Source organism: Python bivittatus, unplaced genomic scaffold, assembly GCF_059951505.1.
Source record: "Python bivittatus isolate LINGU-HERP-01145 unplaced genomic scaffold, Pbiv_v1 ctg000700_np1212, whole genome shotgun sequence".
NCBI lineage: Eukaryota > Metazoa > Chordata > Lepidosauria > Squamata > Pythonidae > Python > Python bivittatus.
The window spans coordinates 59855246-59999424 of record NW_028277098.1 but is presented as its reverse complement, the minus strand read 5'-3'; the positions used below and the strand labels follow the sequence as shown (position 1 = coordinate 59999424).

At 37.9% G+C, this 144179-nt stretch overlaps 5 protein-coding genes and 1 long non-coding RNA gene across 7 annotated transcripts; 3 read left to right on the top strand and 3 right to left on the bottom strand.

The window, feature by feature from the left end:
* Positions 1 to 27385: 27385 nt before the first annotated feature.
* Positions 27386 to 44752, top strand: LOC103062859 (chitotriosidase-1). Of its 2 annotated transcripts, none has more exons than XM_025165538.2 (11): positions 27386 to 27432; positions 29903 to 29932; positions 31950 to 32151; positions 32731 to 32787; positions 35622 to 35787; positions 36345 to 36469; positions 36684 to 36774; positions 39139 to 39321; positions 40789 to 40905; positions 41823 to 41967; positions 44253 to 44752. In XM_025165538.2, the coding sequence occupies exons 1-10, from the start codon at positions 27408 to 27410 to the stop codon at positions 41961 to 41963; spliced, it is 1137 nt and encodes a 378-aa protein (XP_025021306.1). In that variant the 5' UTR covers positions 27386 to 27407; the 3' UTR covers positions 41964 to 41967; positions 44253 to 44752. The 2 variants fall into 2 exon arrangements, with proteins under 2 accessions (XP_025021306.1, XP_007426463.1); XM_007426401.3 differs by having other exon boundaries at positions 44250 to 44752.
* A 4798-nt stretch (positions 44753 to 49550) lies between these two features.
* LOC103062376 (chitinase-3-like protein 1) lies at positions 49551 to 62496 on the top strand. Its single transcript, XM_007426399.3, has 10 exons — positions 49551 to 49709; positions 50102 to 50131; positions 51335 to 51536; positions 53427 to 53483; positions 54513 to 54663; positions 55563 to 55690; positions 56194 to 56329; positions 58378 to 58560; positions 60494 to 60610; positions 61970 to 62496. Exons 1-10 carry the CDS (start codon positions 49685 to 49687, stop codon positions 62102 to 62104), a joined length of 1164 nt encoding a protein of 387 aa, XP_007426461.1. The 5' UTR covers positions 49551 to 49684; the 3' UTR covers positions 62105 to 62496.
* Positions 62497 to 66511: 4015 nt separating this feature from the next.
* CIMAP3 (ciliary microtubule associated protein 3) lies at positions 66512 to 84198 on the top strand. Its single transcript, XM_007426398.4, has 7 exons — positions 66512 to 66564; positions 69124 to 69291; positions 72793 to 72935; positions 74960 to 75058; positions 77372 to 77505; positions 82229 to 82346; positions 83853 to 84198. The coding sequence occupies exons 1-7, from the start codon at positions 66546 to 66548 to the stop codon at positions 83922 to 83924; spliced, it is 753 nt and encodes a 250-aa protein (XP_007426460.2). The 5' UTR covers positions 66512 to 66545; the 3' UTR covers positions 83925 to 84198.
* Positions 84199 to 84202: 4 nt separating this feature from the next.
* On the bottom strand, positions 84203 to 110065 carry LOC103061583 (acidic mammalian chitinase-like). Its single transcript, XM_025165539.2, has 12 exons — positions 109927 to 110065; positions 103100 to 103262; positions 102780 to 102818; positions 101654 to 101683; positions 99588 to 99789; positions 98383 to 98439; positions 94504 to 94669; positions 93043 to 93167; positions 92610 to 92733; positions 91380 to 91562; positions 90457 to 90573; positions 84203 to 88790 (listed from the first exon to the last, which is right to left on the bottom strand). Exons 3-12 carry the CDS (start codon positions 102802 to 102804, stop codon positions 88656 to 88658), a joined length of 1164 nt encoding a protein of 387 aa, XP_025021307.1. The 5' UTR covers positions 102805 to 102818; positions 103100 to 103262; positions 109927 to 110065; the 3' UTR covers positions 84203 to 88655.
* TAF8 (TATA-box binding protein associated factor 8) lies at positions 105790 to 123730 on the bottom strand. The gene is made up of 8 exons (XM_007426394.4): positions 123648 to 123730; positions 121236 to 121392; positions 117652 to 117750; positions 115992 to 116054; positions 114687 to 114811; positions 114223 to 114370; positions 112232 to 112374; positions 105790 to 111218 (listed from the first exon to the last, which is right to left on the bottom strand). Exons 1-8 carry the CDS (start codon positions 123687 to 123689, stop codon positions 111075 to 111077), a joined length of 921 nt encoding a protein of 306 aa, XP_007426456.2. The 5' UTR covers positions 123690 to 123730; the 3' UTR covers positions 105790 to 111074.
* Positions 123731 to 126890: 3160 nt separating this feature from the next.
* On the bottom strand, positions 126891 to 136042 carry LOC148214221 (uncharacterized). The gene is made up of 3 exons (XR_015798552.1): positions 135956 to 136042; positions 134410 to 134466; positions 126891 to 127411 (listed from the first exon to the last, which is right to left on the bottom strand). It is a non-coding gene; the product is annotated as an uncharacterized LOC148214221 (long non-coding RNA).
* Positions 136043 to 144179: the final 8137 nt, after the last annotated feature.

Sequence of the window (144179 nt, the reverse complement as noted above, 5' to 3'; positions counted from 1 at the left end):
ATTCCAGAATCTGGATGCAACAGCAGAGAAGTCCATTACAGTACCCACATAATCACAAACGGTTCCTAAGACTGTGATAGTTGATGCAAAACAACTCCTCACTCATACTTTGGCAAATCAGAAACACGTACAGCAGTTGCCCTATTGTGGAATATTTACTGTTTCCCTCAACTGTAATGATGTTGTCATAAGACTGTAATGATGCATCCGTTAAGATGAGAATCAGGCTTCTTTAAAGTTAGGCCAGCTGTTTGGGTGGGGAACATAAATTTTGCCAAACAGTTAACAGGAGAACAGAAAGTGCAAGCCCAGAATAGTGCAAGAGGCAGATGATCTGCAGGATTAGAAAAGCTTGTCCTGCCTTGCCACGAAATTACATATTCTAGAAGGGGTTCTGAACATGGTCTGGATCCAAAAGTCATGTTAGATATGCCTAAAAACTTGCATGTCCTGTAATATTTTTATAACCCTGCCCCACCCACTTTTGAACAGCAGCCACCATGCCAGATCACAGACTTCTTTTGTAACACAAATCCGAGACTTCCTTGGCTGCAGAATTTGTTTTGGGTTTTTTTATCCTGGCCTAATACTTTTGGCTCCAGTTATCTAAGTTCAGTGACAGGAGAAGATGTTCTTTTGCAGACAGGGCAAGTTTGTTAGATTAGATGTCTCTAGAAGTTCTAGTGTGTCATCTGAGCTTGAGACTCAAAAAAATAATCAAATCTCAAATGGGGACAAATGGGAATACCTTCCTCACTTTCAAATATTTCCCCTGAATTTTGAAACAAATTCCAAAAGGAGGCAATGTGTATATCTTTTAAGATCAGCTATTACCACAAACACCTTTCAGTTTTTAGTGGCACACTGACGGTCAGTCAGGGATCCCTGGGTGGCCATCCCCAAGTTAAGGACGCCCAGGTTACAGACAAGCCATAGATAAGAACGGAGCCTATTGTAGCAAAATTCAAGTTAAATGCACAATAATTTGAGTTAAATACACAATGGTTCAAGTTCATTACACAATACTGCTTATCCAGTATTATACAATAATGCTGTTCTGGCATACATACCAATTCGACTTAAGGACAGACCTTGGGAATGAAACTCATTCTTAAACTGGGGACTACCTGTACTGTACAGAAAAACTATTGTGATTTGCAGACATGCCAATTGTTGTATATTGTGGAGAATGTTCTGCAAAAGCCTTTGGCTGTCATATGCTGGTATAATGCAGCTTCCTTTCTATAATGCCTTCTGCCTTTTTTCAATATAGCTAGAATTGTTTGAGTTTTACAATATTCTCAAAATGAAAAGTAATAACTCACAGAATCCCAGCCCATTAGATCATGCCTAGTAGTCACAGCAAGTAGATTGACAATTGCCGGGGGTGGGGGGAGTGGAGGAGAAGAATGGAGGAAGAAGAGAAAATGCTGTGCTTAGAAGAAATTGCCAGTTATAATGATATATAAGTAGGGTTACTACTTTGGGGGTGTAAAGCTCTGGACATCCAGTAGATGTCAGCAAAGGGCTTCCTTCCATCTAGTGGCCAATCTATATATATTTGCAACCCAGATCAGGTAGTCATAGTCCAACAGCATTTCTTTTGGGGGACCATATGCTACAGAATTTTGTAGCAACAGCCATTCATGCGTTAAAGCCCTAATTCTGAGCATTTATAACACTAACAATATACAGTCATCAAGATTATTTATTTATTTATCACATTTATGTAACTGCCCATTTATTTTCTGCTCCTGCTCCACACTTACACAGAGCTTCAGAATGACTATTGATAGGAAAGGATTCATTTGATAAAGGCCTAGAGCAGTGTTGTCCAAACTTGGCCACTTTAAGATGAGTGGACTTCAACTCCCAGAAGTCCACTCATCTTAAAGTGGCCAAGTTTGGACAACACTGGCCTAGAATCTAAACTGCAGCTGAAATTTCTGCTGATGGAACCTATCCTGTATACCAGTATTACTCAATCCCAGCAAACTTTAGCATACTGGATGGGGAATTCTGGGAGTTGAAGTCCACTCATCTTAAAGATGCTGAGACTGAGAAACACTACCATGCACAATAGCCTCATTGGCCTTTGCCACTGATACTTTGAGGCAGCCCTAACTCGTGGCTTCTGTGAGATTAGAAAGCAGGGTGTGACTGTAATTTATGGCAAAATGCTCATTACCAGGAACTCAATGTTGCAGATTAGCCTCAAGAGAGGGAAGTGGAGGCACTTTTGGTCTACTCTCTACTAGTTTAGTCTAGTTCTTTTTCAGATGAGTTGCAACAAAGCTTTACTTACCAAGAACTGCTACCCCATTCATATGGGAAAAACTGCCAAGTAAATTGATTCAAATTATTTTGGATTAAAATAAATGCATAAACCAAGTTCTCTTATTATACATATATTCAGCAGTGAGTCCCACAAAGTCTGGGCTTCTAATGCAAATGAGCATAGGCCTGTAATCTAAGACTAGACATTACACTTCGCCTCTAGAGGCTTGTTTTATTCATTTACTTCGACCTCACAGAACAAGTAAAAGTCCTTTTTTAAAAAAAAAAAAACAAAACTTTCAAGTGGAAAGGAAAAAACTTTAAGCTCTTTACAGTGACACCAAACCCCCACTACAAATGGCTGCTGCTTTGTGGCTGCAAGTAACACTTAAAAAAAAAACCCTGTTCGTAATCATCTGTGAGTCATTTTTAATTTGGCTTATACCTGTTCTCAGCACCTACAGTACTGGCCCCAGGTACTACCAAATGAGCCTTATTCTTATGCAATTCTTTTGTCTCATCCATGGAATTTCATGGGGAATCCAGACATTGTCATCTTCTGCTCGTGACTCTCCAGGACATTCCCAACACTGTGATATTTCTTACCGTGGAATGTCTGTCAAGGAGGAAAACATAAGATAGCTGCACCAAATTTTTCCTGTTAGTGCAAGCAGCTAAGAAAGTAAGAAAGAAAGAAATAAGTTAAGAAGATGATAAGGAAGCTTCTTTTATGGCTGGATTCATGCCCTGCACTGTCATAATAAAGTCATAATAATGGCTGGATTCACACAACACACTAAACAAAACCAAATGGATTATAGCTTAGCAGCATTTATGAATCTATTGTCCCTTAACATGTGGTGACAGAATTGATCTACTCTGCCTTCATCATTTGCACAGGTTGGGTAGGTTGGAAGAGTTAAATTAGCTTAAATGAAGAAGCAGACCCAGACAAGTCAGGCTTAGAATTTTTCTGATGGTCATTTTGAGAAGATGGGAGGCTTCGGTCAGAATACCAGAAAGCATAAAGCAGATATTGACTCAGGCTTACTGTATGCTAGATCATAAGTTAATGGTTCAAAAACATGTTATTTTGAGACTTTGAACTTTGCAGAGATTCACAGAGCTTTTGCAGAATGATGTCAGGTTCCCCCAGCCTTTGTTTAGGGAATTGCACCAGCAAAATTTAAATATAGTCCCAGTTGTTACAAAACTGAAACTCCAGAATAGTTTTTATTATTATATTACCCTAGATCCCAAAGAAACATATTCATCATGTATTTTTCAGTATCTTATAAATATAACATTCCTGGTGGAATTGTCTGATAACCAATTACAGCTAAAAAGTTATGTTGTTTAAAAAAATCCTACCTGCTTACAATATACAGTTCAAGTTACCTTTTGTTGAATTGTGCTATGACATACTGGAAAAAAACTGGAATGGGAATCATATCTTAAACTGAGCACATTTTTAACTCCTTAATTGCATGTTTTCCTCCTTGGGATTTAGCAAATGAAATAACTGTAAGCGAAAATTAAATTGGTTCCCTTTTCAAAATGCTGGCAGATATGCTGGGAAGGAAGAGCAAATTATATTTATTTGCTTATTTTTAAAAGGCACTAGGAAGCAGACTGCAATCAAATAAATTGTTGATCATTGGTGAAAGGATTAGAGTTCAGTAACTGAGACCAGCTGTTCGTTCACCCGCCCCACCTCTCCTTAGCAGCCAATCAAACGTCACCGCACTCTGAGCCCAAATTAGGAATTTATTTCCCTTCCTGCTTCTGACGTGGCAGGCTCTCGCGCGTCAGCAAGTGCGGCTTACCCGGAGGTGGTTGGTAAGCGCTTTTGAAAAACATGTGACGTAGGAGACAAACAAAACGGGACTCACCGGTTGTTAACCCCCCCCTTTTTTTCTTTTTTCTTTTACAAATTATGGGAAATATCTGGCTGTGGGTGGGAAAGAGATAATGCAAGCTGAGGTGTAGTTTTCTTTCAGTGCAAATTAGATTAAAAAGAATAGATTGTATAACGTGGGTCGTCTTTACACCTAGATCTTTGGTACAGGGACAAATGGGAGTCTTGCAAAGCGAGGAGTTTGGAACCCGCTCCATGTGAATCCCAGTCCCCAAAGAAACCTGGCGACGCAGCTCCTGCAGTTGGTATCTGTGCTCTCAGTTGTTACTGTATTTGTAACTTGCAAACCGTACTGAACGAGAGGGAGTGGGTTATTAGTTTTGTGTGTTTAAATCAAGCTGCCTGATATGTAAATGTGAGACTTGTTATCTGAATAAAGAAACGTTACCGTATCAGCTGTGGCTCAATCTTTGGAGGGAAATCAGTCTGCTGTATTGTTGTATGGAGTTGGGGTTAAACAGACAACCTGATATTTATGAAAACCCCTGTGCTCAGATACATCAGAGCCAGTTTGGTGTAGTGGTTAAGGCGTCAAGCTAGAAATCGGGAGACCAGGGGTTCCAAGTTCTAGTCCCACCTTAGGGACAAAGCCAACTGGGTGGCCTTGGGCCAGTCAATCTCTCTCGGCCCTAGGAAGCAGGTAACTTGTCCAGGCAGTTGCCAGGAGTCAAGACTGGTTTGAAGGCACCAAAGCAAAAAAGCAAATCAGGCCTTTCCACAAGGCGCTGGATCACCTATATGTAGACCCCCTGATTCAGCCTCATCCTGGCCCAACGCTTGCAGGAAGAGACAGATCTTCATGGCCCTTTAAGTGGGAATCTCAGGTGGGAAACTATTCCAAAGGGTCATTTCCTTGTCCTACCTTATTTTATCTGGTTAGGTTCTTTAAGGTAAAAAAAAAAAAAAAAATCAGATGGGAAAGTGCCCCGCTGTAAATCATCAGCTTTGTCTTTGTACTCAAGAAGGCCTCTCAGACTAGATCTGCATTCTTAGACAATAAAAATGGTGGATGGCTGCAACCCAGTGTTTTATTTGGAAATGTGTCCATTTTGGCAGAATAATAAAAATCCAAGTTTGGTAGTAGAGGGAAGATTCAATAGAGTGGCAGGGAGCATCTGACCAGTTTGCTTTTGGGCAAACTTGATGTTCTGGAATTAGCCAGCCTGCTGTTGCAGCCATTTTGTGAACACACATACTTCCTACTCTCTCAGGGATCTGTGAAATCAAAATCATTTGTCATATACTGGAGATATTTGCAAAAATTTAAAACAGTGTCACTCTTCTCATTTTTAATTTTTTTAAAAATAGGGTTTTTTATGAAAAATATGAATATCTAATGGGTTTGATACTGTTATTTGTACATGATTCAATAAATATTCTATGAATGCATCAATTTTAATTTTTAATATGGTAAATATTGATAAATATAGCTCATTCAAACAAAAGCTCTTTTGGGGGCTTCCATGATTTTTAAAAGTGGGAAGGGATCCTGAGAGCAAAGTTTAAGAAACACTGCCCCAGGGAATCCTTTTTGTGATATGCCCTCACAAATTCATATGCACCTTGGATTGCAGTTTAAAGATGCACTCAGTCATAAAGCTAATCAGATAACTTTAGACTAGCCACTATTTCCTTGGAGAAATGAAGGGTTATAAATACTTTAAATAAACAATCTGAATTTGCTTTGAATTGGGTCACTCTACAGTTTCATTTTGCCTCTGACTCCAGTGCTTTTCAGATAAAGGTTTTCTCCAGTCCTGCAATTTGTTTTTTGTTTAGTTTAGTTTTGTTTTATTTAAACTAAGGAGTACAACAGGAATTTTCTGCCTCCACTGAATGATAATATTTCACTATTTACAATCCCTGCTTTTCCTGCTAGAACTTACTGATCACTGGTCTTATACAGTGTGGTTTTCCTAGGCAGCGTAGGCATTTGCCACAGCGTTCCCATGCAATCCAGAGCATTCATTTATGACCAGTACAATTGCAGAAGTCAGTAAGAAGGGATGAAAAACCAGTGCAAGTCAGAGTTGCAACTGGAGCCCAAAAAGGCTGCTTAATGCAATTTGCTAAATATGTGATTCAACTTATTGCATGTGAGGTGATGGCAGACATTGTTCTCTAAACCTTTTTAACTTCCAATTGCCTTTATGAGTGACTAAAGGCCTTCCCCACTTCTACCTTCCAGCTGTGGTTTGGGCTGTTTTTGAACACAGGTTTATTGCTTTTCTAGAGGAACATAAAACCTGTGTTCAAAAGCATCCCAAACAACATCTGATAAGCAGGACGGTTGCACTGTGAGGTGGCAGAAAGAGAGCAAACTCCTGCAATTTCCCCCCACATCCCTATCAACTCTTGTTTGAGCTGTCAGTTCTTCAGACTGATCAGTCTTCAAACTGGGGATTAGATCAGAGACCTGGTGGGTAAAGAAGCTCTTCTCCCACTTTACCCACCACCTCTCTTATTCTGGGCAGCTGATCCCCAGATTGGGAGATCTAGTAAGTGAAATGGCCAGGGGCAAGTTCCAACAGATAGCTAGACTTGTGGGTCTAGTCATCCGTCAAAACAATTGGCAAATGGTTTTCCTGCTGGCTGATGATATTGCAAGTCAGAACAAAAACAGATGGGACTGGCTTTCCGCTGGCTCACAGACAGGAAGAAAGTGTTTTAACTAAAGTTGGGGAAGAGCCCTAAATGTCATACAGAAAAGTGCTGGGGTTCAAACTTGTTTAGAAACAATACATACTAACTGCAAGCTGTACTGAAATATATAGCAGAGACAGGAAAGTCAATTACATTCTGCATGTGCTGTAGGACAGTGGCGTCTCAGAATCCTGTATATTCCAGATTGAGCTTGCAATCTCAAAAGCAAGTTTTAGGGTTGCATCTTGGAGCCACTTACACAAATTAAGTTCTATGTGTCTGTGTACCTAGACTGCAATTGATCCCTTCATTGATTTGTTCTCAGGTTAGTTTACAAACAATCATGTGAATAAAAAATTCATCAAAAGGAAGAAGATTCACTGGCCATCCTTTAGAATTTAGTTGCTAAAAGGGCAATTGTTTTTCTTAATCAGGTTTGCCAAAGTATGAGGTATAAAGAGCCAGTCCTTTGCATTTAATAGCAATTTAATTTGCAAAGATCAGCAGCAGGATCATTTGCAAAGATGGAAATAAGCATTGTTATCAGATCTGTAAATCATGGTACTGTTAAAGGAAGAAAAGTAGGTGGCTTACAAAATGTTGACTCATAGTCTGGAATGATATACTCACCTGATACCTGTAGGGATACATCTATGTAATTTTCTTTGGAGCAATACAGAAATGATTTGCTGTTACCCTCAAATTCAGAGGGATTTACTAAGCTAGGTCAGCATACATTCAATGTGCATTTCAATGTGGATGTTTCCATTTTGCATATATATACACACACTCTCTCTCTCTCTCTCTCTCTCTCTCTCTCTCTCTCTCTATATATATATATATATATATATATATATATATATCCATTTCTAATTTTGCAATACAGTATGCTTCTCAAAAATGCATACAAAGGTATTTAAAGGAAAAATGTGCACAGTATGGCTCTGATTGAAGTGAACTAGTTGCAAAAACTTCACATTTGGGGCACAGATGCACACCAACATGTTATTTTAGGAAAATGTGTTTACAAAATTGGACATGATACACTTTTGCCTACTTACCTGTGCTTTTGAACAGACAAGTATGGGCCATCAAATTTGTTCAGTCTTATCCCAACCTTGTGGGAGGTTGTACATCCTCAACAATACTCTCTTCTTTGTCCTTTACCTAACCTAAGCCAATCTAGATGCAAACACAAACTCATGCACGCATCCCAGAATTAAATGGGAGGACAAATGAATGATGAATTGTGAGGTTTCTGCAACCTTTAATCATGCAAATTAAACTTAAGATGACAATAACGCTTCAACTAAGATTATTACAGTAAGCAGTTGGCCTTTCCAGATCATGAACAACAGATAATTTTTTTTTCTCAGCACCAGAAGCGATGGAGGGAAAAACCCTATTAATAAGTTATTACGGGATATTGTGCAAACTTGACTGGCAAATCTTTAAAAGAATCCATTTGTAGAAAACTTGAATATCAAACTAAATCCCATCCACTGCTAGTTATATTTGTTTTATTCAGAAAGCAATTCTTAGCAATTCAGACCTATTGAATTATGTAAATCTAAAGAATTACTATAAATCCTCACAAGTTTGGCTTTGGCATAAAAGCAGTGAATGACAGGATTTGAGTAGGTGTCCTTTTCCTAAGACTAAAGAGTTCATATGAGGAAAAAATAATTGGGTTGCATAACAAAAGAAAAGGTAGATTTCAGATAGGAAAAAAAAATCCCTCAGTTAATCATCACTTCACTCCAATGATTGTGTTAGAAATATTTTACATTTTACCCTCAGTCAACATTTACTAGAATCATTTTCTTTTACACTACAGTAGCTAAGACAACATTTTGCACTTGGCTAGCATAGAGGGGCTATCATATTCTGCCGTATTTGTCATACATTTTATTCTTGCAGAGGAGCATCAATACTGTTCCTTACTTCTGGGTTTCTCAATAATACTTCAGATGCTTAATCTGGAATTTTGGCTAGAATTACCTTCTCATACCTCTCTACTCCCTCATAAATGGCTACTCCCAATTTAGTTCATGGTGTGTGATTCTTGTCTTTTCTGGTTTCACGCTCAAAAGTCCCATGCGTTTACCCAGCACAGCATCAATTCTAAAGACAAGTGCAGGAGAACACATAAATTGATCCATACATACGGTATATGGCAGCATCATTCCACTTTTTACTATCTCATAAAACTGGGGTGTCAAAAAAAAATCCATCGTAGATTTCTCTTGAAGCAAGTTTCATCAAAATGGAATCTGTTGGCACGTGTACCAGCAAAGGATGCTCAGAGTGTACTAGGATCCATTTTAAAATATTTCCCTATTCAAAAGATGCATACAAAAATGTATGTTTAGGGAAGTTTTTAATAGAAAAGCATACATCTAGGTAAAGTGGCATACAAAAGACCCACAAAGTATACGTATTGGGGAATGTTGTGTGCAAAAAGTATTTCTTACAGTTTTTAATCAGCAGAACATGGAACCTCGGTGAAAAGGACTAGCACTCAAATGTGTGTGATACATCAAATGTAAATAGAATATTCATAAATTGCTATTCCAAGAAATTTCCCATAATGCTTAAACACAGCATGGCATTCCAGTTCAAAACAAAAGCATTTCATAAGGTATTTCCTGGACAAGAGGAGAAAGACAGACCAACTACAGATTTTAGGGGACCATGGGCAACTTGCCTTGTTCTGAGCTGAAAAGCTCCGACTACTGGCTAGTTGGAGACTACTTTCAGCTTTAGAAAAGAGGAAACAAGATATCCAGCAAATGTTTTAAAACAGTTACTATTTTCTTCCAGCATTTCTAAACAAATTTTTGGAAGTCCTTTAAGATTTATGCGGTAGTCCTCCTCCCCTATTTCTCTCATAAGATTATGGTCTCTGCCATGTCAAGCTACAGACAAGAATTTACTATACCATGTCTTTTGAAAAGAAATATTACTGAATATAAATGAGGTTATCAGATGTGCTAAAATTAAATCTGCTTGGAGAATGAATCAGTCCAAAGCTATTTTCCCATACATCAGTAGTTTGTATATGGTTAATTCAGGAGAATCTTTCTGGACTTCTTCCAGTTTGGTTTGCTTTTTTATTGCCTTTAGCTACATACTTTCAAACTCAAAATGCTTTCATTTAACTGCATTTGAGAAACATGGGCTAGTAAAAAAAAAATGTATCTCCTTCAATGGTTATGGAACAAATATGGACTTCTAATATTTAAGGACTTACAGTTATTTAAAAGTAAAAACAATTTCTGCCTGGAAGTATGGGAGGAGTTATGTTTGTTGGGAGCAGGGCCCAGAGGACTGTTAATCCAACCGTGCCCACACACGCTCCCTTTAATTCACCTGCCAGCCTGCCATCTCTCCCAGAATATTTTGTTTTGAATAGATGAAGAGAGGTTGTTTATACAGTGAAAAGGGGTAGGTATACAAGCTGTATTTTTCCAGCTCCTTGAGTTCACCCAGCATTGGAATAAAAGAGAGGCCCCAAATATGTGTGTGGGTGATCTGTGTTGATTGATCATAAGCTAAGCTTTGCTGGATCAATCAAAAGGTGGCCTAATTCAGCATTCCATATCCATAACAGCCAGCCAAAGATGTATGGAAAGCCCCATGAGGGCATAAGCACAATAATACTCTCACTGATAGTGGTTATCACACGTCTTGCGGTAGTGGTTTCCACAATACAACTAAGTTTATGCAAAGTACTTTATGTCACGACTTTCTTACCATTCAGTTTCATTAGTTGTGTCTAATATGAGAGAATATCCCTACCACTTTTTTCTACACCATCAAGAATTTTACATAGGCCCAATCTACCTTTGTTTTTAGCTAAATAAAATAAAAATGTAACCTTCTTCTCATAAGGGAGTTGCTCCAGATCTTTGATTATTTCAATTGCCGTTTTCTGAAACTTTCCCACTTCTACAATATCCTTCTATGGTATGGTGTCAAGAACTGTACATAGTATTCCAAGACTCCTGCTTTAGATTTGTTTTCTGCTACTGGCAGGTTTATTTTTAATTCCTTTCCCACAGGTCTCCAACAGGAAGCTTGCCTTTTCACAGAAGTTACTACTTGGGTCAGCATTTCCATCAAGCTATTCCTATTTCCTAAATTTCTTTCCTCACACTGTAAATCATTACCTATTCAGATCCCATCAGAATCTAAGTGAAATCTTTTTTTTTTGTTTGTTTACCAAATTCAGTATTTGAACTTGTTCATGTTGAATTGTATTGATCATTTTAATATCTTTGCAATTCATCAAGATCCTTATGGCATTTGTTCTCCCACTATCTCCCATTCTCTATTATCTCATTTTGTTTTAACCATACTAAATAACACAGAGTCAGTTGTGTTAATCACCTGAGTGCTTACCCCCAGTTCTGATGGTTTAAGAACAAGTTAAAACTGGGTGGGTGGCAATTTCATTAGAAGAAATCTGTAAGAAAAGTTGCATTAACAGAAGTATCTATTTCTGCATTCCTTTCTGACCTTTTTGTCATGTTGCTGTGTACAGGCTGGGTCGAGGCAATCTGAAATCAGCTGCAGAAGATACTACTCTAGGAATGTTGAAGGAGCAAAGCATTCAAGACTAGAAGTTTTTTTTTTTCTTTTCAAAAACACCCAAGCTCTTGATCTTTCCTCATTCTAACTCAGTATACCCACATCAAAACACAAATATGCTCTGGGAACATTTTGGGGCTGCTGCATCCCCATGTCCTTGTGTTTCTCACATCCCCAGTCCATGAGTAAGACAGGCTTATGTTGTCTTTAGCTATACCAGTGGTAAAATAATGTTTTCCCCTTTATAGTAACGTCACCCAAGGGCAGTCTCAAATCAAGTCACACATTACCTTGGAGACATATCATGTGAAATGCAGTGCATGGAACAGAGGCAGGATAGCAACTGGCAACAGGGGTAGCAAATTTCATGCCAATATAGGTTTCTGCCATATCAAGGAGGATTGTATACCTTTTAAACCAGTAGTGTGGAACAACTTTAAGAGTGGAATAACCAAAACCAAAGCACAAAACTTCTCCCCAGTTTAGATTAACTTTGCATTCACTTTTACTAAGGTTTAGGAATCAAGGGAATCTAGATTATTTTAAAAGGCTCTTAGGCATCTCAGTCTCACTATATAGTCAATGTAGAAGTCAGCACATTTTACATGGGTAATGGAGCAGGTATATCTGACTCCATCCTGAACTGTTTGTAGCAATGCTTTAACAGAATGTGACCTTGTTTATCTATATACCACTAAAACTCTTGTGTCTGTTGTTTGTAACCTTTAAATGAGCAAAACGGTGCGTCATAGGGCAACAATTTTTGAACCAAGGTACCTCAAATAGGCTAACTTACCGAATGCGTCCAAAATCTGGGACCCATAACTCTCGTGGAATTGAAATTTGGCAAATTTTATAGAACACATTGATATAAAAATTATCATAAAACATTTTATGACATAATACAAAATGTCATAAAACATTTCCTGTGGTCAACTCCTGTTGTTTGACTCTGCTATATAGTTAAATATGAATGACATGGGCATTCATATTTCAGGGCAGTTACATCTCTGAATATGTCCCTGAATTTTTAAGAACTTTTCCAGTGAAGGCAGTACATTAGAAACTCTACCATTGTTGAAGGCACTGAGGAATCTGGTAAGGAAATATCTTTGAAACAGTGAGCCAACAGGTCACAGGTTGTCTAGTATTCACTAAAAATTACTTTCTTTGTTGAAAGTAGAAATGAACTCTAGGACACTCTGGCCTATGACTTCATTAAATAGGCTCCTCCTTGCAACAAAAATAAGATACCCAGTATAATACCTATGAATAGTACAGAAGACATTTGAATATCTTCCATAGAACCACCTAAACAGAATTAGTGTAATACAATCCATGTGTTTGAGGTTTAGGAGAACCAAGTTTAAAGACCCATAATAGCCTATGAATGTATAATATCCTTTTGTTTTAGCCACACAAAGCAAATAAAATATTGAGAAATATATTATTTTTTTTCCAATACTGCAAGTAAACACTAAGGAATTGAAAAGGAAGGGGAAAGGGACAGACTGAATGAATGCACAGAAAATATAGTAAGATGATTACGGTATGGTTAAGGTCATTGGGAAAATATTACAGATTGTAAATGTACTTTGCTTATTGATAAGATAATAAAGTCACAAATGTCAACTTGGCAAAAAAGGTTTGTAGACCGAGCAAGAGTTCTTTAAAAAATTAACATTGCATAAGAGTTAGTTGTCAGCACCTCCTTGTGGTTGATTAGTGATGCTTCCTGGAAGCAGGTTTCCATTGTACCAAATTAACTGCAGACTCTCTACTTTTACAACTATGAGAGCATGAAAACAATGCAGTGAACTCAGCAATCAGTGCTAACCTGGATGATGGGAGCTGTGACTCAGTACATCAACAGGTCGCCAGGTTGGGGTGGCTGCTGTGATAGACTGCAAGACATTAAACTAATATAATACTGTGTTTAGACCTTACTATAGGCCATTCATCATGGTGTGATAAATTACAATGGTTAATATCACAGCCATATGTAGCACTAAAGCAACAAACAAATGACATGATTTATTTGTGTGCCAAACTATTGAATAATGAATTAAAGTGACCTTTGTTCAAGAGTTACCACTGCATCAGTTCTTATAGATGTCTTTAAGATAAAGTCTCTTGATTCTTCCATCCCATCTCCCATACAGTTTAATCGTGAGTCTATTTTGGGAATCATGAGTCTATTTTGGGGTTGTTTTATGTGCAGACCATGATTTGGGGAAAACAGGATTCCTTGTTCAACTGTTACATTCAAACACTCCCAACTTAATCCAAAATAAAATATAAAGAGTAGCCTTTTGGAAGCTAGGTTCCAAATGTATGGATTTTTCAGGTTTGAAAATACAGAGCCAACAGTAAACAAAGAATAAGGTACATGGACCACTCATTGGTTGTGCTGTTGTTTCCAAGCTACTATAATGTGAAAAAAATCAACTTGTCTCTGAAGCAGTAATGGTATGTGGGAATGACCTTTGGAGACAGGAGGAAGAGCTGCAGCCTAGACAACAGTCTGATAAATGAAATCTGAGTCTGAAGGAGGGAAAGAAAGTGTCTCAGAAGGCACCCTCCCTAGTTTTTGGGAGAGTAAAAGTAAGGGAGGGGAGAGGTACTTTGAGACGTGAAAGATTCTGTTATTGTAACCTTACAGTAAAGGTAGTGTTAGTACTTCTGGTTGGTGCTTCTTGTTTGGACTATCTCAAAGGGCTGACATCAATCTTGCAAGTCTCAAATATCAGAGGATTTAAAATAACTATATAAACATATAATATGAATAGGGTTTTGTTATGCCATATGATTTGTTTAACTGATTCTTTGAGATTTCTGATAAGATCCCAGAATAATAAAAATGCCAGAGTGGGCAGCAACTTACTGTCATAGATTAGCGAATAAAAAGGGATTGTATTTTCTAAAAAATATTTGCAAAAAAACAGAAGTTTATCCTGAACCATCATGGCAGCTTTCTCCAATATGGCTGACTTTCAAAGTCTTCTCTGATAATTTTGAAAAGTATTAGATTGGGGAAAGGTGACTAAATTAATTGGTTTAATTATATCAGGCCTCATCTAGTCTTTTGATCACCTTATTACAAAGTTTTTCTTTGGAGGGAGAAAAAAACCTTTTATCTTATGTAAACGTCATGCTATGAATATATGACATTTTTTTAAAGTTACCCTGGGGTGAATCTGTCTCTCCAAGTTACAACAGAGGGCTGTTTTCTAGCTGTGCTCTGCCAATTTGTTATCTTTAATCCCTGTGGCTTCAATTCACTTTCTTTATGGGTCATAAATGTTTGATAGGAGGCAGCTGATCTCTCCTATCTCAAGAGGTGCTTTAGGTTTCCAAGCTTGTCTGCAAGAATTAATTACAAGCTGGCAGATGTTGGCTGGCTGCACCATAGTGCCATTCAGAGTAAGAGCTTAATAAGTAAGTAATTAGAGTGAGATAATGGAACGAACAGAACGGTGTTATTCCAGTTTTCAGAAAGGGAGGGGCAGAAGTTACTAATAAGAAGCCTTTGAAAGGTTCAACCTTGAACACTTAATTTAAGACTGAGTGTCCCTTAGACTCCTTTTTCTACCCTGTCCCTGATCCAATTGCATCTTCAAAGTCCATTGCTTGTCACCTTCTCATAATACTTGCTGATGTGCTTAGTCTTTAGGGAAAGGTTAGTGTCTTTCCAATGTGCTAAATCTACTAAATTTGACTAATTGTGGGCTGGATTTTATGACAGAAAAATCTAATCCTAGGGTTCATATTTGCCTACAGGTTTCTTCTTTCCAGAAGATTTCTCTCTAATATGCCAACTTTCCATATGCAGAGGGATTTGGATTGATAGGGAATATCAAACAATCTGTTGTGTGCCTGCTAAAGTTCTGTTGCTGGGAAAGGATTTTATCATCATATTCTTCTGAAACATTTGAATTGAATCTTGGGAGCCAGGCTGGGGTGATACCACAGAACTGCCTGAGGTTCATGGTCCTGATTTTCATTTAATCTGTTTCACATGGGCCTTTGTCAAATTGGGGATTCAGGATCTTCTAACACTCTGATGATGTTACCTAGTTGGGTAATGAAACATTTGCAAGCAAACAACCAAGCTCAGATCACCCATGACTCCACAGCTATGCACCTCTTGAGTCATAGCTGGTCACCAATACTTATAATATAGTCTGTATAGCTGCCAACCCATTGTTTCTCTCTGCCTATACCCTGGATAAATTTGGAGGTCAAGGTTTTATTTTTAGTGTTTTATTATTAACCACATGTAAATCTGAATTAGGAGGGAAGGAGCAAGCGAACTCTTCTTCCCTGTTCAGCAAAACCTTTCACTTAACAGACCAGAAGCACCTTGGGATTTAGTCTTGCTGATTTCACCTGTATTAATTTATATAAAATTCATGGGGAACCAACTTTAATTAAGAAGCCAAGGGAGCACAATTGTTCTTCTCTTTATCCACTTTTATCAGCTGGTCAATCACAATGGAACTGGACCAGGGAACTAAATCAGGGTTAGTGTCCCAATAGTAAGAAGGCAGAAATGATTTCCTTCCTTCCTTGGAAGCTGTTATATAAAAACTGAATTAAAGATCCAAACAAATAAGTCATGGTTTTAAGAACTGTAGAAAAACAAAACAAACAAGAACCAGCCTAGCATTTAGTTTATGAAATCCATTATATTAGGGCCATGACAGTGATGGAGAAAATGTTAGTTACAATCTTGGTGGAATGCTAGCACATTGCCTAAATACAGAGAACAGATTTACTTGGGGAAATTGCACCTTAACAATTCAAGCAAATGCATTTTGCAACAGTGGAGGAAATTGCAGCTTGTCTTTACTAGACCCTAATTATAGCTGCTCTCTTTGGTATGGGAGAAGATAAATGCCCTACCGAGTTCATGAGACAGAAATGTGATTCTATACCTCATTGAGCATTGTGTCAAGTTTCCTTCCCCACTGAGTTTGTTGCAGCGCATATGGTTCTGCACATGGGAAGCTCTCACCTCATAAAGTTGACGATACTTGATGTCCTGCAGAAGACATCATTCCAACGAAGCACAAGAAACTAGGAAGTAATTAGATAGCACACTTATGAGAATGCAGGTTTTCAAAGGCAGGGATCCCATGAGTGTCAATGATGGGAACATTTGGCAAAAGCTTCATTAATTAGCTTTGGTCTGTTACCCTTAATATAGGGAGGCCAAACTTCAAGGACTAAGATGAACATCTCTTCTTCCTGAAGGCTGGTATTGGGGAAATGGCCCTTAAGTACAGAGTAAATAGCAATTGCCTGCTAGTGTTTGGTACTAAAAATGATAGAACAAGTAATATCGTTTTGCTTTGCTGTGTCATTTTCTTGGCTACATTCAGTAAGAAAAGTAGCTTCTTGCTTTTTAGCCACCTAATTTTTAAAACAGTAATAATCAACAGGTTTCTACCCTACCAACATAGGCAAACTTCTGAAAACATATCCCCCGAATGCCCAAAAACTAAGTAGAGCAATTTACACAGATACTTTTATGAGGAAATTAAGATTCAAAATTCTGTACAGGTTCCACTTCTTCTTTCTTACTTTTTTTCCTCCTTTTCTTGCCAACCCATTTCAAATGTGTGCATTCTGAATTCTCCAAAACCTAAACGTTACATTGAGAAAAGATTATATTAAAAAAAAATATGGATGCCAAGAACAAACTAAGAAAAAAAATACCTATTCTCCACCTACAAAAATATTTAAAAGCCAACTAGTGGGGCACAACCTATAAAACAAAATGTTAAGAATCTGCTCTCAAAGAAATCTGTAGTTGATATTGTTTACATCTCTATGTATAATACTATTTCTTAACAATATCCAATGTTTAATGAAGAAAAAGGCAATGTTAATTATTTGTAATAGAAGTATGCAACTTTTTTCAGGCTAAGGCTTTGGAATGGACACCCTTTGGTAATTGAGTGCCCCCCCATTTTTTCAGTTCCCCCTAATTTTAATTCATCATTAAAACATCAGATAAATTCCCCTCTATTTTTCAATGGCTTCCCCCTCAAAAAAAATCCAAAACTGGTATAGCTGACCACAGGTTTGGGTTACGGAGTCTCAGGTTGTGCACCCTCATTTCCAGCAATTGGTAAAATGACTGGATTAATCTAGGCCACCCTTTGTTGATCTGGTTCCCTCTTTAAACCAGCATGGATAATGACCATTGTAGTCTAACACATATCAAAGTCACCAGATTAGAGAGGGCTGATCTAGATCAATATCTGTTTAATGGGTGAACAATCATTTAAATGCAAGCTCTGATGTCATTGTGCAACCAGTCTAAAATGCAAGCACATACTGTCTAATTCTCCATTCATCATCCTCAGACATGAGGTGGGTGAAAGAAAGTTTTCATTTTGCCATGAGTGATATTGGCAGACTCATACCAGGTTGCATGCTACAGTGCTTACCCATTTTGCAGTTTTCAAAAGGGCGGTCCCTTCTGGAGAGCCAAAGACAAGGCTCAAAAAGCATCTGCCTTTAAATTAGTGTTTCCCTTAGGCAATTACTGGAAAATTGGACGGGGATTTCAGCTGTCATCTTCCCACACAATGTATAATGTTACAGCAGCAAAAACTGCAGGTAACTTGGGGCGGGGTCAGAAGGCAACATTGATAGCAGTGAAGGTTTGCTCCCTCAGCCTCTTGATCTACCTATGGCTAGCCCTTCACCCCTTTAAAAATGAGAGAATCAGAATATTAAGGCAGGATTACTGCATAGGAGAAGTATCAGTTTCACCTTATTAAGATGAGGCAGCCGCTGGGGCAAAATGGAGGAAAGTAGAGAGGAAGATTTTGGTGTTAAGTCTTTCTGTCAGTCATCTGCCTTGGGGTTTACCATGTATTTGTATGGCAAGGCCAATTCCTCATGAATGACATAGCATTTTTAGTCAACAATCATTGTGAAGTCAATACAGCAAGAATGAGGTCAGGCATGATATCACTGCAACACTGCCTAGGTGATGCTAGAAGTTGGTGTAAGTCACTATAGTGAGGAATTGACCCTGGTTATCTATTCAAGCAAGGATGCTGGTGCAGAGAATCCAAATTCCCTAGCATTAAGTAGCTGTATGATCCCAGGGAAAAGTGTGGTTCATTTAAGGAGTTGCAGACAAGTGATACAATTGTGACCCAACAGGCTCCAAAGCACCTCTTCACTTTCAAAACTATGCACAGCCCTAATGATGCCAACCTTGTATGCTTAAATTGATGTTCATTAATTTGCAAATTAGTTAATTCAGATGTGGTGGTGACATAAATCCACTGAGTCTGATATTACTTTCCATGCCACCAAACTTTCCGGGTTGTCTTTCAGATCTCTGCTAATATTTACAGTGCTATAACCACTGGTTATATCTCTATTTTTGTGAATTAGAGCTTGCAGAGAACATTAACCAATCAATATTAGCCATAGCTGACTCCAGGCTGGACAATAACTGAGTATCCTTTGAACCCAGTGCAATGATTGTGAATTCACATAAATGCCTTCATCTCCCCTCCACAAAAATAAAATAACCTTGTAGCATCCTCTATTCTGGCGTATTTGTTTGGTAGTTTGCAAAAAAGAAAAGAAAGAAAACTTTCTACAAGATTGCTGTAAGACGTTAGAAGAGTTATACTTTTTAAAAAATGTAAACAAAATGCATTAAAAATAGTTTCTGAGTGGGTGTAGAGGCAACATAGTGCAAACCTGCATTCAGAAGGTTTCCAAATGATTTTGACCATGGCGGTATGTTAATAAAACATGGAGATAAGCAAATAAAGAACTTTACAGACAATGCACACATGAATGCCTATGCCTTTTGTGTGCCAATTAGGGCCTTTTAAAGATTAAAGTGGCCTTATAAATACATATAAAGTGTTCAAGTCTTACCTTTTTTTTTTTCATTTAACTCTCTTTACACCATTTTGGTGTTGTTTATGAGAAGGCGATGTATAAGGACTATATGAAATAAAGAAAAGAATGTACCCTGACTGCATTTGTTTTATGTTACGGTTGCTGGATGCCATTGTTAGTTCTGGAATCAGTTCAGATCAACTGTGAATGACAGGCATTAGGCATGTAAGTTCAACACACGTCCTACTCTCCAAAGCCTCCCCCAAAATATTTAGAAAAAGCAAAGAACATCTCTGACATAAGATTGCTGTTCGTAGCTGTTCCATTTCTCTCAACATGCCGAATCCTAATCTTAACCATTCTATAGTCTCTTTATTCTTACAGGGAGAGTCAACATGAAGTTTATGTTTTCAGTTAGGAACTATAGTGACATCAATTTAATGGATGAACAGCAGTGGAAGGTGATCGCAGGCCTGCTCTCTCCTTGATTAACTCTCCACCAGGGCTGTTACTTCTAAAATTAATTAAAGCAAGAATTGATACTGTCTTTTGCACGTGCATAGACCTTTCTATTCCTTCAGCAGCACACCCATTCACTGACCCCTCTCAGAAAGATGGTTGATTTTAAATACATCAATTCAGGAGGACAAAGCAGGCATTTATTGCATCTACTTCAGCATTTTGGCCTTGGTTCATCGCAAAAAAGTTGAAGGCTTTGATTCCCATGATGCACTAAGCTTGAGGATTTTCAAGACACCCCCTCCCCCCCCACATACACTTGTTCTATTCAGTTAATAAGTTGCTGTCTCCCCAGCTGATAATAAAAACAGGCTCTGCAGTCTTTTCTTAGGGTTCATTGATCCTGCTGCCACTGTAGATAGGCAATTCTAAATTTTAAAAAAAGAATTAAAAGGAGTATAAGAAGAAGCATCTGTTCTGTTCCTCTGATACTTCTAGTCAAAGGGGCTAGCAGGGGGAGAATTATGAAACCTGAAAAATACGTTTATCAGAGCAAAAAGTGGAATGAGCATACATACTTCAAATAATGATACTTCATTTACTATCTTCTTAATGACTTTACAGTAAATGGCAAAGCAGTCTGTCAGCTCTGCCTGGGTAAATTATTCTGAGAGATTAAAAAATATATACATTATGTCTGAGGTGTACATTGGAACATCAAAGTCCCAGTTCAGGATAAGGTCTAGACTTGCTTGGCTCATGACATCAGCTATGTTGATATACTGCTAATTTTGTTGCAGAGTTTCTGAAATCACAGCAAAGCTAGACCTTTCACTTCTGCAGAAATTATGGGTATTCCATCCTCCCACTGGTGGGAAATCACTGGCTTTTTGACTCCCATAACTCCTTTAGAGATTCAGTGACCATAATGTTGTTCTCAGCCTTTCAGTGTTGACAGAAGTAAAGATTATGAAGTCAATTGTGTTCAGCTTCACACTGTTTTGAGGATTAGGGAGTAGAAATGATGACAGTACCCAAAGAAAATAAAAATTCAGTTCTGTTCAGGAATTTCAGCAGGGGCCAGCTATTCCAAGAGGGTATTGTTGAATGGTTTCAACAATTAGGTTTTTTTGCTTGTGACTTCCATTTTCTTGAGCCATAGGGGAAAATGTACAGTTTTGGTGGGAAAAGAATTCAGTCTATGGACTAAATATTTCCTTCCGTACTCTAAAAGGTTTTGGACCAACCTGACTGAAAGACTACTTCTTTGTATATGACCATGAAGTCTTTAAAGTGGCCCAACTCCAGCTCCCAGTTCCACAAGAGAAGTTTAAAGCTATAGGAGAGAAAGCTGATATTTCTCCTTTGTCATTTTTCAGGCTGTTTGCCTCAGCTGACTTAAATATATATATATATATTAACGTAACTAAAAATAAATTTCTAGGACATAAGAAAACAAAAATTACATTAAGTTAGAGATGAGCAGGTTTCAAGGTTGCAGAAACTACTTTAATTTTTCCTAACACTTCACAACTCCCAGCTGGAGCCTGATGCAAACAATACATACCTAAAGAGTTTGGAATAATTCTTTTGTTATAAGTACTGGAATAGGTAAAGAGTTCACAGTCCAAATATTCTCTCTTAGTGACTCTAAGATTATTTCCATGTCCTTGATATATGTTAAATTGCCAAGGCAAAGTAGTTTCCAATAATTGTGCTGCTGTTTTATAAAGTTGAATGTCATTATTGCAGTTGTTGATCTGCTGCAAAGCACCCAGTAGATCTACCCATAGATCCATTTTGTTTTCCCTTCTGCCATAATTTGCCCTTAGGCAAAAAAACCCTGCTTCAACTGTTGTAGAACATACAAAGCATCAGTAGATGGCATCATTGTGTTATAAGAAAAACAGCAGGGGTTTTTTTTTCTTTCTATTTTTCTACAATAATTTTCTCTTCTTGACAACTTTATCTCAACTCCCTTCATTTTCATCTTTTGTAGTCTTACTTCATGGGATAGGACAGCTTTATACTAGTTTGCTAACACTGGAGAAAGAGTACACAACCTTTTTCAGGCCAGAGTTTATTTGGTATCTTTAAGTGGCATACCAGGGTTGCAATCCCAAAAGTAGACAGGATCACAAGTGGGAGTGCTCCCTTGTTTGAAGATTAAATTTGATTAACCTCCATGTCTAGCAAAAAGATCACAGAGGTCAGAAGGAAGTTCTTCACACCCATCATTCCCAAATGGGCCTAAGTTATTTTACATATGGCTGTTGTTGTGGGGAAAATAGGAGGAGAAAGGAGTATTATGTATGTTTACCGCCTTATTTACCGTCTTATTTATTAAAAAAATAATAAAGGTGGGATAAAAATCTAATAAATAAATAATGGTTCAGGAAGATGCTGCTTAGGGGCAATCCTGTCCACCTCCTTCATTGTCTCCATATTCCAGACGCCGACTAAATGCATAGTTAAACTGCCTGTCAGATTGCTGGGGAACTCCCCAAGTGCCTTCTAGTAAGACAGATGAATCATATTCATGGGCTTATTCTATATTTTGAGGAATAACTTCATCCCTTTGCACCTCTCCATCCCTTTCCATCACCCATTATTGCTCAACAATACAGTAGTGGATTTTTCCATTATGCATCTTGCTTAATACACTGTGTGCACAATTATTAGGCAAGTTGTATTTTTGAGGATGAATTTCATTATTGAACAACTACGGTGCTCTCGGTCAATCCAAAATGTTAATAAACCTCAAACCTGAATATTTAAGAAAGTAAAAGTGAGGTTTTGGCTTTCTTAGGAGCATATCTATGTGTGCACAATTATTGGGCAACTATTAGTGTGCAGAATTATTATGCAACTAAATGAAAAATGAAAATTCCCCCATCTCTTGTTTATTTTCATCTGTTAAATTGAGAATAATAAACAAACAACTCAAAATTTACAAATAAACATTTCTGACATTTCAAACAAAAAATCAGTGACTAATATAGCCACCCTTCTTTGCAGTAACAGTCATAAGCCTTCCATTCATGGAGTCTGTCAGTTTCTTGATCTGTTGACGATCAACTTTTTGTGCAGCAGCAACCACAGCCTCCCAGACACTGTTCAGAGAGGTGTACTGTTTTCCTTCACCGTAAATCTCCCGTTTGAGAAGGGCCCACAAGTTCTCAATAGGGTTTAGGTCAGGTGAGGAAGGGGCCATGTCATTATTCTTTCATCTTTGAGGCCTTTACTGGCTAGCCACACAGTGGAGTACTTCGATGCAGGTGATGGAGCATTGTGCTGCATAAACATCATGGTCTTCTTGAAAGATGCAGACTTTTTCCTGTACCACTGCTTGAAGAAAGTGTCTTCTAAAAACTGGCAGTAGGTTTGGGAGTCGATTTTGAGTCCATCTTCAACCTGAAAAGGTCCAACTAGCTCATCTGTAATAATACCAGCCCATACCAGTACCCCACCTCCACCTTGCTGGTATCTGAGTCGAAGTGGAGCTCTGTGCCCGTTACTGATCCAGCCACAGGCCCATCCATCTGGTCCGTCAAGAGTCACTCTCATCTCATCAGTCCATAAAACCTTTGAAAAATCTGTCTTCAGATATTTCTTGGCCCAGTCTTGCCGTTTCAACTTATGTGTCTTGTTCAGTGGTGGTTGAGTTTCAGCCTTCCTTACCTTGGCCATGTCTCTGAGTACTGAACACCTTGTACTTCTGGGCACTCCAGGTAGGTTGCAGTTCTGGAATATGACAGCACTGGAGGATAATTGGCTCCCGGTAGCTTCACGTTTGATTCTTCTCAAATCTTCAGCAGTTAATTTGCATCTTTTTTTCTCAACACGTTTCTTGTGACCCTGTTGACTATTTGCAACAAAACGTTTGATGGTTCTGTGGTCACACCCCAATATCTTAGCAATTTCAAGAGTGCTGCATCCCTCTGAAAGACTTTTTACAATTTTTGTCTTTTCAGAGTCAGTTAAATCTCTTTTTTGGTCCATTTTGCCTGAGGAAAAGAAGCTGCCTAATAATTAAGGTGTTGATCTCCTTAGGCCACACCCTCCCTCATTACATAAATACAGATCACCTGATATGCTTATATCCAATAAGCATTCAGGTTTATACAGCTTGGAGGTAGAAAAATGATGATATGGTCAAAATACTAACTTGCCTAATAATTGTGCACACAGTGTATTCATGCATGCATATAATTCATTATAAGTTGCAATCATCTTTATTTTGCAACATTTTCTTCTTTTGGTGTGTTCAAGTAACCCTTCTCATGTGGTCAGAAGGGAATTGATTAGGCAGATTGTTTTTCAATTTTGATAAAAGACAAAGTAATTGTTAACTAACCCCATCATTCAGTACCTTGCTTACTGAGATTTGCTTCAAAGGAATTCAGATACTGTATGCTGCCCTCTGCTATCTGAAATTCATGCTGTGCATTTTTCTTTAGACATTATTTAGATGCCTTCGCTCAGCCTTTCCATTTTTGTTTTGGAAAAGGTAGCCAAGCTAAAAGGCTTGTGAAACACCTAGGTACAAAAGGTGTGTCATTGTTGATGTTTCTCTAGCTGGTAAATTAAGGAAACTGCTGTGCTGCCTCCACTAAAGGGTAATCCCCAGGGAGATTCCAGTATCTGTCTGTGATTGCAAGTTTGCATCCTGCCAGTAAATCCATATGGAGAAATTCATGTTGATTACTAAAGTCCCAGGGAAAAAAATAGACCATTTGTGAAGTGTGGCTGCCTTTCTGACAAATTAAGAACAACAGTGCACAATTCTGCAGTTTATGTGACATATTTCCATAAAATTATTCTTCATTCTGATGTCTGTGATCTGTGCATGTCCATTTGCATGTGCATATATGAACACAGCACCAGACCCAGTCAGAGGTTGGAGGCCAGAGAGCCATTTAGCCTGAGCATCATGCTCAAAGGAAGTTCAATGTTAGATCACTGTTTTTAAAATGTTCAAATAATTGGGGGGGGGGGGGTCTGTTTGATTATTTGCCCGTGTCTTGATTTCATGCATTATCATATTTCATTTCCTCTGAGTTAGGAGACTCAGAAGCTGGAAGTGGCTTGTGCTGCTAAATCTGAAAAGACCTGCACAGAATGCCTAGCAATTGACTTGCAAGGGTACACTTAAATTTCCACACATTCAAACAGAGCAGGTCCAGTTTCTGTAAAACTAATTTCCCCTTTCTGCAGTCAAGAATGTCCTATCCCTAGGTGCCTTGCTAAGGAGAACCTAGTGGCTACATTGAAAAGGAAAATGTAGAAAAAAATGACCTTGTGTGCATACATAATTATGTGCTTAATTATTTTTCATTCTGCAGCATTCCAACATCAGCCAAAAAAAAAAAAATGGTGTTAGAACATGAATATCAAATGTCATAGTCTATAATTCCATTCTCAGGTATGCTGGCTAAGGATGGGATGCTAAATAATCAAGATTAGTCATTCCCGGGACAGGTTGTCTGAATTTTCTCTTGAAGTACAATTGAAGATTCTGCTTAAGGAATCTGAAATTAATTATAGACCACTATAAAATATAAAGTTCAGATCTAAGATGGCAGAGTGATGGGCATTCTAATGAAGAAGCTTATGTTTCTCTGTGAATGCAAATAATTGCCACATTGTACATTCACACTTCTTGGCATAAAATTGTTTTATTCCAGCCATGCTTATTTCACAGAGCCTCCCTGTGCTCTTTAATATCTGCATGTAAAACAGTGTTGCATACAATTGTATGTTTCTTTACAAACCATTTACAGTGTTGTATGGACTAGATAAATCTTTCAACGATGTTAGTGTTAGGCACTAGCCTTTGTTTATTCATTTACCCAAGTTTAGAGAACCAAATTAACTTGAGACGAGGCTTTTTATCTAACAGATGTTTTATTGGCCAAGAAACATTCTGGATGGCTCATTCAACACCGTGGCAAGGTGTTGAGGAGAACCACACCTTGCAAAGCAAGCAACAAAGATTTTATAGTCATCCACAAATGTAATCAGATTCATATATCCCCTCATGTCTATATAAGGGATTTTTGGGATGGTCCAGGGAGGACTAAAGGTGGATCCTAAAGAGGTGAACCTAAGTTTAACTTTTTCTTCTGGTTACCAAGGAAATAGCCCATGTTGGTCCTTATCTTTTCTTTGTTCCTCTTTGGAATTTCTTCTGGCCTTCTTTGTAACTTCTTTGGAATTTGGTGTCTCTGCCTGCCTGGTACGAATCTAATATATAGCTTACTTGTTCAGTCAGGCATCTGGCTAATTGCTTCTAAAGGAAATGGGGTGGGGGAATGGTGTGCTCTCTTGGAAGGCAATCAGGCATTCAACAAAGAGATAAGGTGGGGGGAAAGAAACGCTGTGCTCTTTACAAAGCAAGTTAATCTTTTGTAAATAAGATAGAGTGCACTGTCACATGCATGCCCACACATTATGAGAGAGTATAAAATTGTGTATCAAAACAATGCCCTTCATTAGCATTGTCTGATAATTCATCCTTTTCCTTATAATCATGTTTATTAGGTAGGCTTTTCTTCACTTCTGCTTAGTAGACAGTCCCTATCCAGCCTATGCACCAGCTATCTTGGTACCAGGTTTTAACAGATGGCTATCCACAGGGTCTAGCCATCTGTCAAAACCCTCCACCAATCACAGCAGTGTTGTGTTTGGCAGATGGTTTACCACCAGGGAAGACATTGAGAAAGGAGCAGGGCAGCAACACCAAAGGATTTAACCTATGACTTGGCTTAATAAGACTTGCACACAACGCGTTAGAATTCTTCCATCTGGCAGCAGACGCTTTAGAGGTAGGACAGAGACTAGTTGAGGAAAGCAAATTCATGCTGCCATAGTTTTCTGATTTTTGCTCTTTAACTCAGCAGTGGGGAAAAGCCCATAGTTTTGAGACTTTTACATTACATTTTCCAGCCTAATAATAGCAAAAAAAAAAAAAAAGTAAACCCTATCAGTATTGATTATTTACCACCTGCAGATCACAAGAACGTATCATTATTAACTGAGGGTGTGTATATATAGATATGTGTACTACACATCCATATGCACATATATACATACATAAGCACTGAATTCCCCATAAGTCAACATTTTTTATGATTTGGATATGACCAATAGCTCATACAAATCTGCTAGATGATAGCACAGTAATCCAGAAAAGACAAAAAGTGTGTTATTTGGATCGATGGCAAGGCCAGCAAACCCAGTGCTCTCTTAAAACATGGTTCATATCTAGAAAGAATAGAAACTGATTTCAGCTGCATTTGCCCCAGTTTCTACTCTTCCTCAATTTGCAGCCCCTGTTTACTTTCCAGTACAGGCATATTCATTCTTCAGTTCCCCTGATCTTTGGCTTTTGGGCATCAAAATTCTTGTATATCCAAGTCAGCTAATATGAGTACTGCTAGTGCCTCTCATAAAGTTGCTGTTCTCATTGTGACTGTCATTTTATTGCAACATTAATGACAAAAGGACAGTCAGGAAATGTTGTTGTAACATCACACTTTGTTAATATTGAGCTGGTATATATATACCACACATGGGTAAACAAAAAGATCTGGCTCTTTGCAAATAGAACTGGACATCATCTGCACTCAGCATGGGTCGAGCATTTATTTGGACAGGTAATCTTAGATTCAATAGCATGTCTGTATGTTGGATGTTGACACTGTGCTGCTTTACAAAATTTCATTCACTTATTTATGTTCTTATGCAATATACTTTTTCTGTATGAAATTCATAGGAAAATACATTAATTTACTCCAAATAATTATTTCTACCACAAAGGCCACATTTTAACAGGTGTGTGCTTTCAAGTCTCTTTCTATCAGTAGAAGTACAGATGCACAGGAAACACACAACTTCAGTATCTTTAATAGGGAACTGAAGTAGAACTCTAAAAATGGTGTTTTGAAATTCTTTATCTTATTTGTGTATAATGAACTTGTAGGGTTATTTCAAGGGGGAATGAATGACATTAATGGACAAACTTTCAAGGGGGAAAATTCTCTAACATTTCTGCGTTGGGGTTCACCATTAGCAATGGTGGTGGCATAGCTTTTTAGGATTGTTTTACATTTTTTATCCACCTTTATTATTTTTTTTATAAATAACTCAAGGCAGTGAACATACCTAATATTCCTTCCTCCTTCTGTTTTCCCGTGAGGTGAGTTGAGCTGAGAAAAAGTGACTGGCTCAAAGTCACCCAGATGGCTTTCATGTCTAAGGTGGGAAACTCACAGTTTCCTGCTTTCTAGCCTGCTGCTTTAACCACTAGACCAAACTGGCTCTCTTTCTTTCTTTACTCTTTTTACTTTCTTTTTTTACTCTACTCTAAGTAGGCCAATCTACACAACTCTATCTTGCAGGGTTCTAATGATGAAGCTTCCATAGAACATAAAAGTATGGGCAAAAAGATATTTGTACTACTCTTTCACCTTCCTGGCCCAGGAGCTATAGGATTATACCAAAGGATCTTTGGTACAATCAGTGCACTTTGGGATGTCTATAAATCAGTATGGGAGATTGTAGGGAGTCTGGGAAAGGAATGGAAGAGAATAAAGAGATCAAGAGATAGTGGGTGAGTCAGTTGACAGCTTATCTTGTAAACAGCAACTTAGCCCAGATGGAGAAGAATCTGGGAAGAAGCATTCAAAGAGATTTGGCCTTAATTAACTCAGTATAAACAAGGTTGGGAAATTCCTGTAGCAGTTTCCAACATTCTGTATTTATCCCAGACTAGCATTAAAATTACCTTAGTGAAATCTCTGTAGTTTTTGCTTCCTTGATCTTGCCCAGCTCTACTGGGCTTGACAATCAAGTTCTCATCCAGGCTTGGCATAGATGGCATCAAGGAGTTTAGGTTTTAAGTAGCTGTGATGTGGATTGGTAATAGCCATTACTCTATATGAGAGATTCTAAATTAGGCAAGATAGATTAGAGGATCTGAACTGATGTGCAGAGGCCAAGAATGCACCTCTTTCACCAGTCAGGCTCCCCTCCCTACCTTCCTCCTCCCCCAGGGCAAAGGAATCCATAGCATTCAAATCAGTCTCAGCCCTGTCAACGAACAATAATTTGTTCTTTTTCCGTAACATCTTTTCAACAAAATCTATCCATAATGGCAGACACTCTTAACATTAACTTCTGAATCCATTGCTCTGTTAGAATTATTTCCTACCAGTTCGTTTCTGAGCCGGGATCAAAGAGAGTTGCATGAAATTAAGTTCTTTATTCTTTACCCAAGAGCAAAAGCAATAACAGCAAGCTGACTCCCTCCTTTGGCACAATATATACATTTCATTCAAACTTGAAGAAGGAAACAGGGTACAGAAATCCTTAATGAAAACCTAAATGCCTCAGTACTAAATATAAGTATATATATATATGTGTGTGTGTGTGTGTAAATACTAAATATGAAATATATGTGTATGTAATTATATAAAATCTTCTATCAACTCACAAATATCCTTCAATACATCCAATGTTAAATACACCAAACACTAATACTCCATTCTGTATTAGTAAGTCAAATTTAAGTGTCCTTCTCCTTCATCATTACACAAAGCACTCCTTTCTCTTAGTTTCATCTATTTTTCTTGCATTCAGTTCATTCATTAATTCATCTCCTTTATCATTTGCTCATTATACTTTTCAATTGTCCCTATGCCAAGGCTATCACTGGATGGGCCCATAAGTATTGACCTCTGCTGCCCAACACATTGAGGCATTCATATAATGCAGTAAGAGAAGGAAAGAGTAAACTAAGTTACCAGCTTTAGTCATACTTGTGTCACATGTACTATGTACTGCTAATGGTAAGTACAGCTCAGTTCTGACACATCTTGGCCACAATTATAACCAAGCACATATTCTGTGCAAACTAACTTCTCTAATCTACAGACTACCTTGTAGGACTAACATACAGTTGCCTGTATCCCACCAAAGCAGATACTAGCAGTTTACTGGCACGCTCAAAGTAAAATATAATAAAAGCAATGATAATTAAATATTGATCATGTTATACATCATCCTTTTAGATTCAAAGAGGCTATATACTTAGCTAATTTGTCTTCTATTTTCCTTTTATTCTAGGTTTAGCTGTCTTGCTGTTCCTTCACTGCAGTAAGTCAAAGCAATCATACCATCTTATTTCCTAATAAAACATGAGAAAACAGGACAGATTAAAGCTCAATTTATTGGGCTCTAATAAAATATTTCATAGAGGAATCAGCAGTGGAAAGAGCATGAAGACTGCTGATACCTTTCATGGGCCCACTGTTTGATACCCCAAGCAGCATGAGGAGTTAGATCTAGACATTCCCCAACCACTGCAGCAACATGAGCAGGACTCATTGACAAGTGACACTTTACTCAGGACTCCCTCAAACTTGGAGGCAGGTGTATAAGAGGAAAGGTAGACAGGGGAAGGCCCAACAGAAGCTGTTTCTAAAATCAAAGAAATAATAAGCAACAAAGAACACATTCTGGCAGATGGAACTATCTCTTCAGGAACATATTCTGAACAAAGAACTTTGCATAGTTCAACTTCATTAAGAAGTAATTTATTGGAAGTTCTGCTATTCCGCCATTACCTATTTGTGTTTCTCCATGGTGGCATCCCTCATGGGAGCAGCCAATCTTGATATATTTTAGACACTTGCTAAAGACCCATCTTTTTGTCAGCTAGATCTTTTTTTATGAGTAGTATATATAAATGAATATGTGCATTTTAACAAATGCTTTGGATAAGTTTATTAGTCTTAAAATATGTAAGTGCTTTATACCATTATATTTTGTTGTACTGTTATTTAATGATGTTGTTATTCAATCAACACACCAAAATGTTCTTTATACAGTGGAAGTGATATCAAAAGTAAATAAATAAATAGGACCCTGATGATGCTGTACCCCATGCCGGTAAATAACCTCACCCAGTGGCTTCATGTTGTGTCTTTTATTCAAACTGGCCTAAAAACTTAACCGTACCTCTTTTAAGAACTACTCACAATAAAACAGATGCTGATCTTATTCTCCCCCTTCTAGCAGATATTTCAGAATGGAACTCCAGGAGCTCCATTGTCAGAGTCTGCACACTCATTCCCAAAGTTCAGTAAATCCGCTGGAGTCTAAATAGTTCCATCAAAGATTTCTTTATTGGGAGAAATGCACAGCAGCTATAGTTTGTTGAGTCTAATTCTACAAAGCAAAACCTTCCCTTTTAAGCCCAATTCCCCCCCCCCCTCTTCTCCTTTCTTTTCCCGCTTGAAATTCTTTGCGCCTCACTCCGGCTGGCTCTCACAGTGCTTGACCTTGTAGACGCCTCTGTAGGGATAACAACACCTGGCATCTTCTCCCCCCCTTACTCCTAACTACAATGGCAGGTCAAGCAAGCGGCCTGCAATTAACATTTTTACCATTAACCATTTAATATGCAACGCTATACTAAGTTAAAAGCAAGTAAGGTTTGTACCTTGCGTAGATCCTGACATCCATATTCTGCTTTATTACCGTTGCTATTCACCATGTTTAGAATCTTAGATAATTCTTGAGTAGAATTTTTAAATTGTTATTTTGTGATTTTACAGTTTAGATAACAGACAATGAGATATAGATAGATAGATAGATAGATAGATAGATAGATAGATAGATAGATAGATAGATAGATTCATTTATATCTATCTTACTAATTATCCCTTAAGTAGCTTAAAATGCTAGTCACTACTGCATTAAAATGTAAGTATTTTAGTAATTTGCTGAATAATTTTAGTAATCTAGCAAATTACCTCTATATATTTTAGGGGATTGGGATATCTTTAATGCCTTATTATATTTTTTTAAATCCTAATTGTTTTAAACTTGTATTTAATTTTGGTCACTGATTATGATAATAAAACTACAAAACCAACATTTCTTAATTTGGTTTCTTCCATATAGGTTGGAATATAACTCTTATAATTCCCAGACAACACTGACCATGTTGGTTGGGATTTTAGGGAGTTGTCATTCAATATATCTGGATTTTGCTAGTTTGGGAATAAGTCATTAAACAGATAAAGCAAGGGAAGTATCTTATTTTCTTGGGAAAAGTGATTAGGTGAACAGACCAAGATGTCTTTCACATACAGTCTCATTTCCACAGGTTCTGCTTTCAAACTGGTTTGCTATTTCACCAACTGGGCTCAGTACAGGCAAGATAAAGGGAAATTCTTGCCTAAAGACATTGATCCCAAACTGTGCACTCATCTCATTTATGCATTTGCGGGAATGAAAGACAACAAGATCACAACAGCAGAGTGGAATGATGAACAGCTCTACAAGGATTTCAATAACCTCAAAAAAACGTATGGAGTGGGGTGGGGAGAAAAGGGATCTTGCTAGAAATTCCTAGAACTGGGATCTTGGATTATGGGATAATAGAAGGAAGTATATAAAAATTCTACATAGGGAGCTGCAAGGGAGCTGAAGAGGAAATGTAATCAAGTCAACCGCTTGATATAATGCAGTTGTATTCATATAGGATCATCTTTTTTTTTAATTTAAAATTTCTCATACTAAAGATGAAAAATAGAAATATAGAACAGTGGAATTGTAGGCAAGGTGCTTGTTCAAAAGATTACAATCCCCCAAGAGTTTTCAGTAGAGAATGCAATGCAGGAAGTGAATATAGTTCTGTCCCCATTCTCTTTCAGCCCCAAGGATTGAACTAGAAAAAAAAATCGTGTTTGTTTTTTAATTACTTTTGTATGCATTGATGCAGCTGGGAAAAACCGCAAGAAGCCTATTTTATGTACATTGTAATGCACCAAGCTGGATCAGGCCCAATGACATTTTCTAAGCATGAAAAAAATATGTGTGTAAGATCAGATAGTTAAGAAAAGAAACTGAATTCTATTAACTGAATTTCTTCTTCTCTCATTTAGGAATCCAGGTCTGAATACACTTTTAGCTATTGGTGGATGGACTTTTGGTAGTACAAAGTAAGACTTGGGTAAACATTTCTATAAGAGGAGTTTTCTCATAAATATGCAGCACATGTGTTTCCTCTGATAATAATTTAACTACAAGTAGGAGACTTTTCTCCAATTCCTAGATCTTGGCTTTTTGTTAATTAAAGCTAAGTTCTAAACTTTATGGATGTAGATATTTTTTAAATAGGGTAGCAATGCTATAAGGTAAGGAAGAAAGAATATTGTCAACAGATTAGGATCATCAGTTCTTTGTCATTCTGAGAGACCAACAGTTTCAGAAGAAATTAAGGGCAGTTAAGACTGAAAATGAAGTATCAGTAAATAGGTGTATTAGGATAAGAGCTTCCATCTCAGCATATAAGCTTAATGTTAACATTACTACTAAAAACAGTACCCATGGATATACTTCAAATCCATCTAGCAAATGTATTAAAATATATAATAAATAAATGAAACATGTTAAAATGGAACATTACATCTGAAACAAAAGATACGGGAGACAATTTAGAGCACAGGTAGATGTTATGGAAATAAATCCCACAAAGGAAGAGACTGAACTCTGGTGTTTCTTCTGAGGTACGAAACAATGAAAAGCGATGGGATCATGTATGTGACCTTGTCACTGTTACAAGCCCAATTACAGTTCAGTTCTTCATTGAAGAATTGGGAGCCTCCTGATGGATGGAATCTAGTGCTACCAAAAACTAACAAACAAACAAAAAAGCATCATAAAATTATCCTGTCCATTCCCAATTAATACATTTTATTGTGAAAAAAGGGCAGATGTGCAGGGAAGCCTAGGAAACCTGAATCCCCCCCATTCGATAAATGAGGTAGCAGGAGAACATGGTAAAACTTTTGCCTGGAAAGATTCTTTGCAGGTTAGCAGATGAAATATTATACGCACATCTATTTTGTTTGGACATTTGAGACATTTCCTGGACTAAATGTGTGATTTTATAACGAATAGTTGTGTCCTTTCAACCATGTTCTCAAGATTTTTATTCATATTAAAAACAAAACAAAAAAAAACAGATAGAAGAATCCCATTCTTCTTTAGAGATTATTTGTGCATATATAAAATACAGTACCCACATTTTTTTTTCATTTGTGCATAATCAAGTATACCATCCTTCCCTAACCTGGGGCCTTCTAAATAAGTTGGAAATATCACTCCAAGAATTCTTAAGGCACTTCCAGACAGTCCAATTTGCATTCTTCCAAATCCTCAAAATTGTTTTGAAGCCAGCTGTGCAATCATCTTAACTTTCGCCTACCTCTGGGCACTTAGAGAATCCCAGGAACACTATAAACCAATCAGTTCTCCTTCAAGCTGACCAACAAAATTATTGTTATTATTGTTGCTGTTATTTGATCAGTCCCCACCCCCTGCAACTCTGGGATAGCAAAACTTTCCAATTCTCCACTCCATGCTGAAAAATAAATTTTAAAAATGCTAGCACCTCTCCATTTGTATCGGTATGAAGGAAGGTTATGGGAAATTACCATATATGATGGACAGTGTTTTGCAAAAACTGAAACATCCAAATCTCTTTGACTCTATTATTTCATTGTAATGAACAGTCTCTGAAAGTGAGTATCAGAGTATTGGCAGTTTAGCACTTGGGGATCTCTCCCAATATCTTTAACCATAATAGCAGACAGCTGTAGTGGGGAAAGGAAGAGACAAAAGCATCATTCACACTTCAAGAAAAGCTTGCTGAATTCCCATATTAATGTTAAAGCTGGCTTGAAGCAGAAAACAGGAGATGGAGTAGGGGAGGAGTTCCCAGCAGTAAAAACACAAACTACGCACAAGTTCCCTTCACTCACAAAATTGCAGAAATAACTCCAGCTCATTCAGGTTTCAAATAAATTGGCATAGAAGCAAAAAAAAAAAAAAAAGCCAATCAAGTGGAGCCAATATATGCAATTACAGTCCAAAATTAGCCTCAAGCTGCCTCACACTCCTTTTATGGAGGTACCTCATTCAGTTCCCATGGGAAGCTAAAACAAAAACCCATCTGAAGTGCACCATGTTGGGAGAGGTTGAGATACACATCTGCAAAGAAATAATAAATGTGGCTGTAGATGGGCAAAACTAGCAATATGTTTTAGATGATGTAATGGGCAAGGAACTTGATAGGGTTAATTGGCCCAAAGAGATGCTAGAAGTTCTAAAACCTTATATTTAGATAACTACTGTAAATATATCAGGGCCCTCAGCTAGATCTATGGAGGGAATCGTGTTCATTATGCTATGATGAACAATGCCTAAGTAGCAACTGCCAAAACAGGATTTATTCTTGGGATGCTCTTGCTGTGGCCCTCTTTGAGGGTCCTATTTTATTGTTGCAATGTCCTCCATTTTTTATTGTACACTGGTTTGTGATTATTTCATATAATGCTGATGATAAAAATGGCTACGCACGATGGAAAATACGTAATTGGAATAAGGAAAGATGCATAAGACTGGCTACTGTACATATTTAATCATGTAGTAATATAGTATACATGTTTCAAAACTGGTTTAAAAAATACTGAGTAATGTTTGGAACTAAAACTTAAAAAACAGAATCAAGCTGAAGGAAGATCTGGATAGGGAATATATTATTTGGGATAAAGTATCATTGCAAGTCAGACTAAGATAGAACTTTAGACGATATTAACGATGTCTTCCCCATCTGAAGACTAATACAACAGGTTAATTCCTATGGAAAGTGTGCTCTATATTCTGTAGTTTTGGTACTGATATTGGATGGAAGCACATCTGATACAGGTATCATACAAGGTCAATTGGCATCTTGTTTGTTCGATGTCCTCATATGTCACTTCTTTGCTAGGTTCTCTGCAATGGTAGCTACTGCTCCCAACCGCCAGACGTTTATTTCTTCTGTGGTTTCATTCCTCCAAACACATGACTTCGATGGCTTAGACCTAGATTGGGAATATCCTGGTGCCAGAGGCAGCCCTGCAGAGGATAAACAACGTTTCACCTTGTTAGTTCAGGTACAGGAAAACCTTAAGTTGATCACAACATGCAAACCACAGGTTAAAGTTTCTTGTTGCAGCATTATTTTGCACTAGCAAATTCTATGTGTGATACTCTGTGTTAGTGAATCAAAGCATCAGGGAGTATCCCCAAAGTTGTACAGAATGAATGCTGTTTTATTAGTTACTTTATTATTAGAATCAAGTAATGACAGTTGATTTGATATGCAGTCACTAGATTCCAAAATGTAATATAGGGACACATTTTTTTATCAGAAGCCAAGATGTGCATCATTATGTGATGTGTTACCCTCTAATAAGCATAGCAAGTAAGCAATATGTAATAGGTAACTAGAAATCTCTTTAATAAAAATATAATTCTAACAACAAGTATCCTGGATTTTCAGTTACTTTGGAGACAAAACTGATTGAATCAGTATCACTATCTGTTCATTCAATCACCTGTATCTTTTTGAGTAACCTCTTCTACATTTTTATATTTTATATTTTATTTTATAAAGGATGACAGGAGCAAAACTCATGTTGTTGTCTGCTTGTCCAACTTTTTGTCTTAGGAAATGATGCAAGAATTTAAAGCAGAAGCCCAGAGGACAGGAAAGAAAAGACTCTTGCTTAGTGCTGCTGTTGCAGCTGCGAAGGAAACTATTGACAAAGCCTACGAAGTGGACAAGATCTCAGAGTGACTATATGCTGGAAAAATTATTAACTAAAATGAGAAAATTACCATAAGTGACTAAAGCAAGCATGTTCACATTAATTAATTTGATCCGTTAGCTCCAACTTTGTAAGCTGACAATTCTTATGCCTCAGTTGTGAAACTTCATGCTTTGTGGAGCCATTCAAATTATATTAAAAATGGAATTCACACATATATTTTCTGACTTTCCTTGTAGATCTCTGGATTTTATCAACCTCATGGCATATGATTTTCATGGAGCCTCAGAAGGAGTCACAGGACACGTCAGCCCCCTGTTCCCTGACACTGTATGTGATAAACACCTTTTCATCCAAAAGAGACTCTTTACATTTAGATTTAGAGAACTGATCAAAAGTAATTACTGTACCTATTTAACACATATTACGTTACATTTAGAAAACAGTTATATAAAAAGAGAGATTGAGAATCAGCATGCTGGTTTTAAAACATTTTATCCAACACTTTCCCTTTTATTGTTTTCATGCCTGTGCACTTGAAAAATTGTATCTTGGTTCTCTACACAGTGACTCTCAACAATTTCTAGTTCCTTCAGATTCCTAGTAAAAAGTTCTGTGAGAGGTGCTTTTCTTAATAACTATCGCTCTATTTCTTTTATAAGAGTCAAGCTAACTGATTTTGCTAGGATGTTTGCAGATTTCTAAATGGGCATGAATGCTGCTAAAGTATCAGCAAAGATTGCTAATTCAGACGTACCAGCAGGAAAGGTGTGTTAGAAAAAACACAATATAAATCTAATGTGGCAGATATTTAAACTGAATGCATTAAAGATCCTAGGGCTGTGCACACTTCAAAAATGATTAGGAAGAAGTGCTCTGGACCTCATGCAAATGTAAGCACAACACCTCTCTGCTATTCATTGAGGCAGCCCCTCCTCTCTTTTCAAGCTTCTGCATGAGGTGAAGGTCTCTGCATTAAGTAGTCCAATTGTAGTCATGCCAAGTAACTTCCAAATTATTTTCAAAATGTACTCAGCTCTACTAGATACATTTGTACATGAGTCCAAAATATTGAGTATTGTTCATAAATCATACCTCTTAGAATTAGAATTATCTAGACTATTCTCTAGGCAATTAAGGAATATATTCCTTACAAAAGCAGATTATTTTTGTTCAGAGAAAAATTCTGAATTCATAAAAATATAGTTCAGTGTCAGATAGGAAAACATAGATTTCAAAATAATGTAATAATCTTTAATACTATACCATCTTAGGATATATATCTGTCTGTTAAAAAGTTTGTACTTTGCCTATGCAGGTAGTCCTCACTCGAACAACCACAATTGGGACCGGAATCTTGATTGTTGAGTGAAGTAGTCATTAAGCGAGATGCCCATGTGACTGCTTCACTCAACAACCGCAATCTGGGCACTCCCGGTTGCAGTTGTTAAGCAATCTCCTGGGTTGTTAAGCAGACAGAGTGAAAGAACTGCCTGCTGACGGATTTCAGCTCCACGCAGAAGTCCTTCTGGCAGGCAGCTCTTTGAGAGTGAAAGGGCTGCCTGCTGGATGGTTTCCGCGCCAAACATAGCTGAAATCCTCCTGGCCGGCAGCCCTTTCGCTCTCAAATGTTCCTGCAGCCCGCCAAAGGGTTTCCCCTTCCCTCCATGCACAGAGCAGAAGAGCTGCCTGCTGAAGGATTTCAGCTCCGCACAAAGCTGAAATCCTCCCAGCAGGCAGCCTTTTTGCTCTCAAACATTCCTGCAGCCCACAGAAGGATTTCAGCTTCCCTCCGTCCCCTCCGCTTGCAACCTTCTGGGGAAGCTGGCAGAGAAGCCTGCAAATGCTATCACACGATCGCAGGGTGCTTGGCAACTGGTCATAAATGCGAGCTGGTTGCCAAGCACCCGAAATGCGGCCACGTGATCATGGAGGGGGGCAGTGCAACATTTTACGATGGCCAGAAGTGATGGGCCGTAAAGCACTCTTTCCGAAGCCATTGTAGCTTTGAACCATCATTAAACGAACAGTTGCTAAGCAAGGATTGCCTGTACATTATTCTCAGTAATAATGTGGGCAAAATATAATTTCAGAATACCATATTATTTTCCTAGTATCTATAACTTTAGCATTTGTAAACAGAGATAGGATATTATATCAAGGTGTTAACCTTTCTCCTAAAGCAATACTATTTGTTTTCTGCACATTCCAGATAATTATAACAATGAGTGAGATCCAAAGAGTTTGAATGATAATAGAGTTTTTCTTACCAGTTCCTTTCCATTATCATTCCTTGCATTTCCTAGAAAGCTGCTGCATAAATTCATGAGTTCAAATCAATACATGTTATTTGTAGCCCTCCAGATGTTTCTGAACTACAACTTCCTCACAATTGGCAATACTGATTGAGACAACTTGAACTGCAGCTCAAAACATGTGGAAGCCCAGGGGTTGCCCAACTATGTTAAAGGGATAAATTTTTCCACAGCATGAAGTGAAAGGCTACAGCTGGAAAGGAAAATTGGCAGTCTGAATGTCTCAAAATGGAAGCATTTTCCCTGCTATATGAAACTGTATCTTCACCAATATATTTTTGTTAGGACTGTAGCATAACTGTTTGGTCCATAAAAGGGTATAGCATCAAAACCAGACAAAATTGATTGAAATCATGCTTATTCATTTATTGCACTAAAGGACAATGCTGTGAAGTACTGGAAGAGCAAGGGAGCGCCATCTAAAAAGATCATTCTGGGAATTCCTGCCTACGGACGATCCTTTACCCTTTCTACTTCACAGAATGGAGTGAATGCTCCAGCCTCAGGGCCTGGGACAGCTGGTATTTACACAAAAGAAAACGGATTTTTGGCTTATTATGAGGTAAGGAAAAGATATATGGTTATGCCTTTTTCACTTCTCCATGCAAGGATAAATTCCAAGAAGTCCAACACTTCTCCATGTTTGGCTCCCTTTGGTAGATACTGCAGGGAATGTATTGGTGCAATATGTGTGTACATTTATAAATATACAAATTGATATAGGTGAAAAGACAATTTTAAAATATCAATATACTCATTGCTTCCAAAACAGATCTCGAGAATGAAGCATCTTGGGTGTCATCAGTGGATAGAGTTCAAAGGATGATGTAGATCTGACTATTCCTCTCCCTCCCTACCTCTCTGCCCCCCTCGAAAAAACTTACAATCAGCCCCTTCAGTCCTTTGGGCAGATCAACAAAGTCCTAGATTACAACTTCCTTATTGTGGGGTTGCAAGGAGAGTGCCTTCTTCTCTTAACATTCTTTTTTCTATTGCAAACATCACATTTTAATAGATATAAGGGGTGAAATCAGGCAGACAGGAATCAACCATTCTCAGTCCAGACAGAACCATTATATAAATGAAGAATAGGCATCTCTGAGTTTCAAGACCAGGAAAGAACAGCCAAAAGTCCATTTAGTCAAAAGGGTGGGAAGAAAAGGCCTTAGATTTAAACCTGGGGTGCCTAACATTTGCGTGTGTGTGTGTGTGTGTGTGTGTGAGAGAGAGAGAGAGAGAGAGAGAGAGAGAGAAAGAGAGAATTTGTGTGTATGTGTGTATGTATATATGTGTGTGTGTATGTTTGTGTAGTTTTGTGTGTGTAGAGAGAGAAAGAGAGAGCTTCTAAACTACAACTACATCACAAAATACTGAGCTAATGAGACCTTGAGTCTATGGGAATTGGGTGTGCGCGACGGGAGATAAGTTCTGGATTCCCGGAAAATGACCAAAAAGGAGCTGCAAAGATGTATGCAGTTGGAAGACTGAAGGTGGGCTAGCTGATGGGAAGACCAGTAGCACATTGTTGGGAAGATGCATGTGTGGAGATCTGATGAAAAATTTTATAAATGCCCCAAATGGCAGATGCAGTAAAAACCATGGATGCATAAAATCCATTACCACAGATAACAAGGTCTCTTTACCAACCACAGATAACAAGACTGTAGACAATTAGGTTCCCCTGTCTATGTCTTTCTTCTGGCCTGCAGTAAAGCAACTACTTTAGTGGAGTCTGTGAAGCTTCTGCTGTTACTGAATGTACTACACCTGATCTTAGCCAAAAGCCTTCCTGTTACCATTATCAAGATCCTTGCCTGCAACAATTACGCAGTTTCAGCCATCTCTTTCCATTGCCAATTTTCTGACCTCTTTTGCTGTTCCCTCTCCCCTGCAATTTATCTGAAAAGTTTCTACTGAAAACTTTGGCCAAGTACTAAAGATGCATCCTTGGAATATCCTGGGTTATTCATACTCCTTTGCCAAGCCAAAATACATCTGTCTCAGGTCACATACATATGCTTTGTTTCAGATCTGTGTCTTTAAAAATGGTGCTACCACAGTAGTGATTGAAGATCAGAAGGTTCCATATTCCTTCAAAGGAAACCAATGGGTAGGATATGATCATGTCAAGAGCGTTACAAATAAGGTAAGGACTATATATTTTAATTTAATGCTCATTTATTCTTCTAGCACAGCTCAGCAACCTCTATGTTCATAAATCACAAGATGGTAGCAACATAGACTGCTTAAGGGTCCTTTTTATGTGAAAGGCATTTTTGCAGAATTTACAATAATCCTGGTTTTCACTAAGCATATATGCAGTGGAAACCTATGGTTAATCATGTTTTCCTCAGGCATATAACCCTGTAATCATGCAGAGCCAGCTTGAGACATTTTGGCGCCCTAGGCAAAGTCTGGTGTCCCTTATGTAAAGAGGCGCACTCTTGTTCCCTTTTTCCTTCGAGTTTTTGAGCTTCACATTTACAATTTTCAGCCCTGGACAGTTTATCTCTTTTGGGGGGCATTTTTACCCTTTATTCTGAATCACAGTAAATAATTTTAATGGCATCAGCACCCATTGTTGTCATATAGCAACAATTCTGTGAAATTATATTTAACCCTTGAGTGGGTGTACTGGCACATGGGTATAACTTTGATTAGCTGATATCACGTGACTTATTCGTACCTTACTATCAGAACTTGGTCTTGCTTTAGTAATATTATTAGCTTCCTGAGGTCCATAGGTGTAATAATAATTTCTTTTTCATGACTTGCAGTGTCTGGTTAGTATGCTATTTATTACTGCTTGACCAACTTTGTGGGCATTTTCAAAAAGTGTAGAAGGAAAAAGTTCTAAAGCACCAAGGAAAGATGGTTAGATTTTATACTTATATTGTATATTTCAGAAGTCTTTTCAATTTTGGTGTGCCCTAGGCAAGTGCTTAGGTTGCCAGGCCTAGAACCCACCCTGAACCATGGCAAATCATGACAGTTGAAACTGTTGAACCACATGATTTATATTTGAGTTCAAGCATTTGAATTCCTGTTTTCTGTTTCATTCAGGTCCAGTATCTGAAGAAAGAAAACCTGGGAGGTGGTATGGTGTGGGCCTTAGATCTAGATGACTTCAGTGGTTCCTTTTGTAATGAAGGAAGATACCCACTTCTTAACACTCTGAAAAACCAGATGGGCTCTACCAGTTAATCAGGTAATATTGTACTTTTTTTCTTTAAAATCATATCTTAACCACAAGGCCAGTAGGCATTTACCCAACCCCCTTATTCTACTGGTATTTCCCATTATATAGCAATGTCAAGTTATGTGAACTTTCAACACTTCTGTAAAAGGGGAAGCATTTTCTTTAGCATAACATTCAAGATCTTTTTCCCAATACAAACATCTATAGCCATCTTCAATAGTAAACCTGACTAGTAAGTATTTATTATCTTGTCCTCCGATAGGTTAACTATGTGCTGTGCAAAAAAAAGTACATCTTTTGACTCTTGAATCTTATACCATTCAGCTTCATTGGATGACTCACGAGTCTAGTACTGGAAAGAAAGAAAAAAACTCTCCCTGTTTACTTTGTCAACATCACAGACATAGGTTGAGTCTGTGAGATTTTGCTCTCCTCTAGTGGAGATATTTAAATAATCAGTCCTAAACAATGTTTACTCAAAAGTGAGACTTGTTATGTTTTGTTCATTAGACTTGTGCAAATTGGCCACGATAAACCTTAACAAGGCACTCAATCCCATGGAGACAAGTAACTCCTCCTTTACAAGGAGTCAACAAGGAGACAATCTGCCTTGATACAGAAGTGGGGGCCTTCTGTACATGCACCTGCATGCACAGAAGCTCCTGTTTTACTGAGGAAAGCAAACAGGCACAACCTCCTTGTATCACTGATTAGAAGTGGGGTGCTGAGAGGGGGAAAGCATAGAAAAACATTTCCCTTTCCACTCGGGATCATTGTCCCCATTGGGCACAATCAGCTCAAAAGGCAACAATACACAATACAATGATTGCATGTTCTGTTGAGAGGACATTCATAGCCAGGTGCATGCAACATTTGTCAGCGCAGCACGAACAGGCGAGAAAAGGCTGCCAGCTGGCCAAACGCTATTGCCCAAGTTATTCAAAGAACAGATGAACAAGTTTTGTTTTTTTAATATAATGGGCAAGTTTTTGGGAAAAAATAGACTGTAGTAGACTTTACCACAGAGACATATGTAATCATATCCAAAGAATTACATTAACATGAATTATGTATTAGAATATAAGTAATCAAGGATTGATTATACATTGATTTCCCTGAGTTTACTAAGATAGTGCTATATAACATTTTCAGTTAAAACATTGGGACATACAGTTTTTGCACAGACATATTCTTGGTAATCAAAACACATTATGTCTGAAATGTTCATGCAATTGCAGTGGTTGAAGTTATATTAATGTTTGAGGGAATACCCACCCATATTTAACATGTACTGCATATAAAAGATTCTAGAGCAAGATTTGAGTTTAAAGGATCCTATTTCATTGCAAAGGATTGGCAAGGATGAATAATACGGTATGTTAGGGTTCTACTATGTCCTCCCATTTTGATTTTTGAGATGAATATACTTTGAGGGAACATAAATATTTCTAAAATGCCACTTTAACCATACTACCATTATGTAAAGATTTTACTGTTACTGTTTCCCTTTTTCCTTTATTGCTGCTTTGGTAGCAAATCAGATTTAGCCACATGCTATTGCCAATGAGAACAAATAAATCCAGCCAGGTTGATAGAAACATTTCCTGAATAGGCAAATATTTTCCTTCATCTTTACAACTCTCTCTCTCAAAAAAAAATCTCCAAAGTGCTGAAAGAAATCCCCTTTTCAATTCAGTTTTACTTTAGGTCTATCCAGGTTCATTATGCCCTAAATCCATTTGTTGGGTTTAATCCATAAAACCAAATTTAGAACAACTGTTAAATGATATTTGCCCTCTTAAGGCACAATAAGTGGGTTGAACAATAGGTTACAACTGTGTTATATTATATGGAAATTAATGGCTAGATGAGGCAAATTTTCTTGCAGATAAATATTCTACACTAAGAGATAGAAAACACTTCTTGTTATTATGGTCACCCGCTCCAAAAGACTCTGAGCAGTTTACAACAGCAGAATATACAATTTAAAAAGTTAAAACCATGATAACAAAACATAACAGCCCAAACTAAAAAGCAGCCATGACAATCAAAAACATGAGAGAGGCCCCAAAACAAACCCAGGTCTTAATGGCCTTCAGAACCCCAGCAGATCGGGTGCCATATGTATGTCTGGGGGGATGCTGTTGCAGAGGGTGGGGGCAGCAACAGAGAAAGCATTTTATTATAAGCTGTAAGCCACCCAGAGTCTTTAGATGGGGGCTGGAAATAAAGTTGAGAGAGAGAGTTATAGCTTGAATATTGCAAAACTAATTATATTCTTTCAATTTCAGCAGCATTCCTGAAGATGAAATGTCAGATCTAGGTCCAACACAACCTGCTTCACCAGCAGCAAACCACTTCTGTCTTTGACAAGGCTAAAAGGATCTATAGTATACTGAAGATACTGAAAAGTACTATTTCTGGTCCAACAAGTACCATTTCCATATGCTGTGCCCAGTAAGGCTAATATTTGACAATCAGTGCAGATGTTGTAACTATTTTCATTGAAGCACTTGGTCCCCACCAGTCCCAAAGATAGGCATATTCCATAACTAGCAGTGTATTGTCTCTAAATTAAACTATCCATTCTTTCCAATGTATTCATCAACCCATTTCTCTAACCTGTAATAAATGCATATTATCCTTTGATTCTTTATTCCAGTGTGTAAACAACCAAGATGTTTTTACTTCATAGTAATTTTCAGAGAACAATATGTGTTATCGCTTACTCTAGACTCTGTCTTTATTTTGTAATATTCTTTTGCTAAAGTGGATCATAAATAAACTAATTTCATTCATGGCAATTATATGTTTCTTTGTATCCTTACAGATTACAGCATTAGCAAGTTACACTAAACAATAATGGCCTCTGTAGTTGAGTCCATCCACTTGCTGCTGGTTTTCCTCTTCTCTTTCCTTCCACCTTCCCCAGCATTAAAGACTTCTTTAGAGAGCTATGTCTTTGCATAATGTGTCCAAGGTAGGATAATTTGATATACCGATATACAAGATTCAGTTTGTGTTGGAGATAAATCTAATAGAAAATTAACTATGGGGTACATATTCTTTTACGGGGGCATGACCATTCTCCGGTGCAACAAGAAACCAGGCATCATAGCCCTGTCATCTACGGAGGCTGAACACTGTGCTGAGGAACAAGCATGGAGAGAGCTTCCATGGCTGCACAAACTATTACTAGAATTCCAAATGAAAGAACCAATTCCAGCCACATTATCTGAGGACACTGTGGGAGGTATAAGAATCATAGGCATAAAACATCCAGACCCAATCTGAAACACAGACATTAAACTATGCACAAGTCTATTTTTCTCTTGGTGGTATATCTGGCCAACAAGTTCCTTTTCTTATTATTTTATTTGATTAATTCATGATTATAATAGAATCATCACTTATTTAGTTCAACATTTACAGCATGACCTACATTTTAGTTTCTAAAATAAGCAGTGGGCTACATTTTTCTTTCCTGATGTTGAAATTAGGATTACTTCAACTGTGTCTTTGTCACAGGTCAAAGTTGCTTCCTTAAAAAGAGTGCCTGTACTTAGAAGTTCCTCATTATTTAAGCTGAATTCATCGTGAAAGTCCCAACAAAACTTGTGTAATTGCTGCCAATGAGGATTTGAAACTGCACCTTAATTAGTTGACATTTTTTTAAAAAAAAAGTCTATAGTTATTCTGCCCCGTCAATAAGCAATCCATTAATAGCATTCATTTATTCATTGTTCTCATCCTGGAATTTGCAGGAATCAAAAATGTTGCTGTATTCAATGAAGCAGTTTCTGTGAATGTTCTGCCTACAATTCTCTAAAAGAGAATCAAAGTGCGTTTTTAAAAAGATTGAGTTCACAGCACTAATCCTTGGTCGTGCTCGGTAACCATAATTTATTGAATCAATCACAACATACTAGCTCCACAAAACTTAGTCATACATAAACTATAAGGGTTGGATTCACACAACACAGAAGGACAAATCCAAATAAGCTTACTGTGATATATGAACTAGGTCACAGATTCAGAAGATAAATTTCCTTCTGCTTCATAATATGTAATAGAGCTGCATGGGTTGAAAAACATACAGCACACATCTTGCATTAAAATTAAAAAATCCTTTTGACTAATTTCCTCATCTGTACCTTTTCTCTTTTAGTGTTCATTCCACCTTCTATGAAATCATATCAGACAATTTTATTTTTTGAGGAGATGTTATTTGGAGGCCTGTCTTAACATGTTGCACAATCCTGTACATTTTTATTAAAAAGCAACTTCCCCCTGGACTCAATGAGACGTACTTCTAGTAAGTTGTAAAAGAAAAAAATTGCAGCTTTAAAATGTTTATATTATTGCACTTGTGGCCCTCAGTCATTTATTCTTCCCTAGGCCATTTCCAAACTCCACATCCGCAAAAGTAGATGAAACAGGAGTGATTGTAGGGTGTAGTCAAAAAAGTCAAGATGGTGGCCATAACAGTGTGATTGATGCTCCACCTTTATGGGTATCAAAAAAGCAGGCAGAGGATTGATTGGAATGTTGTTGCCATCTTGACTTTTTTGACCATACACTGCGGACATCCCTGAGATAAAAGTTAGGTTTCATGGAAGAAGTAGGCTTCTCCTCTGGAGGTTTGGCTAGCCCAGTGTTTCTCAGCCTCCACAACTTTAGGATGTGTGAACTTCAGCTCCCAGTGCTGGCTGGGGAATTCTGGGAGTTGAAGTCCACACATCTTAAAGCTGCTGAAGGTGAGAAACTCTGGGTTAGAGCACCCTGTTTTTATCAGCTTGTCTGCATGGATCTAGTCCTATGGGACTAGTCTGGGAAGCAGACTGGCACACAAGAAGCAACCCTCTCATTCCCTAACTGGTGAGCCCATATCACAGAAGAGTATTGCTTACATTTAACTGTGCAATAGTCTTGATTACTGTAGGTGCAAGGTGCATTACAACCATAGGTGTTAGTAAGAGAGAGGATTAGACCAACCTCTTTTCAGCATTGCAAAAATAGTAGCTGACCCTGTAGATTCCCAGGGCAATTAGCCAATGGAATTTAAGAATCCAGCTGTATACTTAATCTGGCTCTTGTTTATATCCTGAGTGTTCTAGAATTTGTTCACATCAAGTCAATCAAATTTGGTTTTGCAATGGCCATAGAATGTTACATCTGAGGAAGAAAACTATGCCATACTTTTCCTGTTCTGAGTGATAGATTAAAAACACAAGACATTATATCTATCTATCTATCTATCTATCTATCTATCTATCTATCTATCTATCTATCTATCTATCTATCTATCTATCTTAGTCTTGTGATGAGTGATAAGAGTGATATATGATATATAGGAATATCTGCACAGTGTATGGGCTAGACCCTCCCAAGTCCAGATGGGAGATTCCACAGAAGGTCATGGAGAATAACAGGGCTAAGATCCTGTGGGACTTCCAGATCCAGATGGATAGGTAGGTACTGGCCAATCAGCCAGACATTATGGTAGTAGACAAGGACCAGAAGACAGCAGTGGTGATAGATTTAGTTGTGACAATATCAGGATGAAGAAGAATGAGAAGCTACAGGGCCTGAGGGAGGAACTAGAGAGGATGTGGAAAGTAAAGGCCAAAGTGGTCCCAGTGGTGGTAGGAGCACTCGGGGCTATGACTCCTAAGCTGGGAAAGTGGTTCCAACAAATCCCAGGAATGACATCAGAGCTCTCTGTCCAGAAGAATGCAATGCTAGGAACAGCTAAGATACTGTGCGGAACCCTCAAAATCCCAGATCTCTGGTAGAGGACCCGAGATTGAGGAAGATACATACCACCCATAGGGGTGAGAGGGGAGAAAGTACTGCAAGATTATTCAGAAGTTACTTTCAGATGTGACTATCTAGAAAATAAGATTTTCTATATGCTTTATTAGATCCTTCACTGAGCAGGAAGTTGGATTAGATTATTTCTGAAGTACCTTCCAAATCTGTGATGCTATGAATTCGAAATACAACAGTTACTGAACTTATGCCAAAATGATTCTACTCCAGACTTTTAAAGGATTACTGTTGTTATCAATAAAACCCAACTCAGGTCTTCAGAAGTGGCAAAGTATTTATTAACAATTTTGCAAAAACGGGTGCACACACATTAGCAGTGAGGTGGACCCAGATCTTAGCAATTGGTCTTCCTTATATTCCCTATCATAGACGCAAAAAGCCCCCCTCCGGTTCCCCATTGGTTAGGTACTAGAGAGTTTACAACCTATCCGATACGCCTAATACAATTTCTGGAAGTCCCGCCTTAGTTTACATCTCCCATTACTCTACTCCAAAGCCCCCTTACCCCTACTGACAATTGTCCATATTTGGTATTTCTACTTACGTGTCATCTTAAAGGCTACTGTGTCCCTATAAATACCTGCAGTCTGTGGTTAAGCTGCATCCTGTTGCAGCCATTTACCTTCCTCCCTTTTTCTGTTTTTCCCAATTTTTCTTGAATGTAAGATTAGGTTTCCTTGTTTCTGCCTGGCCAAAGCCATAACTATTATGCCATAAACAATTCTCCATATTCATTTATCTCTTAAGCTACTGTAAAAACAACAAACCTACCTATGTCCTATTTCTTACATTCAAATGTTAAAGACCCAATAAAATTTCAGAATTAAAGTTGAAACCTAATGTTTTTCAAAGCCATGAAGAACACAGCATTGAGAGAGCAGCCATCAGAGTACAGAGCAAAGCTTTTGTCTCTCCTGATTTTTTACTTAAGACTGTTAGCAAAGACTTGGCTTCTATCTGTCCATAGCTCTGTTCCTTCCCCAGGACTTGCTGCTATGTGTTCAACAGCTCCATTCTCCTCACCACACCTGCAAAGGGGAGGCCTTTCTATCTACAGCTATTGTACGAAAGCTTCCACACAATCAGACACCTTGCGTAACTGGGGTTCACTCATGCAACTATACACAGATATATGGATACATCAACATATGCATTTTGGAATAGCGCAGGATATAATGGATCTGGCTATATAGCACAGCCCCACTCCAAGACTGACTGATTTTGAGTCTTAATGACTGAATTGGCTATCACATATAGCATTCTCTGAGCATAATTTAAAGAGTTGGTTTTTAGCCTGTAAAACTTGATTATCTGAGGGACTGCTCATCTTGCTCTGAACTTGTCTGAATGTGAAGATCATCAGGAGAAGTCTTCTTAAAGGAGCCTTCACTTTTTAAGAGTCATTTGTGGGTTACGCAGAAAAGGGGCTTCTGTGCACTCTCTCAATTTGTGGAATGCACTCCACAGGATGGAGTTGGAGTGCATTCCACAAATTCTCTTCAGCCAGGCCTTTTCAGATGACCTTAATAGCATCTGTAATTTTTATCAGAGTTACTTACTGGACAGAAATAATATAAATAAAGTTTAAAATAAAAAGAGAGATCAAGGATGAGGCTGACATGGACTTGGAGCTGGGAGAGATGTATAAAGTCTTGAAGCTTGTTCTGCTGTGTCTTTCCATTTAGGCAGATAAACAAATCGTAACTCCACAACAGCGATTGCAACATAACAGCAATTGCACAATAATCATTCTGGGAACAGAGAAGCAATCCTTCCTGAAAGAGACTACAAGTCTGTTGAGTGACTATAAATTAGGTTAGGAGAACAATGTAAATATCATTTTGTAAAGGGAGCAACATTTCTGCTGTGGTGCAGTTGCACGCTTGGAACCAGGATGGGTCAGATATCGATGTGGCTTGGTAAGTTTCTGGTCTTATCCTTTAAATTATGGTCTGATATGCAGAATTTCTGTGATTTGGACTGGCAGTTCAGGTGACACTACAGTTTCCTGCTCATGATATGAATTAGATGATATGGATTAGATGAAATAATCTTTTGAACATCAATGATGATATACTTTAAAGTTGCTAAAGGAAAATTTGTTACCCTGGGTGGAAAAATCCCATGAGACTGTCTAGCTTAGGAAATGTGAAATCTCTTAGTGGCTAGTTTAAGATGATTCAGCTAATTTCAAGTGCTTTTATTGGTTAAGAACTTCCCTTTGACCATGGAAGGTGTAAATTAAGCATTATGATCATTTGTTTTTGCTGGAACTTAATTTTCTCTTTCTTTCTTGTTTGTTTTGCATTAGGCATTGCTGCACTGATATTTCTTCAAAATGGTATGTCTGTATTTCCTGCAGAGATGGGGGGGGGGAGGCATTTCAAGTAATTCTAAATTTAAAATGTCTTCTCTCAAACTTTATTTGAATGAGAAACTCTCACTTTCCCCTTTCAAACATAATGAAGAAAGAAAAAGCAAAACCAAAATATGTTAATAGAAACTGCTATTTGGCTGCTACATAGCACAGCTGAACAAATAATTTGAGGACCACTTTAGAGAAGGGCTTTGTTTGAATGATGCTTCATGTGACACATTTCTGTGTGAAATGGTGAAATAAGACTCCTGTTTCCAAAGAGAAAGGTGAAGCAACACATCACTTCATTTTGTGTTGCTCCACCTACAGATGACAACTGGCATAGGCTTCTGGGAGACAACTGGAACAATATAAAGTAACTCAACAAAGCAAATAATGTCGCCTCTGCTCCCCAACAAAATGAATAACATCACTTTTGCTGCACAAAGTGTATCGTTGAGACAAATTGTACTGGCTTGCATATGCCTGCCAAATCAGTACCCAGGAATATAGGTGATCCTTGCTTAACGACCACTTGTTCAGCAGCCATTCAAACTTACAACGGGGCTGAATGAGTGGTACTTATGACCAGCCCTCATACTTACGTTGGTCACAGCACCCCCATGGTCATGTGATTGCAATCTGGATGCTCAGCGCCTAGCTCGCAATATGACTTAGCAGTGTCCAGCAGTCACATGATTGCCATTTGCAACTTTCTTTGCCAGCTTCCTACAAGCAAAGTCAATGGGGAAATCGGCAGGAGGTCACAAATGGCAACCACATGATGTCCTCGCTTAATGACGGCAACCAGAAATGCCGGAATTTCCATCACAAAGTGGCATGGTCACATGATGCTGCGCTTTATGACTGCTTCACTTAGCAATGGAAATTCCAGTCCCAATTACCATTGTTAAGTGAAACTACCTGTATGACTGTTTGCTCATTCCTGTTTACAATTCATAACCAGTGTAAAGTTAATAGAAAAATATTTCATCATTTATTTATAATGTGCTTGGAATTATCTCAAGGAAGTGTATGAAAATGATAGCCCTGTCACCTTCAACTCAGGGCAAGTGTCCAAACATAAGAGACCTGATCTTAATGTCTACATTCTATAGACTGTGTGAATATTTCATGCCTTTTGTTTAAGATGTACAACTTACTTTATTTTCTTTCTCTTTATAACAGTTTCTGCCTTTAACCTGGTTTGTTACTTCACCAGCTGGTCCCAGTACAGGGAAGCCCCAGGGCGCTTTGTCACTGATGACATTGAGCCAGGTCTTTGTACCCACCTCATTTATGCTTTTGCTAATATATCAGGCAATCAAATCACCACCTATGAATGGAACGATGAGAGTACCTATGAAAATCTCAGGGAACTTAAAACTAGGTAGGTACAGAAGGGAGGCTTATCAATATCTGGAGCACCAAAAGATGCCAATATCCACAGCAGCTGCTAACATTGAGATGGGAAGTGCTCAATTCATAAGACAGTTGTTGAGGTGAGGCTTTTTTTAAACCGAGAGACATTAAATATGTGGTTTAACCTCACATCAACATTTCCAACAGAATAGCAGCTGCTGGGAGAAGCCATTGGCATCAGGGCAAGAGTGGTCATGGAAGAGGTCAGTCTTTTTCCTCCATCTTGATCCTGATGTATCCTCTCTTCACACTGTTATTAATATCAGGAAGAAAAAGCTTCCTTCCTGATGCTGTAACTACTTGGAGGCAAGGGAAACAGATGTTGTAAGAATTATGACCGAGGAAAAAGTTTGACTTCTTCCATGAATTGGTTCAACTGCTTAACCCTGCCCAGCACTTTTCTAATCCTGATTGCCATCCCCAATTTATGTTGGGTGTTTTTTTTTCTTTTTTTTTTCTGTTACACATCTTTCTATCACTGGAAAGTCTTTTTGACTATCACATTTCCTCATCTTAAAAAAGCACAATGAGTTAAGTTCCCTCAGGAAGTCTACCCTTGGGTTTAATTTAAAAATGAGAGGGGGAACTGTAAATCACTGGATGGATTACTGGACAATGAATTGCATTTTTAATAGATACTGTATATCTACGATATGCAGAGCACAAATTACAAATATTCTTGTATTATTACAATAAATGTTAAATATTTGTAATGCAGCTCTTCATTTTATGCATCTTCTACTACTTATAAAATCCCATGGCAACTTCTGCATCAAAAGCCATCTTAGTTTTTACAGTTTAATAGAATCAGTAACATTGAGAAGGAAGGTTTTTGTGGAAACAAAGAAAGTTCTCTCTTAATGAATAAACTTCTGGAGCTGAGAAGAGCTTGAGGCACAAATTATATCATATAGAATCTTTTTTTTTTTTTAGTGGTTAATGAAATAATTGTGCATCAAGCTGAATCAAGAAGAACTGAAGGATATCCAGACAAGTTCTGCTTAACTCTTCCCTCCTGTTTTTTTTAACTTAAAGTTTTATTACAAATAGTAACACAAATGTATTGAGATATAATGAGAAATATAAAATCAAGTGCACTAATTCTGCTTTTTAGGACTGAGTGTCTGAATGTCTTGACCAATGTCAGAATCTCTTCTTTGCATAACGTCAAAGCTGCATAAGTTGCACTGAAGTGTGTGACAGGATGAGCATTTATTTTTTCACCCACACTATTCATAAAATTCAAAATTTGCTCCTAGTGGTGCTGTTAGGTAATCTTAGATCAAAGGTAGATGTAAAGATGTAAAGTAAAGATGTAAGCCAGCATCTGGAATTTTGAAAGTATTTCATGGGTGATAGCACAAAATGACTGCCATGGTGAACATGGCTAATCATAAAGTACCTATTTGCCAGAAGGCAACGAGGTTTATTTTCCTTTTCCATCCCTTTGAGCCTACAGGAATGTTCTCACATCCACACCGTTCTTTTGTCTTTTTTTTTTCTGAGCAAGTGGGCAGTTCCAAGTAAAGCAATAGGCTACAAGTACTGCTGTCTTTTCTAACAACACCCCTCTTTGTTGAGTGTAGAAGCATACTTGTAAATAGAGATGATAGAAGAATCAGTGCTTTGCACTGCAGATGCCACTTCCCGTTTATTTTATTGTTTAACTTTAAAATAATCATAATAAAGTCAAATGACTAGGCAATCTAGCAGATGTCTGTCCAAAAGATCATTGGCACTATAGGCAAAATATTGTATACCTTTATTTTTTTGCTTTGAATTTAATAGTTATGAAGTGGAAGAGGGCCAGAAATGAAACTATGGATTATTATATTGACTTTACATTTACTTTCTTCAGGAATCCCAAACTGAAGATTCTTCTGTCTGTTGGTGGATATCACTCAGGCTCTGAACCGTAAGTGTAGAACTATCAATTTATTTATTTGAGCCCCAAATCAGATGTGACTGAATTGTTGACCTTCTGAGGCAGTTGCTATTTCAAATGAGATTCTCATGATAACTGCAGCATAAGGAGAAAGAGTTAGTTCCTTCTTGTGCACCAGTTTCAGCTCTGGTCAGGTGTCTTATAACTGCCATTGAAAAACCATGTGCATATACAATGGCAAACTATATTTGTACTTTAATGAATAGTCTGGTTGTTATTTAGTTTCTTCTCACAGTGAGCTATGATAAATGCAACATATGGAAAATCTTAACCTATACCTGTTCTTCCTCATTCCCCTAGTCTCTACCCTGTTCAGATGTAGAGAAGCCTTCCCCAAAATGGTATCTAAATGTGCTGGAACTGCACCTCTGAGAATTTATACTCAATCTAACAAAAGTTTCTGGCTGAAATAAATTAACATTGAGTTTTACCTCTATTGAATTATCTGCAAAGGGTAATTCTGAACTGAGGCCATTTTGTGCTGTGTAGCAGGTTACCCCTATTCTACAGCTATACAATGCTAGTCAGGAGATGAAAAGGGGAGAGAGAACATTACAGATCTTTTGTACCTGTGCAGAATTCAATAGACAGGCAAAGTCTACTGAATTCTGGGTTTTTAGAATTTTAGGTTTTTAGAAATCAGGTCCCTTGGCACTTTTTAATGATGTTGATGATGCTTAGCTTTTAAATTCTTTTTCCATTAATACCAAAGATATTATGGAAGATTTGAGTGGTTTTTGGATGCAATAGTGGACTGGAAGGGAACTGACAAGTTAAAGTTCAGTTTAGAACAGGTAGAGATGTTATTGTTCAGTAAAAAAAAAAAAAAGCCAGATTGAGAGTACAATTTGCTCTGAATGTAGTTGCGTTTCCATTACTACTGGAATACTATGCTCGCTATTAGAGGGCCTGATACACATCTGGTTAAAATGTTTCAATTATATTCCTTTAACAAGTTGTCTTTCTTAAATCTGATTTTCTCTCTCCCATTTGTAATAGCTTCCGGAAAATAAATACCTCTCCTCACACACGCTCGGAATTTGCGAGGTCTGTGATAAGCTTTCTTCGGCACAATAATTTTGATGGCCTTGATGTTGCTTGGAACGGGCCAAGCCAGAATGATAGAAGGCATTTGGTTAACCTGGTTCAGGTACATCAAAGTATTATAAATTGTAAATAGTGTCAGGATGTGACTTTCCCCTACCCTATGCATACCAGAGATTTGTACAGCCATTTTATTTCACCAGAAGAATGCCTCATTTATGCAAATGTACAGATTATCCTTATGATGCCAGTTTCCTCTAATGCTTCTCTCTCCACCTTCTGGTGTCTTTTTTCCTCATACAGATGATATAGGTTTTCTTCAGAAACTCACCACATTTCCTGCATCATTCAAATCTGCAAACATTTCAAAGTGCTACTCCTTTCCCAGTGGACAGTCTGTACATGATATTACATCCAAGGAATCCATTCCCTCAAATTTTAATTCAGTTGTATTTCCCCCCACCCTCACATATAATACTTTAGAGCTCAAGTGATCATCCTCTAGCTTCCAAAGAATTTATGCTCTGTAGGCATCTAGAAGAATTGTGTAGGGAAGGGGAAAGAAGCAAACAATTTTCAAGCTGTGTTCTTCTTTTCCTGTGGAGTTTAGTAGTTCCAGGATTCATCTATGCTTTGATGCACTGGGAAAGGGATCTGCAGACAGGCTGTGAGGGCAACCTTTGGCCAGACTGATCACCAAGCAATCTCACATGGATGGAACATAGTGCTGTGAATATCAAAACAATTGTGAAATCTTGCTGACATCCCAAACCTAATTCCTTTGCAAGATTTAAATAACAGCATGAACAGATTTTCCAGAGATGTTCCTAATATTGGACAACATAGCCCCTTGGAGTAAAGAGATTATTAGGAAAGGTGATGAAAAAGCTGTAAATAGTTGCCAAATTACAGACTGCTGCTGCTTTTCTATATAGCTCAAGAACTTGCAAATTAAATCTTTTTACCATTTATTAAATCACAATAATGCCTGTTAATGTCATTTAGGATCTAAATATAGCATTTCACAATGAGGTCAAGAGGAATCCAAAGAAGCAAAGCCTCATACTGAGTGTGGCAGTAGCAGGTGGAAGAGAAGCTATTGATAATGGCTTTGATATCCCAAATATTTCTAGGCAAGTACTCTTATCATCATGACCATTAAAATACATACAAATATGAATGTACACTAGTCAGCTATCCTGAATGAACACTTCAATTTCTTATTTTCATACTTGCCTAGTTTAAAAGCCTTTGATGAATTTGTTTTATCACCGTAAAGAGGACTTTTTTTAATAAATGAAACAAACCAAAATAAATGTTCAAAACCATTTCAAGATATGCAGTGAGAGAAAAAAACAGTTTATTTACATTACTTGCACAATCTTCTCTTTTAAAGTCCTTGATGTTAAGGTTTTAATTAAGTTTAATTATGTTTAATTAAGAATTCAAATTCCAGAAATGTGTGATCTCATCTCTACTTGTACTCATAAAGGTTAAGTGTAGTACACTCAGATTTCCTACTGGAATTCTGATGTGAGATAATGGCTCTTTTTTGTTTCAGTACCTTTACGGATACCAAATAAAAATATAGTCATTGCCTAAAGTGTATTGAATTATTATTTATTTTTTCCTGTAGATTTGTGGATTTCCTTAATGTCCTGTCCCTTGATTTTCATGGTTATTGGCAAGATCATAGTCACCCCTATACCGGCCATGTCAGCCCCCTTAGGAAGAACAAAGCTGACAAAGGATCTGCATCCTCTTACAACGTTGTAAGTTCTCTAGCTATGAACTTTTTCAAATATCTTTGAAATGTTACAATTGACCTTGACTCTAATGATACAATGGCTAGTCTAATCATTGTACTGATCTAGATATCCTGAAATCCAGCTCTCATGCTTCTTTACCCAATGAAATTAAAGGCAACACAAACAGATTCAGCCCCACACCTGCAACCCCAATCCCATTAAGCAGATTGACAAATGATTATGGGTAGGAATTCCAAAGCATGCTGCCTAAGTTATCTACAAGCTTTTGTTTGGCTGGGAAGTAATTCATCTTTCCATTGTTATCCCAATGGTGCATTGTAAGGACAGGTAAAGATTGGGGTTGTTGTTCAATTCCAAGTTCTACCAGCTTTACCCAGCATGACATTTGTATGAAGAATTTCATTTGTATGAAGAATGATGAGAACTGTAGCCCCACATTTCAAGTATATGCCTGAGCTAGGACATTCACATAAACATTCAGTCTTTAGAGATCACACTTCCCAATTTTTTAAAGTTCTCAACTCTAACTGATATGCTGTGTCTCCAGTTCATATGCTACATCTTCTTTGCTGTATCTGGAAGAGGAGACATGCTATCACTATGTCATCCTATGTAATGTTCTATGTAATTACAGATTTTACACTGTAGTTCTCTTATTTTACATTTTTCTTACTGTGTAAATGGAAGGTCAAGGCCACTAGGAAGCAAAGTGGTCTTAGTTCCACCCATTAAGAAACTATAACAGCCTGCATAGACTGTAATCATGTTATCTGGGGCTGTTTAAGTTGGAGATGAGGCTATTTAAGGATGGAAATTGAAGTTTCTCTCCCAGATGTTTCCTACTTCCATTTCTACCCTTAAAAACTAGAAAAACACCCTCACACAATCAGCCTCTTCTTGTCACATTGCCATCCTTCCAGCGATATCATAAGTGGTACTACAACTGCTTAGGAAAGATGAACCGCCAGTCCTGGAGAAAGATGACCATCTAAACATATGGAAAAGGCATTTTGCATAGAGATTGCTTGCAAACATTTATATATTAGGAGAAAATATACATATATTGAATACATAATGCATATTCAAGATACTCACCAAGCTTTGAACATAAAAAAATACATATAAAATGTGGATCTTCACATGGAGATTTTTTAAAAATCACAAATGAACGCAAAAATGGGATGGAATAAACTATTTTGGGGCGGAGTTATTAAAAAACATTAAACAATGTAATTAATCATAGTTTGAATATAGAAATTTAGGTTAGGATAGCATATTGATGCCAGTATCTGATTCTGGAAATTATTACTAGATCAGTGATGAAATCTGAAATGTAGAGAAATCCTGCATGTTCATTTCAAATTTGGAATAAAACTTGCTCCCTTCATATTTATTTCAGCACAGGTTAGAACATTGAGAGCACTTAATTATCATGTACCATCCATAACAAGTATTTGGTAATATAAATAATGTAATAGTAATCGCGCAATACAACAGAACTAACCCGTATGAAGTACCTGTCTGTAGAGACCCAGAGGGGTAGCCTTGAAGCAAATATTGTGATGTAAACAAAGAAGACAAAAGCATTCCTCAAGTCTGGGAATAGAGATAATATTAAGAAGAGGTTCAGGCTAGCCCATCCCTGGGGTATAAGAGGGAGGGCAGCAGAACCATAACAGACTTGCAAGGTTTTATTATTATAGGCTACCAATAAAGTACAGGTAGTCCTTGTTTAGTGACTGCCTTGTTCAGCGACCATTCACAATTACGATGGTGATGAAAAAGTAACTTTGCAACCAATCCTCACAATTACAACCTTCTCAGGTCTGTAAAGCAAAGGAAAGCTGAAGGAAGATCATAAGCACAATCACAGTTTCACTTAGTGACCTTTTTGCTTAATGACCAAGTTGCCAGTCCCAATTGTGGTCACTAAATGAGGATTACCTGTATAGTCCTAGTTTTCCTATGGAGTTGATTTTTGGATCTGGTCTACCTCATGCGGCTGATACTGTCTAAAGCACATAGTGAATAATCAATCTCTTCTTTTCCAGGACTATGCTATCAGATATTTGAAGACCAAAGGTGCCCCTGATAGGAAAATCATCATGGGAATTCCTACCTATGGGCAGACTTTCACTCTTTCTTCTGCACAGACTGGGGTTGGGGCTCCTGCCTCTGGCCCTGGGTTACCTGGCACATTCACAAAATTAGCAGGAATACTGGCATATTATGAGGTAAGCAATTTTAGGACTTTTCCTACTTGCACCTAAGCATGATATCATGGCAACATCCTTTTTCTGCTGTGTCCCCTTGATCTTGCCTTCATCTTATTCCCTGAATGAGACAAGCATCATCTCAATCCATGAATGAGACAAGCTTAGGTTCTCCTTAGCTCTACTAGTGTTTAAAGCAGTATTTTCTCCCTTAATCCAACATTATTTATAGATCACTTCAAGATGTGTAAAATCTGTTATGCTTTGTCGTCTATAACCTGGAAGGGAAGTCAAATGACCGCAGTGACTTGAAACAGAGGATTGGCAATGGGGAGACCAGATTTTATGCCTTTACAGTTTTATCCTTGAGTCAATATCCTACATACGTACACACACACATGCACACACATACATATAGTACATACATACACCTAACTCTATTTTTATTCATGTGAAGAAGCAACAGGAATCTGGCAGGTTTATAGTGCACAGTACTGTATTTAACCCTGGCATTATGGTTGTCCTCCTTCTCATAATCTCTCCCATGCTGAGGATGGACATCTGCAGCAAGGCACCATTTATATTTGCGTAGTTTTCCATTGTGATTTGAACCCTGACCTCCTCTGAGAAAGGAAACTGTTATGGAGAAAAAGACACTGTGTTCAAAGAGAAAAGTTTGAGAACTGCTTCCAAATTAAAGGAAGCACAGAAAAGGAACATTAAAGGAGGCAGATATTAAAAGAGGAGGAGAGGGTGGCTTGATAATTCTCTTAATCTGTTGCATTAAGACAATACATGAAGAAGAAATCCTCATCTATAGTTAGATCAAAAGAAGGAAAAAAATCAGGTATCAGGCTACATAGAGTTTAGGAAGCAAGAATATTGTGCTTTAGGATGCAAGAAGAAAACAGCCGACTGGAGTTCCAAAAAACACTTGAGCCATCTGGCTGCTAGAAAGACAGCTCTTGAAAATATCAGGAAAGACTGGATCTGCAAATTCATTCTAAGAGTTCTTTTGCACATGGTGTCCATGTGCTAAGGCACACTCATTTCCTTCCAACTGTGGGCTATTTTAGGGGATGTGCTAGTTTTGGGAACCGTATTCCATTGCCTTCATCTGCTAACACTGATTGATTCATTGATAATTAGAGAATGAATAGATATTCTCAAGGTAGCATCGATAAAATCTGAACAATTAAAGCAAGGGTACTTCCTCAGATAAGGTCCTTGCTTCTGTACATCCGTAATGTACATCTCCTATGGATGGAATATAAAAATGGTCCTCCTCTATTTTAATATGCAGGGTGATTGGTATGGAATGAGACTTTTTCAGATATTTAGGGCCTAAGCTATTTAGGACATTAGAAGAAAGTGTATAATTAAACTGAGATTGGTAATAGATTGGCAGCCAAATTAACTATTTCAAAAATATTATAAAATGATTACAATTACATAGATTAATCAGAATTAGTACAGAATTCTGTACTAATTGAAGCTTCCAAACTACTTTTAAATGCTGCCTCACGCATTAAAAAAATGACAGTGATCCAGTTGGCTGAGCACAGTCATGCTGACAGTCTTTCTTATCCAGAAAAAGCTGCATATGATTATGATGAACCATCTGAAATTGGTAAACAGTGTCTAAGTCATTTGAGGTCACTTGAGCTTGTGACAACTGTGTCAGTGGTAACACCCACTCATTACAAGTTGAATAAAAAGGGAGCACATCTCCCATTGTGAACAGGTAATATATCAAATTTCCCAGATCTACAAATGATCGACCCATTGTATCTCCATCAGCAACCCAAAGCCTTTGCCAATGTGATAAAAATAAGGAGGTAAAAAAGATGCTCAAGACAAAATGTAGTAACATAACAATCCTCTCTAACTTGGAAAAAGAGCAAGACAATCTACTGACATCACATATTTATGCTTTCTAATTTATTACTGACAGATCTGTAGTTTTAATCACGATGCCAAGAAAGAAAAGATTGAAGAACAAGAAGTCCCCTATTCCTATAAAGGGAACCAGTGGGTGGGATATGAAGATGAGACAAGTGTTCAGGCTAAGGCAAGTATTGCAGAATGATTATTTGTTACTTATTCATTAAGTAATATGATATACCAATGGTGGTTATACAAATGGTATGCAACAAGGTAAAAATTACTCCATTTATTAAAAAAAAGAAGATAAAAATATTGTAGAAGAAATCTCACTGCTGTGCATTAGGGCAATTTTATTCAGAAGGCTATACCCCCTTCAGACAGACAGATAAACAGACAGACACCTATTTATTTATTTATTTATTTAGCTGTCCATCTCACACAAGGTGACTTTATTCATTGTAATTGTTGGAAATCCCCAGATCCCCATATAGGTCATATTAGCCAGTGGTGTCAGAACTACAGCTCTGGGAGTGAGTTTAAAAAAGATGATTATTAATATGAATTCAATCCAATTTTCTATTTCATCAGGGCACAATACTCAAAATGTGAAATAGTCCAGTTTTCAAACTGGTGATGTGGCCATTAGACAATTTATCTTGTATTACTAAGACATATATAAACCTAGCCTTTATTCTGTACCTTGCCAGAATGCCAACATCAAAAAATAGAAAAAGTGATTTATAAAAATCCTAGCAAAATCATTTTGGGTACAACGAAAGCAGGAATTTTCATGGTATTATTATCTGCTATAACACGATGAGGCCATTCACAGTGTAACTTATGTTGTAAATCTTGAATGAAAATGTACTGCACCAATGCTCACTTCTACTGATTTATTTTATAAACCTGTCATAATTGGAGAATCACAGAGTGGTTTACAAATGCAAAATTGCAAAGCATTAAAATGAATATTACTAGAGTTGTGCAGTGCTGTAGCACAAAGGTGCTTCAGAGGCAAAAAGGTGCTTCAGAGTGCATGTGGGCGTGCACGTGGCACTTGTCTACGATGTCTTAACATGTCCTTTCCTAGAATTGCTCTGCTGCTACAGAGGGCACTCATACAATCTTAGGAAAAGACCCAGATACTTTAAGGCATTGCAGACTGGTGTTATGCAAGCACCCTTGAACACTCCTAAGCACCTTTTTGCCTTCCAAGCTGAAGCACTGCACAGCCCCATTTGCACATTCAAAACATATCCTTTCTTTACTAAAAATACCTGAAAATGGTACCATGTAGGAGCCACGTAGGAGCCATTTGAATAGTGTATCTGTCAAAATGCTACTTCTTGATCTTCTAAGCAGCTGACATGCAAACAAGTCCAAATTTGGGGAACAGTAAGCCCTTTTACAGATTTGAGACATAGTGAAGACTGACACACTTCTATGTGTGGTTTGTGAGATAAAAAGTTCCTGTAAGCTCATACTTGTTGCAGAGTAGATATTGTGTTTGGGATTTTATTTCATTCCTTTCTCTCTCCTTTAGGTCCGGTATGCGAAGGACAACAATTTGGGAGGTGTTATGGTTTGGACACTTGATCTAGATGATTTTTCAGGTACTTTCTGCAAGAAAGGCAATTACCCACTACTTGCAGCTATTAAAAATGAACTAAATAAATAAGAACTCCTATTTGCAAAAAGACCATTTTAAATATCAGAAGAATCTTACGGGTTTGGTCATATTTAAGCTTTCTTTTAGGGAGGAAAACAAATGATCAACTTACCATATGGTTTTGCTTGTTTCTAAATACGTGCTAAAAGTTGTATTACAAATAACCAGTTACTAGTTTTGCATTATTTCATGATTACTATTACTCCTTTCCTATTAAATATTAAATATTCCCATTACTTCCACCTATTTCAGCGTGTACTCCATGGTCTTTTGACACTATCGCCTAGGCCTCTGGTTATATAAATAAATGGTTTTTGATCTTACTATATTAAAAATGTTTGGTAAAGGTTCATTAGTTGTGTGGTCTCCAAAAATTTTCTAATATTTTCAATAAAAGATTTGCCTCCTTTTACTTTGGTATTCTTATATCTCAGAAATTATGTTTGTTCTTGTGATGAGTGGAAGATGGGAAAGTGGAACATTTTTTCTTCATTTATTATGGCCTTAGCTTCTATGGAACAGAACATGTTGAAGATCCCAACAGCAATATCCAGAATCTACAAGTAAGTCAGGAAAAGACCTATCTGAAACCCTGGAGGCCTACTCCTCAGGGTCAGTGCCATCCCACTAAGAGATAAGGATCTCTCAACAGTGACTCATGCCCTTATCACTTCTCAACTGGACTACTGCAAAGCACTTTACATGGAGCTACCTTTGAAGAGCATCCAGAAACTGCAATTGGTGCAAATTGCAGCAGCCCGATTACTGGCAGACATTACTCGTCAATACCCACATTATAGCTATGCTTTAGGCCTATCTTAGTCATTAATAGGTTTCTGAGTACAATTGTAAGTGCTGGTTTTGACCTATAAAGCCTGATATGGCTTACCCCAAAGGAACTTACAGGGCCACCTTCTACCTGAATCAGCCAATCCACTAAATTCTTCCTGGAAAAACTTTTGGTCATACTTCACTTTTGTGAAGTAAGGAGAATGGTGCCGGGGTGGCGGGCGGGGGGAGACATCATTTCTCAGTTGCTGCTCCAATCTTGGAATCCACTCCCCTCATAATTAAAACTTGCTCCATTCTTTCTAATATTGCAAAAGCTAGAGAAGACAGGACTTTTTCAAAGTGCATTTCATTGAATGTTCCACCATCATTAATTTATTTCACTTTCAGTTACTTATACTGATCTATTGATTGATATAATTTTATTTGTCATGAGTTGTTTTATCTTTTGTTATCACTATCACAATTCACTGTTGAATTCATAATTCAGTACAACAATGAATTATGATAATGATAACAAAAGATTAGTTACTGGTTATTTTATTTATATTTACTGTGAACAAGTTTTATCTGTTACGGGTATTTTTTACTAATTTCTAAACTGCCATGAAACTCTACTGATGTGAAGCTATTGAAGATGAAATGAATGAATGAAATCTGTGAGCCTAGCTTCTCGGCCTTTCAGCTAAGATCAAGTAAGCCAAGCTGTCAGCAGGGCAGAGAAAAGGCTGCCTCTGATTCTCAAGGGGCCTTTTACAACATTTCCCACTTCTCCCAACACACTGTTTGCCCTGGATGCAATCTTTCATGTTTCACTGACAATGTGAAGAAGTTGGGATCCGCCTGCACATATCAGCCATTTTAGGCTGCTGCAGGCCCACACACGCACACCCTTCTGCTAACTGGGAATTTCCCTCCAAAGCTATTTTAGCTCCAAGTGCAGAGGCATCTGCCTGCATCATGACTGACCAACACTTTCAAAAGTGCTTAGCAGGCTCCTGATAAATGCTGGTTTGGTGCCTTTTTGAAAGTGTGCCAGACCTGTATTTGAAAAGCAGTCTAGAGCAGTGTTTCTCAGCCTTGGCAACTTTAAGCTGCATGGACTTCAACTCCCAGAATTCTCCAGCCAGCATACTTTAACTGATTTAAACTGGAAAAGAGAGCCAGGTTCTGCCAGCTGTCTGTTGTTGGTTCTGTCATCGCTGGACACATTACAGGTTTGCAACTGCTTCTGCCAATATGGTGATTTCATATGGTGATGCTTTTATTTTTTATTTCTTAGGAGGGGCACCATTCTGCCTCTGTGCCTGTGACCTGCTAGTCAGGTAATTTGAGAGGCAGCTAAACGTGCCATTTCAAGCACCCATAAACCAAGCCTTTTAACTGCTTCATTACCCTAGATTTGCATGCCATGCCCTTGATATGGCCTCTAACCCTAGCTCAAACTGGGCTTGTCTGTGACAGTTTTCCTATATTTGGTTTTCCTTAATAAATTTATCTATTTGTGGGATTCTACAAACATTTCCCTGGACAGTCATTATTCTATTGGGGGAGGCCCAGTGAGATTGTGGGTAACTCCCCCCTCCAACTTATTCCACAGTTTTACAAGTTCTCAGCATCATTTCTATCCTCCAGGAGTTAACAGCTATGCTGGTGAGGAAGCCAAACATTAAATGCCTCTTATTTCTGATTTCCACTCTCAGTCTCTTTCCTGCCACACGTCCAGAAAAAAGAAACACAAGTCAAGATCTTAGCAGTCATACAGACAGGCCCAAAGGGTTTGCTTTTTAAACTGCACTAAAGTGTCTGGGTAGCACTTAGAGAGATTCATGCAGAAAGCCCCAGTATCTTCCTTATTTGAAATGCTGCAAGTGATTCCTATTTTTCATCAGGAAAGGATTCATCCTTTCTGGCTCTGCTGGGCCATTGGAAGACTTGTCCCAGTGCAAGTAACACCTTTGGGTGAGAGGATTCTCTCAGCGATATCATGAGGAAAGAACTGAACTCCCTTTTCTGCCTTTTATGATTGCAATTATCACAACCCCTTCACCCAGCTAACTCTATTTCCATATGTAAAAACGTGCATGTTACAATACATTTAACACCCTATTTTAGTTCTTAGGGTCAGCACCAGTATTTTAAGTTCTCCTCACATATAAGGCATGTGATATATTTTTTATTTGTTTTCTAGCTTCTGGTTCTAGTTCTTCATTTTTTCAAAATAAAAGGCCAGTTTTGTTATCTGTATTAAGAAACCATGTGATAAATGGAAGATGTTTTCTCTATAAAAAATAATAGGAAACTGAAAAATCCTTGTATAGCCTAACTATAGCCATCCCCATCCTTTTTATTGATAAATCTATACTTCATACTGGAGTGAAAGATAATCAGAAATTGTTAGGTATGAATGGTGGTGGTTTTCAGCTTCTCTTCAGGCTGTTGATGATTATCGGTCATATTTTCCAATGGAGGATTCTCAGGACCACTAGTCCATGTTCTCTTCTAATCAGGTTGCTCCCAGTATATTCCATAGTTTGACATGACCAACACAATCAAAGGCCTTTGTATAATCAATAAAGCCAATATTGACTTATTTTTGGTATTCTTTGACTTTCTCAATTATCCAGTGTTCACCACCAATAATGTCGTGTGTTCTTTGGCTTTTTCTAAAGCCAGCTTGAGCATTTGGCATCTCCCTTTCCATGCAGAGCTTTAATCTGTATTGGATGATCCTAAGCATTATTTTGCTAGCATGTGAAATTAAGGTTATTGTACGATAGTTACTGGTCTGCTACAAATTAGCATTCTGCTCAGATCTAAAGAAAGATACTAGAGCTTCAGATTAATTATTACAGATCAGAAAAGATTCAAAAAAGTTGTTTCCTCATACATAACTGATGTATAAGGGCAGAAATATACACAATTAAATGTAATGCAACTAGCTAAACGTTTCCTTTTCAGAGATAGCAGGTTCCTGAAACTGGTGTTCCCTTTGTCTCAATTATTCCTGGACATCCAACTTCCTGGGGATTCCAATAAATTAATTGTGAGGCTTCTTTTCCCAGCTTCTGTCTACAGTTTCTTCCTTTGTTTTTAAAAGGATTCCAAATTTTCCTATTCCAGCAAAGAGAGAGGGGCTCAAACAATCTGCCACTGTACATGGCCCCCAAAGCCATGCCTCATTCAGAATAAATATTGATTGGCATAAGGCCAACAATATGCAGTATTGTGAATGCGCGTTGCCATTCACAACAGCTAAGTATCCAAAATACTTTCAGACTAACTTCTCAGCAGTTCATTCATACTCCCAATGATTGAAACTAGACTTTTTCCCAGTATAATGGCTTGTTCTGTAGCACAAGTAAATTTTTTCAAAACTTGTCTTTTTGAAAACTTTTTTTCAAATTACTCAAATAGATTAATTGAATAAAACTAAGCTTTAAATCTGGTAGTTTAAGCCTGCCCTGTCTTAAAAATATGATGTAGTTTATGTGTCATAATTAAACCAAAGTGACCCAGGCTTATAATTATATGATGTCAATGCTGAAGATTATATTGTCCTATAACCACTAATGATTTGAGAGGGAGACCCTATTCTGACCTATTCCCATTAAATTTTCTATCATTCAGTTCCTAGATCACCTAAACCAGAGTTTGTATCATGCCAGAACATCATACAGGTAAGCACATAAGTACTGCTACTGTGAAATTCTTTATCACCTTAGCTAAAAGTAAGCCCCCTTGAACATACTTCAGAAAAGGTGCATGAAGTATTGAATAATGGGATCTATTTAAAATGCTTTTATTTATCCAAGTGGTTTCATTTCTCTCAGTATCTCAAAGCTCACAATCAGACCCAATTCAGTATTTTTTCCCACTATTACATATAACACAGAGATTAACCACAACAATGGATCTGTAAAACATGAGTGTACAGAAAAGGTAAGGAACAACAAAGTAACTGACCAAAATCAATATGGGGAAGGAAAATCCAGTCCAATCTAATTGTACTTAAGCTTTCTTTTTTAGTGAAGGAAATATTTGGAAAATAAACATTTCAGCATCTGCTAGATAAATGTTACTTAATTGAGGAACTTATATAGTTAGAGTTAGCACGTATAGTCACACATATATACTAACAGAGATGACAAACATGAAACAGGCCCGGAGAAAGCAGATTATCTGGACCCTTTTTAGTTAGGCTTTAGGCAACTTTAGCAGTACAGTGCTGGCATTGTTTGTGCTTATGGATGACCTCCGACAGGTCTGGGATAAATGTGCTCCCCTGGTCCTGCTCAATCCCTCAGCAGCTTTCAATATCATTGATCACAGTATCCTTGTAAACCAACTCCAGAGTCTGGGAATGGGAGAACTGTTGCAGTAGTCCTCCCCCTTCCTCTGAGGTTGGTTTCAGTAGGTGGGACGGTAAGCTTGAGGCCCTTCTTCTGCAGGGTCCCACAGGCTCAACGCTCTCCTACTTTTATTTAACATCTACATGAGGCCATTGGGTGAAGTAATCCATCAGCATGGGATCAAGTATCCTCAGTACTGGACAATACCCAGCTTTATATCTCATACCTGGCTGAACAGGTGATGCTGTGGAAGTCTTGTCCAGGTGCCAGGAGGCTGTAAGGGATCTGGATGGAGAGGAACAGGCTTAGGCAAATCCAAGTGGCATTGGATTCAAGGACCTTCTATTTCCAAGGACTATTGTTAGTACTCAGTGACGATGCATGCCTCCAGGTGGAACTCATGTGTAATTTGGGAGTCCTCCTGGAGTTTTGGTTGTATGAGCTTGTGGCATCCATGGTGAGGAGGCTTTTGCATCCATCCATCTTGTGTACCAAATCTGTCCTTTCTTGGAATGAAGGGGGCTTCTCACAAGCATTCATATCTTAATCATCTCTCATTTGAACACGGTAACACAGTCTACCTGGGACTAACCTTGAAAACCATTCAGAAGCTACAGCCTACACAGTAGCTATGGGCACTTCTCATTTTGCCTACATGAAACCTCTACTTCGTGAGTTGCCCTGGCTATCAGTGGGTTTCTAGCTGCAATTCAAGCTGCTAGTTGTCACCTGTACATGGCTTAGGATCAGCTTTCTCCCATTGTTTCTGCCCAACCAATGACATCTTGTGGGACCTAGGAATCAGGCATTTGTTGTGGTTGTACCTGCCCCATGGAAGAACATTCTCCCTTAAGTCCATATGGCCCTGACCCTGCTTTCTCCAATCTTTAAATCCCTGCCTTTTGCAACAGGCCCTGGGTTAGGTTGGGTTGTAATCAATATTGGATTTATGTCTTATGACTGGGACTGGATTTTTTGTTTCTTCTGATCTACCATTGGGTATTATTGTTTATTTTTATTACCATCCTGTTGTTTTTAATCCTAAAATGTAAACTGCCTAGAAGTGCCTTTGTGATTGAGGCAGAATATAATTGGATTTAATTACTTAAGCATAGATGTGTCATTTTATCTTTGTATTTAAGTACTGTATAGCTGAATAGTTTAGGGTTAAGCATATGCTAGGAAAGATAGTGCTTTATAGATAAGCAGGTCTCTGGTTGGGAATTCAAATCTACCAAACAAGTTTGTTCAAGGTCAAGAAATGCTGTTGCTCACCTTCTGCCAGCTATAGCATTTCTGAATCAGCTGAGCAGCTGTTTTCAACATCCACTGTCCACTGTATAGAAATAGGCTGTTTTAGGGCCTTCAAAATAACAATGCATAATAAGAAAAATAATTCCGTTGGCCCAGCCAGCCCTTTATTTCCAAAGGCGAGGGCGATTTCTGTTTTTCCTCGTCCAAGGAGAACTCGGAGGTATTCCTCCGCCCGTCCTCAAAGGTGCGGAGTTGGCATTAGCTGCCAGAGGGGCGAGGGAAGGGTAAACACACGGCACTCCTTTATAGCCCATTTCTTTGCAGTCCTGCTTCTCCCTTCCAGCCAGAGTTGAGCCCCGTAGCTGAAAGCACTACTCGGGGACTGAGCCCGCCGCGAACGCTAGAGGGGCGAGGTTATACTCTCCCCGCCTACCGAGTACTTGCTGCCAGGCAACGTAGGGTTGTCCATAACCGCGCTGCAAAAATCCGGATGACCACTAGTTGGCAGTAAAGAACTACGATAATTCTGCTGCTGCCATCTAGAAGTCGCTCGGTTTTCGTAGCCTGCCTGAGCTGCCCGCCCCAGACACAACGCTGCGCGCCTCTCCAGCATTTCTCTCCCCGCCTTTGCAGATGCGGCCCAAGCCCTCGCCTCTAAACGCGCGGCAGGCGGCCCGTCGCTTCAGTACTCCAGTGTGGGGCCCGGCCCACCGCTGTTTCCATGGCAAGCATCGGGCGCTAAACAACTGGACGCCTTCGCAATGATCCCCAGCCACCGCCAGCTTGCGTGGGAGCTCACAGGTGAGTCGGGCGGGGATTGGTCAGAAGGCGCGCGAGGCGTTCTCTTTTGTCCCAGCCGTCGGAACGCCGCGGAGGGGAGCGCCGTGGCTCGGCTGGAGAGGGATGCGGGTCGCCCGCGAAGCGCTTTCTCCCTCTGCGGAGATATGGTAGCGTGGAAGGAAGGGAAATCCTCTGATTTTCGCGATCCCGTAAACTTTGCTTTTCGGGATTCCCATGAGTCAGCTGGGGAGCACGACATGGGGCCGTCTTGACTTGCGGTTGCGGACGCGGTTGGATTTCCAACGCAGCCAGGACGCGGGATGGGAACTGAGCAGTAAGCACCAATTTAAAGACAGAGCTCTGAGCAGGACGCTGAGGCAGCTGCTTAAATCAAGCGATAGGAGATTTTATGAAGAGGCTGCTCCCAATTACATTTAATTTACTGTGTTTTTATTGCTAATTTGCAAGGAAGAGGAAGGCATTTCTGAAATTGTTTGCTTCAGGTTCCAGAATAAATGTAGATAAGCCGTGGTTATATATAGCCTTCTTTAAAAATACTATCTAATATGTTACAATACTAAAGATAATGAAGTTCTTTTGTCCCATCATTTAAGTAGGAGTGAAATTAGATGGATATATAACACCTGTCTGCCAAATATGTATTTGCTGTGGAGTTTCAAATTTCAGTGTCACATTATGGACCTTTAACAATATATTTTCTTTCTTGTCAAATAGACAGCATTGTTTATCTCAGAACAGGTAATAGTAAAAAAAAAAAAAAATCTACTTGAAGCTTTCCAAGATATAATCAAGAAACTGATCTGAACATCAGGGATTCATTCATTCATTCAGTTCATATAGCCGCCCATCTCAAACCAGTGACTCTGGGCGGCTTAATCCTGGAACAAGTGAATAAATTAGTACAATACTCTAAACTTCCATGGAGTACTCCTCTCTCTCATCAATAAATTATCACAGGGGACAAACTAACATGTTAGTTAGAGAACAGGTTTAAGTCACTGCAGAGAGAGATCATAGAAAGTTGGCCTTGGACTATTTGTTAGAGGTTATCTAGTCCAAACTCCATTTACTGTAGGAATCTTCCAACTGCAGCATTTGTGAGAGATGATTGCCCAGCCTCTGCTAACTATTTTCCAAAAAGGAGAGTCTGCTATCTCCCAGTTGTTGAAGAACTCGTTGAATTTCTGAGAGCAGAAATTCAGAGAATGTAAACAGGCAATTGCCACCAACTGAGTGTGGTGAATAAAATGTGTATATTGGAAAACATGTACATAGGAAAACATGGGAAAAAAGGGGGCCGAATATGAATCCAAGGAGGGTATAATTTTGGGAATAAGTCTGAATGGTCAGAGATTATCGAATGTAATGGCTATTGTACATAAGTTACAATAAAGATTCAATCCTGTGTGATGTAAATTTTCTGGAAGTTTCAACAAAGTTTTGCTTCCCAAGAGTAAGACTGACACTTGTACTGTTAGAATTTTTTTCTTTATATTTAATTGAAAATATTTCTAGTCCTTTAAAGATTATCAGATGCACACTTACCACTCAAAATAATAACCAAATCTCACTGTGGAGAGTGAGAGGGGGTTCAGTGTCTTTCATTGTCTCCATCATTGGAAAATGACTTGTTTCCAATTTTGTCTCATTTAGGCTAGGTCTTATAGACATAGCCTCAATTCAGTACAACGAAGGAAAGCAAGAAATTTTTTAAAGCTGTCCTTATCCTCTCTGTGTGGAAAAGCAGTTGTACAAATCATATAGCCCCATACTAGTTCCATTATTATGCCAATTTATGCCAGCTGGTGAACCAGAAAAACTGTCATGGGTAGCAGTGATCACATAAATGTGGACTCCAGAATCAGTAGTCTTAAAAAGGATTAGCATTTAGACTTATCTGGAAAGGCCTTTAAAATTGTATGCTAATGATAGCAAGTGAGCTGGCTTTAGTCTCCACTTGAAAGGGATCTTTCCATTCCAAAGAGATTTGGAATGCACATAACAGCACATCTTCCCCATTGGTTTCAAGATCTTCAACTGTGCCAAGTGTTTCTTTTTTTACTAAAGAAGGAAAATTAATACTTGCACCACTTTGAAGCTAAAATCCTCACCTAAATTCTGTATGGTGCACAAGTGAGCTAAGATAGACTCATTGGAGCTAACACAAGCCAAATACTTTAGGTCCATGCAGTAGTTGCTGCAGCTAGGAGGTAGCTAGTGTTCTGCTCAAATTAATGGAGGAAATGCCTGAAACTGAGGTTGGACTTGGAGAGTAATGATTAGGTTGTATCTGAAAACCCAGTACTTACCCACAGGTTTATTGCTTTTGGTTTTGTAGCCAATTATTTTTCAAACTGGAAAGCTGCAATAGAACAAAAACTAGCATCATATGGTTTACTAGCAGCATGTTTAATATTTGGGGGATATGATCAGGTGGAATATATGTTCTCTCAAAGTGAGAGTATGGAGTATCAGGTTGAAGTGAACAGGTTGTCACTGAGAAATAAAACTTGGTTTGTAAATGGTACTTGGGAAGCTGCAAAAATATTTAAACACTCTTACCTTTCCCAGGGTGAGGAAAGATAGGCCCAACATCCCTCTGAACTTTTGTATGGTAGGTATTCTAAAACCCCATTGGCCAAGCACATGCAGATCTGGGGGTCTAAAAACAGCTTATTGTGTGCCACAACTGTATATTGTATCTTCTATAAGGATATTTGGTATACCCCTACTGCATCAGACAATTATTAAAGAGATGATTATTATATGAACCTCCTCTCAGATATGAAATTATCTGTAAACCAGCTAAATTTTGTGTTGCTGCAATAAAATTGAGACAACAGATGATGTAAGTCTGAATACAGTTACAGGTAATCCTCACTTACTGACCACAGTTAGGACCAGCAACCCTGTCGCTAAGCAACACGGTTAAGTGAAATGTCATCTGACCGTGCTGGACTTACGACATCAGTTCCAGCTACAGCCATTAAGCAAATCACTGCAGATCGTTAAGTGCAACATCACATGACCGCAATTTGCAACTTCCTACCGGCTTTTCCATTGACTTTGCTTGTTGGAAGCCATCTGTGAAGGTCGCAAATGGTGATCACATGACTGTGGGATGCTGCAACCATCATAAATGTATGCCGGTTGTGAAGTGCCCAGATCACAATTATGTGACCGCAAGGATGCTGCGATGGCTGCAAGTTCAAGGACCGGTCATAAACCTATTTTTTCAGCACCATCATAACTTTGAATGGTCACTGAATGAGGCACTTGGTAAGTAAGGACTACCTCTATTTTTCCTTTTTAATTATGTTTTTATGCAATTTCCTGGTGGTTAAATAAAATGAAATTGACTGGCTGGCTCTATTCTGTGTTTCACTGAAGAGTTAGTCCAGTAGATAAGAGGTGTCATCCTGCCATTTCTGTATCTTAATTTTGTAGGACATTCTAAAACATAGTGTTTTGACTAACATAAACTCTCATTGGGGTTTGCAGATGTACAGAAGCGAAATTCATTTGGGTCATCTCAGGAAAAGAAAATTTTCCCCTTTTTTCATGCACCAGACCGATTAGGTAATGCATATATACCAATTAAAGGTGATCCTGATCGTGGACCAGGAGCTTATAACCATGCAGAGGTAAGTAGTGCTCCCTTTCATTTTTCTTTATTTTCTCTCCAGAGATCTTTAATTTGAAGTAAAGAAAGGATATTTACTATTTACATTATCTTGATTACCTTTTGAATTGCTTCCAAAGTTTGAATACAGTGGTACGTCTACTTACGAATTTAATCCATTCCGTGACTCTGATCGCAAGTCGAGTTGGTCGCAAGTCGAAGTAAATTTTCCCATAAGGTTCAATGTAATTACCATTAATCCATTCCGGCGTCTGCGGACCACACGGCAGGGCGGAAAAATGGCCACAGACCACATGGAATGGGTGGGAAAATGAACACGGACCACGTGGAACGGGCAGAAAATGGCCGCGGACCACGCGGCAGGGCGGAAAAACAGCCGCGGACCACGTGGCACGGGCGGAAAATGGCCGCGGACCATGTGGAATGGGCGGAAAATGGCCGCGGACCACGTGGCACGGGTGGAAAAATGGCCGCGGACCATGTGGAATGGGCAGAAAATGGCCGCAGACCACGTAGAACGGGCGGAAAATGGCCGCGGATCCGGTTTGTAAATCGAGGCGAGTTCGCAAGTAGAGGTAAATTTTTGGGGCCGAAGCTGATCATATCTCGAAAAATTCGTAAGTAGGGGCGTTCGTAAGTAGAGATACTACTGTACATTGTAAATAAAAGCAATGTCCCTTGTCCTGGAAAATATTACAAAAGAGTACAGATGATTAGAGAATATTTTCAGGGACTTGAGAGACCACAATTGAACCCCATTCATGTATAATTTTCATGAGATGACTCTGCTTGATATTGTCTTTCAGCTCCACCTACTTCACATGATTGTTTCCAGGAAAAATCCATGACTAGAAGTTCTATCATTTAGACTAACAAATCCTAATATTTTGTGTACTGAATGTGCAGGCTGCAAACCCCCACCCAGTGTTCACTGACAGACATCCAGTTTATGGCCACTGTCTGAGTTTCAGTCCATATTCAAGAGGGAAAAGTGCCTTCTGCCACATGGGAAGAGAGAAGTCTTTGGCAAATGGACACAGTCAGATGCCTCAACTCATCCCCTTCCTAGATCAGAAAAAGTTTTGTCCTTTTAAAAAGTAGGGAAGAAATGTGGGAAATGGTGCAGGAAGTTACTGTACCAGAGCTGGGAAAACAAGTGGGGTGTACCATTTCCTCAACAGCTCTGATAAGTGGCTCGAATTCTCCCAGTAAGCTAGGGAAACAATCGGGCGATAGCTTTGAGAGAATTCTGTTTAAGAAAAAAATAGGTAATCAAGTTTAGGTAGGGTGCTTCTTTTCTTTTCTTTTCTTTAAATTTATTGGCCACCCAACTCCAGTGTTGATTTTTTAATTGTCTGTGTATTCTAATTAAGTCTTATTCTTAATTAGAAATCTTATTTGGGAATGGAGATCATGCCCTAGCTTATTAAGTATAGCAGACCATATCATCCTATGGTCAGCTGAGAATACTGCAAATTAAGTTTTCTGTATCATTTTATTTATTCTTTTAAATGCAGTTTGATTTTGTTCATCTCTTTCAAGTCAGATTTTTATCTTAAAGGATGAGGAAGGGCTGAAACCTCTAGTCACATCACTCTATGCTATAGAGCTAGGAAGATGAATATAGAAAGTATTTCAATTATTATTGTTGTTGTTGTTAGTCGCGCAGCTAGGCACCTTCCCAAAGACCTGGGATAAGCAGATGTTGTTTGATGGTGCTAAAGGTATCCTTGCAGGATGTAAGCTGTTCCAAGTAAAGTTGCCTTTTGCAATTGACGGATGGTGATTTTGTTAATGCCAGTGGTCTTCAAGTGGTGGTCCAGATGTTTTCGGATTGCACCTAAGGCGCCGATTACTATTGGTACTATCTTTGCTTTCTTTTGCTACCGTCGTTCTACTTCTGTTATTACTATTATTATTTTGAAACCTAAGGTATTTCATTTTGCAGGCTGTATTATGCTGTTGTACATTGTTTTTTCTGTTATGGTAGGGTAGAATAACTTTAGCATTTTTTTTAATATGTAGAGGAACAACCTTATATATAACTTGGCTAACAGACCAGAGAGTACTAAAGGGTACACCATGGGAGCAAGAACAACACCACGTTTTGAATTAATAAACAAGGTAAAGACATTTTCAGTATGTGTATTGTTCTACAAATTCTGGTCTTACACATTGCTAAAATGCAGCACATTTTTATTGTCTGTATGTATATTCAAATAACATAAATTGTATATACATTATATGTATATACTAATATTTTAAGGAGTAGTAGGGTAGTTTAAGCCAGCTTGGAGTACCAGTAGTTAAAGGTGCTATAGATCCAGTCCTTCCCTAGGCACAGAAACCAGCTGAGTGATTTTGGGCCAGGCATTCTAAATCAGTGCTAGCCTGGGAAGTTGAAAACTTGCTGGAAGAAGATATTGGCAAACCACTTCTGAAAACTTTGCCAAGAAATGCTGCACGGACCTGTCCTTGTAGTACCAGGAGTCAAGATAGACTTGATAGACCATAACAGTAACTCCAGAGTAGTTATGTAGCGCTCATAAAAGCAGTCATATTGGTGTAATGCTTTTGAATTCACTCAAAGAAATTGGAAGAAACTGTAGCTAAAGGCTATAAGTAATATTAAAAATGATTTTTTTAAAATCTTGATTGATTAACTCAATATCTCATAGTTGATCAAAATATTTTAAACTGATGAGATAATGCTATTATTGCATGCATTTGTTGTATTTTCATGGTACATTGTGATTTCATCCTCCCTTATGCTGTGGTTTCTATTCTAGAATTCAGTTTATCAGACTTGCCACTAAATTGCAAACAACGTCTACTTATTTCATTGCAATTCATTTCCTCTCAAAAAGTTCCTAGGCTTAGGGCTATAAGGTTTTTGTCTAGAGTTCAAAAATCTGGATGACCACTAGATGGCAGCAAAGCAATTTTTGCAGCTCACATATGGTAGCTGTAAAACAAAAAGCTTCTCTAACTTATAATCCTTGTCAATCCCATTAATGTTCATTATTGATGCTGAAAAAGAGACTGAAAGCCTGCATATGGTATTGAAGAAGGTGCTGATTCTGGCAACATAGCTTCTATAATGCCATTATGTTAGTGACTGCCTCTTCTCTGCAAGTTTATAAATATACCAGCAGGAGATCTAGAACTACTGATGGTTATAAAGTGAAGCATCCTGTGCCCACTCAAAGCCAGAGTAAGAAAAGACAATATAACCTTATACAGTTACAATTTAAATTTTCTCTAATAGTATGCAGAACTACATGGCTTGTTCTTTGCATACATATAGGAATTTCAGGTCCTATACTCTGAGTCCCACTTAAGGAGGGACTTCTTTGTATTCTAAGACTTTCAGTTTATATAGAATGCCAAAATGTTTCCACTCACAACCAGCAACAAAAACCAGAGTGGCTGAGAGGGAAGTTTAATCCTTCACAATTCATGTTTCATGCTTCTCTAGAAGAAAACAGTAAACATAGAAATGTCTATACTACGTACTGTATATACTTTACAAGTTGTCACCTTTTCTACTGTGAAGCTAACTAAATTTGATTTGCTGATACACCTGGGTTGTGAAATTGGCTATGGAACAGAGATGCTCAAGGCAAATTAATGCTTATATCCAGGTTTATCCATAAGTAAGTTTAAATGAAGCTCTGTAACACTGTGCTGTAGAGACATAAAATAATTAAATTCATAATAATGGAATGCAGTACCAGCATGGACAATAATTTAAAAACTCAGTGCTTTTGTGCATCTTCACTGAGCATATGAAAGTGAAAAGATAAAAGATTTCTTATGCCCAGGGTTTAAGTGATTAATGCACTAAGCAAACAGACAAGAAGAACACAGTTTTTAAAAAATGAAGAACCATTCCAATTCCGCTTCAGAAAAGCTCCAGAAAGAAAAGGAGAATCAAGCTTGACTTACTTGTGTGACATTGCCTCACCCATTTTGCAATATGCATGTCCTATGTTGGGTGATTTCATATGCCCAAAACATCTAATCACACATTAAATGATGCTAGCGAGACTCATCAAACTAACAAGGAATCTCTAATATGGCTGTGCAGTATTTTGAATCCATTTAGATAGAGATCTTTCATAAGACATAGAAGTGTACACACTACCTGTTTGCAACTTATTAAAGCATCTGTACCTTTTTCCAGGATTGCCCAGCTGCATAGCATTCCCTGGTGTGTTGTTGGAGTCATTGATAATGCACAAAAGTTCACAAAAATATTAAACTGAATTTTAATTACCATTTCTGATTAATTCACAACAATAGAAGTTATTCTGATGTTTGACAGAGATAAAGATCAAAATTGTTCACTCAGCTTAGAACTGAAAGATAATTGGAGTGTTTATAGATTTCAAAAGACAACGTTCTCCATCATTTCATTTTTATGCTTTTTTTTAGCATGTGACCCCTGCGCCTACAACGTATCAGTCAATATGGATCAAAGAGCACAAGCATAAGACTGCGCACTTCCCATTCCACAGCAGCATACCCCGGTTTTCAGAGCAGGTTCGAGATAGAGAGCTCTTTCCTGGGTACTATTTTTCATTTCTTGAATTAAAAAATGTCTATTAGAAATGGAACCTGAAAAATAGAGGGAAGTCCAAGGCTAAGGAGGATGGGCAAGAAAATGCTATTATATTTGGGTTTTGTTTTGTTTTTCATTTAAGTCTTGGAAAGGATTTAACTATGCAAATTGTGTGGTTTAGTTTCTTATAAATGCATTGGAGGAACAAGGGGACTTGGGTCCAGGGGACCGTTAGCTATTATTGACATGCCTGAATGTATTCCAACTGGGGCTCCCACCTCTGTCCCAGTACTGTTGGTGAGACTCCTGTACTTACAGTTTTCCTTGGATGTATTTAGCAAGCTGTGGTAGCATAACTGCCATCCTACTGCTGTGCCACATTCTCCACTTACACTGTTCCTGGGGGCTCTTCAATTAGTCTTTTAACAAACATGAGTAACTCTCCCAAAATTTGCTTTTGAAACCAAAAACTTACAGTACTGTGCAAAAGTTTTAGGCAGGTGTGGAAAAAATGCTGTAAAGTAAGAATGCTTTCAGAAATATATATTGTAATTGTTTATGTTTATCAATTGATAAAATGCAAAGTGAGCAACAGAAGAAAAATCTAAATCCAATCAATATTTGGTGTGACTACCCTTTGGCTTCAAACCAGCATCAATTCTTACACTTGCACAAAGTCAGGAATCTTGTAGGATTTGAGTCAGGTGTATGATTTACCAATTATACCAAGCAGGTGCTAATGATCATCAATTTCATATGTAGATTGAAACACAGTCATTAACTGAAACAGAAACAGCTGTGTAGAAGGCTTAAAACTGGGTGAGGAACAGCCAAACTCTGCTACTAAGGTGAGGTTGTGGAAGACAGTTTCATGTCACAGGTCATACACCATGGCAGGACTGAGCACAGCAACAAGGCACAAGGGAGCTCTACTGCATCAGCAAGGTCTCTCCCAGGCAAAAATTTCAAAGCAGACTGGGGTTTCAAGATGTGCTGTTCAAGCTCTTTTGAAGAAGCACAAAGAAATGGGCAACATTGAAGACCATAGATGCAGTGTTCAGCCAAGGAAACTTAATGCAGCAGATGGAAGACACATCATGCTTACTTCCCTTTGACACTGGAAAATGTCCAGCAGTGCTATCAGCACAGAACTGGTGGAAACCAGTGGGACCCAGGTACACCCATCTACTGTCCAGAGAAGTCTGGCCAGAAGTGGTCTTCATGGAAGAACTGTGGCCAAAAAGCCATACCTCTAATGTGGAAACAAGGCTAAGCGACTCAACTATGCACGAAAACATAGGAACTGGGGTGCAGAAAAATGTCAGTGGGTGCTCTGGACTGATGAGTCAAAATTTGAAATATTTGGCTATAGCAGGAGGCAGTTTGTTCACTGAAGGGCTGGAGAATGGTACAATTATGCGTGTCTGCAGGTAACAGTGAAGCATGGTGGAAGTTCCTTGCAAGTTTGGGGCTGTATTTCTGCAAATGGAGTTGGAGATTTGGTCAGGATCATTGGTGTCCTCAATGCTGAGAAATACAGGCAGATACTTATCCATCATGCCATACCATCAGGGAGGCGTGTGATTGGCCCCAAATTTATTCTGCAGCAAGACAACGATCCCAAAAATACACCCAATGTCATTAAGAACTAACTTCAGCGTAAAGAAGAACAAGGAGTCCTGGAAGTGATAGTTTGGCCCCCACAGAGCCCTGATCTCAACATCATCGAGTCTGTCTGGGATTACATGAAGAGACAGAAGGATTTGAGGCAGCCTACATCCACAGGAGATCTATGGTTAGTTCTCCAAGATGTTTGGAACAACCTACCTGCTGAGTTCCTTCAAAAACTGTGTGCAAGTGTACCTAGAAGGATTGATGCTGTTTTGAAGGCAAAGGGTGGTCACACCAAATATTGATTTGATTTGGGTTTTTCTTCTGTTTGCTCACTTTGCATTTTGTAAATTGATAAGCATAAACAATTACAATATATATTTTTGAAAGCATTCTTTACAGCATTTTTTCACACCTGCCTAAAACTTTTGCACAGTACTGTATATATCTTGATCTTGACTCTATGTAAAAATTGCCCTGATACAGCAGTGAAATTACTGTTGTACAAGCCATGTGGGATTTTTCATTTGAAAACAGCGTGGGAGAAAAATCAACAGAACCCAAATATAAATATCTGTTTTGTTAATCTGTTATAACAAGGCATACTTTTTGCATTAAATTAAGTCATTTTGATTGTAAATTATTGGCACAGACTGCTTTTTTATTAATGGATTGCATTAATAAAATTCTAGAAGCTTTTCTGTCTAAAGAGCTAAATAAAAATGCTTCAAATAATTACACCCTTCTTCATCATGAAGTTTTAAACTTTTATCCCATTCCCACTATAATCTTATTTCTTTAATGTTTATTGATATGAAAAGGAAAAAAGACAGGTGAAATACTACAGCAAAAGTTTAGGACTTCCAGGGAAGCAATGGCAGACTGAAGATGGCTCCGCTTTTAGTGGAGCCCACAACTGCGGCAGAACAAGGAGCCAGTGAAAGGATTGGCACCTTAAAATTCCTCTCCAGATAAAGGGGATGACCTGGGATTGCCCACAGGCACTCTACACAGAGGCTCCCTGCAAGAAGACCATAAATATCTGTCTCCAGTGGGTTTTAGAGCTCTGGGAGCTGAGGGAAAGTCAGCTTTGCCCAAGCCACTGTTTAGAGCCTTCAAATGGACACTGGGTTTGCCCACTTCCTTTCTTAGTCACTTTTGGAAATTGCTTGTTAACTGCGTTTTGGTTATTAAGAACCTTCAGAACGACACGTTTTATCACACCAGGTGATTCTCCTTCAACCCTCAGCAAAAGAAGTTTCTTGTAAGTTTAAAGACTTTTTTAAAAAATTATTTTGAAATAAACAGCAACAGGGTGATTAGAATGTTGATTTTGGAAAGTTATAAATGAACTAAGGGGCCAGATGGATTGGAAATAAGATTTTGAAATTAATTATAAGAATCCTTCTGTAGGTTATTTAACATCTTATTAAAAATATATGAAGATTTTGAATCTAAGTGTAAGAAATCTTCCCATGGGAAGATGTGAATTAAATAAAAACATAAGAGGAGATTTTGAAGGCTGGGCACTAGAAACAACCAGAAAGAACTAAAGATTATAATTAAAGGAGAAGAGGCTCACTAATACAGAATGGAAAAAAGTATTTTAACTTTGGAAAGTTTATGGATATTTGGGAACAATGCAATTACAAATTTTTCTTAAGATTGTCTGCTAAGAGAAAAATGGGTTTAAAAGAGGAGATAGAAGAAGATACAACTGAGAATCAGGCTGTTTTAGATCTGGATTTAAAAATGACAAGTTACAAGGATGATATGGAAAAAGATGTTACACTGGATTTATAAATGAAACTGGCTGATGTCATAGTAATTAAAAGGGATGCACAAATAATAAATCAGAGGAGTAACTTGGACAATGTTCTTATCTTGGACTTACAAAAGTGATGTGTTACATTCATGAAGGAGTTCCTGGGAAAAGACAAAGAGAATATGAAAGGAAATCAGCTTTTGGGACACTCTTTAAAGGGAATAAACATCAAGATTTTTAAAGCAGAAAGAAGGAATATAAAGTTGGCTTATTTGATCAAGGTTAAAATATATATGATGTTCTTTTTAGTAGCTCTTAATGGGTTTTTCTGGACAGGACTGAGGCATTACAGATTTGTTTATAGATAAGATATGGGAAGAAGAGATTGTTGTATTTTCAGAGAAAGTGACAAGTTACGGTGTTAAAAGGACAGGAAAGGACTACAAAGTTAGTTTTTTTGATTAAGGTTAAAATATAGATGTTATTTTGGGTATGTGAAATTTGTAAAAGAGTTTCTGAGAGGAGGGAAAGAGAAAATGGTAAGAAATCAACTTGTGGAATACTATTTGAAGGGCTTAAAGATCAAGATTCTTAATATGTTGTTTCTGGTAGCTCTTAATGGATTTTTCTTGACTAGGTCCAAATGATAAGGTTTTAAAGATTTGTTTATAAATAAGATATAAGATATGGAAAGAAGAGGGCTTTTTGTATTTTTAGAGAAAATGATAAGTTACCATGTTAAAAGGAAAGGAAAGGGATATGAAACTAATTTATCTGATTAAGATTAAAATATATATGTTGTTATTTCTAGTAACTCTTAATGCTTTTACTGATTAGGACTGAATGACAAAGCTTTATACTTTGTTTATGAATAAGAGATGATATATGGGAAGAAGAGATCTTTTGTTAAAATGTTTGATAACTTACTGAAATTGTACTTGTCTTGATGAAGAGGGAAGTTTTATATATCTTATATATCTTTTTTCTTTGTATTTTTTTCTTTTTCTCTGCACTTTTTATTTTTTCTCTGTACTTTTTATATTTTTCTTAGTTTGTATTAGTTTTGTATCTTTGTATTTTTAAGTTTTAATAAAAATTATTTAAAAAACCAAAATTTTTAAAAAGCCTATTCTTTTTTATTTATGCAACTTACCCCAGCTATTTTGAATGGAAGCTTATAACAATTGTTTTCACAATTTAACCAGTCCAGCACAACTATGAAGGAAAAAACAGCACAATGTGCAACAATATACTTATTTTAATATATATAGTATACAGCATAAACACTGCAGTATATAACAGAAAGTGATACATGTTTTAAAGGACTTCTCTGTTCTCTCTCCTGTCTCTTCAGACCTGGAACTTACAACCCATACAAGATGCCCCACAGGCATGTCACCTGGCCAGGGAAGTTTGGTTCCCCAGACTGGTCTTTAGTACCAATGCCACAGAAAAGAACTTTCAGAGCTGAGGTGTGAAATTTTGGGTTTAAAATGTTACATTTTGGAATGACAGAAATGCTTGTTTTCTTGAAATAGACTAATACCATCCTTTAGTCCTTAAGTAACAGCTTACAAGAAACAACAGTGGTAGCCTGTAGCTACTAGGCTGTTTGTTGGGGGCTACATGTTCTGGATATTATATACCAATTACTTTATTCATTTCTTGTTTTAACATTTAAAGACTATAATGGCTTGGCATCAGGTTATTTGAAGGTCTGTTGACATAAGTCCTAAGTCTGGTTATAGATGTCCTGTTCTCAAATCTGCCTTACAAGCCAATAGGTTAGTGGATACTAAACTAGGGCCTTCTCATGATGGCCCCACATCTTTTGTAAACTTCCTCTCTCCCCAAAAGGGTGTTTGGCCTACTCTCTTCAGATAGGCCCTTAAAATGGTTACATTTTAAATAAAGGCCTTTATGTGATTTTGTTGCTCTTTGATACATTCTTGTCCTACGACCCAGCATGGTTAAGATTAAATAGACAAAAATGCTTATTCTAGGCCTCTGCCTTCTAGGTTTGAACCATAACAAATAGACATACTGGGAAGAGGAATATAGAGATTCTGCTAACTCTGCTGCTCCCTGGGTAGGATCTATGAATACAGCAATTTCTCACCACCAATGAGAAAGGAAAGGGAGAATAGTGGATGGAAGGGTCAAGCTTCTATACTGTGCAGCATAGTCCCGACTGACACTCCTCTAACTGATATAGAAATTAAATACCTTTTTTGGGGGGGGGTGCCTTTGAAACAATCTTGATTTCTTGGCAACATTGCAGAAGTGGTTGGGCATTACCTTCTTCTAGGATATTTTTCAACTTTCTAGTCTAGGGCTGAAAGATAGCGAGTGGCCCAAAGTCATGTAGCTGGTTTCCATGCCTAATGGAGAGCTAGAACTCAGGTGTCCCTACTCCCAGTCCAGTACATTATCACTGTACCATGCTAGCTTTAGTATATAAATTACAATAATATAATTCTTTGTAGTTTAGCTCATAATTTCTTTAAGGTAGTTATCTTTTATTTATTTATTTAATTTTTTATTTAATAGACTTGTCCCTGCCCATCTCCCCACAATGGGGGGAGATGGGCAGCTTACATCAAATTAAAATCATAAATACATGATTAAAAGTTATAAAAGAACACACTTTTAAAAGCTAATAAACACTTATATCTGTTCCTGCAGAATTTCTTTGCTTGAAGAAGTTTTGTGGTGATGGGTTTGTTTTCTCTTTTGCACAGTTAGGAGGAAGCACTTAGCCAACCTAGAAAGCTAAGGGGGAACAGTCTTGATTACTACTTGGGTGGGAGACCTTTCCAGCCTAAACAGGGAAGTTGGAAAAGTATTCCAGAAGAAAATGACAAATCATATCCATATCATGCCAAGCAAACTGGTCTCCAAATTAATTTATGCTTTTTTATTATTTGTACAGTAATTGTCAACATATATTTAATATTTTTTATTTGGATTTATTACAGCTGCTCACAGATAAAGAATTCAAGAGACATCGGAACCTGGTGGCCTATCTGAGCATATATTATAGTGATTAGTTCTTCTGGGTGAAGCTATTTCCTCTCCTATATGCTTGGACCACTAATTTACTTTTTTATCCTTAGACAGAATTAGAGCATTTTTAATTCATTTGTTACTTGGATTCAATAACCAGACTATTTCATAAACAGTGACTTCGTTAGCCGTTTAAATGCTTCTATTTTCCTAATGCTCTCTACTGATTCAATATAAAGCACATGCTATTTGGAAGTTGCTTCAAATGTAGGTGTTTGGACTATGCCAACAGCCACATCCATTAAATATTTCTGGTTTTGAACAGTTTGGGTAGAGAAATGCTTAAAAGAAATGCAGATTTTCAAAGTGTCTTTTCTATTGGTATGCCAGTTTAAGAGTTAAGATCGCAATGCTCACAAAAGGCATGCCAAATTGGAGAAATCATTACTGGAGCAAGCACGTACAATGAAAACCTGGAATTGAGAATATTTTGTCCTGCTGTCCTTCTGCACTGGCCAGTGTTGCTTGCAATACAGAAGGTATTAGAAGTATGTGCCATATGATCTGATACGATCATGTATCATATGATACGATTTCTTATACTGATATCCTGCATGTGACTGAGAGTGCAAATTTCATGGAATATATATGCAGTGACATTTTTAGAAGTTTATTTTAGCACAATGTTCTTTTGTGTCTGCCACAGAAAAGATTAAAGCTTGATTCATGCTGAACAAGAAACAGAGACTTCCCACTCACATCCCATACTTTCTCCTCTTTTATATATGGGAACGCATTTCAGTGACATTCAAATTTGGATTTAAAACAAGCCAAGGTTTTTGGCCATTCTTAATAACCATAAGTTAAATCACAGCATCCTAATTTCTGACCTTAAACTTGATAGTTTAAGCTACTTAAACTTGGTAGTAGAAATTTTCAGTTTTTTTCCTTGCACAAAATAGAAGGTAAGGAAATTTTCCATGGCATATTCTGGTAGGAGAAAACCATGCTTTTCATTGTTACTTCTGAACTGAACTATAGCTATTATATTTAGGAACTAGATTTGCACATTTTATATACATTGTACTCCTATTAGATGAAAAGTTATGGGCTAAGCTGTACAATCTTTTTCCTTCTGTGCTCTGTGATATGGGAGAAAACAGATAGTACTTTGTTAGATAGTACAGTATACCAAACAATTCTAGTAGGCAAATGGTGCTGTTGATATCTTCTATGTAGCATGATGCTTAAATACTTATCTGCACATCACTCTTTAAAATGTTTTTAAAGTTCCCTTTATATACTCTTGATTTTGCCAAAAAATTGGATGTCACTTAGAAGTTTCATAGAGAGCTTTATGATTCCAATGGAATCCTTTGTATATCCTGTAAACTAGTGGATTTAGATTAGAAGGTACACAGAACCACTTATAACAAAATGGAAAGAATTTATAGGTTGGCAAACAGAGCTTTCAGTTTCAGTGTTACAGTAGCCTTCCCCTTCCTAGTGTCTTTTAGATGCTGATTGTGTAACTCCCATAACCCCTACCCATTCACCAAACTGTCTGGCACGAGGAGAATTTTGGTCCAAATTATGTAAAAGACACCACACTGGGGAAAGCATCTTTACAGCATAAATCCTGCACCAGTCACCCACTTATTAAAGTAACTGGTAACTTACTGTTAAAAGCCAAATGTCTGTCTTTATATTACTGCAGTGAAATAAACTTAGAAACTGATTCTGAGTCATTTATTTCTTAATATTTCTTTTTTAAAGAAAGATATAACTTGAACAGGAGGAATTTAAGACTGTTAATCTTCCACTGAATGTTGTTCTATTTTTCTTTCAGCTTGTGTAATGGTAGCATGCACCACATTTAATTTTTGCTGATATTATCATAAGATTCAGATAATAGATTTGGTCTTAGAAGTGGTCATAGGAAGGTACCACCAATTTTTCCCAAGAGTACATAGATCTTCATAAGTATTTTTTGATTTTGAGTATTAAAATATGAAACTGCTTATTTAGTTACAGAAATCACTCTTATATTCTAGGAAGTATTTATGATCAAGAAATAGTCCAAAGATTTTGTTTGCAGATGGGCTCTGTTCTTCTTAATGAGGCCTGAGGAATAAATTAAAAAAATGGACTGTAATTGGAATTTCAGGGCAAAATAACTGAAGTGAGAGAAAATTGGAGGTGGGACCTTCTAATTTTTTAAAGTTTAATAGCAATCTTCCAGGACATAAGGTTTGGGCTATAGCATGAAGAAGTTAATCCTTTTGCCTACCTGCACTATAATGTATAAATGGTCTTGCTGGTTGCTCTTTGCTCTGGGGAGAGAATCATAATAAGCACAAGGTTATTCTTGCTCAGAAGCAAAGTGGCAGCTTCCTAAAGTTGTGTGAGTTTGGGAATACCTGAGTTCAGTTATATTTTATTCAACTGTAATTTAGTTTGACCCACTGTTGGGAAGTAATATATATGTATTTTTATACGTATCTGCTATGCCAAATAAAGCTTTGGGAGTTTAATAGTTGGCCCAACCTTGATTTTTAACATTATATGCTACTAAACAAATGTGTCTGTAAGGAGTTGCTGAGCAATACCACACGGGCAATTCTGTATGCTCCAAATCACTTTTTCCCATTCAAATCCATAGTGCTGCACAATTCTATAGATGAACCAGAAAATAAAGAGCTCAGAGCAACTGATTAACTAAAAAAAATTAATGGAATCCATACTATTTATGTTTTTATTTTAGCCACTGTCCAGAAGCATTAAAACAAATATATCTTTTTAACAAGTTCAACAAATTTACTAGCCTGCAACCGTGCTTATCTATTCCTCAACTCATCTCTTAATGCTAAGATGTTGTTTACATCTGATAAAAAACAGCTGATATAAATCTTACCAGTCTCTCTGGATTGCCTTTTAGGAGTGACAATAAAAACGAGTGAAGATGTCTCTAAAAAAAATACAGTGTTGTACAATACATGAGCATTTTTTCAATGCTTCACAGGCAATAACCTTCAACAGATGGCACCTTTTAAAGTTTTCCTTTAAGCATCACAATACACAGTGCAACAAAGTGTGCCAGTGAAAACACTCAGCAGTATCTTATTAGTTTAAAGGCATAGATCTGAGTTCTCAAAGTGAAAGTACTATTTACATTCAAATGTATTTGCTGGTCCATATTATACATTGAATCATTGACCTTGTTTTGCATGTTCTGTTATTTTTTATTTTATTTGCTGTGCAATGATGGACCAAAGGTCATAGAAAGCTAACACAAAGGTCATAAAAATGATTTAACAATAGAAATAATGAAAGACAATAATTCTTGGTTTTTTTCAGTTGAGGCTTTCATGTTATACTTTTTAGTAGGATGGAAAATGTAGATTAGATTATTAGCCTTAGTAAAACCTATATTCACGTGCAGGATTGTCTACTAATGATCAGTTCTGTTCCATGCATGCTCACACAAGTACATGCAAACTAAGTTCTCTAATATAGAGAACTTAGCTTACATATAATTACTCTAGGGATTGACTTTCTTCATTTTTTTTTCTTTATGTGTTTTAATTTGAGAACTTTAAGTGTGTTAATTGATATTGTATTTTCTTTTTTTTTAATAATATTTTACTGAGATTTTTAAGATTACAAAATTAAAGGTTAGAAATGAAAAAGAAAATTGAAAATACAAATTATAAAGAAAAGGAAAAGAAAAGGTGAGATAAAGTAAAAGAAAAAGAAAAAAGACATGAAAAATAGTTAGCTTCCAATCTATCTCTGGTCTTAAGAATAATAAGAGTGTCATAAGTGCTAGTTTTTAATGCATTAAGTAGGAATATTTTTTGTCAAAGCATATCCCATTACATTTATAATCTAATCTTCAAATCCCCATGTAAGCTTCGCCCCACCTGCATTTTGCAAATAGTCCATCAATGGTTTCCATTCTTTAAGGTAATAATTATTTGAATTTTCTTTTAATAAGTCAGTTTATCCTTTTCTGCCATTTCCATCAGTTTTAACAACCCTTCTTGTATTGTTGGTAGTGTCTGGGTTTTCTAAAATTGTGCATAAAGAAGTCTTGCTGCGATAATCATGTATTGAATAATTCTAACAAGATGTTTTCCTATTTGGAAATCCATTATCCCCAACAGGAATAATTCTGGTTTAAATGGAATCTGTATTTGTAGTATGCTCTGCATCAAGGTTTGTATTTGAGTCGATATTGTATTTTCTTGTTAGCCAACTTCTTTTTCTGCTAGAAAGACATTAACTGTAGTCATGTTTTACCATATAAATCCTCCTGAGACTACAGAATATACATTGGCAATAAATGGACAGTGGAAGGTTAAACATTCATCTACTTCTAACTTTAATGAACATTCTAATGATTTGTAATGATGGCCTAGGAATTCACCTCTTACTGCCATCTATCTTAATTATCATTTGTTATTATTGGTGATATTTTAATTTTGGTTATTTTTAATATTCTTGTTAATGAGATATGAGTCATATAGCAACCAGCTGTAATGTAGATGAAAAATGTTTAAACATTTATTTCGATCTACATTACAGCTGGATATTATATGACCTTTTCATTAAGAATTGGTACCTCCCCAGTCTTTTCTTTTGTGTTATGTCTTTTTAGATTTTAAACCTGAGGGCAGGGATTGTCTCATCTCAATGATCTCAAAGTCACAATGAGAGTTTACCTGGCTGAAAAGCAGATGGAAAGATTGGCATAAAAGTATTAATAAATTATATCAGTTCATTAGAAAACCCTTTAGTTTATTCACAAGGGGGTTGATTCCTTGATCACAGAAGGTGCCAGAGAAATCGTCCATGCCGAGAGTCCAAACCATGGCTCCTCCATACTCTTTCCTCTTCAAAAACTCAGTCTGCAAAGAAAAACAAAAGCTCTTGTAAACAGCAAACTTGTAAAAAGACTATAATCCAAGACTACTTTTGGCGTTCTAGGGCAGAATACTATTTCCATAAATATGGAATTGGCTGATAACCAGCACTCATAAAATATATACTACTTATTCTTTAAAATAAAAAAGCAGTTTAAGTCAATGTACTTAACTTAGCATAAGACTTTTTCCAGAATAGTTTATGAAATTATCCAAGTCTATGCTGTCACAGTATAACACAAATTCAAATTAGCATTGCATGCTCTCTGTCATGTTCACTAGATTGCTGTTGTCTGTGCAATACAAGTTAATGTTGGAATATTTCCTCATTAGGCCAATCAATTATTGTATTGTTCTTCTTGTCCCAGTCAGTTACAGTTCTCTCTCCCATTTCATTTGCAGCCCTTCCCACATTTCAGCTGAATACATGCAAATCCTCAGACTTAATAGAAACAACTTGTTAACACTTTGGTTCCTTTTTTCCAAATTCCATCTTATCTGCTTTAAACAGATAAGCCAGTTGAGTGGTAGCTGGGGACCGAACGAACATCTCAGTGAACAAATTGTAAGTAGCGGCTTTTAGAATTAGCTGACTTGAAGGAAATTTATATTAAGTGGGTAATATTAAGGAAAAAAACGTTAAGATTCACCTATTCCTCATGGAGGAGAGAAGCATATTAAGCATCTGAGTAGAGGTATACAATATAGTATGTTCAATCATGAAACTCCTATCCCCAGACAAGTAAATTGGAACAGGCCATTCCAAGTGTTCTGAATGTGGTCCAATTCCAAACAGGCCAACAGAAAGTTTCTTTTTAACATGTTTCCACTACATTTAAAATGCACCACAGCAGTTGGCTATAAAGCACTCCGAATGGCTAACTGAATAATATTATAGTGTATTTCTTGTTGCTAAACCAATAGATTTTGTCTAAAGGAAGAAAAAAAAATTCATTTCTCTTACTACCCAGAATGAAATGAATGAAATAAGCAATTATCTTTCAACCTTTTATAATATATATAAATAATCTAGAAACTTGTAAGTGGCATGCAAATGTACAAATAAATTATCACTTCCGCTACCAGTGTATTCAACAGGTGAGTGCTCCAACTACTGTGGTCAAAACTGGGCCACCAAGAAACAAGAGAGGAGCATGTTTAAGCTGTGCAAAAATACAAAGATGTCTAGATCTGACATAGGGACAGATTAAATAGTTGGCTGGACATTTGACCATGAATACCCCATGCTAAATTTTGCTGTAAAGTTCAGTGGTTCTACTTGTGACTTAATTAGCGCATCTGAGCTACAAAAATCCTGACTATCACTAGATGGCCACAAAGGGTGGCCACAAAATGCCACAAAGGGCATTTGCTGTCATTTTATAGACCTTTAGTAGTTCTCTGGATTTTTGCAACCCAGAGATGGTGGTCCTGCCTTAATGCTCTGACTCTGTTGACAAAAATTTGTCATATTATTCAGTGACATCAGGCTCAGTTATGACTTTATACTGTGTAAGAACATCACAAGATAACTTTGGTAAGCAGATGGAACTTTCCCATTTACATTGTATCTTGAGATTTAGTCATACTTCTTTTGCATTGGCCAAAATTAGATTTAACCCAATAACTACTGCACAAAATGACAACTTACTTTAAACTGAAAACTTCTTTCATCATCATATGCAACCCATTCTCCATTTTTGAAAGCATATGGAACCTTCTGTTCATCAATCCATGCTTTGCTAGCTCCTTGTAAAAATGTACAAACCTGTCAAAATGATCCTTTTAGACAAAGCAGCTCAGGACAGAGAACAAAATAAAGCAAAACTATTTTTTACAATATTTCCCCATTGGGATTAAAGAGTACTGTGGTTTGTGTGCTCAAATTTTCACCTACAGCAGTTTCCCAGAAACAGATCTTTATAGTACAATAGTGGGAAAAAAAGATGGGATAATTGATAGCCAAGAAAATGTTCTGATCATGAGTTTGGAAAAAAATCCCAATTTAAGTAACATTTTTTAATTACAGTACTCAGAATTCCAGAGGTGCAATGTGGTTCTGTAAATGTTTATTCAAATGTAAATTCCACTAAATTGTGTTGTTGCTCTCAATAAACTCGAACAGAATTATATGCTAAGATTTTATTGTTATTGTTAGGTTTTGATGTTTTATTCCCATCTTTCTTCCAAGTATTTTAGAGACACCTTCACAGGATTATTCCTGTTTATTCTTTCAACAAACTCACAATGCAGGTAAGGCTGAGTGAGAATGATTTACCCAAGCCCTTATGACCTCTATACCTTATGATCTCTATACTTGTGGAATGTTCAGACTTAGGTCTACCTTGACAGTAGTATGAAGCTGGCTTCCCACTGCCTTCTTCTGCAAGTTAGTTAGTAAGTTAGTTACTTCCCAGACTAACATATGGCCATGGAATTTCCTGGTAATCTCCTATCCAAGCCTTAACCAGATCCAAACCTTCTTAGCTTCTGGAGATCAGCCAAGGACAGCCAGAAGTTGCCACCTCATTGAGCATATTAAAAGTTTTAATAAAAGAAAGGAAGGGCATTTACCTCATAATATGCCAAGATACCAGAACTGTTGGTGTAGACTCCAGGAGTACCTCCACCAGAGGCTGGAGCACCAACATTAGTATTTGAACTAGAAAGTCTAAAAGAACGCCCATATGTTGGAAATCCCATCATGAGTTTTTCAGCTAGTGCTCCACTGTCATTCCAGTATTTCATTGCATATTCCTGCAGTACAGATACAAACAAATATGGTATACACGCATCTTTCTTTTTGTGTTTCTGTGTATTCTGTCTGTTTTTGCACAACAGCCTGTTCACATACAAAGCAGGGTGGAGGAAGGTCAAGCACAGTATGGTCATTTATTAATCATTTTGGTAGCAAACAATAAAGCAAACCATGATAGATAGATAGATAGATAGATAGATAGATAGATAGATAGATAGATAGATAGATAGATAGATAGATAGATAGATAGATACTCCCATCCTTCAGTATCCAGTTTTGGTGTTTGATGGGAGTGAGACAGAAGGAGAAGCTGTGACTGGAGCAAATGCCTTTGACTATTAAATAATAAAAATGATTGGTTCCAGCCTCCTTTCTCTCTCTCTCTGGGCTGGAAGGGAGAGATAACCACAGACTAACACACTTCTCTTTCTAGGTTCAGATCATCAATCAGACCATGGTTTCAATCAGTAAATTAATGACCAAAAATGGTTTCAAATTATGGTTAAAGTGCTCCTCTTTGCACTTGACACTCAGTGCTTCTTAACTAAACAAGTGGGATAATTCAAATAGATGAATTAACTATAACTTGTGGCCCAGATTCAAGTGATCTGTTAGGCTTACTTACTAGGTGGCTTATCATATGCTACAAATCATGTTACAGCCAGACCCTACTTAATCCTTTCCCTCTCTCAATTACCCAACTCAAGCTGCTTTATGCTTAGAAAGTATAAAAGGATTCCATTTTTTTTTTTGCCTTTTGTCAGTGATACAGCAATTTTAGCTGATGGGTTTTCAAAAAACAACAACAAAACAAAACACTTTCAGCTAGCATCCTGCTTCTTCTGCTGAGACAGTCAATTCAAACTTGTTTTGATTCTGAAATTGACGTACATCAAGTATCTTGAGTTTCATCAGTTAGTCTACATATGTTTGCATTGCCTGATCAAATTCTCACTGTATTCTCAAATTTGCATTGCCTGATCAAATTCTCACTGTAAGTACTGTACAAGTGATCACATATCCAAAAATGTTGCCATTCTTCTTACACAATTGTAGTAGGGAACTGGGTCATAGATTTTTAAACCCTTATGCAGGGGGCTGTTGTGTCCTGTTACTGGAGCCCAACTTCCATGGAAATCATAAGTCATCACATTGATAAAATCGAGATTCCTGAATGCAAATTAAAAATAAAGATCAAGATTAAGGAACAATAAGCAAACAGCCAGCAGCAATGATAACAATAGTTATGTTGGTATATAAACACATTTGCAATGGTAAGTTATGTAGCAGGATGTAGTTAATGGTCTTTAAAAAGTTCTCAGGAATACCCTATACCACTTTTTCCCATTCTGGTCCCTAACAGATAGGATAGATACAACATCTCACCATCCTACAGTCTGTTATCAGATCATGCAGAGCTATTGTTCCAAAACAAAATGACTTCACATTGGACCTCTTCTCTTAGATTGTGCAACCTACTTCCCCAGTGCAGCAACTTCATATCCAGCATCTATGGTATTTTTGCTTGAAGATACAGCTGCTGAAAGCAGGAGCCGTGGGTATCCAGTTTTTTCACTCTCTTCTCTAAAGGCTGCTGATAGTTCCTGCAGAGGGAAACAGAAGCAGCAACAGTTAATATTGCTCAGTTGCAAGAGACCTGGGTATGTTTCAGAGGGAAGCTGCTTGTTTCATATTAGAAATATTTCATATTAGAAAGTTTTCATACTATGTAGCTCAGTATATATAGTTTAGTTAACTGAATCTTCTTTTTATATTGAATACAGGTAATCCCTGAGTTAAGAATGCCCGGGTTACAGATGACCCATAGTTAAGAATGGAGTCTATGGTAGCAAAATTCGAGTTAAATACACAATAATTCAAGTTAAATACACAATGGTTCAAGTTCATTACACAATACTACTTATACAGTATTATACAATAATACAGTTCCGGTTTACATACAAATTCGACTTAAGGACAGACCTTGGGAATGGAGCTCATTCTTAAATTGGGGACTACCTGTAATTCAAAGAGCAGTATATGGAGACCCTTTGTGGTAGAACTACTAACATGTTCTCAGTGCAGGCAGAGCAAAACGGTGAGTGACTCCCACCATCCCAACCACCTGCATATACATTTTGTTTCCTTTTCCTTCCCTTGACATCAGTCATAGGAAAACTAACTGATACAAGCTCCTAGCCCTTTTAGAAGTGTGTTAAACAAGGAATGGAAGAGATCATTCCTTGATCCAAAGAGATTTGGATGTGGATCCAAATATGCCTCCAACATATTCCTTTCTCTCTATCTTTGGTGGCATATTGGACTCAGAGAGGCATACTGGAATCTCTTTTGGAACCTAAGAGATTCCAGGATGGTTGAGAAGGTTCTAAGGCAGGTTCCCAGGAGAGTAGCAATGATGTGCATTTCAGACTGTAGTTTTAAGCTCCAATCTATAGCACTTGGAAAGTAAGCATCCCTGAATTCAGTCAAATTTATTTCTAAGTAGACATGCACGATGTTGTACTGTTAGTCATGGAAAGGGATAAGAGCTTAATATTTGTAAAATAATAATGATCAGGGGGTTTGCTTAATCCTACCTTTGCTCTTACTATATCTTGCTGTTATAAATGAATGGGAGCTAGCTACAAATACATAAATACTTTATGCATGCTCAGAAATATGCTATCTCTTTATATGTATATTCTATCAATAAAGTATATGTTCTAGGACTTAATTCTAAAGCAAAATTCTGAATAACAAATCTCAATTGGAGATTGATTTTCAATTCTAATTTTAAAATAAATAATTTTATTGCAGTGATTCACTGTTGTTGATTTAAGAATGGTGTTCATTATAGGATACCAAAACACACAGTTTAAGGATCCTACAAGATTCTTTTACTGAAATTTCAATTAAAATTGTATGCTTTCAGTCTCTCACCTGAGTCAGAATGGTAAAGAGGTGTTTGTCCTCTGGGGGGCTACCTTTGGAACCAGGATATTCCCAGTCCAGATCCAGACCATCAAAACCAAACTCACGGAGAAACGTTGTCACTGATAAGATGAATGTCTGGCGATTTGCTGATGACGATACCATGGTAGTAAATCTGGAAGAAATACATTATTTTTGGACAGCCTTATTTTTAATGTTCACTGCCATGGGCTTCTCCTTTATTTTCACAGAACATCATGAACCATTCTAAAAACTGACAAGATCCAGCACCTACTCACCCTTAATAAATAATAGGAATAGCCCCTTTTGCTTTCAAGTTCAGCTAAATCTAGGAAGCATTTTCAGAATATTCCCTACAGCAAAATGAAAAAAGAAATGAAATAAGGAGGGAATTGAGTTTATAATTACTGTGGGGATGCTCTTACTTATTACCCTTCTCTTCGTTTTTGTAGCATACTGTTCAAAATGTGCCAAAACTGATTGGTATTATGTCTTTACAGTGAGCAGGGAAAGCTACATGTCCCAATTTACAGTTAAAGATGGTAAACTATTTTACTAAAAAGTGTACTGCGAAAGCCACAGTTGATTGGAGCCATGATGATCAATGGAGGTCAATATTCATAGGCCTATCTACTGACAGTTGTGATGTATGGAACTTTGTAACTTGGAACGGAATAGGAGTATAAGGGAAGGAAGTTTAGAGAAGGGGGAGGATGTATGGTCTAATCTTGTGGATAATGCATGGATAAGGTTGGGAAAACATTAAAATACAGATATAGTTTGCTATGGAGTGGCTGTGCAGCTTGTTTTTACATGTATGAGAAGACTGCATCTGTGCCTGATAATTGGAAGAATGCTGTTACTGTTCCATCCTACAAAAAAAATGTGAGAAGAGCAACTATGAACACTATGGAGTGGGGATGTGTTTGTTAAGTGTGTTTGGGATAGTGTTTGACAGAATTCTGATAGAAATAGTAGAAGAGGTGACAATGAGCAACATTGGGAAGTACAGTGTAGTTTTCTGCCAGGTAGGAATTGTGTGGTCCAGATTTTTGCTCTTCAGCAGTTCATTAACAAGTGTATGGATGTCCATTATTGTACATTTATTCAATGAAAGCATATGATAAAGTAGATAGGCTTGAATTATGGAGTGTTTCAGTGAAAATGGAATTAAAGGTTGGTTGCTGAATGCTAGAAGAACAGTAAATGTGGAAGTAAATCATTCATGAAGATATATGGAGTGCTTAGCAAATGGTTCAACATTCAACATGGAGTAAGACAAGGACATTGGATGTCCCTTTATTTGTTTAATGCATAAACAAATGTGTGTGGTGATGTTACAGATGCATTGACTGGAGATGTGAATGTGTGTATACTTTTGTATGCAGGGAATGCCTTACTGTTGTCTGAGAATTCAAATGGTTTGCAGTGAATACGTTATAAATTGCACAATATAATGAAGAATATGGTGCTGAATCCAAGATAGTATGAGAGTCCAAGATAATTGTGTTTGACAAGGGGAATGGAATCAATATACATAAATAGTAAAAACAAAACCTAGACTAAGTAGATTAATTTTTGTACCTTGGTAGAATGTTTACTAAAGATGGGGACGTACGGAGAAATTGTAAAACAAGAAAATGATCATAGAAAGATAGTGGGCACTTTTAGTCTGTTGTGATGAACGAATGTATATTGAAATAAGCAAAAATGGCTGTATACAGGACCGTGTTCCTATCCACTTGATTATAGGGAAATAAGAGTAGGATAGGTCAGGAGATACATAAAAGTACATTGAATGAAGTAGGAATGAGTTACTTTAAAAATATGAGTGATAAAACAAGAATAGATAGGATCAAGAATGATTGGGTAATTAATGAATATGAACTGAATACAAAACTGAATGACCAAATATATGAAGGAAAAGTGAGTGAGTTGAAAGGCATAGGTGAATGCAGGTGATGCAATTCTGAAAAAGAAGTAAGAAGTTTGGGAACAGCAAAGATGCTTTGCAAGGACCTAAAAATATATAGAGATACTGTATAATGAATGGTGATGGTGTAATCTAGATTTAATTAGATTTCCTTTTGTTTTATCTTATATCCTGTCTTTTGCTTGCTACTATTTCCTCCTTTTCTGTGCTTTGTGTAACATTGCTTGCCCAGAAAGGAAATAGCATGATGAGTATGCATGTATATATGTATGAAGAATTAAGACTTATTCTCTCTGTCTTGGGGTTCATCCTCACGGCTGAATTAAAGTATTATCCACCAGCCCTTCAGTCAGCTGAAAACTGTACCTGCATAAAATTTGCTGCCCTTACTAGTGGTTCCTATCTGCCACAGACATGATGCTGGAAAATGGTGCTGCTCATATTTACTGTGTATAGAGCATACTAAGGACAGAGACTGGTGGATTTCCCAACTTTATTTCCTTCCCCTTGCACAAAATATCATCAATTAGTGAAAAACATTTACCATTCACTCTCCTTAATGTGGAATGAGGATAGACTTAGTAAGAAGGTGAATTTTGATAGATGGCTAGACTGCCAAGTTTCATGCAAGCAGTTGGTTGATGCTTCTAAAGGGAGCCTAGCAAACAGCTGATATCATTTGGGCTCCTTTGGGACACTGAGTCAGTGCTATTTTAGAAGAGCATTGTGTTCAAAAGCAGACTAAATAACAGCAGACAGGTGAGAAGAGTTGTGCCATGCAACAGCAGACAGACAAACAGGTCTCTCTCCCCCTCTTCACCTGTACCACCATTGACACACAGATCAGCTGCTGTTAGGGCTGATGCATATCTCTGAGTCAGGGATTGGCTCAAAGTTGTAGCAGGTATAGGAGGAAAGTCTGATATGAAAGATCCAGAGTTTTGTCCTGCCCAAAGCAGATTGGCTCAGGGGCCAGAAGGGAGGAGATGTGCTGCACCAGTTAAAATGGCCAATGGGTGCCAGGCTGATTCCACTCAGTAGGGGCCACCCAACTGACTCACCAACAGAATGGATGGTAAATCATATGAGATTGTAACCTTGGTAAAATCCATGTTGGGATAAGGGGAAAAACACAGCCCAGTACAGTAAAAGCATACAAGACTGATTCAGGTATGGACTGGGGATCACATGAAGGCAAATTATGAAGGCAGCAGAAAAAAAAGTTATTGTTTTTATGCTGTAGTTATAAGCAAGTAAGGAAAAACTTCTCTATCATGATAGTTTCTCTATCTCTATCTCTATCAATATCAACAGAGATAGAGATCAACAGAGATAGAGAGAGTTTCTCTATCTCTATCAAAGACTTCTCTGTCATGATCGTTTCTCTATCATGCCTTAAATGAAACATTACAAATTACCAACAAAGCAATTTGAAGTGGAGGTGGGGGCTGTTGCAAGAAAGGAGGAGTAACACATGGATCCACTGCTGTTTCCAAAGCCAGGCTGGCTTAAACTGGCCAAGGCAGAAGGTCAGAAGCGTGGCTCTGCCAGGATTTTCAGCTGGTTGGTTTGGTTTGGTTTGGTTTGGTTTGGTTTGGTTTGGTTTTCCACCAGTGAAAGCAATGGGGTGGAAAATTAGCTATGAAGGCTCCAGGTTGAGGAGCAAAATCTAAGGCTTATAGGAGAAATGGGGAAATTGAGATATTTTAGACTGAGCAGTAAATATAGCTTGCTTGACTTCCTCATAGAACTTTCTGTGGGTGTAAATGTGGCCTCCATCACCTTTCTGCCAGCAGAATTTCTTCTCAACTGCAGAGGTGGAATCTCCATTCCTTCCTATCTCCGTTTAGACTAGATTAAGACTGGAAGTGGAAACCACATAGTTACATATACGTTGCTTCTTTCAATGGAAAGGATTGGGAGAAAAGTCTTACTTCTGGTTCTTAAAGGTTCCCCCTCCAACAGCCAGCAGCGTGAGTAAGCTGTTATTTCTGGAAAGCAAGAAAAATAATATAAACATGCTGTGTATATTAACAACCAACTAAATAATCGGTGTCTTGAAAAAATATCCCAAGATTCCCATCAACCATTCCCCTTTTATATTTGTATCATAAGTTAATAGCCTTTGGGGAAAACTTTGTGCCAGGGTTTTATTGCCACAAATAGAGATTAAAGGAACCATACATGATAGAGCAGAACATAAAGGCTGTGATGTTCTTGGCTTCTCCGGCAGTTCCAAGCAGAGATAGAGAAGAACTTTTCCTCTTTCTCTTTCTCATAGATATTTCCAATATAACTTAGATTTCTCACAGATATCTAAAAGCTCAAGGCTTTTGCTAGCATTATTTTAATTAGATTATGATTTACTGTACTATGATTCATTACATTATTATTTTCTTCTGGATGAAGGAACTTTGGGTGTCTCTATCTCACACTCAGGAAGTCAAACCCTCTGGCTGGCCAGTTATGTTTGTAATAGGCTAAAGAAATATATAAGCACTTGTAACTAATATTTGCATTTTCCTAATGCTAAGAGAGAGGGAGAGAGAGAGAGAAGAGAACCCTTGGCTTCTAACCTAAGACCTTCCATTTCCCTCTTCCTCATGAAATATATACTAGGGATATATCTGCAGAAGACTTATGCAGCAATGAGTTATTTGCATATATTGGTTTGATCCCTAAGAAGTATATCCATTCAGAGTAATCTCCAATGTTCCTTCATCCAGAAAAGATGGATGGACTAAAACATACAGTTTGTAAAGTTGGTCTGTGAATCAGCCTTCCCCTAACTGCAGTCCCTAAGGAGCCTGGCTAAGATAGGAAGCACACAAAAGCTGTAGAGAAAGCTCTAAAATACCCTTAACATAATTTGAGAACTGGGAAGAGGAGGAGAGGGATCTCATTAATATGCATGATATAGCCTTGCCTACTTTATATCTCTCCTGGGCATTGGGCCTATGACCCACTCAAAAATATTAACAATAGCTAAAAGATTGTCCACAACACCTAACTTTAGCTATGAACCTTAAGGTCTGAATTAAACACTTCTTCCTGTTTTAGCTGGTTTTGATGCTATCATCATCACTGATGAAGGCAAAATTATTTTTACATAAATATATTTCCTTGAAAAGTTACTTGCCTGTCCTTTAAGGCATTGAGTTTCCTGTAGAGTATTTCATCATTCCATTCTATAGTGGTAATTTGATTGTTGTCCATGCCCGCAAAAGCAAAAATCAAATGGGTACACAGGAATGGATCTATGTTATCAGGGGTGAACTTGGCTGGTTCTGCCCTGTACTGATCCCAGTTGGTGACATAACAGACAAGTTTGTAGGCAGAACCTGGAAAGAGAAGCTTTGTGTGATGTTGGGAATGGGTAAATCTGCATGCAGTTTATTTTTACCATAACATTTGCCTTCTTCCCAGATGGAAACACAATTCCACATGATATGAAAGGCAAATTTGCTGTATTTGGAATAGTGGGAAATGGTAAACTATAAACCATATAAAGCGTGCACATATACACAATTGACTTTCAAAGCATTACTGACTTATTTGTAAGATTAAATTGAGTCAGAGTAAATGGTTTCTGAAGTAATGAGTTTTTCAAAGTAAGTGGCTTGTTGTACGGAACAGTGATGTTACAAGATAAGTGACTTTTTTCATAAATGAGACATTTGGCAACTTTAGCTAGAAAAATATCAAGAAGCAGGAATATTTTGGAAAAAGTATGAGCATTATGGGGAAGGTAGTGGCCACAAGCTGCAATATTCCTGTGTGTTCATTATAGCTGGACCTCAGGGAGCCAACTGTCTCAGTCCTTTTCATTATAACCCAATATTTTATTATTCTTTGGACTGTCAGTTGACATAGCTCAAAATATCCAGAAAGACCCGAGGCAGTTATATTTGACTCTGTCCCACAGATGAACTTTGGAAATCCTTGTTCCATCTTCTACCTTTTCTGACAATAATCACCTGAAAATGAAAGACTTATATGAAAACAGAACAGCATTTTTTTTGTTTTGTTTTTATTCCATCTAGAATAGCCATTAGTTTGTCTGAGTTAAGCAGTAAGCATTTATAGACTAATGATTGTATATAGGTAAGGATGTTTGCTCTAAGTTTTATATAAGGCAACTGATAAAAGCATTATAGAGTTATTCAAGTGTTAATCATATGAGGGAGAAATGATTCTGCAAGCAGAGTTTGTCTGTTAAGTTGTTTGCATACATCTTTAAAGGCAAACTTGGGAGATCAAAAATCTGAAAGCTTTATCCAATGGGGAAAAACTCAGAAACTAAAAACCTGAGCTGTCTAGGGCTAATGAAATTGTCACGGTAAGAGCTAACACACAGCTGAATTTAAAGTTGTGACAGCAAGTTGATTTCAAGGGAAAACTGAATATATGCAACAGCTACAGAGGAGGAGATCATCAAGAGATTTCAGAAGTTATCAGAGACAAAGAAGAGAATGAAAGAAAGAAATCACTGTCAGAATCAGGAGGCCAGTAGAAACCATTGTGGTTTGGGGAAAGGCAAAGTCTCAACACAGTAAGTTAGTCCAGGATCCAGAGGATTTCTGTCAGAAAAATAGGAGACTGCCCTCTATATGCCTCCTTTAATGTTCCTGTGAAGAAGTAAGCTTCCTCATTAGAGGCTTGCCTGAGTTTTATATTCCTTTGGAGTATAGCACAAAAGAATCATACATTAGAATGTAATTATTTGGTTTGAGGACTTAACTGGAAAATCCATAGCTAAGGAGCCAAATCTGGCCTATATTTTAAATAGGGATTCTAACTAATTTCAGTCTCTCTCACTCTCACATAGAAACAGTATTTAAGAAAACATACAAAAACATCATCTGATCATTAATTCTAGGTGTGCTTTGTTTCCAAAAACACTACCTTTTACTGAATCTTTTAAATTCTGCTTCTCATCATGCTATCTTGCCCCATCCAGCATTTTCTCTAGCAGAGTGTATGTGTGTATATGTGTATATATGTGTGTATGTATGTGTACACACACACACACAAAACCAACTAAACAAAACTATAGAATCACAAGAAAGGGGCTTGGAATCTGGACAGGTATCTACTCTTAGGAGCCAAACAAGGAGAAATGACTAAAACCCAGGCTAAGACAGGCTGCTTAAGATTTTTAGAATACATCTCCCAGCTAACAAACAAAAGTAAAGGTATTCCTACCAAGCTGCAGATTCAGAAGAACAATGAAACCTGCAAAGCAAAAATGTTCAACATCAGGAGTAGATAAGAGGTTACAATAGACAACATTTATTATTTACTTCCCAAAATGTAGACAGATGATAAAATGAGTCCATAAAACATGACAAAATAAATATCTGAGATCAACTAAATTCAACAATAAATTACTCATCATCTTTAAAACTACAGTTTTAAAGTCCAGGATTTTAAAAAAACATATTTCTATACCACTATTTTACTTATTTGTTATAAGGCTGATCCATACTTCCCATGTGCCCAGCATAAGGATGGGCACTTCTACCAATTTGGGAGGGCAGCAGGAATGAATAGCTTCATCCTCAGCCCCTCCCTCCTACAACCTGCTGGGAAGGGGACCTCCACCTGAGCTTTCTGGCTCTGCGTCAAAAGTAGTGTTTTTTCTTCTACACAGGCATAAGCGGGGCAGTCCCTTCACTCCACCCTACCCAGATGCCTCTTCTCCAGCTGACTGGTATATGCTCTGGTGGGGCCCCTTCCACGGGTCCGGTCTCTGCCTTCAATGGCCATTTTGTCCAGGGTAGCTAGGGTGGCTGCTGTGAAAGCCTGGATCTTTGATCTGGGATTTTGGTTTCTTTTCTTTTTTTAAAACACAATCTGTGGTGGGACTGTGAAAACTTGGCCTCCTTTTCCCCCCTCCTTTTAACCTTTACCTTTTAACTCAAACTTGTCAGAGTTCTGCCAAACTTCCCCTTTTAAATGATTTTTATTATGATATTCCTATGCTGCTCTACTCTACAATGGCTGCAAGTGGTAGAAAAAACTGTAAAACTGTTGTCATTTTGTTTTCTTCAGTCCTCAAAAGACTTGCTCACCAAAGAGAAAGCAAATGCCACTTGCTTTCCTGGTATCATGGGAAGGAGGGGAAAAGGAGCAGGGGAATTACCAGTCAGGGACCATGTTAACCATGGTCCAGACAGAACACCTGGACATTGCTGTGGCCAAAGTGGAGGAAAGAGGTGAAATCCAGAAACAGATTTCTTAAATTGGCTTCCTTTCTAGCCAGTTTACACATGGGAGACAAGCAGGTGGAGGCTGCAGCACAGAATAACCAATTAGCAAGTTTACTCACCAGCCCAAAGTCGTTGATTCCTCATATGGACACCTGCACCTAACCAATCAGATGCATACAAATAAAACAAATAAATACATGGATGTTTGTGGACTTTTTTAAAAATTAAGACCACATTCTTGAAGTCTAGTTCTTTTTAATATAAAATTGGGGAATTGCAAAAGGCCAAAATTAACTCAGTTATTCCTTCCACCCCATTCAAGTTAGCAAGTTTTAACACTGTTGACATTGTAACCCAGCTGTTCTATGTATTCAGCATAATAATCAACATGCAGAATATATCCCTAACTCAAATTCCATTTAAATGGTTCTTCACATACCTATCAGCCTGATGAAATCTCTGCAGTGAAAGCAGCCTGACCCGTTCTGCCTATCCCGTGCAAAGGAAGGAACTTCTCCTATTTCCAACCTCTATAGAAATCACATTGTCATTCTCCACGCCCTGATTGTTTTTTTCTTCTTCTTTCAAGAGCTCTTTATGTCCTGAATAAGTAAACACAAGTCAAGTAGGAAGTCACACAGACCCAGGAAATAACAGACATATCAGCTTGACATCAATAACTGAAAAAATCCTAGAACAATAATCAAGCAGGGGGTTTGCAAGCACTTAGAAAGAAACGAGGTGAAGCCAGCAGGTGTTTGTTAAAAACAGGTCATGTCAGCCCAATCTTACTGCTCTTTTTATTAGATTAGTAAACCAAGGAAATGCTATGGATGTCACAAACCTAGGCTTTGGTAAGGCATTTGATAAAGTTGACCACAGCCACCTCCTTCAGAAAATGGAATGATATGGAATGGATGGTCCTACTGCCAGAGGGTTTCATAGTTGGACAAACAACTATATCCAACACATGGTCCTTAATTGATTTATATCTACATGGAGAGATGTATGCAGTGGAGTACCTCAGGCTTCTGTCCTGGGCCCAATGCACTTCCACATTTTTATAAATTACTTAAATAAGGACATAAAAGAGATACTCAGCAAATTTGCAGATGACACAAGGCTGGGGGGAACATTGCTAACACCTGTGAATATAGAGTCAAGGTTCAAAAGGATCTTGATAGGATTGAATATTGGGCTGTATCCAACAAAAAGCTGTTTGAGAATGTGATGAGAAATGTAAGGTTTTGCACTTAGATTGAAAAAAACCAGATGCACAGGTACAATAGTACTTGTGAGAAGGATCTGAGAGTCCTGATAGACCACAGATTAAACATGAGCCAACAGTGTGCTACACTTGCCAAAACAGCCAATGCAATCTTGGGCTACATCAACTGAGATCTAATGTACAGATCAGGGGAAGTGATAGTTTCACTCTACACTGCACTGGTCAGATTACACCTCTGCCTGGAATACTGTATCCAGTTTTGGACACCATAATTCAAGAAGGATGCTGGGGAACTGGAAAGATTACAGAGAAGAACAACAAAGATGAGAGGGACTCAAAGGTTAAATCCTATGAAGAACAATGGTTAAAGGAACTTGGCATGTAGAACCTAAAGAAGGGAAGGCTAAGGGGGGACATACTTGAAGGGCAATTACAGGGAAGAGATTGTGGATTTATGCTCTGCAGTGCCCAAGAATAGGATAAGAATCAATAGGTGGAAGCTTTACAGAGAGAGATTCAAACTCAAAATAAGGAGGAATTTCCTGATCATGAATGTTATTAAGCAATGGAGCAGCTGCCTTCTGGAACCATGAATGCTGCATCACTGGAAGTTTTCAGACAAAGGTTCGACAGGATGGTCTGAAGATTCCTGTTGTAGATAGGGTGTTAGATTAATAGACCTTCAAGTTCCCTGCCAATCCTATGATTTTCTTCTCATGTTATGATTCTGTGATTCTAAACAGAAAATATCAATTAAAGTTATTATTTTGGAGATCTCAGCAGAAACAATATTCCCATACAATATGCAGACATAAACTTAAGCAAAACAAAACAAAAAATCTAGAAACAAAACCAAAAAGAGGGAGGAGGAGGAGGAAGAGGGGAAGAAAGGAAGGAAGATGAAAAACTGCTTTTACCTTAGGAGTTCAAAATATAAATGAGGATAGCAGAGAAAGATACCAGATCATCAACATTTAATATAATATCCAGAAGGATATTTTGGCAATCTCTCAGGGAAAATAATTAACCTGTAAATTGTGCTCAAATAGGGCTAAACCTATTTTTCAATATAGGATTTATGAAATATTTCCATTGTTAAATTTCTTCCAATGGCAACTGTGCTTTCATTTTCTGCTGTTTCACAATAACAGATCTGGCTCCTAACAATAGAAAATGAATAAATGTTTATGCAAACAATTTTTATCTGTTGTAGGAAATATGAACAACAGTCATGCTACCACATCACCACCTGTTTGATTGTACTACTGTGTCTGTTTTTCTGGCTTTGCCCTTATCCCATGCAACTTCCAAGTTTGTCCCCAGAATTAACTGTGAACTCAGGCTGGGAGATGGCAGGCAGTCTCCTAAATTATATGCCCACAAACACAGAAGCAATGCACTGATGTACATAAAAAATAAGCAGGCCTTCAATCACATGATTGCAGTTGCTATCTTGATGTTTTTTTTAAAAATGGGGCATATTCAAGAGTAGCATTTTCTTGAATAAGCACCATAAAAGGTTTATTGTCCTACATGGTTATTGTGAGATTAAGTGTATGGGTTTATTAAGAAGAAAGGGATGAAAAATCCAACTATAGTCTTTGGTCAATAGCTAGAGCCAGTCTTTTTTTAACACCAAAGACAACTATAGTTGACTTATTTCCGGAAGGAAAAGCAAAGCAAATAACCAGTAATCACATGGGAGAAGAATGAGCACCCTCATTTCTGCTGCTAGTGGATCAGGCTTGAACCCTGTGGCTACTGCCCACAATGTTTTCCAGCAGTGTTTATAATAGCAGCCAGGTCATTTTGTGTAGACCCTTGTTCAATGGGTGCTCAAAGAGCTGTGTTTGGTGGAGAAAGGATTAAATCTCTTAAAGTTCAACACAACTGCCATTAGATGACCTTTCAAACATCTGACATTATGGGTGAAAGGTAGCAGATAGCTTCTTTCCTCGTCTTCATTTCTTTCACAAGCAAAAAGCAGTCTATTGTTCTCAGGCTTGGATACTGGCCTTCTGGAAATAGAAATGCATCCAGTATTTCATATCTGGTCTAATCTTAAGAAAACATTGCTGTATGAAGAATAACATGTTACATATTGATACTTGGCATAATTGGGCTGAGCTGCATTATGCGGTAAGTTGGATCAGAAGGACAAGATCTTACTATCCTCCATAACTCCGCCTAATTAACAGGACCAAAGTGAACTGTGCAAATGAATCAAAGGTGTCTGTGTGTGTGTGTCTGTGTGTGTGTATAAAAGTGGCATAAACTATCTGATGCAAACATTTGGTATGACTTGGTACAGAACTAAATTACTCAGTACAAAATTGTGATTTGTTGTTTTTCTGCATATTTTATTTTATTTTTTCAGGCCGCCTGACTCCCGAACAACTCTGGCTGGCTTACAACTAAAAAAATCAACATAAAATACAGTTAAGCAGAAGAGCAAAATACCAAAGCAAAATCAAAGCAAATCATAACAAAACAAAAACAGGCTCCATAGTCACGCTGTTCTCAAGGCCTGGGAGAATAACCAGATCATCAGTAATTTCCTGAACATAAGGGTAGGAGCCACACAAGTCTCTGATGGGAGATCATTCCAAACAGCAGGAATTGCGACAGTGTAGGTGCATTTACTGGGTCCCACAAGATGACATTCTTTAATTGATGGGATCTGGAGTGCACCCACCCTGTTGGACCATATTGGATGGGCAGAAATGCCTAGAGCTAGGTGGTCCCTAGATAACCACACCCTATGCCATGAAGGGCTTTAAATGTGATAACCACACCTGAATTGCACCCAGAAGCCAAGTGATAACCAGTGCAGCTCAAAGTCACATACACATAACGTGGCACTCCCATCACTACCCACACTGCCACAATCTGGACATGGTAGCTTCCAGATAGTCTTCAAGAGCAGCCCTATGTAGAGTACATTACAGTAATCCAATCATGAGGTGCTTGAGGCATGAGTGACTGCCTGAAGGGCCTCCTGATCCAGAAAGCAATAAGCAATATCTGCCTTTCTTCCCTCTGTTTTAAAACTTAATACAATAAGCTAAACTAGTATATTTAATTGCTTTCATTTCAAGCAAAGTATCACAAAACGTCATAGTTGTCTTTATATTACAGCTTTTTATTGCCATTATTAAGTCCAAAAACTCAACTCTACTAACATCTCCAATAGCACCAGTTCCAAGGCTGCCTATTTTAACTTGTGCATTTCTCTCATGGCCTCAGAATTGACAGAATGCCTTAATAGAAGGAATCCACTAGTGATTTTTCTCTGAACAGATCCCAAATATTCAACTGTCCAAAGAATTTCAGACTGTATTATTCTCAAAGCAACTCCACAGTTCACAGGTTAGATTGTCAAGGTACACATTTGGTATCCACTGACAGACCTTGGAGTCATTCTCAGTATTGAAAATGTAATCTTCTGTAAACTGAAAATATTGAGTTTGTCCTGTTCCAAAGAGTGGGACGCATAACAAAACAAAATGATCCACATTATAATATTGCAGCATAAAAAGTAAATATTCTGAACCCCATTCTCCCTTGAAAATGTCCAGGTGCCTGAATGGGATGGTTATATTATTGACAACACAGCACCTTAGAACTTCCTTCTAGAAGATACATGCCATTTTTCTGGTTTGATAAAGACAAGTGAACAAAACTGTCTTCCTACATCCAAATTTTGGTTTATCTATGTGTGGAGTCTGTATTTTGATTTTACAGGATATCTAAAACAGAACAGTTTTTAGTAATATGGATAGAATTTATTTACAGCCTTACTTGGTGATATATGTTGTATTGACCATGGCTGCTGATATTCATTCTTACTGTAGAATTTAATTGTGATTTTTTGGTCTGTTTTATAAATGTTTTAATATATTATTTATAATTAATTTATACTGGAAAACTATAGCCTCCATGGCATTTTTAAGTACCTCATTTATTCATTTGTATTTTACTATTTATTCATTCTTATTTTTATGTTTGTTTATATAGCTTGTTTAATGCATAATAAAAAGCACTGAACAATTTGATAAACTCTTGGGCATTTCACTTTGGATTATGTATTTCAATAATTCATTTGTGATTTTTTTGGAGAAAAAAGTCCTTTTAACTCATCCTATTCTTATGAGCTGCCTAAAGCATTTTTTTCAATGAAAGTTGTGTAATATTTTGTACAATATTGCATACACTTAGTTGGAGTTAAATCAGTAGCAATTTTCATCCAGATAATCTGCGTGCATTAAAGTCACTAACAGCACTTTAATCCTGGCTGGCTGGGGAATTCTGGAAGTTGTTCACACATCTTAAAGGTTGTCAAGGTTGAGAAACACTGAACTATCGAGTTATAATTACAGGTTTAACATGTTCAACTGGAAACAACAATCCTCCTTTGTAGGAAAAAAAAAACATTAAAATCTGTGAAACAGAGGACCTGGAGCCAACTTCCATAGAACTCGTTTACAGTAAAAGAAATTCAAAACTGAGGAGAATGGATTATCAATTCCAACAAACAACTACTTTAAAATGAAATAGAATATGTGAAATTGGCTTGTTCAAGTACCATTTTATTATAAATTGGGGGGGGGGAACTGTTTTTGCTATTATTTTTCTGCATTTGTTAATCTTTAAAATCACCAAAATGCTTAACCCAAGACCAAAAATATATATAAATGTAAAAATAGTTATCTATATTTATATATGACTATACAATAACTGCATGATTAACCATGGAATGTTTAATACCTTTGGGCCAAAGAAAATGATTTATGACAAGGTCTCCCTCTGTGGAAGATTTCTATCTGCAAGGGGTTCTTCTTTTTAATGGCAAAGCGAAGCATTGGGGCTCCAGCTGATTTACTAATGATGCAAACATCAGATGCAGAATGATGGATTAGGCAAAATCTCTGAATGTAATTTAGACTCTGGGAAAACAGAATGAGGAAAATGATCAAAATAAACCATTTTTGTTTTGTTTTGACTAAGAGGAAATTATGAACTGGGGGCTACAGATACTTTGTTACACAGAGATTTATAGAGAATGACTGTTGCAATTCACACTTGCAGTTTAGGAATATACTGCAGACAAAGTGTAATAGTCATGAATCAGGTTCAGAATATCTCCCAAATGATTCACTGCAATTTGCCTTACATTAGACAATCTGCAATTCAGCATTATATTTGGAAATTAACAAGTCTTTCCTACCGGTTAAAGAAGATTAGAATTAACCTGAGTTTTCAGTTAGAAGACAATCCAAACAAAGAAGGGCTAATAATCACTACAGACAGACTAGAACAAACCATCTAGGATAATCTTCCAAACAATAGACAGTGCAAATCAGCTTTGCCTCCAAAACAGCGTCTCAGATCGTGATCTGAATATTTTTGCTCACCACAATTTGCCATATTGGGAGGCGGGGGGGTAGAATAGTTTGGAAGATAAAGGCATGAACAGAGTTGGGTTACTTTAGTCAATTGTGTTATTCTTGTTTCCGTTTCAGATTCAATTGATCAGAAATTTTATTCTTTATTCTTATGTTCAATCAGAAACTAGAAAAAAACAAAAGATAGAATTTTATTCTTTCCCTACTCAGTCAAGAACTTAATATGCATATAATATATACCTTGTGTCTTAACAACTTTCTCTGAGCAAATAAAAAAGAGTAAACTGAGTGTAGCAGCCTCTGTTGGCTCAGAATGTCAACTGTTTCTCCAGCATTTGATTTTTCCTGTGAAAATCTTTCAGAGAGATCCTTAATAGTTTAAATGTATAAGAGAAGATTATTTTATTTTTGAGAGCAGATACAAAGACACACGTGGCCAGTAGAATCTAAATTTCTTTACTGAGATTTTAATCAGTGGCCCCACCGCCAACCACAATGCTGAAAAATCATAGCACTAAGAGAGAACTGAATAAGGAATGGTCCCTTCATTTCAGAGGCAAAACATGCTTTGAAAGACATTGCAGTGTAATGACAGAAGTTGTGGTATTTACCGTAATTAAGTATACATCTTACATTTCAGGGAAGTAGCAGAAAATCCTGATGCTGAAACCACAAATCTCACGGACTTCAAGCACCAGTTGCTGAAAGATCAACATTTAAATGAAACTGCAGCTGCTGCCATTTTAGAATGAAAGGAAAAGGTATCTTCTGTAGCTCTTGTTCTTTTGCCTCTTACTAGAAAAACATTTGCATTTTCTGAAAGATATTTTTTTAAAAAAGATATTTATGACTTAAGAAATGAGATAGCAAATGGGATTCCTGAAACTTCATTTTTTATGTGCACCTTGCTTTATAGAGAAGTACTGGAAATAAGAGATGGATATAAAATAATTCTTCTGACAAATTACCGAAAATACAAACTGAAGACTGTAAGGTACAAAAATGCAGAATTAAAACAAAATACTCTGAGCCAGATGAAGCCACACAGAAGAGTCACAGTCAATCTGCTGAACTATAAACGCACTTGCAGAAATTATTCTTAAACTCTGCCATTGATAAATGTGCAAACAACTTTGTGTTTACACTTGGACAAGACTTTCCCTTCTTTCCTAATAGCTCACGCTACAGAAGGGATCAGCCCAAACCTTCAGTGTCAGGTATATGCAGATCCTGGAAAATAGTCATCTGAGTAGTTCTGAACAGCCTCAGTTTTGTAAAGGCACAACAGCGGATATCCAGTGGCACCAGTGCCCACCTCTCATCCTAGTAAATTATATTCAACAATGTGGGATGGCTTGAATCTTGGAAACAGCTGAAAAACATGAAGGGATTCCAGTTCTGAAGTCCTACACGTGGTTCTACACTTGGCAAAATGAGAGGAAAAACTTCTGCAGTGCCCACTGAACCATTTGCAATTCTTGGAAAGAAGATTCTCCTGAGGATGAACAGCTGTTGCAGATAGTAGAACTAGCAGCATACTATTCTCGTGCAGGGACAAATTTCAATCCATGTGGCCATCAGTGCTTCTAAGACACTCTTTCAGATTTCACCGTAGATTATCACAAATTGCTGGAGATGAAGAAAACAGCAACTGAGGAGTCCAATATTTCCGCTTGGCTCTTAACCAGCAGTGCTGCTCTGCCTTTCCAGCGCCTTATCTTAACTCCACAGGATTAAGATAAACTGTTTCTTCTTACTCCACTCCATCAATTTGTTTCACTTCACTTCTTCCTACGAATCTTGGGCTTCTTCACTGGGCGGAGGTATGGATTGTCTATCAAGTTCTCCTCTCCATTTCGGCTGCCAGAAAGGGAGGTATTGTGCTGAAGTACTGATGCATTCTCCTTCTCAGCTCCTGAATCATCCTGGCAGGTAAGACACAATATGAACAATATCAGATTCAAAGCCGAAAAATCAACATCCGCAAGAAAAAACAAGTCAGAAGAGAAATAGACATGCAGGAGCCCATGCAACAGGCACATAACCCTGGTACATCCCAGAGAGCAGAGTGCCCTCTGCTGAGCAATGGAAAAAACATTCTGGAATTAAAATAGTACAAGAGTGAGCTCTGATGAGGTTCAATTTTCAGGATTAAAAGCTGCTGTTGAGGAAGAGGGAAAAATGAGGTAACTCATGTAAAATAATCCACTGTGTTCTTTTTCATGTATCTTGGAGGATATGCGTAGTCCCTGTTTCCCTGATTCCTGGTGATCTGGCACCATTTTTTTTAAAAATGGATATTTTTGCCACTTTAACATTTAACCAGATAGCTTCAGCTAGTGGACGATGTTGCCATGGTCAAGGAGCGCTCACCCAACTGCTGAGGGAGATGGAGAATACACATCCTCTTTGCTCAAGCAACTGAACCAGTGATCCTTATCTTGCAATGTTATATGTTTAAATGTCCACAAGTCCTTTTCTGGAAAACTTTAAATCTAATCCATCTGTTAACCCACCTGCCCCAGGTTCCTGCCAAATGAAGATGGCAGCATAGCTCTCCTCTATCATCAGTATAAGCCTGGATCAGACTACAGCAACATTAGCCTGTTCCAATCAAAACCAAGGGCATGGTTCTTCTCTCTTCCACATTTCTCCTCCCTTATATAGGTTCACTCTTCTGTAGGTGCAAAAGCTGCCCAAAAGTGGGGAAGGACACATTACACAGAGGAAAAGTGCATTGCCACATGGCAGGCTTGCTCCAAAATTCTTCTAACTTTTAAGCATATTCTGCACCTAGAATTATGTGGCTACTTTGGACTTTTCCCACATTTTCCAGCTGCAAGATTTCATTTACACATAGGGTGGATGTTCAGTACAGAATTTCCAGAAATCTAGAGCTTATACTACACTGAATTAAGCAAAATATCTTGAGTTCTACCATGCTCATGTGTAGAGTGAGGTTCTCTGTGTCTGTCTGGTCATCTTGTTCAGACGAATCAGTCTCTTCCATCTGTTGCATCTCCAACTCAGAAGGAAGCAGAGCTGTCAGGTAGGGTATTGCAAATGGCCTGGCAGCTATCACTGAAGATAAAGAAGGAAAAAGTCATGATTTTAGAGACCAAAGAAACAACAACAAAAAAAAAGAAATGCCAGATTCTCCTTTCAGATAATCAGCCTAAAATATAAGAAACATTGGAGGAAAGTTGACTTTACAAAGAAAGTAGCAGATTATTCTAGATTATTTACTACCATACAACCTTCAGGATTTGTGAAGAAATATACTGCAATTTTTTTAGTAATAGATGTTTAATCAGTCAGCAGCTTCAATTTAAAGATATCCCTCTCTAGCAAGCAGGAAGTGGCATAGTGGCAACTAAGCTACGTTGAGCTACGTGCTAATCTTTCAAAGGAAGTTATTCAGAAACAAGTGCCAGGACCCCAGAGGTGCAGTTATTTTTAGGAAATGTATACATGCATAGCAGCAGTATTCAGAGATAAGTGAGTAAGAGTAGAGCCTGAGAAAATGGCAGGAGAGAACCAAAAAAAAAAGTAAACCTAAAACCATGATTTAGAGAGAAACCATTCTGATCTCTATCCAGAAGTTATAAATGGCCAAGGACATGAGATGAGCTGCCCAAAGTTGTTTGGAGTCAGGCGCTGCCTAACTGAATAAATTAAATGAATTAAATTAAATGACATTACTCTTAAAATATTATTAGCTAACACTTAATACTTTTAGTCAACATCCCAAGCTGTTTTACAGAAGAGGAAAACATTACTTTCATTTGTGACTAAACCAAGGAATAGGCACCATGATTATCCCCTGCCAGATTTAAATTACAACTGCCATAATTCCTTACAATTGGCTCTGCTGGCTGCTGAAGACAGGGCTTAAGTCCAAAAAATTCCAAGTCCTGGCCTAAACTATTCTCATATCTGTGACCTGAAATCTAAATAGGATTAGTGTCATTTTCATATGTGGAGGTGTACTCAATATTCAAAAGTTATTTCATGTTCTTTCTTGCAATGTGTCAAAAATGCCTCCATGTGAATTTTATATTTCCTACCAAGATAGTTCTAATACTATCTTATAAAGCTGAGAGTTGTGTTTTGTTTTGTTTTTTTGGAAATTAAAGCCCAGAAAACAGAATGACTTGGCAAATTAAACTAAAGTTATGATAAAAGTACTAAAAATATTACGTTTATTACTATATCCAAAACGATTTGCAAATGTTTTTCTTTGGTATCAGTGGAATAATCAAGACAACCCAAGTTCAAATCCTGATTCATCTACAAAGGCTGCTAAATATAGACAGGGCAGTTTATTGCAGGATAAATTCTTATTAATATTATTGTATTCCTGTTCCTATATTGCTTTTAGAGCATCTTCCACAGCTTTCGTTTGATAGGCTACTGGGTTTGATCAATCTCAGATCAGAGTTGTTTTAAGTGACTGGCCCCAAATCAGCCAGCTGGCTTCCATGCCAAGGGCAGGACTGGAACTCAGGTTTCCCCCTCCTGGTCCAGCACCTTAACCTCTAGACCAGTGTTTCTCAACCTCAGTCATTTTAAGATGTGTGGACTTCAGCTCCCAGAATTCCCTTGTTGGCTGGGGAATTCTGGGAGCTAAAGTCCACACATCTTAAAGTTGCCAAGATTGAAAAACACTGCTCTAGACCAAATTTGCTCCACTAGGCTTAAAAGACCTATTTTACATTTTTAAAAAATAACACATATGCCTCAAAAACATGCACAAAAGAAAACCTTCTGAAAATGTTAGCCCCCACTACCTCCACTAGCATCATCATCTCAACAACGTCTACAGATGGCTCTCAGCTGCAAAAAAGTTACCTGCCCTTGATTCTAAGCACTAAGCATCCTATTGAAACAACGTATTCTCCCCGCAATTGCCGCTTAGACACTTCTTACAAGGAAAAGTGCTGACATCATCTTTGAAAAGGCTCTGTGTCTCTCCAGTTTTTGCCATGAAGCGGGTCAAAGCTCTTTCAACATCTCGTCTCTGTGAAGCAGCTTTTTCTCGTAAGATCTGATAATCCAATACAGGTTCCCGATAGGTCTGTAGGCAAAGGAAGGGAAAGCAGAAATAATGTCTGTGCATTAATTTCTCACTTGCATTCCTCACACTCACTGAGGGCAAAACAGCCAGCCGCTCATGAACATCTACTGGAGAATCAAAGCTTTTTATTCATAGTACTTTTTCCAAAAATAGCAAAAAAGAAACAATAGTAGAAGGAAAATGCTGCCGTTATTCTAGGAGGCTGAAATATACAACCATACATTTAACGCTCCAGGCAATTTCTACTGCACATAATCCTGTGTCCTTTTATAGTATTTTTAAACAATACTTTAAGACTGTTTTATGTAAGACTTACTGGTGTTTTGATATAAGTATGAGGGTCCGGAAACTCTGGGAAATGGCTAGGGATGTGAGAAGGATGAGGTTTGTTCTGTCCAGCTGTCAGGGCTTTTGGGGTCACAGGCTGATTTGTTACAGGCGCTGCAATTGAAAATGGAAATTCGGTAATGACAACTTCTATCACAAAGCTTCTAAGTCAAGCTGAAAAGAGAGATAATGCATTGGCTCTGCAAACTAATTCAACAAACTTGTTTAGACAAATGGAATAAAACAGAGCACCCTTCAGGCAGCAGAATATGAAAAAAAAAATCAAAAGATTTAACACAGACCAATCCTGAAATATCACATGCTAACTAATCTGAATCCTTCAAAACCACAGAAAATTCTACGCTAAACTGTCTTCCTCTTTTCCATATACATCAGATCACCAATCCAGTGCCATCATGTACTTTTTTCTGTCTTCTCAAGTTCAATAACAAGGAACAAGGAAATGGCCAATATGAACCGTATACAACCTGTACATGGATTCAGGGATCAATGGCGCCATCCTAAGTTCCTCAAATGACCATGGCAGATGATCAGCATGGGGCACAGCTGCCTCCTAAGCAGAGGAGAAAAGCTCTGCCAGTGGATGACGCACACCCACCACAAAAGCTTCAGAGAGGTCCATGGAAATATACCTTCTACTTCAATGGTTTTTCCTGGTAATGGCTCCTAACGTGGGATATTCTAGAAATTGGATCAGTTTAAATCCCAGAAAACCAAATCCCTTCTGTTCTGTTGCAGCCCAGTTTTGGATCCCTCCTCTGTTACCAGCTCTGAACCAGCAAAAATAGTTCCCAGACATGGACACACTGATTTCAGTGACAGATTCTTAAAGGTCTGGCAGAATACCCTTCAACCACTGGTTTCAACAGAAGTTTGACTGCCAATAAATCTGCTTAAAACTGTAGATAGGTACTGCTGAAGAACACCACAAAAAATCTTAATAAAATATTGTTAACGCAACAGCTTGAAAAGCCATATAATGTACCACAGACATAAGGCAGGTTAGCTAACCTTTCATTCTGAGTAAATAGCTAATAAGGATGATTCCATGGAAAGAAGACTTCCAAACAGAAAAAAGGTAAATAATGAAATGTTTCTTCAAAGTATATGCCTGCTGTAGAAATTATTCTTACCCCAATAATACAATACCATATTAAAGAGATATTAACCCAGCACAATCTTAAATCACCTAAGCATACTTTTTAACTAATATACTATACTTCTTCAGAAATACACAAAGAAATAACAGCATACTAGACAACTTCTCACATACGTGCAGTGATCACCATCCGCTGGGAACGTTTAGCATATGCAGGGAGTGTTTCCACATTGAAGCCTGAAATACACAAAAAGAAAAAGCATTTTAGCAAGCCAGATCCAGAATGCATTTGAAATTAATCCATTAATGAAATCCTGACACACTAGTTGGACTGGGGGAAAATACAGCAATATTCAATCTCTCCTCCTTGATTCTATAACAGTATTTTCCAAGCTGGGCAACTTCCAGATTTGTGGACTTCAACTCCCAGGATTCTCAGCAATGGATGTGCTGGTTGGGTAATTCTGGGAACTGAAGTCCATGTATTTGGAAGTTGTCCGGTCAGGAAACATTGTTCCACAGGAGGTAGAGGACACAGGATAGTAGAACAAGAAAAGATACGCATGGCTCCAAATACAGTGGTACCTCGAGTTACGAACGCCCCTCCTTATGAATTTTTCGAGATACGACCAGCTCCGGCCCCAAAAATTTACCTCGAGTTGCGAACTCCGCCTTGAGTTACGAACCGGATCCGCGGCCATTTTCCCTGCTGCCACGCAGTCGCGGCTTCCTGTGGGCGAGATCGCGGTAGCAAGGAGACGTTCGGTGAGGCTTGTGGTGTGTTTTGTGGCGTTTGGAAGGTGTTTGGTGTGCTTGTCAGCATGGCTCCAAAGAAAATGCAGAGCAGGCTTGGCAAGAATAAGGTTTTGAAGAAAAAAGTGACGATCGAACTTAAGAAGGACATTATAGAAAAGCACGATCGTGGTATTCGTGTGACTGATCTGGCCTTGGAGTACAAGATGGCGAAGTCAACCATCTCGACTATTTTCATGTTTTTGTGGTTTAAAAATAAAATGCATATGTTTCAGAACTGTTTAACCGTATGTATTTACACTGAACCTTTTGGGGAAATTTGCCTTGTGGTGCGACCAAATTCGGAGGGTGGAACGGATTAACCGTATTTACATTGAACCTTATGGGAAAATTTACCTCAAGTTGCGACCAACTCGAGTTGCAACCAGAGTCATGGAACGGATTAAGTTCGTAACTAGAGGTACCACTGTACATCGATCTGTTCTGACAAGTAGGTATGGATCCCCTAAGAATGCAGTCAATCACATACAAACAAATATACATGTATAAAGTCAATCACAAAATAGGATCTGCCTGAAAACAAAACCAAACCAAAAAAAAGACTTATGTTGTCTTCAGCTGCTCTGAAACAGTGATGTGCAGATTATCTGCACTCAGGTGCTTCTTCTCACTTTTGTCAGATCACAGAAAAATATCTGTAAGACAACTTATTTCATACTGAATATTACTACATAAGCATTTACATTGAATTTTATAAAGGGCATTGCAAGACATACTTTCTGTCTCCAAAACCCCACATGAGCATAATTCAGCTATCCTGCTCAGAAAAAAGAGGAGGAATGGGTGGACTAGGATGTCTTTAGAGGGGGACTCAAAGACCCCTGAGTGAAGGCACCCCAAACTTCCCCAAAATCCTCTGGTTGCTAATCTTCATGATTTGATCCAGTGGACCTAGGATTCATTTTGAAGAAACCAACTGTATATCCTTTGTAGGTAAGCCATATCAATTGCCATAGTTACACATCTACCCTGCATCTACAGCACAAGAACGTGAAAATAAACCCACCGTCTTGGCACTTACCCATTTCAACTAAGGTGACAACAATATCTGAAAGGGTTGGCTGAGTCCTTGCAGTATGTTCACAAAAAGACTTGGCACTCCTCCCAATTTCCGAAATATCTGACAAAAGAGAAATCACCACAGTACTTACAGTATGTTTGAAACCTAGAGTCACTTACATGCTCAACATCAGCCCAATTCTGAATTAAGGAAACTGAATCTCTGAAAAGCCATCAACCCTCCCCAGTGTTTAGATTGCCAAGCAAGAGGGATATGGATAGAACTGCTATATTCTGCTGTATTCTAATGTCCCTGTTCATAGTACTTTGGAACATGAATGTCTTGCTGCTTTGTAAGATATGTCCTTAAAGAAAACACAAAAGAAGAAAGGCTGACCAAAGAGGTTCATTTTTACGTTTCAGGAACTGCCAAACAAACTAGACTTTAAACAAAAATGGATGTTAGCATGAATAGGCAAACATAAAATATGGTTCACTGTAAAGTGAAAGGATTCCTAACTTTATGTATGTGTATGTGTGCGTGTACACACACACACACACACAATCTGACCTGGATGTAACTAACTAGGAACAGAAACTTACAATCATAGTCAATATGAAAACACTAACACAGCAAAGATTGATTCAGTATGCAGCAGTTGTGAAATAAATTGTATCTTAACTACAATTTCAAAAAAGATCAGATATAAAACTATTTCACAGTGTTTCTATACACATTTATGGTGCAGCTGTACTTGGAATATTGAATATCTGTCTGGTTACTGCACTTAGAAAGCACACTGTAGACTTGGGAAAGGTACAGAGGAATAACCAAAATTATTAACGTTATTATTATTAGTTAAATTTGTATACCATCTGACAGACAAAAGGAAGTACTTTATACACGGTCTGTTATTAAATACAATACTAGAACATATGTCTAAAAAAATTTAATGATTCCACCAGTTTGGGAAACTTTCAAAGCAGCTTGAACAAATTCATGGAGGAAGAGGTAATCAATAGATGCTAATCATAATGGTTATATATCATTTCTACAATCGAAGGCAGGAAGCTTCAAAATACTAGCTACTAAGGAACCACAGTAGGAGTCAGCTTCAGTTAGCAGGCTATCTAGTTGTCTGAATAGGAAACAGAATGTTGGCTAGATAACCTTTTGGTGTGATACGTATCAGAGATGTTCTTATGCTCTCACAGAAATGTAAGGCAAGCTATGGATTCCATGATTATTCATAATAAGTATTTTTGTTCATCATAATAACAAAGATAATTGTTCTATAAAAATAGTAGCACAAATAAAGAAACTCTGTTCTACATTCTGATCCAACAAGTCTACAACAGTTTAAGTTATTAAATGGCAGAAACACTTCCTACTATTACAAATTCCCAAAAATATATACACTGAACATTTGTAAGGAGAAGATCAAATGCCCGGTATCCATTTGCCACCAACAAACAGAAGTGTGAACAACCAGGTGCTTCAGTTTATTTTCCTGAGGGATCTATGAGACAAAAGAAGACCACAGCTGTTTCCTTCCTTTAAATAAGAACGTCAAGAAATTGACCAAAGAATTCAAGTTTTTCAAAGTAAGTTCTGGCAGAGAAAATAACTGAAGTTGGGCTTCCCACAAGATGGAGCAGGAAGACTGCTCAGTCTTCTCATATGCCTTGTCTGCCTTCCTATGCAGAACTGTGCTCCTATTTTTGCAACATCACTGAAGATGTAGCCAACACTGCTGAATCCTTTCCTTTCAAGACACTCCAAAATAAACAGAACTACAGAAACTTCTGATGAGCACCACGGCGAGCTGATGTCCTGCTTGCAGCGGGAAAGCATTTACGAGGAAAATTGCGGCTGGATGCTAGATCCGGACTGGCGAAATCTCTCCGGAGAAAGGAGAAATCGCTGAAATAACCCACATGTACTCTGGACAGCCGCTCCTCATAAATAGACCACAGAAATCATGGTTTTGTGGTTGGTTTATGAGTTGAGTGGCTGGGAGTCAATGGAAAATACCATCTAAGCTCATACTTATAATGCAGCCTTTTAAGAACAAAAAGCTTGACCAAGCCTCATCTCTTAATCACTTTCTGGATTATCTTTTTATTGCTTTGGAAATATTAAGACCCTTCAGATTGGCAAGTTTCTACTGTATTGACTGGGTGAATCATCTTCTCCTTAGTGAAAGAAGTTTCAAATATGATTTTAAGGATTGGAAAAACATTATTTTTTGGATTACAGCAAGAGGGTGGTAAGAGTGTTGATTTTGGAAAGTTAAAAATGGACTAAGGGTCCATAGGAATTTGGAATAAAAGATGCAAATTAATTATAAAATCCTTCCCATGGGAAACTGTGGATGTTTACATTCTTTGGAATAAAAACAAGGTGATCGGTTGTTTTGAAGATTGGACGCTAGAGGACACCAGAAGCAAATAAAATAATGGATGCATGGAGAATGGTGCATGAAAAAATGATTCAGAAGATTCTTTTAAAGATTTCTATTATTGAAAGATTAGATGATGTTGTGGAAGAGAAACAAGTTCCACTGGACAAGAATGAAATTGACTTAAATGTGGACTTAAAGATGATATGGAAAAAGTATGGAAAAAAGGATATGGAACAAGACAAACTGAACCTACAAATAAAGCCGACTGATGTTTTAATAATCAAAAAGAACTTGTGAATAATAGCCCAGAAGAATGGCTTATACAACCTTTTTATATTGGATTTACAAAAGGGAACTGTTACAGGGTACTACATGAAGGGGCTTGACATTTTTGGGAATAAGGAGAAAAAATATAAAGTGAACTTATTTGATTAAGGTTAGAATAGAAAGGGCATTGTTATTTTGGGCAATTTTTAATGGATTTTTTAAATTAGGACTGGAAGATGTTTTAACTTTTTGCTTTTATGAATGAGAATTCTATTTCTGGCAACTTTTTACTCTTTTTCTAACTAAGGAAAATGATGTTTTTAGGCTTTGTTTTAATGATAAAATGCTCTATGGGATTACTTCTTGTATTTTAAATTTATCTGATAAAGTTTATAATAGTTATGTTACTATTTCTGGTACTTTTATTGGGTTTTTATTGATTCTATTTGATTAATGAGAATTGGGGGATTTGTTTAAGAAAAGAAAAGGAGATATAAATTAAAGGAAGGAAATGTTGTGGGCTTATTAGATTAAGTTTAATAAAGATGTGGTTACTTCTGGTAACCCTTAATCGATTTTTGCTGATTAGGCTGGAAGATGAGGATTGGGGTGAAGAGATTGCTGTATTTTAAAGGATGGTGATAAGTTGTTGTATATACTTGCTGGAAAGAAGAGGGAAGTTACTTCTTTTTCTTTTCTTTTTTAATTTTTTAATTTTTTTTCTTTTTTCTCTTTTGTAGTTTGTATTAGTTTTATCTGTATAATGTAATTTTTAAGAAAAAATATTATACAAAATAAGCAGAACTACAGAGAGTGGAAGTGCCTGTGTTTGTTATTCACTAAATTTTGGGTGATTGTTTTCTCAAACACTAATGGATTTCATACAGGAAAACGTTATCATTTAAGCCACTATTGCATAATTGGGAATACTCACAGCTCTGAAGCATCTCTGTCATGGTTTCCACAGCAGCTTTCTCAGCACTCTCAAATCCAGCTTCTGTTAACAATGAACTAACCACCACCTGGAGAGTCCTTCTTCGAGCCAGATAGTAATTATCTGCTGGGGTTGTAGAATGTTTACTACCTGATCGCTGTTGAAAGAGAACAGGGTGAATGAAGCAAGCACACAAAAAATATAACAACAGTAACTATTGAGTGACTTTTAGTATTAACCAAAGAGATCCTTGGCCTACAATAGTCCAGTATATCACACTAAAGTAGGATTTTTCACTATGATTTGCTGAATAAGACATAATGGATTAACTTGCACATAATATTAAGCCATCATGGGTGTATTTACACATCCTATTAACCCTATCCTCCTGCAAAGCCAATTATGGTTTAGTGCTATATGTGAAAACCTACTGTAAGAGATGATGTGTTAATCCGAGTGGCAAAAAATCAGGAGTCTGGGAGCACCTTTTCTAACTAACATTTTATTAAAAGGCATACACTTTCATGAGCTGCTGTTAGTCAGAATAGGTGCTCCCAGACTCCTTTTGATGTGAAAACCCAGCCATTCTCTCACAACCCAATTTTAACAGGATTTTCAGTGACTATAGCTGCAAACTTTGTTTGTTTATATAACTTATACACCACTCCAATATCAGAGATTCTGAACTGCTCACAGTATTAATGTAAGATTAAAAACAAAAATCAATGAATTACAAACTATCAATCCAATGTACCATTTGGAGATAGCAGGATCTTACTTATGCCTTTCTGAAGAGCCATGTTTTTATGGTTCTCCATAATTACCAAGTATTAACACGACTGAGCAAGGTACTCATTGGATGACTACTGAATGAGATATCATCAAATCACTAGAGAAGGCAACAGTCACCCTGATAAATGCCCCTCTCTTCCTCATACATGAACCTGAAATAAGAACCGTAACACATTGCTACAATAAGCATCATTTTTTTCCCCTCTTCTCATACCAGATTCAGGTGATCTATTACTCTAGAAGGTAATGGAAATACCCATGCAGTTTAGTCACTAGAAGTCAGCACTATGACAACTCTGCTGATGGCTCTCATTCTAGAATGGAGGGTACACTTAAAAAAAAGTTGCAAGGGAACACATTGGGAATGTACAGTATTCAGATCCAAAGAAATGAGAGGTCCTTCGGACCTAGCGTGGACACCTTCTTTGTACCTGTTGGAGCTGCAGCTTTTTCTGATCTTACATGGTAGCCTTGCAGGCTCAGCAAAATACTTGTTTTGAGCTTAGAGATATTTGGCAGGGTTTGCGACCATATGTCACCACTCTTCTACCACCTCCTAAATGCTGATACATATAGGGTGTACCAAAAGTCAGGCCACATAGACAACTTCTTATACAATTTACAATCATTTTTTGAATTGGTTGTCATTTTCTTCTAAACACTTCCTTACTCATTTGATGCATGACCTTTGAACATTGCTAAATAGAGTAATTTTCTCTGAAAACAATAAAAATAAAATATATTGTGACTGGCCTACAGGGTCTGACTTTTGCTGCACCCTGTACTTTCCTAAACTCATATGGCTACTATGCAATCTGAAGAAAATGTATGGTTCTTTTCAGGATGTACCAAAAGGAACAGCAAAGATACCTACACTAATTCTAAATTTCACCCTTTTGTACATGCACCATGATGTTTCACACATGTCCAAAAGGGGCAGAGCTTACATTACTGCAGGTCAAGCATTACATCTAGCAGAATTTCTGCTGAAAGGGAGGATCAGTCCTCAGTTTGGGGAATAAAAGAACTGTTGCAAACTGAGAATCTTCTCCAACCTGGTACCTTCCTGATCTGTTGAACTACACCTCCAATTGCTCTCAACTATGCTTGTTGCGATGATGAGAACTAGTCAAACACATCGGGAAGGCACCAGGTGGATAACGCTTGTGTAAAGAGCTAGCAAAATAAGAGGGGGAAAGGAAAGGAAAGGTATGCATTTTAAGTCTTGGCCTCCTATGCGTGCTTGTGCCCGATTTCAGATGCCTGTGTGCACATTTGTGATACCGTCGTACATGCCAGGCGATTATCACACGTTGTGCAGACACTAAGGAGACCTCCCGAAGAACAACTTAATTCCGTCCCTCAATTCGGAATCGTTTGAAAGGTGGATAGGCAGTTTCCGAAGCCAATCAGAATCAAAGGATCCCGCAAATCGTAAACCGCCCGCCTCTAGAGATTCTCCGGTGCAGAACAGAAATTCCCTCCGCTCGGGACCTCGCACCGTCCCAACCGAGACGCTGCGAGCTGAGCCCGAGGCGGCTACTCGGTCACACGACTGCAACTTGTTTAACGTATTGGATGTACCACAAAAAGAAAACATTTGCCGGGATCCACCCTTACCGTGCTGAAGGTACTAGAACCACCGGTCCCCGGGTCTGCCATCTTGGATCCATAGAATATATGAGCATGCGTCGCTACGAAGAGTATTGTGGGACTTGTAGTTCCGAGACTTAGAAGGCGGGCTGAAAGCGCTCATCTTAGGTCTTACAGGAAATTGGGCTGTGTTAAAAGGCACCTTAAGTGGCACGCGATAGCTGTTATTCCGCCAGAGAAACGCGGGATGGGAACATGATTAGAAAGTAAGGTCAGCAATGAACAGGTTTAATTGTACCTCTCCAATAAGTTTGAATCCAAGTGAACCGAAATGGACGTGGTTGTGATTGGGTAATCCGGACCTGTGGAAGTGCAGCTCCCGGATTCCCAGCAGACCGTTCCGTGAATTTGGTGGACCGCACCTTAGGAAAAGCTGTGACTGGTGTCTAACGTATATGATTTGCCAATAGAGGCGAATATGTGTAGCTCAGGGTTTAACTGTGGCGTCCTTGGGGTTCTCTGGGCTTGGTTCTTTTCTTGCAAACGTTTCATTACCCGGCTAGGTAACGTCTTCGGTGCTGGAATGGGATGGGGTTTGCTCTCTGTTTATATACCGTGGCATGCCCTGCCAACAGACACACACAGATAAACAGCATCTACACACTATTCAAAAGAGACAATAGAAAAGAAAAAGACCAGAACATCTTGCCCGCAATCATCACCCAGATAAGCAGAGATTACCACCAGGCACACAAGCAAGCAATAAGCAATACCCTAATCAAGGAACTACCAGAGGAGCAAAACAAACCCCCCACCAACACTGGCAGGGCATGCCACTGTATATAAACAGAGAGCAAACCCCATCTCATTTTAGCATTGAAGATGTTACCTAGTCAAGTAATGAAACATTTGCAAGAAAAGAACCAAGCTCAGAGAACCCCAAGGACTCCACAGTATATGATTTGATCGATAACTATCCATTTGATTCCTGAAGTATTATCTGTTGGGGAGGGGTGGATGTAAACAGTGATCCCAATGAAACAATAACTCTGAAATGCACCATTGTGAAATGTCAATGCAAAGCTCAAACACACATTCACAAGCTGAGGATAACCTGTTTATGACAAAGTAGCTTCACAAGCTTGTGCCACGTTAAATCTATTAATTTATTTAACACCAGATAAAGCTCGTTTTTTAAAAGTTATTTGCTACATTCCTCTTTTATACACACACACATACACACACTTTGTTAGTGGACTGTTACTCTAATAAAATATGGCTTTATCCATGATATTTACAGAGAACGTGAGGACACTTCCATACAACCATTGTTTCTACACCCCAGTACCTCAAAAGCTGTGTATGTTATATTTTCTTGAGTTTCAGTGGTCAATCCTGTTCTTCTGAATGCTGCTTCTAAGCTTACAAAAATTACAATTGGTTTGCATTCTTGATGTTGTAGCTGAGTCCTTTCTAAAGAATTCTCTATTCTGGGGTGGATAACAGACAGCTGGAGATATCTACCACCCATTCAGGTTCCGCTACATCTTTACCTGTAGAATTTAGCTTGAGCAGTTTAGTTCACAGTTGTGTTTTTCTTTTCTTAGCTTGTCTTAGAAATGTGATTTTGATGGTGGTTATCAGCATCTCTATATGTTCTGAAGTCATGGTTTGTTCTAATTGCTCCTTGAAGCTATCATTTGTGTGCTGGTATTTATGAAGTCCAAAATAAGCATCAAGCAAACCCCACTCTTCCTCATGCTAACGTTACATAGCCTGATCATGAAAGGTCTGCAAAAGCAACGAAGCTCAGAAAGCAGCAAGTACTGAACAAAGTTCTCCTCATTCACTTCACATAAATGGAAGTAAAATAAATTCTTTGCATCCCATTCCCCATATCCTTTCTTCATGTTGCATGCCAGAAATTTCCAAACAGGTCTTATGAGAGGCAGCTATATTTTTCTAAGCTATAGATTTTTACTTTTTATGCACCGTACTTAATGAGTCCTGTCTGAAAATCCCACCATTCAAACCGATCGTCATGGGTTCTTTTTTAAACTGTACCCAATTAGATTAACCCAGACTCAAGAGATATACAAAAGCACTGGATCCTGGATAGATGGTTTCTTTATATCTCCCTATATAGTTTGGGGAGATGTCTTATTTTGTAAAAACAAACATAATAGTGATATGTGAGTGGTTCCTATATTCTATTGTTATCTCTATACTATTACTAGGATAATTACCATTACAATACAGTATACTATGACAAGGTTTTTACTATACACTAATTTTTTTCTTCCTAGCATTTTTCCCACAGGTGCAAGGTACACTTTTTTGGATCAACCGAATGTTGATCCATTGGTTGCAATAGGAATTGATCAACTGGCTTGTCATCCAAGCCTGGCATTGTGGGCTGAGAGAGAGTGACTAGCCCAAAGTCACCCAGCTGGCTTTCATGCCAAAGGCAGGACTAGAACTCACAGTCTCCTGGTTTCTAGCCTGGTGCCTTAACCACTAGACCAAACTGGCTCTCATACTTTATACTATTACTATTCAGTTACTATTACCTATTACTCTATTACCTATCACTCTATTACAATTACCTATATACTATGCTCTATACTATTACTAGTATGCATTAACATTTCTTTCTTAAGTCTGTTCTGCCTTAAGTCCCCTCTCTCTGAGATTTCTTCTTCTTTTTCTATTAATGGCCAGCATGTAAAGCTCTTACACCTTTTTTACATTGTGCTTTGTCTTGCTGGGCTGCTATACTTCTTTTCCTCTCTTTTGGAGTGTCCACTCTTTCTGAAGGAAAAACACCTTCTTTGGTTCAGCTGCTGTATTCTATTTGTTGGTGGCTGCAGAGCTCCAAAACACACATCTCCTCCCATCTCTCCCCCACACCTGTGCCAAGGTTGCAGCTTTACTGGCAACTCTGCTGTGCTGACGCTTGGGGAAAGGCTCAGATGGGAGGGAAAGAAGGCAGCATAGGTGCCTGTAATTTGGCTAAGCGACCTGCTCTTCCACAATGTTGTATGCCAAAAATTCCAAGCAGCTGCAAAGGTATCAAGCCATCTTTCCTCCTGAAAGAACTACAGCACCAAGGTGTCTGAAACCTCACTGAAGCACAAGAACTTGAAAGGTGATGTAGAGCTGAAGCTAGAGCAGTACAAGACCCTGTGAGGAAGTGACTGGAAAAAAATTTCAGGAGCATATTTCATTAATCTCAGTAGCATTTTCCATGATTTGGAATGTCTCCAGATAATGCTTTTATTATGTAATAGCCCTGCTTTGTTCATGGATTATAGAGAGGGGTCCAGATAATTTCATCTGTTTATATAATTATCTTGTATGTTCACTGCTTCTTATTTTTGAGCCCACAATATTTGTTTGTACATTAGATGTATAGGCCACCTTTTGTTTAAGAGTTTTGTTTAGGAGGTGGCATACAAAGCTCTTCCTCCTATCTTTTTCCCCACAACAATCCTATCAGGTTGGGCTGAGAGAGAGTGGCTGGTCCAAAATCATCCAAGGAGCTTCTGTGGTTGAGAATACAATAGAATTGTATAGAATCTTTGGAAGTTTACAAGAAACATGGACTGTTGGATGGTATTCTGAAAAGTTTGGTACATGTAGCTAATGTAAGTTTAGATAGTTCAGCAGCAGGATCATGTTCTATCCATTGATATTGACCAGTGTTCAAATATTATTTCAAGAAAGAGTCCTATCTATATGGCTGTCCATCCCACCTGGTCTGTAGGCTCCTCTTTATGTGTTCAGAATTCCTGGAAAACACAGAAAAGAACAAGATTGTTGAGTGAATAGCAGAAAATGATGCAATGTTCCTGGAGTATATACTGTTACCTGCCTCCCAAGTCATTTAAAGAAGGGGGTTCTTTTGAACACTCTTAAGATATTCCAGGGCACAGAGGGGCAAAACTCCTCTAACTTTAGTATCTTTATACAAAAGCTTTTAATGTAAGGATGAGGGGAAGAAACAGCCCTTTCTAAACTTATATGTTCTGGACCTCAGTATGCACTTGCAGTTTCGAAGGGTGCATTTTTCAAGCTACAAATTGATGATCTTCCACATCCATCATTTGTTCAAGTTTGTAAATACCCATTTGGGCTTGGTTTACTTATTTTAAACAATCTTCTTACACTGTATTCCCCATCCAATCTCATATGCTACATCATCTGTCTCCAATGCCCATTGCTCAGAATGGACTCATAACATCCCACAATGCAGTAGTAGCGGTTCAAGTCCATCGTTCTGCAGTACATAAGCACAGTTTTTAAATATGTTGTTTTATAAACATCCTCATCTTTTTTCTTGGCTGGGTCAATCTGGCAGTGGGAAAACTGCAGTGCTGTTTCATTTTCTCTTTCAAAGCCAAATGTATGTTCGGCTTGGCTTTCTTCTAGGTTTGTGATTGTTTTATCAGAGCTCTTCTGAGTATCAAAGCGTGTATGTTTATATTACAGACTATACAACAGGAAACCTCCCACAGCCCCTCAACACCCCACTTCCTGTTTAACTATCACACATGTGGCAGAGAGAAGGTATTGCTCCAGCCAGTGATAGTGCTGAAACATGGAAACGTAAACAACTATCAGAGAAAGCTGTTGTTCTGGGTGGATTTAAATTGCAACACCATTCCAAGCAACATAGATTTTGTGGCAGCAAGAACATTAGGAAGCTTGAACTTTGAAAAATAAGTTGGAACATAGGAAGTGCTGCTTTAAAAAACAACAGCATCGGAGAACTACCTTTCTTGACAGTCAACAATAAGGTAGGAAGTTGCTCAGTTTCTTTAACTTGTAAACAGCAAAACACTTGAGTGCATGTTCCAAGAAATTAGAAAGCATAGATTCATTCAAAAAGGAATACACAATTTTTATATTTAGATCTGACACTGGCTGGTCCTAGATATATATATATATGATTAGGTTGGAGCCACGTCATATAGGAGAACCACTGAAATGTGGTATGACTTAAATTAGTCATTGTAATATTAAGTCATCAGTAATTTAAATCCCATTAATTTTGGTAGGCTTACTCTTAAGTATGATTAAGTTTAGAGGCAACTCATAATCAATTGTATCTTAAACGAATACCAGACTAAAGTGCTTGGATATACTATTCTCATGGACCTATTGGTATTCTCTTATGTCTGTGTTTGTTCCCTCCTGCATGTAAAATATTTATTAATATTTTGTGAAATATTTTAGAAAAAGAAAGCTTTTGCATTTTCAACAGTTGGGTATAAGAAATGGAATTATCCATAATGGTATTTGCATGAAAAATACAGATAATTTGAAAAGGATGACATGCCCATTCTTTTTAGACTTCAAAATTCTGGTTTATGTATACAGGGCATTATTTACACAGCATGCATACATACACACAGATAATTTTGTATTTTATCATTGATTTTTGAGTAAAAATACGAAACTCCTAAATCCTGCTGAATAGCATACTGCTGTCTGCTTGGACCTAGTCTGTTGGTATCCCTTCTGATCAAACATTTGTGTTTGTTGGGCTGGTGGAATAAAGCTGAAAAGAGTTATTGCTTGTAGTTTTTCTATATGATTTTGCTGTGAAAGAAGAGGTTGCTTGGAGATAGAGCCTGATGGAGATTTCTTGTGCTGTTAGGAACTGTTGCAAAGAAAGGGTCCAGGACCTTGCAACGTGATGTTGGTGAAAGAATTTTAAGAAATAGCCTATGTTCCCTTTCTATCCCAAATAGTTAAATACAATTTCATTGTGAATGTGTGGCAGGTTTGTGGGAGAGTCATTTGCCTATCTGGAGTTTTCTGTCTCAGCGATGGAATTCATAACCTTTTATCTGTTGTGCTTCTGAATTTTTCTCCTTTTAGAAGGTGCTTAGAAATTTATCTCCAGATTAATCTTGACCAGGCATCCTGACCTTTAAGAACTTAATGGCACTTAAAATTATTCTTCCTTTCTCTTCCTATCCATTCTTCTTTTTCTGTTAAGGTGGAAAATTTAAACTTGCTGTCACAACTTTGAATAGGACCTGAGAGTCTTGATGTCCATTTCACTGTCTTTCAGTAGCTTCTCTACAATATTCCCATAAAGGGAGCTCAAATTAAGATGTTATCACCCAGTATGTGAGTTACTAGAAACATTGTGTGCAGTTCATATTGTCTGATTTGATTTCATGGTAAGTGCCTCATTTCATGCGTCAGAAGGGTGAACTGTGGAGAAAACTGTGTTCAATACATTACAGCTGTGTGTGTTTTTCTGCCTGAATCTTGGCTGGGTTTTTAAATTTAATATTAAATACTATAGCAAGAATGTTCATGCAGAATGCCTACTTATCAACAGTTATTAGCACTTTTGGTGAGTGATTTCCTTTTCTCATATTATTTAGAACAATAATTTTCAGCATTTTCATCTCTGGGATTCAGTTTTAAATAACTTGTAGCACAAGGTCTATTCATACAGCTCATACTACACGTATTTACTAGAATCTTCTTTGTTCTATAGGATATAGCCCCCCCCCAAAGCATGCTCTGTGTGTTCTAATCATATTCATTAACTCACTGCTATATCCACTTATTTGGGACAGGTTTTTTTTTTACTTCTGAGTAGACATAGTGATCAAGTAACAGACATGCTGAGGACTGCTTACAGCAGGAGCATGCAATTATTTAAGGTTTACAGAACAAACTCAGTGGGATATCAGATCATACTCCAAAAGGCAGGCAGAGCCAGGATAAAGGACACAGGTAAGAGAAGAAATAAATTTTAATTGAATTAATTTACATTAATTAATTAAACATAGCAGATAGTATTAACCCCAATGAATTTAATAATTTTCCTTTTCTATCACATAAACTTTTTAATTTCTGGGCCTTACGGGAGTTGTGCTGGGCCAAACTGAAGGCTTCAGTGAGTCACATGTGGCCCTAAGCTGTTCAAGTGTGTGTCTCCGGATTAAAGAACCAAGCCAGAAGGAGGAAGTTCATAATTAAAAACAAGATAGTCTACACCAGTGTTTCTTAAACTTTTTTCTCTCAGGACCCCTTCCCACTTTAAAAAAGTATGGAGGACCCCAAAAGAGCATTGGTTTGTATGGGTTATATTTATCAATATATACCATATTAAAATTGATGCATTTGCTGCCACTACTGCTTCTCATGATTGTTTGATGGCATTTTAATATTGTATTATTTTTCAACATAGGCTGGAAAATAATTTTGATTCTGAGGACCCTTGATAGGATCTTGGGGGACCCCCGGGGTCCTAGGACGACATGTTAAGAAACAATGGTCTATGCCATTTTGCCAGATGATATGAAATAGGTTGCCATTGCAAGTGCATTTAAAAGAGAGAGGTTCCTCTATGTTTTTGTTTATTTTATTTTTATACTGGTGTTCTTCATGAAGAAAGCCAGAGAGGTGTACAAAAGAATAACAAAAGCTCTCTTCAAGAAAACAATAAAACTACCAATCCCAGTGAAGACAGTAAACATAAACAAGCAAAACATAGGGTCATGAGGGAGGAGAATTCCCAAAACAAAATGCTTAAGGAGAGAAGTTGTAATTTGCCCAACAGGTAGGCAATTGGGAACCTGAGCAGTTCCCTGGAAAACAGAAATAATAATAATATGGGGAGGTCCCTACTATTTTCATAAGTAGAGAAAATCAACCTGGAGAATTTTTCTATCAGCCTTGTAAGAAGGACTGCATTAAATTCTCTGGTAAATTCAGTTATGAAACTAAAGAAAGGCATTTTCAGAGAAAATTGATAGAATCTACAATTCAGGCAGTTTGCATCCAGGTTTATCCATAAGTAAGGTTAGTAGCAACCCTGCTGGCACTTAAAATATTAAAAGTAAATTCAGAATAATAGAATAATGAATTAACCAAGCACATTTTTTAAAGAAGCTTTGTGTATTTTTATTGGTAGCTCGTAGTTGAAAATATGAAGGTTTTCTCATGCTCAGTCTTTAAGCAAACAAGGTATTAAGCAGTGAAGCAACAGCTTCAACCCTTTCAGAAAAGGTGGGGTGGGAAAAGGGAAGATTACCTGCTTCAGAGTGGGAGGTGGAGAAAAGAAGAAAGTGGGCGTGTGGACAGAGCACACTTGTGCTGAAGTACTCACTCAGGCTGCCTCTTGGATTACCACATTAAACCAGCTGTCTGGGTCTGCCCTTAGCCTGGTCCTATGTGAATAGAACATAGCAAACTCCACAGTTCAACCCTGAGCTACACATATTTGCCTCTATTGGTAGAACATAGCAGACTTCACATACAGTACTGAATTAGCAGTCAACTCCCCGACATACAAAGAATCGTGTAATTTATAGATTAGAACAGAAATGCCATTGCTTTTTGGATTCACTATTAAAAACTGAGCTAACAAAGGAGAGCCATTATTGACAGGGATGGTTTATCTTTCCTACCCTTTACAAATATTTACCACTAGAGGGAAGTCTTGAAACAGAAAAGTGTTCCTCTGTTCACATTTTGATTCCGCCACAGGCCTTAAAAACTTCTGCCCCCTGAAAACTGTTTATAAATACTGTACATAGAATAGGTAGCAAGATCAAGTAAGTAGTTTGTATGCACAGATACAGCAAGAGATTATAGTTTTACATAACCAGACAGTACTTAACGTCATAAAGTGCTTAGTGGACAGTTGTGCATCCCAGTGAGCAGAGTAAAAACAGACATAAAACAAACAGAAGTTTCCAGTGAGTAACAACAAAACAGGATGGCCTCTGAATGTAGCGCTAAATGAAAGTCTAGAGCACTAAAGATTTACCCATTTATGGTATTTAAATCCCATAAAGATTGTTCTTAGTAACTTCTGTCTTACTGCTGTTCACATCTGCTTTTTGGTCTTATGTGAAAGGTGTTCTAGCACACTGCAGTTTCTTGTATCTCTACACTGTGCTCATACCACATATACAGGGGCATCCACCCAAGCGGGGTTGAAAAGGTCAAGATGGCATCTGCACCGATGCAATTGAAGCCCTGTTTTTTTGTCATGTTTGTTGCACAGTAATATATGTAAAAATGGGGCAGGTCTTTGATTGCACAAATGCCATCTTGACTTTTTTGACATACACACACACCCTTCCTTCTGTAGGAGGTACCCCTCCTCCTACACGCTTCTTTCAGAATGGATATTCCCTAGCATGTCTTCCTGATTCCATAATTTAGCATTTCTATCATCTTAACTAAGACTTTCATCCCACAGCCAGAGAAATTCACCTGGTAGCTTCTGAAGTCCAAGATATATCATGTGTTTCATAATCAGACAAGATCATCAATTCACTAATGATAAGTTGAGATATGTTAGAAGTAAATGTACACATTGATACTCTGATAGATTATACACAAGGAACACAGACAAAATGGTTAGCAACCTTGCCTGCATCTCATCCTTGGCCTATAGCTGAGTACCTTAAAGTTATAATCTGGTTTTAAAGTAGGGGTTTCCCTCTTAGCCCAAGTCAGTTTTTTTTTCTGTGGATACCATGTGGCACATTTCATTGATTTGTTGGCTGAAGCGGTCAGAGGCTGGGATCTGCCCAGCTCCTATTGGCCATTTTAGGCAGCTGTAAAACATGCCCCTTCCTTTCCAGTGACTGGTCACTGTCCTCCAGGGCCATTGTGGTTTGGGCTGCAGGAGAGACCAGACACCAGGTTTCCACCTGCAAAATGCCTGGATGATGGTTCGTATAGTGCATGTCAGTCTTGGATGGGCTCCTTTTGGACACAGGTTTAGCCCTCTTTTGAAAGGGCCTGTTTTTTTCCTGTTTCTTTGCACAAGCAGTTTTGTGTGGCTGTATTTTTAATGGTTTTTGTTGGTTGTATTATTTCTGAGGATTTGTGCAAAAAACTGTCACCCTGACTGGGCAAAAAAAAAAAAAGGGGGGGGACCAATGTCATAGAGCTGTTTGTTCAATGGACCTTGGTTATTTATGTCCCCCTTGGGGGAGGACACCATTTTGCCCCTCCATTCTGGTTCTGGCAGCACTAAATGTCAGAGTGATAATTGTTCTTATTACATGTGGACCATTCACAACTTGCAGTTCTGAAGTTTACTCCAGCACACCTGTCCTCCATGTCTGCCCCCTGACTGCTTCCAGGTAGACAGAGCTCACTCACTATTGACTATGCTTTCACTTGTCCTTCTTCATCATTCCTAGGCTATAGGTAGTTGTGACTTCTTTCTAAGCATAAGTCTGCAAGGAAGGTAATCCACAACATGCTAATAGAATAGCACACTCCATTGACAATCACTGGGATGACTCTTCCAATGTTCCCAGTGCTTCTTGCAATCCCTCCTTCATATCTATGACCTATTAGATGGGCTACTTTTGAACATGGGTTTAATACTCTTTCAGAACAGCACTACTGTATACATTTTTCAGAAATAGCCCAGCTGCCAGGTAAGAAAAGGGCTAGCATAGACAGGTAGCTAAACTTGTTGTTCCACCCACCCACCTGTACTCATTTAAGCCACCTCACACACATTATGGGGACAGATGTGTTTTTTAATACCAGAAGATGTAGTAGAAAAGGCAGGCTCCAGGGAAATCCATCAATCCCTTTTCTTAATTTGGTCTGCAGTAAATAAGTAAGGACAGCACTTGTGCCAGAATAGAGATTGGCAATGGGGACAGCACAATTTATGCCAGCAAATTTTTCTGCCAGATCCAGGACAGGTGGATAGCATTTTAATCCAGCTATGAGGAAAACCCTGTTATTTCATGTCTGGTCAAACAAATATGTGACTCACCTTTTCTACAGAAAGCCCCAAATCTCAGATGTCTGGGTAATAATTGGTAGCTGTGCTCTGTGGGAAGAATAGTAGCTTTTTATCCTCTCTCTTCTTTGGGGATTTAAAGGTGATAATCTGTTATATCATTTACATGTGCAATGACATTCTCACCCACTCAGATGCATAGTAGTGGATAAGAAGAAGGGGAAAAGAAGATTAGTGTTAGTCAAGAAATATATTTGAAAGACAAGCTGACATGGTGAAGTTCTTTACATGTCAATGAATGTAATGCTACTGGCCACTTAAAATGATCTACCCTAGATATCAGATTAAAATTTACACACCAACAATTACTTTGGAGAGTCCATACAGGCTGCTCCAGAAAGGCATGTGATCAGCACCCAAAAAGTGGCTTCATTTGCCTGTCAAGGAGTTTGGGATTTGGAGGTTACAAATTCCAGTGAATTCATGCTCATAACATTAGCCTAACATCTGCTTCATGCAATCTGTCATTTACAGAATTAAATCATCATCATCATCATCATCATCATCATCATCATCATCATCTTTTTATAGTTATCAGAGCATAGCAAATGCAGAAAAAGATTCTGGGGTTTGAGAAACTAAATTGATTAACTACTGGCCCAGTTCCTGCTTTGGAACATTTTTGATGTCTTTCCTCGGGAGCTGTGGGATCTGGCAGTTTCCCACTGATAGGAGTTCCAGCCTTGTTCTGCCGCCTGCCTCCTGGAGTTTCCCCCTCCTTGCCCTATCCCTCACTTTGCACTGGCAACTGAAAGGATGAGGTTTTTAGCTCCGTTTCCCATAATCCCCCCTTTTTTTTCCCTCACAGTGATGGAAATGCAGTGAGGAAATAAAGTGGTGCTGGGGCTCCTATTTTCCCACTCTCCCGATGGCCATCTGGATGCCCTTTGCTTTTCCCCCTTTCTCCTCTGTCCGGTCCCCGGGGAACAGCTATGAGAACCTTGCACAGTGTTCAGGTGGGTGAAGCAGGTAAGAAGAGCCAACTCTGTGCAAGTGACCTTACGAATAGGCCTGTGGTTTCCTCCCTCTGCTGTAGGATGCATATAGAGAATTAAACGGGCATCTTGATTTAAAGGCCAAAGCAGTATTGCCTTTTGCTGAAGTGCGGAAAGGAGGGAGGTATCCTCTGCATCGTCACAGAAGAAATGATGGGTGGGGAGCTAGCTCCCTGCAGTGCTCTTGCATTGCTTGTGAAAGCTTTGCAAATAATAAGGTGCTGCAAGGCTACAGCTTTGCTCCCACAACCTGTATTGACATGCCTTTCTTTCTCAAAAAGGGTCACTTATCTTTGCATTTTACCACATTTGGGTTTCTCACAATGATCTTCAGCAAATCTACGACAAAGCATTCAGGAAACCGCAGAAAGGGTGGAGCACCGGCAGGGTGTGTGTTCCTTGTTGGGAGGGGGGAATCCTCCTTCCCAACGGCACGGCATGCAACCAAAGCCTGTCCCGTAATGCAGAAGAAAAGAGAAACTTCGGTGCTTCCAAATGAGCAGTTAGCCTGAAACAGAGCTTACCGTACTTCGAGAACCCAGATAACATCACTGTTGCTAACCAGTCTAATTCCAGCTCAGAGTGCCACGGAGACTTTATAAGGCTGTCTTGGAAGTGCAGTATTTTTTGCCTTGCCCTTTCCTTTTGAAATGGCTCTTTGCCTGCTCTTTGCTCTCTCGCGTGTGGCCACTGCATACTTGAATTCCCCTTCATCAGTTTCTATTTCTGGCATCTCAGTGAAGATTTTAATAATTAAATTATTCCTTAGAGTCAGACCAGTTTCTCCTCACTTTTGTTTAATCATGTATTTAGGAGTGTAATTTTACAGTTGCAGAAATGACAAGCAATAAAAGGCAATTCTTGCAGCAAAGCAGAAACGAGCCATTCTGTTTCTGCTGGGTCAGAACTAATTAGTTAATTAATGATATCATTTGATGCATGTTGATCCTGAAGGAAACTCCTTAGTGGGGCCTACCCTCAAAGGTCGCCAGGGTTTGAGCTGAACCCAAAGGAGAGTTTACTTTTCACTCCCAAGCTAGTGGGCATAGGATTTAAACCTCTGCACCAGTTCAGAAATAGCTATTGTATTACTGTAGCTATTATGAGTGAACAAAAAGAAGCAACTATTAATTTGCTTAAAAGACAGAAGCAAGGAGAAAGCTACTGAGGGATTGCTACAAGCAGAAATGGATGTTTCCATATATTTCTAAGTAGATCTTATTCGTAAGAAAAAAAAATGCTGGATTTTTATCAGGAAAATAAGTGTTACGTAGAACCATGATTTTAATTCAGCTTCCAGAAGATTATAGAAAAGCAACACTTTGGTAACAGCAAAGAATCTAATGGTAAATCAACTCTAGTGAACAAAAATGTGGGGGTCCTTCAGTCCTGCTAACCAAAAGTTCTGTTCCTAACTACAATGATACCAAAATGACAAAATGCATATATCGAGGCATCACAGTACAAGTCCCACCTTTTCACACTTGTGTTACAATGCACTATGCAAGTATGTAAGGGCCAGCTTGTGTTGCAGTTTCACGATCCCTGTGTTTTGTCACTTGCCTCTCCTGCTGTTACCTTTACTGTTAATCTTTCTTGTTGGATACCGAGGCTGGAAAAATCTTTATTTCTTCAGTGAAACAAAACAAGTGCTGTTGACCTGCACTTAATAAGATAAAAATGAATTCTCAAATACAGGTTTTTTTAAAATTGTGATTTTAAAGTTAGTCTTGAGATTTAAGCAGTGTAATGCAAATTTGTTTTCAAAGACTATGCTTTTCTAATTTTCATTTGGAATGAAAAGCTATCTTTGAGTCAGAATAAGTTTGTCTACTCTGCTTGGCACCATGTCTGAAACTAGAGTCTCATGTTAGGTCTTTTCCAGTCACACTCCTTTTAACAGAAGATGATACAAGAAATCTGAAAACTTGTGTAGCAGCACAGCTAAGCCCATATAGTAAAAAGCTGGAGGTTTCAACCATCCTCTCCCAAACGTCCTCTGAGTTAACACACCATAGCTCTGACACCATCTATCTTCTAGAAAGCAGGCAAGCTGATGTGTCCTCTCCCCTTACCCCAGTGTGTGTCAGAGATATAATTCTTAGAACCGATATTGCTTTCTGGCAAATTAAAAGGAAAAAAAGTAATAAAATAAATTCTATACAGTAATGCCATTTCCTGGCATTATAGCATTAAAACGTGTGGCTAGGGAAATCAGCCCCTCCTTTCCCTTCCTCCTTTGTGAGATGATAGATCAACCTCACAAGGGATAAATAGAATCAAATTTTATTTTGAAAATAAAAGGGAAAGAGTGTAAAAATCACATTTAACTTTAAATATTACCATTCAAAAATGTTTACTGGCAAAAGAGATAAAAATATAGTGTTGTTCAAATCTCAGACAGTGACTCTGAGGGGATCTCCAATAGGAAAACATACAGGAAAATATAAAGCTGTAGCAGACCACAAGATAATGCTGGTCTCCTCTTATTTTGAGGAAACTGCTGGAAAGGGAGTCCAAGTTGCATGAAAACACAATCATTGAGCTTCTACAGAGACAATAAACAACAGAGACAAGAGATTAGAATAAAAACCCACATAGTCAAAATAAAAGTAAGTTTACAGAATATTTCTAGTTAAACTTATTTCCTGTTTCCTAGGATGACTTGATACCTGATGCTAAAGTCCCTTTCTCACATCTGTGGACTTTTTTCTGTTTCTTGTTGATTGCATCTGTCTTCAAAGTTCAGGAATGCTGTTCCCTGATCTCAGAATTCAACTTCTTGCTTCTCTCTTTTCTCAAAGAACTGCCTGCAGTTTTCAGAAAAACAAATGGTCTTCCTGAAGAGGGATGGATTGTGAAGGATCTCTCCTTTTGCAACATGTAAAGTAAGCATCTTTCCTTAGGAAGATCCTGTTTGAAATAGTGAGATGTGTATTCTCTTTTTGGGAAGTAGCTGCCTTTCTTGTGAGGGCCAGGTGGTATTAACATCAACTTCATTACAGTATGAAAAACATGTGTTTTATTTCTAAAGTATAGTTTTCCTTCCATATAATAAAAGCCTATAATGGCTTACAGAAGCTGAAAAAAATCATACTAAGTAAGAAAGTTATTTTCTGTTTTGAGATAAGTTCCAGTCCAAAGAATGAATCCTTAGGCTTTGTTTGAACTATGGAATAGGAATTGGTGTCTATCACTTGCCAATTCAAGGAGAAGATGTAGATGATACTTCCAAAAGCAAACTGTTTCTCTTTCATAGATACATGAAATCATAGTGACAGGGGACTTTAATTACCATGACAACTGTTGGGAGACAACTCTGCTGAGCATTATCATTCCATGAAATTCCGGACTTCTCTTACTGATAACTTCTCCTTCAGAGGATGAAAGAAAAGACTGGTATAATAAGACCTGATACTTGATCCGACTTGTTACTTATCAGATAGATAGATAGATAGATAGATAGATAGATAGATAGATAGATAGATAGATAGATAGATAGATAGATATAAAACCAGGTCAAAAAGGACAAATTGGGTAACTTCTTTAATACATTATAGGTTTATAGGAATGATGTAGACAAAGCATTTGGCAAAGTACCATGACATGCTGATTAGCAGGCTAATTAACTATGGGCTGAATGGCTTGACAAATAGATACAGAGCTGGAGATGGGTATTGAATGGTAAGTGCCACAAGGATCATGTCCTCTACTTTTCAATATTTTCAATAATGACTAGCATAAAGAGGTGGAGGGAATGCTTGTCAAATTTTCAAATGACACAAAATGGAGTGAGATAGCTAGTACCCTACAAGACAGAAATCACTTCAAAATTATTTTGATAGGTTAGAGAAATGGGTTGAAATTAACAGAATGAAATTTAACAGAGACAAGCCCAAAATTCTTCATTTAGGAAAATCAAACAAACATCCAGGTATAGAATGGGGGATACTTAGCTTGGTAATGGCACGTATGAAAAAGTTCTTGAAATAGTAGACGTTTGCAAACCGAATCTGAACTGCCAGTGGCATGTGGCTACAAACAAGACAGGCACCAACAGGCACCAAATAATGGGAATTAATTCCACTTTATTTTTATTTAATCATATATCATTTCAAGTACTGTGTCGAGATCTGAGCACTATACTTTAAGAAAGATACAAAGAAATTGGAATAGGTTCAGGAAAGGGTAACAAGGATTATGAGATTGGAAATTAAGTCCTGTAAAAAAAAAATCCACTAAAGGACCTCAGTATTTATGGCCTTGAGAAAAGATAGTTGAAAGGATGTTACAAAGAAAATTAAAGACAAGTTCTAAAGACAAGTTCTTTATTGTTCCAGAATGTAAGACATAGAATAATTGATTGAAGGTACAGAAAGAGGAAGACAGGTTGTGATTTACTGTTAGGATTTTTTTCCTAACATTCAGAGCAGTTTCACGGTGGGACTAATATTGCAGGGAGAGGGTGGGCTTCCTTTCACTGGATATGTTAAGCAGAAACCAGATAGCCAAGGCTGGGATGCTTTAATTTGGATTCCTGCACTGAGCAGGGAGTTGGATTCGATGGCTTAAAAGACTCCTTTGAATCTTGTAGTGATTCTATGACCGCCTAAGACCTTCACTGACATAGCCGCAAAGTCCTTCTACAGGACTCAGTAGAGGAATAGATGGAAAAGTCAGCTCTGCTAAGAGACCAGCAATTGGGGAGGGGGATGTTGCTTAATTTATTGGCATTCCAATTGCTGTTATAAAAGCATTGTAATTTAGGGCACCTCCAGATTTATGTCAGTTTGGAACCAGCTCTAGAACTGTGTGATCATACATGATCTGTTAGAGAGGCGAGTCCTTTTTTTTCTTCTGTGCTGCTGTTATTTGAAATGGGAGCAAGACTTTTATTTTCTTTGCTGTGCTGCAGCTCTACATACAGAGTTTTGGGGTGATCCATTTTCCAGTGGGAGGGAGTTCATGACTCATCCTGCCTTCCAGCTCTTGGACTTTCTACTTTCCAATACCATAGTTTTGCCTAGTTGGAGAACCATTCACATTTGATCGTTTTGCTGCCACAGCTGTCTACAGGAATTTACAAGTAACAAGAGGTAGTAGCATGATCGCTTAGATTTCTTTCTCTTTCTCTCTCTTCAGAAGACTGAATGGTGTTTTTTGTACCCACTTACTGGTCAGCATGAGGGAGGGCTGATTGGCTTATGGTGATCTCTCCCCATTTTCTATTTTTCAAGTCTGGCAGAAGTTAAGACAACGGGGATGAGGTGTTTGGAGGGACTGGAGTGTGGAAATAGCAGAGATGTAGAAGTGCCTTAAATCTGCTGCCTGTATTTTCTCCCTCCCTTCCTGTTACTTCTCTCAGGGGTCCTCTTTTGAGGCCTGTGGACATATTAGAATTTTGAGTGTGTGTTATAGGCACAAAGCAATTGCCATGAAAGGTAAAGCCAATCGCATTTACCAAGAGGCAAGCCCAGCACTGGGATGCAGCCATCCACCATTTTGTTTTCTAAGAATGCTTCTGTAGTCTATCTGGGGCCCAAAAACTTCATTGGAAATACTGGTTATGCTTGAAATTGGTGCTTTACAGCTACTAGCTTCCAGTTTTATCATTTTATTTAATTAAAAGATCTAAAAAAAAGTGGATAAAGCAAGGAACTTGTTAGGCATCAAGGAATATATTGGTGGATCCACTGATGTTGCTAGCTATCACACTGCTTATTAAGGAGTTATGGCATAATAAATTAGTTAGACTAATGGGCCACAAGATTCTTCATTGCTTTTGCTACAGCTACTCTTCAGCATGTTCTCTTTCTGTAGGTTTTTGTAAACCACTTTGTAGCCTTTTCTAGTTAATGTAAATATCCTTAAAAATATTACTTTTCAACAAATAAATGACAGTAGAGGAGGGGGAGCTTGTTTTTCAGATTGCATTTGAGAGCTTTTCCTCACCAGAGAACCTTGGCATAACTCAAATCTTGTACTGAAGTAAGGTAATAATAGGTGATCTGACTTTCCTTGTTACCCTGAATAGTTAATGACATGTGCTGTCCACATTGGTTAGCAAGAGGAGAGAAAATACTTTGATATTATTGGCTGATGAACAGCTAATAGTGAATATCTGCTGGTTTCTCACTTGAAACGAAGGCTTTGACTTTCCCCAGGGAATTTACCAATGACAGATCAAAGCTGGTCTAGACACATGTACACGCCACCTCGACATGTGGGGAGGAGAGAATGTGCAGTGAAGTTTGCAGACCCTGGCTTTCTGTTGGCTTAAGTAGGAATTGTATTGCAGTACAGAAAATACTGGCATAAGATTGTTTAAATCTTGGATTAGGAATGAAATACAGTACAGGACCAGCACTCAGTGTGTCAAGGTGTGTGGGTGTCAGTGTAAATGGCCAGAGAAGATAGGGTCAGAAGATATTTAGTACTTATGGGTGCAGGGAGGAAAGAGAAAAAGTTGTGAGTCAATACTACCAACCAATATAGCTACTCCTTTGATGGGCAGTATGCATTGTCATTTGCAGACAGCAATAGAAGAATGAAAGGACAACAACAGGCAAATATAGAAACACACCACAGCATTCAAATTCCCGCCATTTTGGGAGCTATACAGTCAGTTGAAAGGGTGAAAATAGTTGCCGATAAAGCCTTGTGAAGCCCGGCTGTCAAGACAGCAGCCCACGAGCCACCCTGGGGATCTACACCAGCTGGGAGACAAAGACAAGCTTCATTGACATTGTCTGTTTACCCTCACCACTCTGGGGACTGTGGTGAATGTATCTCATCCTTCTTTTCTTTGTGCCTCCCCCTTTATATCATCTGCTCTTCCTCTCTGGGTCTATATTTGTCTCCTTAGACCTTGTTAGCGGGTCTCTGAAAGTGCCACAATTCTTTTCTGTTAAATTTTAGAGACTCATCTCAGTGGCCAGTTTTATGAATCTTTGGTGGTTTGTGTAGAGAGATTCCTAACTTCCACATTGTTGTTCGTTATTTTTTTTTTTTTAAGTGAATTTCAGCTATTAAGACTAGGAATGAATGAATACACACACACACACACACACACACACACACACACTTCTTATTTATTATTTGTACAGTAATTACTCGTAATCAATGTTTTTAAGGTGGAGTTTTACCAAAAATATTTTTGTAAAAGAAAAGCAGTAAAACAATAAAATGTAATTAATAAGTATTATTACTAATTGTTCTTTATGCCACTTTTTCATGAAGAAGCCTAGCATGGTATACAAAAAACAAAGTGATAGTCAATAGGTGCTAGTGATACTTATAGAACCATATTCCAGATAGATCACCAACTCACGACGGCCCAGTTAGCTGAAGAAACAATCACATTTTCTCAGTAACAATAGAACTTCAATGTGAGTAACAAGGGAAATATAGGAAATACTTCTGGATTCTGAGTAGTCAGTGAAGTAGAACTGCACAGTTTTAACTATAAACTTATTATCTTTAAAAAACACTTTAAAAACTAGCCAAGTTTTTATTGTATCAGCTTTCTTGGAACACAAAAGACCATCTCCACTGTGAGCAACCTGAACACTTCAAAGGATATCTGGCAAATGCCAAAGTAAACTCCAGGGTACATATACATTAAGCACATATGGGAAGAGTTGCTTTATGAAATACCAAGGTCCCAAGCTATGAAGAGCTTTACAGGTAATTGGAAGCAATGCAGGTGAAATGGGACCAGTATATTATTTCGAGACCACATATTCCCAATTAAAATACATACAGCCATATTTGATGCCATAATTGATGGCAATTCTGTTTACAACATAATAGTAGTTCAGTCAGATTCCTCTAGCATGGATTACTGTTGCCAAATTATCTCCTGGTAGTCTCATAACTAGAATATCATGTTAATGTTAATAGGCACTTGGCCACAAATATCACTCCACTTGATAGAGATCCCAAGAGGTGGGTCCAAGAGCACCCTAAATTTATGAATTATTTGAGGGAGAAGTGTCCCCTCCAGAACAGATTGTAGACATCAGTTTATTATTATCTGTCCAATGGTACATAGTCTACAAGCTAGTATCAAAGTATCGTGCACAGCAGAGAAACAAAAAGGTCTGTCAAAGTTGGGGTTGTTGATCAGAAATAGCAAGGGAGTACTATGGGTGGCTTCAGTAAGGTACTGTCATCTAGTCCAGGTTTTTCAAATTGTCCCCCCATGGTTCTCTGAAACTTTGATGGGTATTCATGAGAGACTAAGAGCAAAAATAAATAAATCAATCAAACTCAGCCAATTTACTTTCTCTAGTGCTTTGTCTCTTAATAGAGGTTCCTGGCTCTACAGCTTGGAAAAAGCTTAAACACTTTTGATCTAGTTCTTTAGCCAGCAGGAAACTATGCTGGCATAAAATTTGCTGTTCTGATTGCAAAACCCTTTTCTTCCACAGGAACAGTGTGCTGTCTTTACTAGTCTAATGCGGAACAAGTTAAGGAACTTGAATGAAGGGTTCTCCTCCCTTCTTACCATGCATTACCTGCCAGCAGAAAAAGAACCACTAATTATTCCTACTAATATAGGTTGGGCAGAGCTGGGCAAGTCTAGGTAGATGGTGGGAATGGCATGGTTAGTCACCTGTCAAGTTGCCCAACTAATAGGTGGCAGATGCAGATGTGCATTCCTGTGACTTGGCAGACTTCTAAAAGAGTGCTAAACCCATGTTAATAGCCATCTGACTGGTCATAGGCAAGGAAGAGGGATGTGGA

Excerpts from the sequence above, each read along its gene's own strand:
- LOC103061583 (XM_025165539.2), bottom strand. The coding sequence starts at position 102,804 with ATGAGGAATCAACGACTTTGGGCTG. Across the intron at positions 91,563-92,609 it reads CAGTTCCCTACTACAATTGT|GAATATGCAATGAAATACTG; the intron begins GTAAGAAGAATG and ends TCTGTACTGCAG. Across the intron at positions 88,791-90,456 it reads AAAGAAGTTTTCAGTTTAAA|ACTGAGTTTTTGAAGAGGAA; the intron begins GTAAGTTGTCAT and ends TTTTCTTTGCAG.
- TAF8 (XM_007426394.4), bottom strand. The coding sequence starts at position 123,689 with ATGGCAGACCCGGGGACCGGTGGTTCTAGTACCTTCAGCACG. Across the intron at positions 117,751-121,235 it reads GACAGAGATGCTTCAGAGCT|ATATTTCGGAAATTGGGAGG; the intron begins GTGAGTATTCCC and ends CTCTTTTGTCAG. Across the intron at positions 114,812-115,991 it reads GCGGATGGTGATCACTGCAC|CGCCTGTAACAAATCAGCCT; the intron begins GTATGTGAGAAG and ends TTTCAATTGCAG.
- LOC103062376 (XM_007426399.3), top strand. The coding sequence starts at position 49,685 with ATGGGTCAGATATCGATGTGGCTTG. Across the intron at positions 53,484-54,512 it reads TATCACTCAGGCTCTGAACC|CTTCCGGAAAATAAATACCT; the intron begins GTAAGTGTAGAA and ends CATTTGTAATAG. Across the intron at positions 60,611-61,969 it reads AGACAAGTGTTCAGGCTAAG|GTCCGGTATGCGAAGGACAA; the intron begins GCAAGTATTGCA and ends TCTCTCCTTTAG.
- CIMAP3 (XM_007426398.4), top strand. Across the intron at positions 69,292-72,792 it reads GCTTGCGTGGGAGCTCACAG|ATGTACAGAAGCGAAATTCA; the intron begins GTGAGTCGGGCG and ends TGGGGTTTGCAG. Across the intron at positions 77,506-82,228 it reads GATAGAGAGCTCTTTCCTGG|ACCTGGAACTTACAACCCAT; the intron begins GTACTATTTTTC and ends CTGTCTCTTCAG.
- LOC103062859 (XM_025165538.2), top strand. The coding sequence starts at position 27,408 with ATGGGTCGAGCATTTATTTGGACAG. Across the intron at positions 35,788-36,344 it reads GTTTCACCTTGTTAGTTCAG|GAAATGATGCAAGAATTTAA; the intron begins GTACAGGAAAAC and ends TTTTTGTCTTAG. Across the intron at positions 40,906-41,822 it reads TCAAGAGCGTTACAAATAAG|GTCCAGTATCTGAAGAAAGA; the intron begins GTAAGGACTATA and ends TGTTTCATTCAG.